The 114,041-nt window shown below is 33.2% G+C and overlaps 5 protein-coding genes and 1 long non-coding RNA gene across 10 annotated transcripts; all 6 read left to right on the top strand.

The window, feature by feature from the left end:
• The first annotated feature begins 15,340 nt into the window (after window positions 1–15,340).
• Window positions 15,341–18,798, top strand: LOC132749490 (uncharacterized). The gene is made up of 4 exons (XR_009628427.1): window positions 15,341–15,470; window positions 16,517–16,559; window positions 17,368–17,484; window positions 17,737–18,798. It is a non-coding gene; the product is annotated as an uncharacterized LOC132749490 (long non-coding RNA).
• A 5,789-nt stretch (window positions 18,799–24,587) lies between these two features.
• Window positions 24,588–45,051, top strand: LOC132749489 (transcriptional regulatory protein AlgP-like). Its single transcript, XM_060739240.1, has 4 exons — window positions 24,588–24,704; window positions 25,380–25,425; window positions 42,126–42,440; window positions 44,941–45,051. The coding sequence occupies exons 2-4, from the start codon at window positions 25,380–25,382 to the stop codon at window positions 45,021–45,023; spliced, it is 444 nt and encodes a 147-aa protein (XP_060595223.1). The 5' UTR covers window positions 24,588–24,704; the 3' UTR covers window positions 45,024–45,051.
• A 14,675-nt stretch (window positions 45,052–59,726) lies between these two features.
• On the top strand, window positions 59,727–66,889 carry LOC132749487 (visual system homeobox 1-like). 5 transcript variants are annotated; one of them, XM_060739237.1, is made up of 6 exons: window positions 59,727–59,927; window positions 63,083–63,271; window positions 63,869–64,073; window positions 64,817–64,992; window positions 65,443–65,785; window positions 66,253–66,889. In XM_060739237.1, exons 2-6 carry the CDS (start codon window positions 63,224–63,226, stop codon window positions 66,426–66,428), a joined length of 948 nt encoding a protein of 315 aa, XP_060595220.1. In that variant the 5' UTR covers window positions 59,727–59,927; window positions 63,083–63,223; the 3' UTR covers window positions 66,429–66,889. The 5 variants fall into 5 exon arrangements, with proteins under 5 accessions (XP_060595220.1, XP_060595219.1, XP_060595221.1 ...); XM_060739236.1 differs by lacking the exon at window positions 59,727–59,927 and adding an exon at window positions 61,155–61,869; XM_060739238.1 differs by lacking the exon at window positions 59,727–59,927 and having other exon boundaries at window positions 62,993–63,271; window positions 65,443–65,641.
• Window positions 66,890–91,090: 24,201 nt separating this feature from the next.
• LOC132749486 (pituitary homeobox x-like) lies at window positions 91,091–99,866 on the top strand. The gene is made up of 3 exons (XM_060739234.1): window positions 91,091–91,645; window positions 96,895–97,097; window positions 98,604–99,866. Exons 1-3 carry the CDS (start codon window positions 91,456–91,458, stop codon window positions 99,132–99,134), a joined length of 924 nt encoding a protein of 307 aa, XP_060595217.1. The 5' UTR covers window positions 91,091–91,455; the 3' UTR covers window positions 99,135–99,866.
• A 2,590-nt stretch (window positions 99,867–102,456) lies between these two features.
• On the top strand, window positions 102,457–102,983 carry LOC132749503 (salivary glue protein Sgs-4-like). Its single transcript, XM_060739293.1, has 2 exons — window positions 102,457–102,461; window positions 102,653–102,983. Exons 1-2 carry the CDS (start codon window positions 102,457–102,459, stop codon window positions 102,981–102,983), a joined length of 336 nt encoding a protein of 111 aa, XP_060595276.1.
• A 40-nt stretch (window positions 102,984–103,023) lies between these two features.
• LOC132749502 (puff II/9-2 protein-like) lies at window positions 103,024–104,096 on the top strand. Its single transcript, XM_060739292.1, has 2 exons — window positions 103,024–103,408; window positions 103,642–104,096. The coding sequence occupies exons 1-2, from the start codon at window positions 103,024–103,026 to the stop codon at window positions 104,094–104,096; spliced, it is 840 nt and encodes a 279-aa protein (XP_060595275.1).
• The last annotated feature ends 9,945 nt before the right edge of the window (window positions 104,097–114,041 follow it).

The following is a 114,041-nucleotide window of genomic DNA, read 5'->3' as shown; positions in this document are numbered from 1 at the left end:
TATAGTAAAAACAAAAATTATCTTCTATTAAAAAATCCCAAAGAGCTAGAGGTTAGATATTTAGCATGAAACATTTTCTAGTGGGTGTCTACTAAGTTTGTTGAAATAAAATCCTTGGGGTCAAAATTGACTCTTGGGGATCATTGATTTTTATGCCCCCACTTCAAAGAAGAGGGGGTGGGGTATATATTTTTGCATTTGTCTGTCTGTTGGTCAGTCAATCGGTCTGTAGACCACATGGTTTCCGAGTGATAACTAAACAACACTTAGGCCTGAGAACTTCCAACTTGGAATGATGATTGGTCATGACAGGTAGATGACCCCTATTTATTTTGGGGTCAAGGGTCAATGTCACATTGACCTTGTAAGTAAAAACTGTTTCCAATCAATAACTAAAGAAGGCTTAGGTCTAGGAACTTCAAACTTGGTATGATGATTGCTAATGACCAGTAGATGACCCTTATTGATTTTGGGGTCAAGAGGTCAAAGTCCCATCAATAACTAAAGAAATCTTAGGTCTAGGAAAGAAAACTTAGGTCTAGGAACTTAAAGTGTGGTATGATTATTGCTCATGACCAGTAGATGACCCCTATTGATTTTTGGGTCAAGGGGTCAAAGGTCAATGTCACATTGACCTTGTAGGTAAAAACAGTTACTGATCAATAGCTAAAACAGTCTTAGGCCTAGGAGCTTCAATCATGGTATGATTGTTAATGACCAGCAGATGACAGCTATTTATTTTGGGGTCAAAGGTCAAGGTCACATTGACCTTGTGGGTAAAAACAGTTTCCAGTCAATGACTAAAGAATGTTTAAGCCTAGGAAACTCAAACTTGGTATGATGATTGCTCATGACCAGTAGATGACTCCTATTGATTTTGGGGTCAAGGGGTCAAAGTTCAAGGTCATATTTATCTTATTGGTAAAAACAGTTGACGATCAATAACTTGACAACCCATGAGCTGTTGTAGATGCATTTGACTTGACAATTTGATGACCCCTATTGATTTTGGGGTAAACGGGTCAAAGGTCAAGGTCATATTAACCTTGTAGGTTAAAATGGTTTCCGATCAATAACTTGACAAGCCCATAGCTGCTGGCTCTCAAACTTTGTAAGTGCATTTGTCTTGGCCAGTAGATGACCCCTATTGATTTTGGGGTCAGAGGGTCAGTGTCATATTTGACCAATAACTCAACAACACAAGTTGCCTTGGTTGATATTTTTATATTGAACTAAAATGCTTTTCGTATACACATTTGAAGTCTTATGTAATATAACAACTTGGCTGTCATTAATGAGGCCTACATGATTCATAAAATATGTGCATATATTATTTGGTAGATTTGTAATAATGTTATTATAAAATTGCTGCACACAACCTATGCGGTCACAGTAATTATTACCTAGTGAGTAGGCATGACCAGTAGATAACCCTTATTGATTTTTTGTTCACTAGGTCTAAAGTCAGTCATAATAACCTGATCACATGACTTATTGGCTGCTGATAGGGGGCATACATGTTTTACAAACATATCTTGTTCTTATAGGTATATATTAAAAGAAAAATCTTTTAAAAAAAAAACTCAAAGAGCTCGCGCTTAGATATTTAGCATGAAACATGTCCTAGTGAGTGTCTACCAAATAAAATTTGGTCTCCAGTTTGCTTTGGCCTATTGATGCCAAACTTGATTGCTGAGCTTATATCAAGAGGCAGCATGGGATTGCTACAGATCAAGTTCAATGTTTCTGTTCCTAAAAATAGAAATTCAGTTAAGGCTCAATAGTGTGAGTTTGCATAGGCCTGTTGACACCAAACTTGATTTATGGGTAGCTTATATCAAGAGGAAGCTTGAGATTACTACCAAGGTGTCTGGTCAAGGTCACTGTTGCTAAAAAATAGAAATTCAGTTTCCGCTCAATTACTTTGGCCTATTAGTTTGCTTTGGCCTATTGATGCCAAACTTTGTATCTGGGTAGCTTATATCAAGAGGCAGCTTAGGAATGCTACCCAGATGTCTGATCAAGGTCACTGTTGCAAAAAAAATACAAATTCAGTTTCCGCCAAATAACTTAAGTTTGCCTAGGCCTATTGACACTAACATGGTGTATGGGTAGCTTATATTAAGATGTAGCTTGGGATTGCTACTTAGAAATCTGAGACCAAGGTCAAGGTCACCTGCTTACAATAGAGTTTTTATCTTTTGCTCAATAACTCCAACCTAACCTAACTCAATTCTAACCTATGGATACTTTACATGTGTGTATCTTACATGAAAATACAGCCTGGCATTTCTACTTCGGTATCTAGTATATTTCTATTTTGAACAATTGAAACCAACTTTCTGTGTTGGTACAAATAACAGCATTTTTTCTTCAATGCCATATTTCATTCTAATTCCTGTCACATCAATACTTGGTCGTTGAAAACCGGTTTCCATTGCTTTGTGGTGCTTCTTGTAAGTAAACATCATCTGGAACTGTTGTTTTCCCTTAGCAATAGCAACCAGTAAAAACATGCGGTATTTATGAGCATGGTGCTATCAGTTTAAGATTTAGATTTTATATCCACTTTTGTTTATTGTTTACAATATTACTTGTTCCTTGTCATGGAGAGTTTTTAACCAGGTTTTCCGAAGGAAAAAACTGGTTATTAGATTGAGGTATGTCGGCGGGCGGGCGGACGGGCGGGCGGACGGGCGGGCGGGCGGGCGTAAACAATTTCTTCTGTGCGCAACTCCTCCTACATTTCTCAACAGATTTTGACCAAACTTTCACAGAAGCTTTGTCATCAAGTGCCCTGGCGCATATTGTCGGGGTTTTGCGATTAGATAATATTTGACCTAATTATGGCCCTTTGTTTTTTTTCCTTATATAAAATATATAGTGAACAATTTCTTTTGGCGCAACTCCTCCTACATTTCTCAACGGATTTTGACCAAACTTTCTCAGAAGCTTTGTCATCAAGTGCCCTGACACAGATTGCCAGGGTTTTGCAATTGGTATATATTTGACCTAATTATGGCCCTTTGTTTTTTTTCCTTATATAGAATATATAGTCTCTGTGCGCAACTCCTCCTACATTTCTCAACGGATTTTGACCAAACTTTCACAGAAGCTTTGTCATCAAGTGCCCTGGCGCATATTGTCGGGGTTTTGCGATTAGATAATATTTGACCTAATTATGGCCCTTTGTTTTTTTCCCTTATATAAAATATATAGTGAACAATTTCTTCTGTGCGCAACTCCTCCTACATTTCTCAATGGATTTTGACCAAACTTTCTCAGAAGCTTTGTCATCAAGTGCCCTGACACATATTGCCAGGGTTTTGCAATTGGTATATATTTGACCTAATTATGGCCCTTTGTTTTTTTTCCTTATATAGAATATATAGTGAACAATTTCTTCTGTGCGCAACTCCTCCTACATTTCTCAACGGATTTTGACCAAACTTTCTTAGAAGCTTTGTTATCAAGTGCCTGGCACATATTGTCGGGGTTTTGTGATTGGAAAATATTTGACCGAATTATGGCCCTTTGTATATTTTTTCCTGATACAGAATATATAGAGAACAATTTCTTCTGTGCTCAACTCCTCCTACATTTCTCAACGGATTTTGACCAAACTTTCTTAGAAGCTTTGTTTTCAAGTGCCTGGCACATATTGTCGGGGTTTTGTGATTGGATAATATTTGACCGAATTATGGCCCTTTGTATATTTTTTCCTTACACAGAATATATAGAGAACAATTTCTTCTGTGCTCAACTCCTCCTACATTTCTCAACGGATTTTGACCAAACTTTCTTAGAAGCTTTGTTTTCAAGTGCCTGGCACATATTGTCGGGGTTTTGTGATTGGATAATATTTGACCGAATTATGGCCCTTTGTATATTTTTTCCTTATACAGAATATATAGTGAACAATTTCTACAGTGCGCAACTTCTCCTACATTTCTCAATGGATTTTGACCAGTCATCAAGTGCCCTGGCGCTCACTAAATTCCCATGTTACTTCCAAGACATCATTCAAGTATTTTTTTAAAATTGTGAACATACTTTTCTTGATATCGCACAAAACACCACACGCCAATATTGTTGACAAAAGAAAATGACAAGAGACGCAAAAATGCAAAAATTAAGCAAAAATTAAGCAAAAATAAAGTACTGTTTACCTTTCTAAAACATTTGGGGAAAAAAGGCGAATAGACAACATAAAATTTCTCAATCATTTTTGTTTGAGGAATATTAAAAAAGCCATAATTCCTCCTAAAAGTTCAATTAAAAACAAATGCCCCTTCATGACAAAGCTTCTGTGAAATATTTTGCTGAAAACCTGGTTGCATCGCATTGCGATGTTCCTTGTTATATCTGGTGAGTGATAAAATGGCTCTCTTATGCTATTAGTGGTTTTAACTTTATTATTCTTAAATGGATTGTCTTAGGACTTGCACACACTAACCTTTTAGGATATACTGTCTAGTTAACAAGACAGACTTTGACCTTCACTGATAAATGGCGTTGACCTTGAAGGTCATCATAATATTGAAAATTTTCTTCCTTTTTTTTGCTGGCTATAATTGTTATTTTGAATGGATTGTATTCATATTATGATACAAGATTCTTAAGGATAAGACCTTCATGAATATTAAACTCAAATTGACCTTAACCTTGAAGGATTGAATTTTCACTGATTTTTGCTATAATTGACAGTAACTTGGTAATTAATAATGTATTGACAAAACAGCCTTTTGGAAGGTTGAACTAACCTTTAGTTTTAAATAACCTTGACTGTCAAGGTCATATTGAATTTTGGTGAAATTGTCATAATTTTGTTATTTATGTACGAATTTGATTTATACTTTGACAAAACAAGACTTGCTACCAAACAAACATAATGATTTAAAATTGACCTTGACCTTAAATAGACCTTGACCATCAAATTTAAAGTGAATAAAATTTTCGTTTTATAACTTTGCCTTGTTTTTATGCGGGTTGTATTGTAGTCCATCCCCCCGTCTTGTGGGCGGATAGCGTAATATTTTGTCCGCAGCATATCTCATACACGCATGGAGGTATTTTAATGAAACTTTATTGAAATAAAAACCACTATGAGAAGTGGTGTTGCAAACATGAATCACGTCTCTAGGTCAAAGGTCAAGGTCACACTTAGAGTTCATTGAAAACGCTTGTCCGGAGCAAAACTTCTACATGCAGTGAGGGATTTCAATAGAACTTGGCGCAAATGTTCACCCATGTGAGGCGGAATGCTGCATGCAAAATTTAGGTCCCTGCGGCCAAGGTCACTCAGGGATCAAATGTCGGATAAAAATATGAGAATGTGATTCGGACCATTTAGTCATCATTTATTGAGGAATTGAAACTCATATCTTTATTATCATAACTTCTGGTGTAATGAAGGTAAATATATGCATATCAAGGTCACTTAAGATGATAAAATATAGATTATTTTGTCCAGAGCATATCGCTTTAGCTTGTTGGGATTCTAATGAAATGTTCACCATTATGAGAAGCAGTGTCACGTGCATGAACCAGGTCTCCAGGTTAAGGTTAAGGTCACATTTAGAGGTCATTGAAAAATGCTTGTTGGGAACTAAACTTCAACATTCATCGGGGTATTTTAATGAAACTTGGCACAATTGTTCACTATTGTGAGGCTTTTTATCCCCCGCCGATGGAATCGGGAGGGGGATATAGTTTTGGCGTTGTCCGTCCGTCCATCCGTCCGTCCGAATTTCGTTTCCGGAGTAGTTCTCTGCAACTACTGGCTGGAATTCAACGAAACTTTATGAGAATCATCAATATCAAGAGGAGATGCGCATATCGTCAGCTTTTTCCGGTCCGACCCTTTAACTCAGAGTTATGGCCCTTGATTAGTTATGTAGTATGCATATAGAGTAAAAATCGTTTCCGGAGTAGTTGTCTGCAACTACTGGCTGGAATTCAACGAAACTTTATGGGAATCATCAATATCAAGAGGAGATGAGCATATCGTCAGCTTGTTCCGGTCCGACCCTTTAACTCAGAGTTATGGCCATTGATTAGTTATGTAGTATGCATATAGAGTAAAAATTGTTTCCGGAGTAGTTCTCTGCAACTACTGGCTGGAATTCAACGAAACTTTATGGGAATCAGCAATATCAAGAGGAGATGCGCATATCGTCAGCTTGTTCCAGTCATACACTTTAACTCAGAGTTATGGCCCTTGATTAGTTATGCAATATGCATATAGAGTAAAAATCGTTTCCGGAGTAGTTTTCTGCAACTACTGGCTGGAATTCACCGAAACTTTATGGGAATCATCAATATCAAGAGGAGATGCGCATATCGTCGGCTTGTTCCGGTCAGACACTTTAACTCAGAGTTATGGCCCTTGATTAGTTATGCAATATGCATCTGGAGTAAAAATCGTTTCCGCACTACTTCTCTGCAACTACTGGCTGGAATTCAACGAAACTTTATGGGAATCATCAATATCAAGAGGAGATGCGCATATCGTCGGCTTGTTCCGGTCAGACACTTTAACTCAGAGTTATGGCCCTTGATTAGTTATGTAGTATGCATGTAGAGTAAAAATCGTTTCCGCACTACTTCTCTGCAACTACTGGCTGGAATTCAACGAAACTTTATGAGAACCTTCAATACCAAGAGGAGATGCGCATATCGTCGGCTTGTTCCGGTCAGACACTTTAACTCAGAGTTATGGCCCTTGATTAGTTATGCAGTATCCATATAGAAAAATATTTGTTTCCTCGCTACGTCTCTGCTATTTCTGGCTGGAATTCAATGAAACTTTATGGGATACTAATTAAGAGGAGATGCGCATATAGTCGCCTTGTTCCAGTCAGATACTTATAACTCAGATTTATGGCTCTTGATTAGTTATGTAGTATGCATACATCTCATTGGCATTTCCAGATTTTACTATTTAACACAAAGTTATGGCTCTGTTATTGCCCTGAATATTTATCAAGTTAAAGAATATTACTGTTAATGCCATGATTAATATATAAATAAAGCCTTATGTCTTCAGTTGTTGTGTTAATAATAACCAGTACTCGGCGGGGGATATAAATTCAACGAATTTGCTTGTTGCAAACAGAATCCAGGTCCCTGCTACCAAATTCAAGGTCACATAAAGAGGTAAAAGTTTGTGTATTGGGACCGTTTAATCATCATTATACCCCCACCACAAAATGTGGGGGGGGGGGGCTATAAAGGATTCGCTTTGTCGCGTCCGTCCGTCTCCATTATCGTGTCCGCTCTACAAATCCTATACCAATGGAAGGATTTTCTTCAAACTTGGCTCAAATGCTCAACTCAGCAAGGGGATGTGCAGAACCCATGTTGCCCATGTGTCAGCTCAAGGTCACAATTGACGGTCAAATAATCAAATATTAGACAGCATGTCCTGTCCTCTCTGTAAGTCCTACACTAATTGAAAGATTTTCTTCAAACTTTGCTAAAATGTTCATCTCAACAATGGGATGTGCAGATGTTGCCCATGTGTCAGCTCAGGTCAAGGTCACAATTGAAGGTCAAATATCAAACAATCAAATATAAGACAGTATGTCGTCGTGTCCACTCTGTAAGTCCTACACTCATTGAAAGATTTTCTTCATTCTTTGCTAAAATGTTCACCTCAACAAGGTCGTCCGTCCGTTAGCAATTTGGTTTCCGGAGCATAACTTAAGTTCCATTTGGCCTCCAATATTCATACTTTATAGGATGATTGTCCATATTGGGTAAAAGACCCCTATTGATTTTGGGGTCACAATGTCAAAGGTCAAGGTCACTATCACCTTAAAACTGAAAACAGTTTCCAGAGCATAACTTAAGTTCCGTTTGGCCCACAGTGTTTAAACTTCATAGGGTGATTGTCAATTTTGGGTAGAAGACCCGTATTGATTTTGGGGTCACAAGGTCAAGATCATTATTACTTTAAAACTGAAAACATTTTCTGGAGCATAACTTAAGTTTCATTTGGCCCACAGTGTTCAAACTTCATAGGATGATTGTCTATATTGGGTAGAAGACCCCTATTGATTTTGGGGTCACAAGGTCAAGGTCACTATTACTTAAAAACTGAAAACAGTTTCCAGAGCATAACATAAGGTTTATTTGGCCCACCATATTCAAACCTTATGGGATGATTGTCCATATTGGGTAGAAGACACCTATTGATTTTGGGGTCACAAGGTCAAAGTTCAAGGTGACTATTACTTTAAAACTGAAAGCAGTTTCTGGAGTGTAACTTCAGTTCCATGTGGCCCACAATATTCAAACTTCATAGGATGATTGTCCGTATTGGGTAGAAGACCCCTATTGATTTTGGGGTACCAGGTCAAAGTTCAAGGTCTCTATTACCTCAAAACTGAAAACAGTTTCCAGAGCATAACTTAAGTTTCATTTGGCCCACAATATTCAAACTTTAAAAGAGGATTGCTATTTGAAGGAGGTTATTCTTTATTTAATTTATGTAATGTCTTACAAATGCTTCATCCTTACTAAAAAACAACACTTTCGGGCATATAATGCTCCTCCTAGCGGTGCTCTTGTTAAGTCTTTAAATTTGCATACAATCAATACTAGGCAATATGTCGTGTCCGCTCTATAAATTCTATACTAATGGAAGGATTTTCTTCAAATTTGACTTAAATGTTCACCCTTACTGGGCAATGTGCAGAACACATCTCACCCTTGTGTCAGCTTAAGGTCAAGGCCACACTTGAAGGTCAAAAATTGACTTAGAAAATGTTCTGAAATTTTAACATGTACTTGAGTATTTCTAAAACTAGAACAAATAATCATTTGAAACTTCAAATATATATATGAAGTGTCTAAAGTAAGATATGCAGGTCAAGTTTCATAACTAAAAAAAGTGGGGGGATAACTTTGTATTGTATTTTGACAAAGTTAAGTCCATTTTTATGTCTTTACATTTGTTTACTATAATATTTCTTAAACCAGAACAGATATTTACTTGAAACTTAAAATTTATATGAATGGTTACAAGCAAGCTCAGATGACGAAAATTTTACAATTCCATTGAATTATGACACAAGTTATGCCCCTTTAGGCTTAGAAAATATTCTGATATAACCATTAATACTTAAATGTTTCTGAAACTAGAACAGATATTCACTTGAAACTATATATTATATGAACGGTCACAAGTAAGCTCAGTATGCAAAGTTTTTCCACTCTTAATTACATTTTGACATAATTATGCTATTTTCTTAACTTCACTGCTTTTGTTTGTTTTAGTACATTTGGAAAATGAAAGGTTATTTGTAACTTTTTCGAACATGATTTGACAATATAATAAATATTTATACTATTACCTGTACAATTTGTCTTTTTTTCACAATATATAATTTCTTTTATGTATATGCATTTGTGCCACTAAAATTATTCCCTTAACCTTTCCAAGTCGTCTTCTGTCAAGGACATTGGTGGGGGTATGATTCGCATTTAGCGATAGTTCTAGTTTATTGATGGATTGTAACACAAATGATAACTATCATGACTACAAGTGTGACACATGTAATTTAGGTTAGTATTTGCAAGGTCAAGGTTACTAGAAATGATAAAATATCCAGATATTTTCCAAATATTTGCCCAGAGCATATCTCCTACATGCATATCTATACTGCCCACATGTTAAAAGCTTTTGTGACAGGCGTATTTTGCGAAAATGTTGCCCTTGTTTTATAAATGGACTTTAACTTTAGTTTGGTTTTTCAAACTTGATATGTAGCAACCTTATGTGGAAACCCTGGTTGATATTAGAGTTTGGACCCTCTGGGGTCAAGGTCACCATTGCCAAAAATAGGAAAATGGTTTCCTGGCAATTACTAAAGTTAGAAATGAGACATTGTTATCAAACTTGGTGTATGAAGCATTTTGCATTTTTGACCCCCTGGGGAAAGGTCACTGTTACTAAAATAAAGAAAAATGATTTCCAGACAATAACTAAAGACCCCGGTTGGTATTGCATTTTGACCCTAAGGGGCAAAGTCACTGTTACTACAAATAAAAAAATGATTTCCAGACAATATAGGAATGAGATACTGTAATCAAACTTTGTGTATAGCAAGCTTACATGAAGACCCCGGTTGGTATTGCATTTGAATTCCCTGGTGTCAAGGTCAGGGCCACTGTTACAAAAAAATAGAAAAGTGGTTTCTGTTGGGAATGAGATATTGTAATCAAACTTTGTATATAGCAAGCTTATATGAAAACCCTAGTTGGTATTGCATTTGGACCCCTTGGGGTAAGGTCACCGTTACTAAAAATAGAAAAATGGTTTCCGGACAATAACTACAGTTAGGAATGAGATATTGTAATCGAACTTGGTGTATACCAAGCTTATCTGAAGATCCTGATTGGGATTGCAATTAAATGAAATAATTCTTTTGTACACAGTTGATATTTATTATAGTTGAGTTCAAATTTTTCTTCAGACCACTTTTTTTTCAAAAAGTCAAAGTTACTGATTACCTCTAGTGATAAATCTATTTAATGTAAGGAGTTCATCCATATGTGGACAAAACAACACTTGTTGAATAGTTAAGGTGTTACCTTGACCTTTAAATAACAAAGTCAGATGATTGAATTTTACTCATACATTCATAACTGGGTTGTTTATTTACGGAAATGATTCATACTTGGACAAAACAACAAATGTAATAAAAAAAGGAAAAACTTTTTTCATTTTTTTTTTCATTTTTTGATCTTAAGTTTTCTTTTTACAGATTTGTTTAAACCATTTATTTGTTTGCTAATAAGTAAAAATGTGGAGCGTTGCCCCGCCCGTCGGTGGCTCTTGTTACTTAAGGGTACACTTGGTTTACATATAAAGACTACAACTTAATAATACAGCATCTGAGGTAATATCCCCCCATAATAATGAATAATTGTATTGTTAATTACTCCGACATACTTAAATTACTTTCAATAGCCGATATTAAATGCATGACATATCTTTTTTCTGGACATGTAACCCGACCTTGAGTTTGGTGTCGGTGTTTTGTCTTCGAAGTTGATGTAGAGATGGTGCGGTAATGCAGATAAAAATGATCAGGCAAGTTTAGGAACATTTATATAAACTGAAGAAAATCACAGACCATCAAGAATTAATAACAGATTTAAATTCCAGTGTTAACATTAGCATATACTTTGACCTTCACTTTCATGGTATCAAGAATTTGTATTTTATAATAAATTATTGAAGAAGTCAATTAATTCCTGACATAATAACTTTTTAATCTAGAAGAATCACCAATGTCATGTATGAAATAGTATGAGATTAGTATGTACCACATTTGGGATACACGTTTTGTTGTTTTTCTTTCTTTTTTAGCTCGACTATTCGATAAGAATAAGTATAGCTATTTTAGTCACCGAGCGTCGGCGTAACCACTTATGTTAAAGTTTGTGTAATATCTCAAATATTTTCAAAGTCCATTGACATATGGCTTTGAAACTTTTCACACTTGCTCACCATCATGACTCAACCTGTAGACAGGAGGAGGTAACTGTATCAAGCATTTTAACAGAATTATGCCCCTTTTTCAACTTAGAATTTACGTTAAAGTTTTTGTAATACCTCAAATATTTTCAAAGTCCATTGACTTATGGCTTTGAAACTTTGCACACTTGTTTACCATTATAACCTCAACCTGTAGACAGGAGGGGGTAAATGTATCAAGCATTCTGACAGAATGATACCCTTTTTCGACTTAAAATTTACATTTACACTCAGATATTTTTATATTCTATTGAAACAAGTTGAAATTTTATACTCTTCTTTGAGAGCATAATAGGACTCTCACCGAGGCCTATAACTGTAACATGGATTTAAAGAAAAAAAATTGTCCTTTTAACTCAGAATTTTTTTCATTATCAATGCTCTTTTACTATCAAGCACTAAGAATAGTCGAGCGTTGCTGTCCTACCGACAGCTCTTATTTAAACTCGGAAATATCGAATGATATGTAGAAATGCTCTTTTTGATAATAAAATGGGAAAACTATACTTATAATTTTTAGATTACGACATGTGTACGCTTCTTGAAAAATCCACTATTTTTTGGTCCAAAGCCCTGCTTTTTAAAGCTAAATCCCTATATCTGGCGACTGAAAATACGGCGTGTATGAATAACTTAGTGAGAAAATAGTCCAGAAATAATAGTTTCTTTTCGAACTATAAATAAGAAATTTAAACAAATATTCAATTTAACAAAGAAAATTTTTTTTAGATGATAAAAAATGACGAAGTGAAATCACGGATTTACATTACAATTGTAATGTAAATCCGTGTTGAAATGTTTTACATGTATATACAACATGAAGAGTTAATGACATTTCAGGAAGTTTAAGTGTATCAATGTATGGGGTAGTTGTGTAAATAATTGTTTTTGCTTCTTTGATAAGATAGTTGAACCTTATGACAAATGTTTTTATATAACAATAGATATTATTGGATGTCATAAATTTATAAACTCAGTAGGATAAAGTGTTCAGGGTGAACAACATACATTAGCCCTTACCTTACTGGAACTGAAGTGATTAGCCTTTGCTCAAAGTATAGAGCCAGACCAGCCTGACACACACTATATGGTTGACATCACAATTTTGAAATTTCTTAAAACTTTAATGGGCTGTTCTAAATTGAAAGCTGAACAAGTTCATTGTAAAAATGCAACATGTAAGGGCTATTAAGAGTACTTTGATAAGATATTTAGCTCACATGAGCAGGTGCTCAAAAAATGAGCTATTTTGGTCATTGGCTGTCTGTAGCTCACTTTTTAGTTGTTTCCTCATTATACTTTTAATTGATGCAGATTTTTTTTTATTAACATTAGCTTATACTCAGTGGCGTACCTACCGATACGCCAATACGCACGGGCGTATAAAATGAAAAAAAAATCGAAAAAAAATAAAATTTCAAAAATGAAATCATTAATTTGGGCGTAGATCGATCAACATATTCGTAGCTGCTAATTCTACAGGTATGCTTAGGATGTTACCTTATTCGAATATGCGTTACCTTTTTATGCACAATCAAAACTTCAATTATGAAGAAAGGGAGTAAAAATATGATATAAACAATTTCTTTGGAATTTTCTCTTTTTTCAGCTTGAGTTAAGCGTTATAATGCAAATAAACCTCGTCAAAATCCAAATAAGGATAAGAAATTGTCCAATATATTACAATCATTTTTTTTTCAGAAGAATCAAATCAGTGAAAAGTAAACATTTATTTCATTTTTTACATCTAGATCTATATGAAAAATAAACTTGTTTGCAACTTGGTGTTTGCAGCACAATGGAAGGGAGTTAGCTGTATGGAATGGTTTTTTATATTTTACCTTGTAACTATAAATCAGGATATTATTTTTAAGTTAGTTATATTCATTCAACTTATATTCATTTCAAATTATGTAGAATAGTTTTGACACTGTGAATCAGATCTTTGCAGTGAACTATTCCCAACGTCCATATATATATAACTTAAATATTTCGAATAGAAATTGAAAGACTAGAGTTGAGAACAAAAATGTTAAAAGACAATATTTATTGTCTATAACATTGACATAATACGCATTAAAAATATTTTAAGGAAGGTAAATGATCGTGCGATAAGTACTACATTTTAGCTGTGAATACGATATAACTTCGTTACACTAAACATTTAAGATGTGTTTGTATTAAAGTCATACAGATCATTTTAAAGCATATTTTCCTCGATTATATCTCACGTTAAGTTATGGTGAAACAAAGGAAAAATAACAAAGAAAAAACTAAACTTGTTACAAAAGGAATCACTTAGCACAAAAAATAATTTTTCATGCCCCCACCATAAAATCGCTGGGGACCCTGTTCCGTCGTTCTGTCTTCATTATCTTGGTAACGGTTGCTCACATATCGCATTCAACTCAAATTTGACATATACAAGGTATCTGAAAAATCATACGATGATGGTAAGGGCCAAATGATTTAAAGCCAGCATTCATGGCCCACGTGTGGATTGTTATATTGCACGTCATAGATTACTAGTATTATGATGATCAGGTAGAGATGATAGATTGAGTGCTTTATCACGACACATATATATATACGGTCGCTATCTTGAAATGAAATATATAATACAAATGTATATATGTTCATAAATGAATGTATATAGCTTGCATTAATCTATACGTATAGATATGTATATACGATATAACAATTGTTTATAGGCCAGGGCAATTATGACCTTGATATGTAACGTCAATGACTGCAAACTTTTATCGAATGATAAATTCTTGTAGCTTGATGTATAGCGTTATCAAATGTTGATATCATATGTCACTACGAAAAATGATATCAAACAGTTACCTCCGACATATCAAAATGATTACTTCTGGTTGCCTAAAAGCCAAACCATGCTTATCATGACAGACATCTAGTATAATTATGCCAACAACAGGCCAGCTTCTTCTCACGTTCATATTTGGTTAAAATTCACTAATGCGGTATAAGCATTGCCTTGCAAATTACGTATTAAAATCATAAAAAGATGATGTTGTTAGCCATGTTGCGGGGATATCCGTGTCGTAAGGGTACGCCCGGTTGAAACAAATCATTTTAGTCGATTGAGAGTGATAGTGATTAATATATAGCAAGAACTTGCTTTGCAATCGAGCTTAATACGGCGATATATGCCATGATTGTAATTCTGTCTGCATTTTTTATATTCAAGAAACAGCATCAATAAGCTTCTTCATCTTACTAACTTTTTGAAAACCATTTCTTTATAAACCAATCTTAATAACGAATATGATTGTTTATAAACATGTAGTTGTATCATAGTTGGGGACTTTTCTCTTGAAAATGTATCCGAGTTTACTTGAGTGCAGGTATTAGATATACGCACGGTATGATGGAAATAAAAATACAGCGCTCATATTTTCCCGGCGGACGACAGTGAAAGGGATAACGATAGAAAAGTCATATTCAGATGCTCGATTATTGGTTACTTAAAATTGTTCTTGGGTTTCATTTTGTGACGACAGGCCTAGGGAACGTACGTGGCTTTATTTTTGCCAATAATACGAAAGAGAAACTCTACTGGGGGGGGGGGGGGGGGCTACGCCCTTTCGTACAAATCAGATAGCCTCGTATTTCGATGTTCTTTCTATTCCTTAAATAATTATACCAGTTAGAAAAGTGATATTTTTTCCTGCTCACCCCTAATACACAGGTATTTTGACAAAGTTTATATAAATTATGTGTAAAAGGATGTGGTTAATTTCACATCCTCGTTGCTATTTTTTTTAACTGATTAATTACCCACATTTTATTTTTGTACGGAAGTTAAAAACGAACAAGGAAATTTTTTCTAGATAAAGTCTCAGTTGTAGGAAGTCATTGACGGCCAACCATCTTATAAGAAACTGACATTTTTAAGGTAAGTTTAATTTTCATATATCTATTTTAACAATATTTTAAAAGTATATTAAAATTTTTACAATATTATTATCGAACAAATAATGATTTTGCATTTCTAGCGCATTGAGTGGACACTTAAGAAATAGCTAAGTGTTAAGATTATCCGAAATTCCTCGAAATCAGCATTCTCGTGTACTAGTACAAACAGACATTAGGAATTGTTTCTAGTCTGTCTCAATCTTGAGCTACATATAAAGCACAGTGAACTGAAGTTGGACAACAAATCGAAACTTTTTATGAAAGTACCATGAAACTGTTCCTGTTAAAATTTACACTAACACGGAAGTAAACATCGTGGTATATTTGTATCAACATGGAAAATTATATTTGATTTAGCATTTATACAGTAGATTTTCTTTATTGCTATACATTCGGACATGTTGTATCACTGTAAATGTCGTAATTTGTCCTCAACACACAAAAAATAGCTTGCCAGATTTGTATATATTAAACAATAAAAATGAGATTTTTTTGTTAATGCATTTGAACCCCGCAAGTAAAGTTCTTGGGTTCTCTTACAGTTGATGGATGTCCGCCGTCCATAGTCTAGCTTCTTTTTCATTTGACTTCATTTTATTTGCCAGAAATTGTATCATAGTTCAATTTATTAAAAAAAAAAAAAAAAAAAAAACAGATTCGTAAATTTAACAGAACGTTGTATCACCAGTCTATCGTTATTAGCTCCTATTGAATTCAAGCGACCTGATTCCCGGTTATTTATTAAGGATTTGTAGAGTTGTGGCCCCTTAATGACAATGTAAGGCATATTTTGTCTTGCCTGCCACGATAAAGGGACATAGCCATTTTCACAGCTAAAATAATAAACGATTTACATAAAACAGATGGACTATAGATGATTGTACATTAAATGATACGATATAGATGGAGTGTTAAAACTGCTCAATGAAATGATACAAAACAGATTGATGCCATTTTTTCGAAAAAATTACAGGTTTTGATTAATACCATAATTATGTTGTGTAAAGGTGCAACATTTATTTTCAGATGAAGGTGACAATTGTTGCAATCCTAGCGTCTTGCATCGTTTGTAAGTTCTTGTTTTAATAGTGTAGCTTTCGAAACAGAGAATCATTAGTTATTTCCAAACTAAGATTAAAGACATTTTGATATGTACAAGTAACTTGAAAATTGTATGCTGTACTTAACCGATCCTGTAAAAAGCTTATACTGAATACAGCTCACATGTAAACTTCATATATATGTTAATATTATAATTATGTACATCCGTGAGTTGTTCACATGTTACGGTGAGCTTTTAGATGTACGTAGATACTTTTCACATAGATACATATTGCAGGTTTTGTCCTCGTCATTAGTGAATCATAATCACTGACGTCGTCGTTTTCATCATTATCATCATCATCAACAACAATAACAACATAAGCAAAGTCATTGTATTAAGCCAAAAGGTGATTTCGGCAAATGGAGCATATGAAAGAAAATGGCTATGCCCTGAAGATACGTACATGCACATATATAATTAATTATTTTGAGATGAAGTGTTTGCATAACTATTACTTTTGAAGAAGAAAAAATGTTCCTAAAAGGTGATGATATGATGATGATTGACAATGGTAATGATGCTACTGTTGGTGATGAAAACGAAAATAATATTAATGAAAACTCGAATGAATATAAATTAATGGTTTTATGTAAGATGTTATTGGTGTAAGCAGTTTAATATTTAATGTTTATTGTGAAGCGTAATCAGTGTGCTAGGGTTGAACAGTTTTATACATCTATGGTGTATACACTTGAAAAGTATATGTTTTATTGTGATGACGTGTATTGTGACATTAAGTTATTGAACAGTTTCCTTATTTATCGTTTTACAGGTTTTGCTCAGACTAACTCTACGACAAAGTCAACAACAATGCACACCACCACCACCACTAAGACAACGTCATCTAGTACCGGGATGTCGATTACCACAATACATCCCAATACTACAGGTATAAAAGCCATGTATACAATGAACAATCATAACAATTTTTAAGTAAATATTTCATTTCATTTTTTTCTACAGTTTCCAATAAAAATAATGCATTGAACTCCAAATGAAAAAAAAAAGATATCTCTATAAATGTTGGGGGAAATTCAAACAATACAGAGTAGTTTATGGGATAAAAATGTCGCCGCAAGCAATGTTGTACATTAAATAAGTATTGTCGAAACTATATATTTTGTGTTATATATAATTACAGCGGGAAGTTGGACGATGGCGCCATCTGTTTGGATGATTACCATATTGTCGTCTGCAGTCACCCAGTTCTGTCTATCTAAGTGAAGAAGATATACCATGTATTTGACATTTTCCCCTATTTTACAATATATTGTAATTATTTTCATTGATATTAACACGCATAACAGTTTCTAATACATGAAAGTGTAACATCTGAAATACATTTCAAATAATGAAACCAAATCGTATTTCTTGAGAGGGTCTGTTGTTGAAGATAAGGGCGGATGATTATTATCACGAGTAATCAATGAAGCCTTTATTGCACCAATACCATTTCCCTTATTGTACCCAATGTCATTTCCCTTATTGTACCCAATGTCATTTCCCTTATTGTACCCAATATTATTTCCCTTATTGTACCCAATGTCATTTCCCTTATTGTACCCAATATTATTTCCCTTATTGTATCCAATGTCATTTCCCTTATTGTACCCAATATTATTTCCCTTATTGTACCCAATGTCATTTCCCTTATTGTACCCAATATCATTTCCCTTATTGTACCCAATGTCATTTCCCTTATTGTACCCAATATTATTTCCCTTATTGTACCCAATGTCATTTCCCTTATTGTACCCAATATTATTTCCCTTATTGTATCCAATGTCATTTCCCTTATTGTACCCAATATTATTTCCCTTATTGTACCCAATATGTCATTTCCCTTATTGTACCCAATATTATTTCCCTTATTGTATCCAATGTCTTTTTTCTGTATATGTCATTTCTGTCTTTAAAATTAATTAAATACATTACAAGAAATTACAAATAAATGAAGTTGTTATGGTATTGTTAATTATACACGCATTTACAAACAATACGTATGACTAGAAAATAGATAAAGTAACGCTATATTTGTTAATTAAATAATAAAAGATACATGCATAATATGATATAATGCTGATGTGACTTAAAACATTTTAGTTTTTTTTTCGACTAAATAAAGCGATCACTGGTTTGTGAAGTTGATACATGTTTGTAAGTTGTTAAAATTAAGCTGACGGTCAATAAAATTGAATAAGGAGTTCTTCGTATGTTATATTTGCATTGTTATATTTGCCATTATGAGGATGAGCTCCATTTTGCGTTTAAGTTTCCTGCATATGAAAATTTAAGAAATATATAGATTAAGAATAATTATAGAAATAGACCAAGTATGTTTAAGTTTATTCAATTATTACAAAGTGATAAAAATAAAGAAACATCAAATATATCATGTTAACTTTCATGTCTTTCTACCTTTCATGCCATTATATTTGTATGCTTGTTTATATGTTAATCATGAGAAATATAGTTTTAAAAAAACTTATTCTTCGTCTTTTTCTTCTTCTTCATTATGAGTTTATATGACTTAGCAATTCCGAGGGGTTTTTTTTGACGAAATAAAATGATCAGCAAATCAGATATTCTTCACTAGTTATTTTTGCCTTTTGTGAACTTACAATTCATCCAAGTTAGTTTCTGCATAGGTGATTTTCATTTTCGAAATTTACTGACATTAAAAGACATGTTTATGTTCTATAGTACATGTAGTTCATTGATTGTTTACATTGTATATTCAAACAATTCCGTTAAACAGACTAAATTGTATGACATATTTTATTAAATAACTGCTCACTAAAATTGTCTATTGACAGTTATCATTGTTTATAATGTGTTGGCTATGTGTGTTAACGCACACCACAGTTGTCGTAGTTTATAATGTGTTGGCATTGTGTATTAACGTACACGACAGTTGTCGTAGTTTATAATGTGTTGGCATTGTGTATTAACGCACACGACAGTTGTCGTAGTTTATAATGTGTTGGCATTGTGTGTTAACGCACACGACAGTTGTCGTAGTTTATAATGTGTTGGCTTTGTGTATTAACGCACACGACAGTTGTCGTAGTTTATAATGTGTTGGCATTGTGTGTTAACGCACACGACAGTTGTCGTAGTTTATAATGTGTTGGCTTTGTGTGTTAACGCACACGACAGTTGTCGTAGTTTATAATGTGTTGGCATTGTGTATTAACGCACACGACAGTTGTCGTAGTTTATAATGTGTTGGCATGGTGTATTAACGCACACGACAGTTGTCGTAGTTTATAATGTGTTGGCATTGTGTATTAACGCACACGACAGTTGTCGTAGTTTATAATGTGTTGGCATTGTGTATTAACGCACACGACAGTTGTCGTAGTTTATAATGTGTTGGCTTTGTGTATTAACGCACATGACAGTTGTCGTAGTTTATAATGTGTTGGCTTTGTGTATTAACGCACACGACAGTTGTCGTAGTTTATAATGTGTTGGCTTTGTGTATTAACGCACACGACAGTTGTCGTAGTTTATAATGTGTTGGCTTTGTGTGTTAACGCACACGACAGTTGTCGTAGTTTATAATGTGTTGGCATTGTGTCTTAACGTACACGACAGTTGTCGTAGTTTATAATGTGTTGGCTTTGTGTGTTAACGTACACGACAGTTGTCGTAGTTTATAATGTGTTGGCATTGTGTGTTAACGTACACGACAGTTGTCGTAGTTTATAATGTGTTGGCATTGTGTATTAACGTACACGACAGTTGTCGTAGTTTATAATGTGTTGGCATTGTGTGTTAACGTACACGACAGTTGTCGTAGTTTATAATGTGTTGGCTTTGTGTGTTAACGTACACGACAGTTGTCGTCGTTTATAATGTGTTGGCTTTGTGTGTTAACGCACACGACAGTTGTCGTCGTTTATAATGTGTTGGCATTGTGTGTTAACGCACACGACAGTTGTCGTAGTTTATAATGTGTTGGCTTTGTGTGTTAACGCACACGACAGTTGTCGTAGTTTATAATGTGTTGGCTTTGTGTGTTAACGCACACGACAGTTGTCGTAGTTTCATAAAATTCTAAAATAAGATATACATGTACAGATGTACATGACTATAATTGTCCCCCGCCTTTTCGAAGAAAAAAGGGGGATATAGAAATAGGCTCCGTCCGTCTGTCCGTCCGTCTGTCCGGACAGACTGTCTGTCCGTCCGTCTGTCCGTCCGTCACACTTTCGTGTCCGGTCCATAACTTTGTCATTTATGAAAGGAATTTGAAATAACTTAGCACAAATGTTTATTATAATAAGACGATGTGTCATGCGCAACAACCAGACCCCTACCTCCAGGGTCAAGGTCACACTTGCTCATTCAAGGTCAACATTGCCTATTTGAGGGTATATGTCGTGTCCGGTCCATAACTTTCTTATCTATGAAGGGATTTTGTAAATACTTGCCATAATTGTTCACAATAATCAGACGATGTGTCATGCGCAAAAACCAGTTACCTACCTTCAAGGTCAAGGTCACACTTGGAGGTCAAATATTAACATAGTCTGTTACAGGGTATATTTCGTGTCCGGTCCATAACTTTGTCATTTGTGAAAGGATTTTGAAATAACTTGGCACAAATGTTTGTTATAATAAGAGGATGTTTCATGCGCAACAACCAGACACGTACCTGCAGGGTCAAGGTCGTACTTGCTCATTCAAGGTCAACATTGTCTATTTGAGGGTATATGTCGTGTCCGGTCCATAACTTTCTTATCTATGAAGGGATTTTGTAAATACTTGCCATAATTGTTCACAATAATCAGATGATGTGTCATGCGCAAAAACCGGTCACCTACCTTCAAGTTCAAGGTCACACTGGGAGGTCAAATACTTACATAGTCTGTTACAGGGTATTTTTTTTGTCCGGTCTAAAACTTTTTCATAGATCAAAGGATTTTGAAAATACTTTGCACAAATAGTCACTTTAATAAGAGGATGTGTCATGTGCAACACCTGCATCCCTACCTCCAAGGTCAAGGTCACACTTAGAGGTCAATAATTTACATAGTCTGTTATAGGGTATATTTTGTATCGAATCTAGAACTTCTTCATAGTTCAAAGGATTTGGAAATAACTTTGCACAAATAGTCACAATAATAAGCCGATATGTCAGGTACAACACCTGCACCCCTACCTCTTAAGGTCAAGGTCACACTTAGAGGTCAAAGGTTAACAGAGTCTGTTATTTGGTATATTTTTCTTCCCATCCATTACTTCTTCAAAGATTAAGGGATTTTGAAAATACTTGGCACAAATAGTCACAATGATTAGATGATATGTCATGCGTAACATCTGTGTCCCTACCTCCAAGGTCAAGGTCGCACTTAGAGGTCAAAGATTTACATAGTCTGTTATAGTGTATATTTTGTGTCCAATCTATAACTTCTTCATAGTTGAAGGGATTTTGAAAATACTTGGCACAAATAGTCTCAATAATAAGACGTTATGTCATGCACCTGCTCCCCTACCTCCAAGGTCAAGGTCACACTTAGAGGTCAAAGCTTAACATGATAGATTTTTAAATTCCGTGTTTCATTTTATTTTTTTAACAAATTTATTGTTACATTTGCAGACTTAGCATTGATCATAATTTTGGACTGAATGTCCCGAGATCCATACCTATATCTTTTGGAATAGCACAATTTTATGCTTCATATAAAACTCCCGGGGCGGGGGACGTTGGTAACTCTGTTACAAATTCTTGTTATAATGTTTGCAATATCTATACAAATACATGTATAGGCACCAGCTTTTATTCATCAACAATTCAATTTCAAATTCTTAGATTTTTTGCCTGATATACTCGTACCACAATAATATGTCCACTAGAAACAACACATAATCAACACCCATTATTTCATTGACAGCTGGAAAAAAGGTTCCACTGTACAGTATTCGAACAGAATGCGCCTGCGTCGAGTGTCCGCTATTGTCAACTCTGTAATTAATAGATTTGCTTCAAGTTTACTGGTTTGCACCCTTTAAAACCATCTTGTTGCAGAATGATAAGCCATTCGTAATTGTCTGTCAATTTTGCAAATTAGATTAAATATTTTACAGACTGGGAGAGCTAAATCAAACATTATATCATCATCAAACTTGGTTTGTATATAGGTTGTAGCAAGGTTTGAAGTTTTCACTTTGCTTTCAAAAGCTCACATGGACGGCTCCGAATAATAGTATAAAAAGCAAGCTCAATGGAAACATGCAGATATTTTCGTACAAACTCTACATTAATTATCAGAAAAACAATGGTAACTGTATTTCTAGCTAATAATAAAATTATCATTTTAAATACATCTGTCAGATGTATTTACACAAACGTATTCTGATTCCAATATTTTATTCTTTATTTACATAAGTTTTCTTTAAACCAGAAGCCCCATAATTTTGTTGTTTTTTTTTCTATGAAAACAATTCTGAATAAAATAACTGGGATCAGACACTAAAAAATGATTTCGTCTGTTTCATGTTTCCTTTTACAGACGTCACTGTGTAATCAACAAGCAAATATAACAAAGTTGCCACTCTAAATCCACTACTCAACTATTTATGTTATGTGACAGATGATGTTGATCAAACTGAGAACACTTTAAAATTTCGTATACCATATATTTATCGTCACATTGTGTACTTCTCCTATCTTTTATCTTATACTTGAGCGATATGATTTATATATGAAAATGAACAATGATTAACAAGTTATCACATGCGAAAAGATAAAATGACACATATACGTTCACGTGCAGCTGGCATGTCATGTACAAAAAATTGTTTTCGATATAAAATATTGTTTCATAAAATTTTACTCTCTAAGTACACGATATTGTATCAGACACTTGTTTTCGAAAATGCTTGTAAGATAAAATAAAAAAAATGTTATTTTCTGTCACATATTCACTCAGGGATGCTCAGACAAATTAATGACACAAATATGAAAATGGTCTTATGTACTCAAATCACGCTAAAATGACATTTTTTAAAGTCCAAAGCATGAACATCTGTATAAAATCTATAAATTTTGGGTTTAAAGCGTAAATACTTCTATATATGTTGGACGACAGAATCACTGAGTAGTTTTAAAACAAGTCATGTGACTTGAACACACCCTGGAAGTAACAATTGATATTGTGGATATTGTATAATTGAAACAAGTCTTAAGTCCTCCATTTGACATGTTCTTTAACGTTTCCACAACTATTGTGAAATCTTAAGACTCTAACCTGACCCACGTGGGTCAAGTTAGGAAACCACCACTTTATTATTTATAAGGAGAAAAGTTTTATTCCTTTGATTGTTTAGTGTATTTATTTTGAGAACATTTACAGAAAAATATTTAAAAATTCATTGCGAAGAAATGAACATTTTGCCTGTGTCTCTCTTTAGAGTGTAGATGACTTATTTCGTAGCTCTATTCTGCAATATTTAACGGGTACATGTTTAAGTTGCAATATACATTTGTATATTGTATAATTATTGGGAACATGACTAGAGTTATGATATATAATTATCAGGAATGATAAGGGGAACATGTTTGAGATATAAATAAAAGGATTTAGTCATGATATGTATAATTAACGGTAAGCCGGAAACAGTGGTGATGTCTACTTATGAGTTATGTTATTTACTTGTTGGGAACATGAGTGTTTTATAAATGTTTTAGTTTTGATATATTGTTATCGGAACCCGGAACAAGTTATGATATACATTGTATAATTGTGGGGAACATGTTTAAAGTTACGATATACAATTGTCGGGAACATGTTTAAGTTATGATATATAGTTGTCAATAACATGTTTTGAGTTATGATAAATATAATATATAAAATTGTCGGGAACATGTTTGAGTTATGATATATAATTGTCAAGAACATGTTTAAGTTCTGTCAATGTACTTGCAACAAGTCCCCCATGATATAAAATTAATTTACTGCGCTCGTCTCTCTTTTCGATTTAGGATCAGAGTACAGTTGATAATGCAGGTTAAAGATAATGGGAGATAATAAACTAGGCCAGGAGGAAACAGTGAAACACCTCTTTACACGACAAGTTGGGATAACAAACTAGAAAAAGGTAATTCTGTCTTAAAAATTACATTTTATTATTATAATTTATATATGTAATAACTATGAATCGTATTCACTAAAATATCAATTTTATTTTAAGATTCAGATTTACACTGTAACGTTATGCCTCCCTTTGGATAGAGCCACTGGCTTGAGTCATGAAAGTATATAAGTATGTTAACTTTTGCTCTTTTATTTCCCATTCTAAATAATAATAATAATAATAATAATAATAATAATAATACTGAATAAATAATAAGAAAAAAAACACAACAACAACAACAAAAAAAAACCAAAACAACCCGCCCCCCTAAAAACCAAAACAAAACGCCAGTACTGGTTTGTTTGTCTTATACATTTAACTTTGGCTATTATTGATTACTAGGAGCGTAATAGTCAGAGAATAGCGTAATACGAGTAGTATGATAATGTTGGACACGGGCTCGGAACCGTTCCGTGGCAATAATGTGAAAGTACACCAAATAAGGCCGTTTTAATTTAAGTATGGACGGGTTTGTTTAACCGCGTCTTGCCTCCAACTTTACCGTACTATAAAACAATTTAAAATATATTTAATTTTACCATTTGTTTAAATCTAGTTTCTTGTAACCTGAGTAAGAGAACACCCTTAATGTAGATGAAGTGTTTGGATTCATAATTTTCCCTTTTTCTTCTTTTACAGATGAGACTCGCCATTATCGCCATTATTCTTACAATCTGTATTGCATGTAAGTAATTGCTACAATTACCCTGATCTATCACGTAATTGACTTAATGGTGCTGAAGGGTCGGTCAACTGGTAATGGGCTTGTGTAGTCGTCTTTCTTGTTTAATTTTAATTTCATGCCATATCACCACCGTAAATTAGGTTTTACATTATGCCATGACATATTGACACATTAATTCCATATTAAGCAATGTTTTATACGAACATCGAAACTGCAGGTAACTCATAATTATTATTAGGACCTGACACCAGCTAAAATGCACAAAATGTGAATAACAAGAGCCCGTTACAATGGAAATAATTATATTTAGGAAATAGATATCATTTTTGAGTGCACTGTTTTAGAATAAAGAGTGATTAATTACAAAAAAACGTTCATTATTACATTGTATACTAAAATGCATGAAGAATTAATATCTATTTCCATTCTACACGTCAAGAAAAAAAATAAAGTTGGACTATATGTTTGGTGCTTAAATTTGGTTCCGCCTTCGATTTTCCAATAGAAACGTTCTTTACCGGCTGTTCCAGTCGGTCGTTAAGTCTACCGTTGAGAATAATTAAATTTTAAAAAACGTTGATAAAATTTGTGTGTGTTTATTTTATTTCACTTTATATTTTTTTCAAGCGAAATACAGAGAATTTACAGTGAAATAAATGTGAAATTTATTTTTTATTTCTTTTGCGGAATTGAAATAGATGATTTTGCACCTACATTGTGACGTCACGTAAACATCACTTTAAACGTCTGTACAGGGTTAATGACTGAATAAAGTTATTGGTGTTATAATTTATTTTTTAGTTATACCACTTTCTATCATCCTAAATAGTTTTCAGAAAAAAATCAACAAAAGTTGTTTCTTATTTATCAGATTTTTTCAAACAAAATAGCGCCGTCAATGTGTCGGTTTGAAAATACAGAGGGCGGAAATAAGAACGGCGAGTGAATTGTTCAGTAATTTCTCTTATAATTATAAACAAAGAAGGCAGGAAGAGTGATATATTTAACATTCTTACACTATTGGAATTTTTCTATATAAAAAAAGAAGGCCGGAAACGTGCGTTATTCTACGACAATGCACTCGCTGTTCTTACTTTACACGTATAGCAAAATATGAAAGCCTCGTTACCGCCCAATGAGCGGAGTACCCTCGGGACGGATATTCCGATCTGAACCGAAACATATGACAGATATTATCATTTTTGCATATCAGACTGGATTATCTACCGTTTACACCGATATGAAAGAAAGTATACGTCTGATTCGGTTTCATTTTTTTTTGTACAATGAAATAAATTACCGAGACTGTAATTACTATCATACGGTGGCACAAAGGTGACATGTGTGTGTTTATATTTATCTCGTGGCCACGAGTTACTAAGTCGTTGCCACGAGATACTATGTCGTGGCCACGAGTTACTAAGTCGAGGCCACGAGATAGCTAAGTCGTGGCCACGAGTTACTATGTCGTGGCCACGAGTTATTAAGTCGTGGCCACGAGATAGCTAAGTCGTGGCCACGACATACTATGTCGTGGCCACGAGTTACTATGTCGTGGCCACGAGTTATTAAGTCGTGGCCACGAGATAGCTAAGTCGTGGCCACGAGATAGTATGTCGTGGCCACGAGTTACTTAGTCGTGGTAACGAGATAGCTAAGATAGGCCACGAGATAATTAACCAATCAGAATACACTATATATATAATGATTTTTTTAAACTTAACAACTTACTTTTACATGCAACATTAATCTTTGAAAATATTGAAGATATTCACTTGTCTTTAAGATCATATTAGAAAGTCACCTTCCAAGGCCCATCGGACATTATTTTGACTATAGCTCTTTGTTGGGCAAGTTTGTGATCGAATTGGTCAGTTTGTACGTAGTACGGCCTGTTAACCTTGTTTATACGATAGCATGAGAAGGAATAAGTCCTGGTTTATTTTATTTGTAAGGGACATTGCCCATGGACAGTAAATAGCCTATAAGGTAAAATCCTTGTCTGATGAATAATTTAGAAAGGATAAGCCATAGTTAATGTAACCCAGGAAGATCATTGCACCTGATCAGTAGATGACATCTAATTATTTCGAGGTCATTGGGTCAAAAATCAGATACGCTATGACGCTAAATGTAAAATTATTGACAAGTCAGTTATAAAAGGCACTTTTACAGGCTGGTGAAGAAGGGGCATCCTTGTACTAAAGCACATGTCTAGTTAATTAGGGAAATTTACATAAATGGTGTAATCTGATTGGTTATTTATCTCGTGGCCACGACTTAATTATCTCGGGGCCACGAGATAAATCAAAGCACAGAAGGCGATGAATTTGTTTGGGTCTCAGAATGTAATAAAGGTACAGGTTGTGAGATTATATGTATAGTGCCACCAATGCTTTCCAGCGTTTTAATTATAGTAAATTGGCTATAAGACTAATTGCAACCCAATGTTTATTTGACTTAAACAATTTGAAAAAAAAAATGAGTTGCCTTTACTGGGATTTGAACTCCAGACCTCTCGCTTCCTAAGCGAGCGCGAAAACCCTTCAGCCACGGTGAATTTATATGTAAACGGCCTGAAGAAAACCATATTATTCTAAATTAGGGCTTGTAACGACTTTAACTGTTGTTTAACACAGATGTAAATAATCCTGGAGCTTACTATAAGCATGTATATTTATAAAGAATCAAAGGGCTGCAAGTTCTGTGGTATTTTGTGATCTTTGCAATCTAAATCGTACTGTATATCTGTATGTATTTTCCTGTATAAATTTATTTTTATACCATTATAATTCATTTTGCAAGGCACCAAAGTTTGATACATACGGAATTCTGCATAACTATGGTTGCATCAAAATATCATTTATGTTCATTTTTTACGACAGCTACACTTTATTATGGAACAGAATTAATGCATTTATTCTATCTTGCTTGATGACATTGGAACTTGCATTATGCTTAATTCCATCTTGCTTGATGACATTTGAACTTGCATTATGCTTGATTCCATCTTGCTTGATGACATTGGAACTGGCATTATGCTTAATTCTATCTTGCTACATGACATTAGAACTTGCATTATGCTTAATTCCATCTTGCTTTATAATATTTAAACTTTGCATTATGCTTGATTCCATTTTTCATTATTTCATTCAAACATTTCGCAGTGACCAATTCTTTCATTGAGTGATAACTATGAAACTGGAACAAGCCATTTGGAATACTAAAATGTTAACGTCATATACCTTTATGTATAAGTTACCTTTCTTCATGCTCTATACAAACCATTTACGGTTTAGTTTTTTTGTATTTTATGTAGAAGTCATTTAAAATTGACTATTTTTTGTTCCCTGATGGATTTTGTTAAAATGTGACTTATTTGATTTATAGCTCGCATGGCGTGATTACTATTAGCTTTCGCTTATATCCATTATTGCTTAAAAAAACTCGATGTCTGAGGCTTTGTGGGTTATGTTTGATCATCTTACATTATGATAAACAATTTAAACTATGTCTAGCGATTTGTGAACTTTTAAGGGGCGAGAACTCTGTTATCGATATCAACGGAATTTTTCCGCGATTCGCCTATCATCGGAATTTTCCGTATAGATACTGCGTACATGTATATATAAATAAAATACGTAGTAAGCGCTTAAGTTGAAAGAATATAAATACAAGTAGTAAAGGATTATGCAATATAATTTTATATATGTATACAGTCTAATAGAAAAAATATGCTCGTAAACAGTTATTCAATGGGGCAGTTATACGTACAGTGGCGGATTCAGGCCCTGGCTTAAGGGCTGCACCTACCCCCAAATATACGTTCATGAGCTGGGATGGAATATATACGTGTCAGTTTCATGCAATAGTCTTCTTAGTGTACTCCCTTACCAAAACATATTATGCTGTCATCCAGCTGTTAAGCACCGGCCTAGGTACTGCTAAGGTCTTTATCTAATGACTTTGACATTAAAAAGCAAAAATTATTGGCCTTATAACTTAATAAATGTCACTAATAGTGGCGAATAGGTATGTAACACATTAGAATATACATGTATAATAAGGAAAGAAGGAAGTTGTTTATTTTTGTAACATGTGCATAGTCAATTACAAATGACCCGCGTTACGACAAAACCAACATAATGGGTTTGCGACCAGCATGGATCCAGACCAGCCTGCGCGTCCGTGCGGTATGATCAGGATCCATGCTGTTCGCTATCAGTTTCTCTACTTGTAAAAGAGTTTGAAAGCGAACAGCATGGATCCTGATCAGACTGCGCGGACGCGCAGGCTGGTCTTGATCCATGCTGGTCGCAAACCCATTATGTTGGTTTTGTCGTGACGCGGCTCAAATGTTGGGCATATGTGTGTCTGATTAGATCAGATATCCCGCACACACCACCACATTCACATACATTTGTGCTTAATGATATATTATGCACATCTTTCAGTAAGATATTTTTATCACAGAAATTTATTGAAATCTATAAAATTCTTACTAAATATGTTTTATTTAAATAAAAACACATACACATAAATGTATAGGAATCTGTTTTCTTATTACGGGTCAAATAAAGTTGTGCCTGTCTTTAAAAGAAACTTCCATATATGTTTTGTAATAACACTATACATGAATATTCATACTGCCCACTTACAATGTAAAGGATTTAAAGCACGCATATTTGTGTGAAGCCAAATTATATTTATTTTATTTTACAGAAAAAAAATCAAGTTTGTACTGTACTAAGTCGTGGCCACGAGATAGTTAAGTCGTGGGAACGAGATACTATATCGTAGCCACGAGATACTATGTCACGGCCATGAGCTACTAAGTCGTTTAAGTAGTGGGAACGAGATAACTAGACGTGCAGGCTAGATAATTAAATCAGATTACACCATGATTTTTTAAACTTAGAAAATTACTGTTTAAAGATTAACGTGCAACATTAATCTTTGAAAATACTGAAGTGTTCACTTTGAACTTGGATCATAAGGCCCATAAATCAGACATTAATTTTGACTAAGTTATAGCCCTTTGTTGGGACAATTCTATGATAGAATTGGTCATTTTGTACGTACAACGGCCTGTTAACATTGTTTATACCATAACTTGAGAGGGACATAGTCCACGTTTATTTTATTGGGTAGGGACATTGCCCACGTACAGTAGATATCCTATAACGATGTTTGAGGTCACGGGTCAGATAAACATGACACTTCATGTAAATTCCTTGTCTGATGAATGATTTAGAAAGAATAAGCCGTAGTTTATATAACCTCAAAAAGATCAGTAGATGACACCTAAATCTTTTTAGGCAATTTGGTCAGAAATCAGGGTCACAATGACGCTAAATCTTTGACCAATCAATAACTTTTATAATGGCACTTTTACGGACGCATCCTTGTTAGGAAAATTCATATAAATAGTGTAATTTGATTGGTTATTTATCTCGTTCGCACGACTTAACTTTCTCGTGGCCATGACTTAACTTTCTCGTGGCCACGACATAGTAACTTGTTCTAAAGACTTATTTATCTCGTGGCCACGACTTAGTAACTCGTGGCCACGACTTAGTCATCTCGTTCCCACGACTTAATTATCTCGTGGCCACGACTAAGTAACTCGTGGCCACAACATAGTATTTCGTTCCCATGACTTAACTATCTCGTGGCCACGACTTTGTAACCCGTGGCCACGACACAGTATCTCGTGCGCACGAGATAAATAAAAACACACACATTTCACCTTTGTGCCACCGTAAGTTTGAGCATAGTACATGTATATCTTAAAATTCAATTTCACTATTGCTCATACGACTATCACGTTCAAATAGAAGTGTAAACACTTGTATAAGAGGTGAGTTGCCACAAAGTCTTGTAGGATGAGTTATTAGAGACATCTATAACATTTTTTTTCCACATGCTGGCGGAATCTTCAAAAACACGCACTTTTCGTCTGTCGCATCGTGTTCTCTTGTTTTTCAGTAAATTTTCCCTTTACATGTCAGTCCCCAAATAACACTGTTCTGTATACGCCCCTGTATAAAGGGGACGTAACTTTGTTTACTCCACGTGCAAAAATACGGGATCATCCGGAAAATAACGGGATGTACCGACAAAGCGACACCTGCTGTCATAATATGAACACAAATTATTGCAACTCGCATTATGCTTACTAGTGCTGCAAATCAGCCTATTTTACTAGCCTATTTAGAGGGGTAAGTGGTCTATGTCAGCCAACAGCAAGTTTCATATACCAAAATGTTCGTCTGGATCTGTAGTTTCTGGAATGGATATTCATTTGACCCGACCCCGATGCGAAGCTAAGATATTCAAGATGGCGTCAAAGATGGCCGCCAAATCTCTAAATATTCTAGTATATTTACGTTGGCTATTTTTTTTTCTTCAGTTTTTTAAATCAATTGAAATTTTACATGAAATTATTTATTTTCTAACTCACTCATGCTATAAATTCTGACTTTATTGCATTTCTTTCTAGTTTTCATCACCTAATTTTAACGAAAAGAGAAAAAATATGTTGCAAACTGGGTGACCTTCTCTTAATATGTGTAACTTATTACTTTATTTTTGTTTAAACTGAATAACATTCATGATTTCGTTTAATACAGCTTTAAAAATGTATCTATATATCTTTAGAATAAGTGAAATCTGCCATAAACGTATTTTATTGATCTAAACACATATACAAAGTGGGTGGGGTATTACCAACAGCGGTCAACTGTAAATTAGATACTTCATTGTTTTATATTATAATGAAAAGTGATATTAAAAAGATTAACAATATTTTGAATTAGTAATCGATGAGAAATCTTTTCTTTCATAGATAATGCCCTGCATGTGTGCCTAAATGTTGAAATATCTCTTTTAATTTCTTTATGCACAGAATAAGGAACTAATTTACTGACCTGCAATTTGGTATTCGCGTTGACCTTGTGCTAGCCCTTGGTGAAGGATTTGTTTGCAAGTTTTTTCTCCTTAGCAATAAACAGTCATTGGCAGACTTCAAATGTGATTTTTGATTCACTATTCAAGACCCATAACCTAAGCATTGATTTGAAAATAATTATATAGCTTTATAAACTTAAAAAATTTCTATGGACAAGATTTATCTCCACAACCATTGAGGTAATGCACTTGAAACTAAACACATCTTTTGAGATCATTATTGTAGGTTATTTCCCTCCATGTTTTTTCAAAGAATTTCAAAACTTTATGAATAAGATAACTCCTTATTTATTCAGGCTGTTGATTTTGAATACTCGAGCATGCTGTTCGATATGCAGCTCTTGTTTGATAAGTATGATAATTTACAATTGAACCATGTTTGGAGTTTTGTAATTATTGATGGCGGATATAATATAAACATTAAAATGTAAAATGTAATTTGCTAGAACATTTGAAATGGGTAGGTAATTCATTTTACAGTAAGAGACTTTTCTGCTAGACTGGATCTGAATTATGAACAAAATAGTATATCTATATTGAGTTCATGAAACCGAAGGCCAACGAGTAATGCTACATGTAGATAAAATATCTATGTTTTAAATAACTGTTTAGTCAATTTAAGCGACTTATAAGATAGAATACATTTCATTTGACATAGAAAAGGTGTGTAACATATAGATAAATGAACAGAGTTTTCTTTTGCATACTGTTCAAATCTTTAGGTGAACTTGCAACAAAATCATGCGTATTAAATTGGTAACACATTTTTGATAGATTATTAATTAGATCTTACAAGAGTCCTCTAATGGTATCTTTCTTTCAAAATCAACTTAGGTGTATTTAGTTACGTAAATATTTTCATTCCAGATAATAAGTATATTCGAGGGGTCAGACTTTCTCTAGATTTTTATTGGCATCAACTAAAAAATGGGTGGGGTACGATTTGAACAGTAATTCATTAAATAACCAGAAGCAAATTATCATATTCCTTGTTAATTATGTTAATCTGTTACATGGACTGCACCAAAGAAGCTATAATTTGACAGAAACACAAAATAAAGGGATATAATTGATAGAACAAATAAGTACGAGTCACAACCTTACAATGTAGAACTATTTTAATGTAGCGCTGCTCATTTTATTTTATATGTCTTACTGCTTAATAAAAAACAAAAATTTCTTCAGATACGATATGAATACATTAAAGCATTATTCTCATGAGTTCATTACAATAGTGGAATAACAAAATAAGTAATAACTATTTCTCTGTTTAAGCATAGACAAGAGTATCATGGCAAAACCCCACAAGTTAGCATTATTTTGCATATTTATGTATAAGAAAGAAAAAGAAAAAATGCAATCTGTTTTCTCCAATAAAGTTAAGTATCGTCGTAAAAACGCTTTAAATTGCATCTTCCGTGAAAAATTTCACTTGAAATACAAAAATTGAAACAATTATGAGCCAACATTAATATTCTAGAATATTTAGGGATTTGGCGGCCATCTTTGACGCCATCTTGGATTTCTACGCTTCGCATCAGACTTGAGCCAAATGAATATTCATTCCGGAAACTACAGACCTAGACAAACAATTTGGTATATAAAACTTGCTGTTGGCTGATATAGACCACTTCGATGTCATTTTACCCTATGAATTTGCAGCACTATACTGCCAACTGCTTAGTGCGTACTGTCACATGCGACTATAATATCGCTATCGTTGTCATCTTCGTTGTCGATGCGCAGTGATCATGTATTGCATTATATTTGTTATCAGTGAATATATTGAAGCATATGAATGCTAAGACACATCAAATTTGCCAATTATTGATCAAAATTAATAGTTTATTGTGACATAATGTCGACAATATAGGTGGCAGATTTATAGCAAATTAAAGGTACTGACAGAAACTTACCATGTTACATATAGTTATATCAAAAACAAGCAAAGAATGTTATCTTAAACACCAAACATAATACATTGTCCTTAATAAAAGATGCAATTAAACATATAGCATATTAAAATATGTGAGTTTGATGGTTAAGTAGGGAACACATAGGGTTGCAATTACATGAAAGTGCATTAAGTAATCACAAGGCATGATTGAATTCAGCAAAACGCAGGTTTTCATTGTCATAAAGAAGTATAGAAGCAAGCATAATGTAAGTCCCGATATCATAAAGCAAGATGGAATAAATGCACTAATTCTGTTCCATACTTTATCCTTGCATATCATGGCTACTTCCTTAACAAAGACACTTAAAAAAGAATTAAAAAAAAAAGTTTCCTCGACTGGGATTTGAACTCCAGACCTCTCACTCACTAAGCGAGCGCGTTACCCCAGCACCACGGAGAAGTTATACATACAATGTCTGAATAACATCAAGTCATTCTAAATTTAGAACTTCCATTGCATTTCGGGTTTGTAATCCTTATTAATTTCGAGGTATTTTGTTCAGGATAAACCTGTTGTTTAAAATTGAAGTAAATAATTTAGCGAAAATCTTCTCGCCCAAACAGTCCGACATGTAGAATCTATATATTCCACTACTCGGTTTGGGTAGTATTTGGTAATCGACATCGCTAAAAATAGTATTTTCATTGACAAAATCATATTCATCCGCGTAATTTGTGATTGTCCATTTATTGACAATTCTATAAGCCAACGCTATTTTCAAACTTTGAATGCGTTGTAATTTGTTGGATGCTTGTAACAAAATAAAAATATTTCTTTCTTTTAAATCGCTAGTTTTAAGCTGTTCTGAGAACTACTTTTTGTTAGGTTTGTCGTAAACTTCTGTGTCAGAGATTGATTTACTTATTTTCGATCAGAAAATACAATAAAACAATATTAGAAATCTTCGACCATTCGGGAATTATTTTGCTTGAAAATTAATGTGCCTGTCTTTGACCATCTTTACGCAGTGATCTACCCTGAATTTTTCGGCGTTAGTGTACATATAAAGTGTACATATAAAGGGAAGTCACTGCTTCAAAAAAGTGGACTACTTTCGGCATTTGCAATTAACAACATTAGACTCTGAAATTTCGCTACCATTATTTGTTTGGTCTGACGACCCAAACAAATAATAAAAACGACACAGTCATGTCACCTTTGTGCCACCGCACTATCTGCTATTTTCAGCGACGCACTTACTACGACGATCAACACATGTTTACCCCCGCGGACCCATCCGTCATCTACCTCTTTTCTTGCCAGTTAAAAGGTTCTTCCCTTCCTGGTTTTTGGAATCGCCCATGTAAATAAACATGTTTGTTTTAAATACAAAATCTAAAAAAAAGATATTAAAAAATCTCGTAAAATCAAATGTTGCATTCAAATTTTGGTTATTGTAATTAGAAATTGGTCATTATGAGTCATTTTCAATGTTGAGAATGGGGTCATTTTTAAACGGGATAAAAATATATAAAATTACAGTATGTAGTCTTCTAAATGATGAATAGGTTTTTGGGGCCCATCATTGTCTTACAAATTGCATTAGTTTGCTTTTAATTGCATCAGTCGACTTAGAAATTCTAATAAACATTCGTCTTATAATTGATTATGTAAGAACGGCGCACCCATGTATACATAAATAGGAAAGAAAACATGCATTAACGGATAAAATTCACGTGCGCACTCTCCGTTGTTTGCACGTTTTTATTTGTTTGGGTCGTCAGACCAAACAAATAATGGTAGCAATATTTCAGACCCTGATGTGCTTATTTTCAAAATCTGAAAGTAGTCCAAAATCCTCAAAGCGGTAACTTCCCATAAGACCGAAAAATTAAGGAGAGATCACTGCGTAAAAATTATCATCAAACTCCTCACAGTGATTACCTCCCTTCGCAGATTGAATTGTCATATGACAGGCGCATTAATTTTTCAAGCCTTCTCGGGGAAGAAAAAAGTTCTCGATTGGTCGAAGATTTCTAATATTGTGTTATTCTTTACAGATATACATGCTTATATTAAGGTCCATAATTATTTACATCAGTGTTAAACAACAGGTTTACCGTGAACAATGTATCTCGAAATTAATAAGGGTAACAAACCCTAATTATCCCCCGCCGATGGAATCAGGAGGGAGGATATTGTTTTGGCGTTGTCCGTCCGACCTTCCATCCGTCCTTCCGTCCGTCCGAATTTCGTTTCCGCGCTAGCTCTCTGCAACTACTGGCTGGAATTCAATGAAACTTTATGGGAATCATAAATATCAAGAAGAGATGCGCATATTGTCGGCTTGTTCCAGTCAGACCTTTTAACTCAGTAACTCAGAGTTATGGCACTTGATTAGTTATGCATTATGCATATAGAGCAATAATCGTTTCCCGCTACTTCTTCTCTGCAACTACTGGCTGGAATTCAACGAAACTTTATGGAAACCTTCAATATCAAGAGGGGATGCGCATATCGTTGCCTTGTTCCGGTCAGACACTTTAACTTAGAGTTATGGCCATTGATTAGTTAAGCAGTATGCATATAGATCAATAATCGTTCCCCGCTACTTCTCTGCAACTACTGGCTGGAATTCAACGAAACTTTATGGGAACCTTCAATACCAAGAGGAGATGCGCATATCGTTGCCTTGTTCCGCTCAGAAACTTTAACTCAGAGTTATGGTCCTTGATTAGTTATGCAGTATGCATATAGAGCAATAATCGTTTCCGTGCTACTTTTCTGCAACTACTGGCTGGAATTCAACGAAACTTTATGGGAACCTTCAATAGCAACAGGAGATGCGCTTATCGTCAGCTTGTTTCGGTCAGTTGTGCAGTATGCATATAGATCAATAATCGTTTCCGCGCTACTCCTCTGCAACTACTGGCAGGAATTCAACGAAACTTTATTGGAACCTTAAATACCAAGAGGAGAGGTGCATATCGTCCCCTTGTTCCGGACAGACACTTCAACTCAGAGTTATGACCCTTGGTTAATTTTGAAATATGCATGTAGAGCAATAATCATTTCCGCGCTTCTTCACTGCAACTACTGGCTAGAATTCAACGAAACCTTACGGGGATCATCAATATCAAGAGGAGATGCGCATATCGTCGGCTTATTCTGGTAAGACCTTTTAACTCAGAGTGATGGCCCTTGATTAGTTATGCAGTATGCATATAGAGCAATAATCATGTCCGCGCTTCTTCTCTGCAACTACTGGCTGGAATTCAACGAAACTTTATGGGAACCTTCAATACCAAGAGGAGATTCGCATATCATCGCCTTGCTTCGGTCAGACACTTTAACTCAGAGTTATGGCCCTTGATTGGTTATGCAGTATGCATATAGGGCAAACTTTATGTAACCTTCAATACCAAGAGGTGATGCGCATATCGTTGCCTTGTTCCGGTCAGACACTAACTCAGAGTTATGGCCCTTGATTAGTTATGCAGTATGCATATAGAGCAATAATTGTTTCCACGCTACTACTCTGCAACTACTGGGTGGAATTCAATAAAACTTGATGGGAACCATTAATACCAAGATAAAATGTGCATAGTTTGTTGCCTTGTTCAGACCAGACCCTTCATTACAGAGTTATGGCCCTTGATTAGTTATGTAGTATGCATATTGAGCAATATTGCTATTTCTTTGCAACTGCTATATTAATTTCAACAAAACTTTATGGGAACCATAGATACAAAAAGGCAATTTACATCTCATTGCCATGTCCAGATATTACTTTTTAACACCGAGTTAATTAAGGCTTTACTATTGCCCTGAATATTTATTAAGTACAAAGACTATTACTGTTTACGCCATGATAAATATATAAATAAAGCCTTGTGTCTTCAGTTGTTGTGTTAGTAATAACCAGTACTCGGCGGGGGATATAAATTCAACGAATTTGCTTGTTTAGAATAATGGTTTTCTTCAGGCTATTACCTTATAACTTATTACCCCGTGGTCGAGGGGTTACACGCTCGTTTAGGAAGCGAAAGGTCTGGAGTTCAAATCCCAGTTAAGGCAACTGTTTTTATTTATTTATTTAATTGTTTAAGCCAAATAAACATTGACTTGAATATCAGTGTTGCAATTAGTTTTAGAGCTAATTTACTACAGTTATAACACTGGAAACAGCATTAGTGGCACTATAGAAACACAAATTGGTTTATAATCTCACAACCTTCACCTGTCTGACATTCAGAGACCCAAACAAATTCAGCGCCTTCTGTGCTTTGATTAGTATACGTGACTAAGGGTGCAATGTAAAGCTATCTGTAATGACTGCCCCCGTAACTGCCGTTAATGTCAATTTAAATAGCACTTGTACGTGGAAAGCCAATCGAAACACCCTCGACTATTATCTATAATAACCTCGGAAACAATACGGAGTGAAAGTAGTTCTACCGCGTGGTTTCAGATGTAAACACAAACTAAGAGTAATGTAAAACGGATGTATGTATTTGACATTCATAGGAAAATAAAAACTGTTTCGGTACAAATATGACTGAAAAAATCTCTGACAACCATTTTTAGCTCACCTGTCACAAAGTGACATGCTGAGCTTTTGTGATCACTTTTTGTCCGGCGTCCGTCCGTCCGTCGTCCGTAAACTTTTACTTTAAACGACATCTCCTCATAAACCGCTGAGCCAAACTTCACAGGAATGGTCCTTTGGTGGTCACCTTTAAAAATTGTTCAAAGAATTTAATTCCATGCAGAACTCTGGTTGCCATGGCAACCAAAAGAAAAAACTTAAAATATCTTCTTTTAAAAACCCCAAAGAGGTAGAGCTAAGATATTTGGTATGAAACATCTTCTGGTGAGTGTCTATCAAGTTTGTTCAAATAAAAGCCCTGGGGTCAAAATTGGCCCCGCTCCAGTGGGTCATTGCTTTTCCTTATATGTATATAGTAAAAATTTAAAAAATCTTCTTTTAAAAAAACCAAAAGAGCTAGAGCTCAAATATTAACCATGAAACATTGTCTGATGGGTGTCTACCAAGTTGGTTAAAAAAAGCCCCTGGGTTAAAAATAGCCCCGCCCCAAGGTACCTATATACAGGTGAGCGATTTCAGGGCCATCATGGCCCTCTTGTTAATTTAAATATGCCATTTTAAACAAATCCGACTAAATGTCAAGAGATTGGCATTTGTACTTTCGGTTTCTACAACCGTAATAGTAAATACACTCAGCAAAAAAAGAAACCTGACTGTGTATATTTCATTATTATTTTCACGAAATCGATGACGGAAATGTAAAAACGAATGTTGGGCATGAAAATGAGATGCATGCACAGCATTGATATGCATTTTGTTGTTTATTAATTATGTTTAAGTTTGTTAAATTACGCTAGTTCTTAGGAAAGGGTCAAATTCAATTTATCAATTTCGAGGCTATAACGTTTTGACTACGTGAAGGTTTTAATCATTTCATTAACAGTTTTAAAATGCAATATCCGGTTGTGGCCGCCTCTGGCTTTAAGTACTGCGTATAGAATTGACGAAATGTTGAACAAGGTTATTTGGAAGATTGTTCCATTCCGCTATCAATGCATTTGTCAGTTGGAGGATATTCTGTGGGGCGTGATGTCGTCAGACATTTCTGCCAAACACATCCCAGATATGCTCTATCTGATTAATATCTGGAGACACTGCTGGCCATTGCATGGTATTGTAGTTTGCTGCATCTAAGCGAGCGCGAGTTATCCTCGCCGTGTGAGGACGGGCGTTGTCTTGTTGAAACACAACGGGACCGTTTCTTTGCATAAACGGAATAGCCTCGCCATTCAAGACTTCGTTTATGTATCTCTGGGCGTTTAAGTTGCCGTGTATAACAATAAGCCAGGTCTTTTGTCCACCCATTATCCCGCCCCATACCATGAAGCTTCCACCACCTAAACGATCATGCTGTCTAACACAGACAAGTGCAAACCTTTGGCCCTTTCGATGGTAAATTCTTACACGGCCTTTGGCGTGACTGAGATTGTAACGAGACTCGTCTGAAAACAGGACAGTATTCCAGTCACGTCGCCGCCAGTGACGGTGCGCACTTGCCCACCTAATACGAGCCTGACGATGGCGTAAAGTGAGAATACCACCTGTATATGAGCGTCGCGTTCTAACCGGGCGTTGTTGTGTGCGCAACCGATTGCGAATGGTTGGTGCATTTACGTTAAACGCGAGCGCGGTCAAGGTCGCCGGTCTGAACCTGTCACGTAAGTGAGTTAAAACAATTGCACGGTCGTCCCTTTGGGAAGTTGCCCTTGGCCTACCTGGCCTTGGACAATCGTGCACATCACCTGTTAGTCTATAGCGTCTTACAAGTTCATGAACTGCGTTGCCACTGCAGTTAAACGTTCTACTCTCGTCAACAACAGATGCCCCGCCCAGCAGCTTTCCTATTGCTTGATTTCTCTCTGCTTCTGATAAACATGGCATTGTGAAAACTATCAACTTTAGGTGTGAATAACACTAAATTGTTACTGAACACACATCACTGTCTATCTGACATCGTTCAGCGTGCACGGGGTTCACGTCCAAAAACTAAAATTTTACGCTTAGCTGCATTCTACTGACAATACGCGGTCAAAACAAAACAAAAAAAAAACATGTATAGTGTATCTATATTATTGTCCAACAACATTGACCTGGCACTCTTGCATATGACCCTGTAGTCGGTATATTCCGTGAACGTGATATACTTGTAAATCGATATGAATGTAAATATCAATTTCGTTAAAATGGTAAATATTTAAAATCCTTCTTAGCGTATTTGGTAAAGGAGCTTCACTTGAAGAATGTAGACGTTAACTGGTAGGTTCGAGTCCTTTATCAGGGATTTCATTTTTCTTTTTTATTCTAATTTTAAAATTGCCATTCTCTTTAAACTATTGCAACTCTTTTGTTGTGTATAAGTGTGTCTGTGCGTGCGTGGATACGTGTGTAGTAATTTCAATTAATAAATACCTTTATATGCGCTAAAGGATATACGACTGCATAATAACACAAAGAATACCGTTGAAAGATACTGTATTTAAAAAAAAATTAATTGTGTGTGTAGTAAAACGGTTTCAAATTAATTCTTGCAAGTTGATTTAAAAAAATCATAATATGGTGTTAGTAAGGAATCGAACCAGAGATATTCAGATCGGTAGTCCGACATCTTTACCACACATCACTGACGAGTAAAGTTAGCAAATATATCGATATACTCGTTAGATATTGGTCAGTGTTTATTCAAATGACCTTTACGAAAGTTAATGAAGTGCCAGGTCAATGTTGTTGGACAATACATGAATACTCATTTCACATGTTTTGATTTAAATCACAAATTAGAAAATATTTAAAAGAAATAAAGTGTCAGGTTTCTATTTTTGTTGAGTATATATAAATAATGATTGTTTGCTTTTGTATGTACATGTATGAATTTACTTATTAAAGGTGGTATTTTACTTGATATTTTTTAAATAAACTTGCCAACAATTCCCAGCACAAATTACTATTTGTTTACATGTTTAGTTTCTTAGCGTAGGTTCGACCGAAATACCGCATCCGTTCTGTATATTCATACTATTGTGTTAGAGGTCCTTATCCGAAGACTGACGGAAAGGGCCGAAAAGTTGCGATTGCATGGAAAGCATGAAAAAATGGTTTCTTTACAAAGAAAACTTTTTGTGCTAGAATATCGCTCGGACTTAATTAAATATCTCGTCTTTAAATAATTCCTCGTGCTTTTTCAGTTGTTAACAATAGATTTAACTTTACTTCTTTTATTTTTTAAGACAATGCATGCGGTGGAGTACCAAACACGGCGATCACATCTAAAAGGTCATCCAAAACTAGCATACCAACTAGCAAACAAACATTAACCAGTGCGAAACCGGTAAAGTCAAGTGCAAAACCAGCGACGTCAAGGACGTCAAGTGCGAAACCAGTGTCGTCAAGTGCGAAACCAGTGACGTCAAGTGCGAAACCAGTGACGCCAAGGACGTCAAATGCGAAACCAGTGACGCCAAGTGCGAAACCAATAACATCAAGCCAAGTGACATTTAGTAAAACAAAGTCTGTCAGCACGACAAAACCGGTGACAACGACAGGTAAAATATATATGCAAGATATATAAATTGTACATGTGTTTACTATTTCATTTGATCAACAAAAACGACACCTTTAGTCGAAATAAATCTTAATAATGATTTTAACAGTATTCTTAAGAGTAACTTGTATTATTTTGTATGATCAAAGTTAGATTGTTTAGTTATTTTTGTTTAGAATTCAGCTTTTAATAGACTGTGCAACAGGAAAAATATGGTCATGTCTAAGATAGAGCTGGAATCTACCCCCGGACTAAAACCGTAACCGTTTTACCACATCAATGACCAGACAGATAGAAATAATAAAAAACAAAATTGCATTTGTGAAAAATTCTATGCCACCGGATTAATACAACACTAAATAGTAATGTAGAAACAATATTTTTGTTTCTATACAATTGAAGATTGCCGTAATGCATAGATCACTGACCTATCTAATTGTTATTATCAGATTAGTACCTTCAGACAAGAAGAATTTTAATTTTTTGCTTTATGACATAGTGACTGAAAATCAATGACCACGGGGCGGGGCCAGTTTTGACCCCAGGGCTATAATTTGAACAATCTTGATAGAGGTTCACTACACAATGTTTCATGCAAAATATCTAGCCTCTAGCCTTTGTCAATTACAGAAGATGATTTTTTTAAAGTTTTTACTATATACATGTAAGGAAAACCTATGACCCCCAGGGCGGGGCTAATTTTGACACTAGAGGCAAAATTTTAACAACTTTGGTAAAGTACCTATAGATGATATCATATACCAAATATCAAAGCTCTAAGCCCAAGAAGGTATTTTAAGTTTTTACTATATGTACATATAGTGAAAATCAATGACCCCCGGGTCGGGGCCAATTTTGACCCCAGGGCTATAATTTGAACAATCTTGGTACAGGTCTACCCGACAATGCCTTACGCAAAATATCTATGCTCTAGGCCCTGTGGGTCTTTACAAGAATTTTTTTTTAATTTATTCTTATAATTCCTTTTGGTTGCCATGGCAACCAGATTTCTGCATGGAATGAAATTCTTTGAACAACTTTGGAAGCCCTTCACCCAAGAATCAATCCTGCCAAGTTTGGTTGAAATTGGACAAGTGGTTTTTCATAAGAAGATTTTTTAAGTTCACTATATAATCTTTATAACACACATACAAAAACACGCACACGCACACGCACACGCACACGCACACACACACACACACACACAGGTGAATCGCTATATGCCACCGCATCACAGATGCTGCGGTGGCATAAAAAAAACAAAGCTTGGTATGAAATACTAGTTAATGATCAACACTCTGCATTGAGTAATGTTTGGCTAAAACATAATAGATAGTTATTGCACTCCTCTGTGAATTAATGAAACAACGACATCTCAGAGACGTTATGTATTTATCAAACTTGATACAAAATTCAATATGTAATAGACAATATCAACTTTTTAGCCGCGTTTTCCATGCTATGTTACACTAAAAGTGCCATTTTTGCCTTCTTGTTACCACAATAGTTTGATTTCTTTAAACAATAAAATTGTGTGTATTGCATACACTCCTACTAAACGGTAACAATTTAGTTATTTGTATAAATGTGAGCCGTCGACACTTCCGTCACCAAAACAAAACTGAAAGGATAGACGTACAGTTTCTAAAGTATGTATACATTTTCAAAAATTCTACTTGTTTTCAAAACTCGAAGATACTATGCCAAATAAAACATTTTTCTTATCATATCATTTTGGATGCAATTTCGATACGAAATACCAAAATGACGTTGCTAGAACTTATATCCAATATTAACTTGTGTGTTTTCTTTTATATAAGTAAATGTCTGCATGAAACATGATCCTACCCACACCCCTTTGGCTCAACACAAAAGGAATATTTCACAGAACTTGGTTAAAATAAAATATTAACATTTTTGGCGCTTTCACTTTGCAGATGGCGCCATCCTCTTGTCGATGGCTCGATCACATTTGAATGAATGTTAATATTTTATCTTTAACCAAGCTTTTTAACCTATATATTTAGCCAAAGGTGTTACATGTACAATTTAGTGGGTCAACATGAACTTTGTGGTAGAGAAATCACTCAAGATGTGACCCCTCGTGAAAGAAAACACAATAATTGATATTTGTTAAAAGTCATATTTCGTATCGAAATTACATAAAAAAAATGATGCTTGACATAGCATTCTTAGAATTTTGAAAAACAAGCATGTTTTTTTTTTAAATATGATATGTTTAGAAACTGTGTTTATCTTTTTCAGCTTTGTGTTGGTTGATGGCTCTCATTCAAACAGATCACCAAAATATGAGAGCCAGTGTAGTAGGAGTGATCTATTTAAAGAGAATATTCACAGGCGCTAGTCACATAATCAAATATTTTACATAATCGGCCTATATATGTATATGAAGATATATCTTATTATAGTATATAGCCCATAATGAACATAAAAAAGTTTGTTTCAAGCACCTGTGAGAATATTGTTTTATATTTTGACAGCCGGAAGTTCCTCAGTGGCGCCATCTATGTGGTTGATTACCTTAGTATCAGCAGCGGTTTACCAGTACATGAAACAACATTAGAATAACAACTTGGCGGCAAAAAGAAAAACATTAACATTTTATACAGGTTGATTTCCAAGTCATCATAGATTTTCATTCTCTGTTTCATACGCCTTTTCGTTTACAAGTCGAAAGATGAGAAAAACAAATATATTATTTGTCAATCTTATCAAGATAATGCGCCGCCATATTTCTTTATTTTAATACATTTTCTTCTCTTTTTTTTCCTTTGATATTTTATTGAAATGTCAATTCAAAGAAAAGACTTAACACTAAGGATTAATAAGGTATTGTGCAGCAAACGTAGCAGGAATTTGACAAGCTATATATTGAATGCTTAGTAAAAAGTGATATAAATCTTACAGCTTTCTTCCAGATATAAAATAAAATAATTGCCACAGAAACACTCTTCATACTTTGTACATAAAGGGGTCGCCACAGTTCTAGGTACGGAGATATCAAACTAGTAAATTTCAATGATGTATCTAGTAAATAAAGCGTTCCCGTATCGTCCCAATATATACATTTATTACAATGACAGAAATTAGAGAAAAAAATAACTTTTCTTTTAAATTTGATTCCTATTTTATAAAATAAAATGATAAAAATATGTTGTTCGGTTGAGTGCCCAATGACTGACCCATATTCACCATTGTATAAACCTTTCACAGATTGTTATGGAACGCCTGGACTGTCTTATGTGTAGAATGACTGATATACATGGTTAAATGTGATTCTGTTGAGTCCGAGATACAATATGCTGTGTCAAAATCCCAATATACTGGGTGGAAATCCAAATGCGCTCAGTTATTGAAGTGTAATGTTGTGTGCTGATTACATTTTTATTCAGTCAAGTCAATGTATTGTCGGGTGCATAAGTCGTTATGTTCAGTTCTTAAAACAAACAGGCATGTGGTAACACAATTATGTTGAGTTAAAAAATATGTTGTAGGGTATGACAGTTGTTATGTTCGGTTAAATAGCTCTTCTCATCATGTTCAACCATGAAAATAAACTGTTAAGTGGTACTATCATTTCGTTTGGCTGAGGCAGTGTATTATTGGGTGATCCTTTTATCATTTTCAGTTGAAATGACATGCTGTTGGGTGCTTTATTCAGACTGTTCAGTCGTGAAATAGAACTGTTGAATAGTACTATCATTATGTTCAGTTCAGATGATATACTGTTCGGTGCAGGAGTCATTCTGTTAAGTAGTGAACACAAAATGTTGTGTGATACCGTTATTATGTTCAGTTCAGATGATATACTGTTCGGTGCAGAAGTCATTATGTTCAGTTCAGATGATATACTGTTCGGTGCAGAAGTCATTATGTTCAGTTCAGATAATATACTGTTCGGTGCAGAAGTCATTATGTTCAGTAGTGAACACAAACTGTTGTGTGATACCGTCATTATGTTCAGTTCAGATTATATCCTGTTTGGTGCAGAGGTCATTATGTTCAGTAGTGAACACAAACTGTGGTGTGATACCGTCATTATGTTCAGTTCAGATGATATTCTGTTCGGTGCAGAGGCCATTATGTTCAGTAGTGAACACAAACTGTGGTGTGATACCGTCATTATGTTCAGTTCAGATGATATTCTGTTCGGTGCAGAAGTCATTATGGTCAGTAGTGAAACACAAACTGTGGTGTGATACCGTCATTATGTTCAGTTCAGATGATATTCTGTTCGGTGCAAAAGTCATTATGGTCAGTAGTGAACACAAACTGTGGTGTGATACCGTCATTATGTTCAGTTCAGATGATATCCTGTTTGGTGCAGAGGTCATTATGTTCAGTAGTGAACACAAACTGTGGTGTGATACCGTCATTATGTTCAGTTCAGATGATATTCTGTTCGGTGCAGAAGTCATTATGTTCAGTAGTGAACACAAAACTGTGGTGTGATACCGTCATTATGTTCAGTTCAGATGATATACTGTTCGGTGCACAAGTCATTTGACAATGCGCTGAGTGGTCATACAATTATGTTGGGTTCATTCGGATTTCTTCGCGTCAAACAAGATGGCGGGCGTTAGCAACTAATTTCCATAGGTCACGTCGAGGCTAATGACCACTAAATTGCCAAAACAATTACCTATTTGAGTCACACATGGCCACAGTATAAAGAACGTTAAATATAAGTATAGAAACCCCATTTGAGACACACATGACCACAGTAAATGGAACATTATATTTAAGTAAGTGTAGCCTAATAAGGTCAAACATGGCCAAAGTATAAAGACAATTCTATATAAGTAAGTGAAACCTAATTGAGTCACACATAACCACAATATATTAGACATAATGTTTAAGTCAGGGAAATGTATTTGAGTCTAATTTTATTAGGCTACCCTTACTTATGTATAATGTTCCATATACTTTAGTTGTGCGTGACTCAAAAAGGTTTCCCTTACTTAAACATAATGTTCAATATATTTTGGCCTAGTGTGACTCAATTAGGTTTCCCTTACTTATCTAGAATGTTCTTCATAATGTGGGTATGTGTGACTTTATTGCGCTACCTTTACTTATATTTAATGTTCCATATACTGTGGCCATGTGTGACTCAAATAGGTTTCCCTTACTTAAATATTATGTTCCATTTATTGTGGTTATGTGTGACTCAAATGGTTACCAACAAAAACATTTTAAGTTGTATATGCTGTGGCCATATGTGACTTTAATAGGCTACCCTTACTTATATGCTCCATATACTGTGGCCATGTGTGACTCAAATAGGGTTCCCTTACTTGAATATGATGTTTTATATTTTAAATTTCGTTTGCTGTGTCCATTTGTGACTCTTATAGGTTACCAAACAGATAAAATTTAAGTTTTATTTACGGTGGTCATGTGTGACTTTAACAGGCTACCCTTACCCATAATCTAAGTTTTATATATACTGTACCCATTATGACTGTAACAGTATAGTATAGTCATGAATTAACTAATAAATACCCACAGGGTATTTAAAAGTCCAATTTATGAAAATAACGTTCTTAAGCCCCCCGATAATATTTACAGGGAAGAAAATTGTTTTGGCAATTTAGTGGTCATTAGCCTCGACGTGACCTCTCCCATCTTGTTGCCCGAAAATATCCCGAATGAAACCCAACATAATGGTTGTATCACACAAACAGTTTGTGTTCACTATTGAACATAATGACCTCTGCACCGAACAGTATATCATCTGAACATAATGATATATATAGTACCAAAAACCACTGAACATAACGACCTTTGCACCGAACAACACATTGACTTGACTGAAGAAGATATAATCAGCACACAAGATAATGATAGTACCATTTAAGATAATAATTGTACCATTTAACAGTTCTATTTCACGACTAAACAGAAGGAATAAAGCACCCAACAGCATGTCATTGCAACTGAAAATAATAAAAGTATCACCCAATAATACACTGCCTCAACCAAACAAAATGATAGTACCACTCAACTGTTTATTTTCATGGTTGAACATGATCAGTGTGGCCATACCACGTGACATTGACGTCATTTTCGGCATCATTTCCAAGACAAATTTCGCTCGATTCGGAAAAGAAAATAGCCGTAAATATTTTATTTCTGTACCAATTTCTTTGGGATATGCACCAGTCTACGGGAAAAAATATAAGCTTTCCACAGAATATTGGATCTTCGTCAGTTTATAAGCCGTTTTATCAAACACTTTGCATAACCTTGGAAGTTGCTTGTATTAGAGCGGGCTTCGGTTGCAAGCTATTTCGTTTTCTGGCGCTATCTGGTCTACGTCATGATTAAAAAGTCAGGTTTACATCAACCGGGAGTACGGAAGGCAAAAACTCTACCTAAATATGGTCATATTTTTTATTATGAATGACATAAATCTTAAATTTTTCTTCAATTGTCAATTCTGGCACCAGTTCCAAGTCGAAAAAATAGGACTACAGTTTAAAGCAGATTTTAGAATCCGTTCCAAATGCAAAGCAACATGCCTACCGTTCTCTTTCTATAATTATGTTAACCATGAAAAACATTTTATTTACTATACGATTTACATAAACACAAATGAATATCTAAATAATTTTTTCTCGCTGCGCTATAAGTGATTTTAAAAGTCGTAAACTTGTTGTCTGTATTTGTAAAGAAATTGATTTGCTCTTTAATCATTGTTCTTTCACGGTAGTGATTATGAAAAATCTATTTGTGTCATGTAGCAATATTAAAGTGGAATTAAAAACAGAAACCCTAAATATTGCCCAAAACGGCAAAATTGAAAATGTTGCAGGCTCGGATTGACTTAGCTAGCCTGTCCAATGAACGTGCACATTCAGGACCACTTCGATTTGTATGCTGTGAAAAGGGTTACGCCTCAACGCGGCAATTTTAAAGTCAAAAGTTTTTCTTTTGTAAAGAGTTATTTATACGTATAACCACACATATATATAAAGAACCTGTAGCAATGTTTTGGTATGATAGATTCAGCTTTGTAACACAGTGGCACTCGTTGATAAAAAATATTTTTACATCCTGTTTTCATACCCACGGTAACCGTTTTTCGTGAACTGGATATAACTTCGTTCACTTATAAACACTATTAAACACACTTTTAAACACTATCTATTTTGTAATTGCATTTATTTCTGTTGATAAACTGCATATCTGACAAATTTAGTTAATTATATCAGTCAACTCAGCTTTATCAGAGAGCTCACCAATATACATTGTAAAGAGAGGAAGGGAACGGAATATTTATGGTTTGAAAACATTTAAATCGAGGAGAACTTTTTAACAATAATGTCTCTTTCAACTGAATAAAAACGATAGGGCTATTTGGGACTATTTCTTATCGATGTAGTCATTGGCTGTAAATGCATGGATTATTGCACACGGCATGACCTGCAGATGTCCTCAACAGGCTTTTTGTGGCATTTTAAGATTTAAAAAAGGACCACACATTAAAATCTAAAAAATGACAATCATGACGCATATACTAAATAAGTGAATTATCAAATATGTAAATAAAGAAGTAAGTCATTTGACAGTTGAAGGATAAAAATTGAATATACTCTTCAAATGTAATCGTAATTTTACTAAGCTTATGTTAGCTATCAATTATTCAATGGACGCATCAGTGGCATATGGATCCCAGTCGTAGATCTTGCCGATGTTGCTATTACAGATGTTAATGTAAATTTAAATAATTATTGATAATCATTGTTATGTCCGTCTTTTTGAATGTTTTGTTTCAAGAAATTTGACTGTGATCGATGGCTGTTGGTTTGTAAAATCATTTATCTGTTTACTATTTTCTACTTTGTTTACTCCACACGGCGTCCATTCTCGTTCTTATTCATGGCTATTTTAGGTCTTTTTTTATAAATAGAGAATCACAAGTAATGCAACTTCCAAGTTCAAATTGTGATTTCGTTTATCAAACTCTAGAAATTTATTATACAACAATTCCAGAAAAATGCATACCTTTTAAAAGTCTCTCTTTTGAAGACAGAAGAACCTATTCGTCACATTCACGAGTGTCAGTGTTTGTCAGTTACTCTTTACAAAAATAAACTGAAAAAATACCTTTAGCTTTACAACACTCGCGTTAAAGTGTAACCCTTTCCATAGCATACAAAAGTGTTTTTTTTTTATTTTAACTCTTTCTCTCACTGAGAGCACATATATTTCTTATCAATTTCGCCATTGTGAAATAGAATAAAACACATTTTACTACATAGGATAAAATGAGCAATACTTAAAACATCTTCAAAACGAAACCAAAATATTATTTTCCGACAGGACTAAATCTACGTGATTTGACGTGCACTTTTGCGATACAAGTAAGTGTTATTGCTTTTAGGAACAATCAGTTTATTTCACAATCTCTCTGTGAAAGATCAACAATGAAAAACTAAATTTTAGAAAGAGAACGGTAGGCATGTTGCTTTGCATTTGGAACGGATTCTAAAATCTGCTTTAAACTGTAGTCCTTTTTTTCGACTTGGAACTGATGCCTAAATTGACAATTGAAGAAAAATTTAAGATTTATGTCATTCATAATAAAAATATGAACATATTAAGGTAGAGTTTTGCCTTCCGTACTCCCGTTGATGTAAACCTGACTTTTTAATCATGACGTAGACCAGATAACGCCAGAAAACGGAATAGCTTGCAACTGAAGCCCGCTCTAATACAAGCAACTTCCAAGGTTATGCAAAGTGTTTGATAAAACGGCTTATAAACTGACAAAGATCCAATATTCTGTGGAAAGCTTATATTTTTCCCCGTAGACTGGTGCATATCTCAAAGAAATTGGTACAGAAATAAAATATTTCCGGCTATTTTCTTTTCCGAATCGAGCGTAATTTGTCTTGGAAATGATGCCGAAAATGACGTCAATGTCACGTGGTATGGCCACACTGATGATGAGAAGAGCACCAAACAGCATATTATTATAACCGAACATAATAACTGTAACACCCTACAACATATCTTTTTAACTCAACATAATTGTGTTTCCACATGCCTGTTTGTTTTAAGAACTGAACATAACGACTTATGCACCCGACAATACATTGACTTGACTGAATAAAATACAGTCAGCACACAACATAGCACTTCAATAACTGAGCACATTAGGATTTCCACCCAGAATTGTGTATCTCGGACTCAACAGAAAGACATTTAACCAGGTATATCATTCAATCTTAACATAAGACAGTCCAGGCGTTCCATAGATTGTACCTGCCCCACTCGTCGTCGCTTGCAGTCCAAATTGCACAGTTGTGCTGTGTTTTTCGGGACTGCTGTGTACATGTGTGTAGGAGATGTTTGTCTTGTGAAGCGTTTAAATATGGACTTTCATAAACTGGCAAAACTGGCTCCCGCGTTCTTTAAGTATTGCAGAGGCATTCTCAGTCTGTACAAGAAACTGTTCAGAAATGAAGCCAAACTTTGAAAACAGCTCCTCCTTTTGTTTATTCTTAGAAATATTTTAAATAATGCAAATGATCAAATAAGTGTTTAAAATGGGTGTGGAAAGGTGACATTATTATACATATGTATTTCAAATATTTTGAGTAGAAACAATCATTTTGCTTGTGCGATTTGTGTACTGAATGCTATTATTAAAAGGCAACCAGTAGGAAGGCAAATTGTCTATTAGAAGGTTTATTGTAGATTATTTAGAGTTTCTGAAAATGAGACCTACTAATATCAAAGTTTAATTTTAGAACAGTATCCATGCATAACTCGCAAACCAGACAATAAATTTTGTTAAATTTTGCATACAGGTGTCCTGTAACATATGTTACTGACCTATGATTCTCTATAATGCCCATTATTTTGGGGATGACGGCAAAGAGCCTTCTACCTAGCCAAACCTAGCCAAACGTTTTTTGTGTGTTTTTTTTTAGATAAATATGAGCTGTTCTAAAAATAAACAAAGTCTTAATCCATATTTTTTCAGAATATTTTGATAAATGTAATGATTATCATAAGATTTATCCAATTATCTTTAATTTCTGAAAGCAGTGCAGACATATTAATTGTATATGACATTGAAAAGACATACATGTACTAATATTATGTAATACATAACGATTTTTCTTTCAAACAACAAATACAGAAAGCGGCTATAGATAATACAAAAATTTGCCATGAATGAATGCAATTATTGAGGAGAAATGACGTAACTTTATGTTATATTTATTTCAGAGTTGCTTCATGTGGGTGCGTGTGTATGCGTGCGTGCGTGCGTTTAATGTTTAATTTATTATTTGTCTACAACAAAAGAAGTAATAAATTAAAAGGTCTATGAATATTTAACCAAGTCTTGTTTTAATGAACGTGGTACATGTCTAATATCGAGCAAAAAGTCATACATGTAAAAGAATATATTTGTCGACCATGCAATGTCAACTGATGCATTTTTATGTTTTTTTCCCCATGCAAACACTGTTCTTGTATCAATGCTACATACATGTAAGTGTCGGTTTTAAACCATGCACTTGTATTAACCTTTTTGGTTAGCTGAATAGTGTTTGGATGAAACAATAGATTGATTATACAACTTATGGCCCTATATTACGCTGGTCATAGCTTTCGCAGAAACGGTGGGTCCATCGCAACGGCGGTGGAGTATTCGTCGCAGAAGCGGTGGATAAAATATGGCGGTAAGTTTACGACTGAATTAAACTTTATGTTTTAACGTTTCACTGGAAATACCTAGTGAAACTGGAGCCCACATATGTACCCTTTCGACTTATTACACGCACAATGTGTGAGTCATTGCCATTTATGCAAACACTTCTGTACAGTTTGACGAGCGAACGCCACTTTTGCCTATTTTTGGTTAAAGCACGTACACATGTGTGCAGAACGACCCCTAAGTACATCGTATGTATGATTCTTGCACAAAACAACCATATTTTGGAACTTTTAAAAATTGGTATTGCCTTTCTATAAAAGAATTGACAAAAAATGATTACAACGCAGACGGAGGTGGATTCGATCACAACGCTGTGCGGTGGTATTGCCTAGTGTGAGAATATAACTTGACATTTTTCAATTGAGTATAACCCTTTTCTTACTTTGACATCAAAGAAACGTGTTTATTTGGTATTTAGAATAATATGATTATATATACAAATAGATGTTCGAGTTCCGCTTCCATTCTCCTTTCATTGATAATTCCTTTGTTAGAATAGTCTAAGTTTAACCTGTTACTTAAAAAGACCATAAGTTCCAGGTTCAACAACAAACATATAAAAGAGATATTCGTAAAGATCATACTTCTTGAATGTGAAGAACAATCTCAGTTTCGAATGACACTATATTATATTATAACACAGAGAACACCAATTTATATTTGTATCATAGTTTTGGGACCTTTCTGTTGAAAACGTGTCAGAGTTTACTCATATACATGTACATGCACAGTGCGTTAACTAAGGAGTGCATGTATTAGTTATGTGACGACAGAGAAAGGTATAACGATGGCAATGTCATATTCAGATGCTCGTTCTTTGGTTATTTCTTTTCTGAGGTTTCATATTGCGACAAAAGGGAACGTGTTTTTATTTTTGCCTGTGATACAAAAGAGCTTTTGTAGACCAAAAACCGCAATTATATCACGATGTGTATGTATAGATTTGATATACATAATATAAATCTAACATTTAGTTAAAAAGAACCATAATTTGAGAATTAAGTAAATAACAGTCTTTAAAGTTTACAGTTCTTTTACTCACATTGTGCAGTACATATGGTCGTTGTGGGTTCAGAACTGATTTATTCACGTTTGATAAAATATTACTATTTAATTCAACCAACGACTTCAATGAATTAAGTAATAGAAAATATACGAACATAATATTCTGTTAATCCCATTTCCAGTCAAAATTCAAAAAAAAATACTGTAACGATAACATTTAGGACATATTTGGGAGTCAGAATTGAAAATGCTCTAGACTTTGCATGAAAAAACCATTCACCGATCTCGTAAAAATAAGTAAATAAGATCTTTTTTTTTTAATTTTCATCAGCTAACTTCCTCTTAAGTATTTGTAGCTAGTAAAGAACAAATTCGTATTGTAAGAATGGCGCACGCAGGTATACATAAGTAGGAATTAACAGAAAATATACGAACATAATATTCTGTTAATCCCATTTCCAGTCAAAAATCCAAAAAAAAATACTGTAACGATAACATTTTAGGACGTATTTGGGAGTCAGAATTGAAAATGCTCTAGACTTTGCATGAAAAAACCATTCACCGATCTCGTTTTCAAGTTTATCTGCACCTGAATAGCACTTTCAAAAAAGTTTCAAAATATGATTGTTTTGTACAAATATCATACATACGGTGTAATGCTGGTGCATTAAGGGGCCGTTTTGCACATAATTGTACGTGTTTCAACCAAAATTAGGGAAAAGTGGTGTCCCCTCGTTTAACTGTACAGAAGTGCTTGCATAAATGGCACAAAATTGCACCGTGTGCGTATAATAAGTTGGAAGAGTACACATGTGGGCTCCAGTTCTACAAGGTATTTCCAGTAAAAAGGTTAAAACATAAACGTTATAACGTACAATTCAGTCGTAAACTTACCGACAACAGCAAACAGTCATATTTTATCCACCGCTTCTGCGACGAATACTCCACCGCCGCTGCGATGGACTCACCGCTTCGGCGAAAGCTATGGGAGTCTTGATGTGGTTTGTCATACTGCGATAAATCATTTTGGTAAATTACATCTATCATACCATCTATATAAGCTTGCCTACGTCGATGAAGTTGGCAGTCTGAACCTGTGTTGGACTTTGTCAAATCATTTTAAGCAGCCTAAGAAAGTTTGATTTTATTTTTTATTTATGTTGAGATGTTGGCAAGGACAGATATCAACGTTGAAAAGCGACCCATTGTTAGTTCTTAATATTGAAAAATGAACCATACGGGATATTTGTTTCACCTTGGTCAAAATTCCATGTTAACCGACAGTAACGTATTTATAAAACGTGTAGGAATATTTCAAGGTATTAATTCGGCAGCAAGTCTTATATGATTTTGAATAAGACGCATGGTTTACTGTGGAATGACACGATTTATTTTGAGAGTTGGCAATAAAAATACAAGTACATTACATGAAAAGCATTGATGCAAAACATCAAAGGCGACGCCAAAATATATTTAATCAAGAATTGCACCTAAATACTTAACAGAAGATGTGTACTTTATATCAGTACCATTGCTCGTGGCCTGGAGGCTAGGACCCTGTTTAGGTTGACACTTGAACCAAAAAGAATAGACTCTGTCTTTCCAAGATGCAAAGACAATTTATAGCAAATTAACCAATCAGTAATAAGACTCATGGCATAAGACATAATTTCTTCAGATTTATTTTACCAGATACAAGGATACCTGAGTCATCAGTAAAAGATTATTGCTTAGGGTTGCAGACATGTCACTGACATATATTAGACGTAAAAGAAGACCTTAAATAGGTACTCGGAGCAGTAGCAGAATGAGTACCAGTCACATCCACCAGCTGCTGTCTATCAGAGATAAGACTTGAATTATATAAGAATATAATTACCTATCGAAGATGCTTAAATTTCCATGTACAGTATAGTGTGATTAACTGTATCAAATGCCTTTTTATAGATCTAAAGCATCATGCATACAAAGCTGCCTTTGTCCATTTCAAATGTAATGCAATCTGTTAAATGAATCAAACATGTGTCAGTTAAAAAACCACTTCTAAAACCTGACTGAAACTGCCTGACCATGACTCGAACCCATGACTGTCAGAAGACCAACTGATCTATCCGGCCGGCTACACATGATCGTTTTAATAATGAACAGTTCTAAACCATAACATATTTTCCCACTACATTGATATTTGTCCTAGAATTTCTGATGTTTACAGAGCAGAGTGAATTAAACTCTGGGTTATATGCAGTCACAGGATGAGATAACCGTGCAGCTTGACTAGAACTCGAACCTGTTAGGTACATAATAATGAACCGCGGCTGTAGCGATTGAGGTGGCTGCTTACACAATTTCTCCCCTAAATAGTGAACAGTTCTAAACTGTGACAGAAACACGTATTTTAATTAACAGGCAGATTTATTCTTAATTAATATAAATAAGAAAAAGAAAAACTTTCAAACACATAGTCTTAATAATTATTTATTGCAGGCTCAGTTTAACAGCTTGTCCCTTGTAATGGCAATACTAAAAGTCGGATTTCGAATATCGTTGTGGTCTACATTGATGTAATCCTTTTCATTCTTAGATTAAGTTTTTTTTTGCTTTATAGTTTTCACTGTTTAAACTTTTTTTTGTGTTAATTATGCATTGTTTATTGTTTCGTTCTACATATTGTTATGCCAAACCGTTTTCGTCAGTAGAAAGAGGCTTTGTTTATATTTGTAAATTATATATATATTTTTTAATTTTCATACAAGAAGAACGTTCACCTGCAAATGAGTATTAGGATTGGTACAAGTATTCTGCTACAGGAATCTTCTAATCACTATGTGAAACTTATTATTATTTTCTATTATTGTTAATAAAATCAACCTTTGGTAAAAATGAAAGGTAGAAAATTAAAGCAATGCATATGCATTTTTTTCTTTTGAGATGATTGGGGACATAGTTCTGGCTTCCAAAACTTTCATAACCGCCTTTTATAAAGTAAAGCGAGGGTACACGTGTTTCTTTTTATCATTTTGTTTAAATGTCTGATACCTTTAATGCCTTAAGCTGCGGTCTCATCTACATCCCGGAAGAGCCCCGGTAGACGTCCGGGGTGATCCGGGAACGACCGGGGTACGACCGGGAACAACCGGGTTACGTCCGTCACTCTGCCGGCAACGTCCGGGATGAACCGGGAACGACCGGGGTACGACCGGGAACAACCGGGTTACGTCCGTCACTCTGCCGGCAACGTCCGGGATGAACCGGGAACATCCGGCATTCGACCCCGGATGGAATAAAATATTAAATATCACCGGGGTGTTCCGGAAAGTATAGCTTTGCCGGCTCCATCCATAGCTCTACCGGGAACGACCGGGGTTACACCGGGGAAGCACCGTAGCTCTGCCGGCACAAACCGGGGAGGATCCGGGGTATGATATAGCCGGTAGAGCTACAATAGAGCCTCGGTGAATGCTGGCAAAGCCCCGATGAATGCCGCAGATCCCCAGAGGATGACGATGGAGCTACGGTTGATCCCGGTAGAGCCACGGTAAAGCCCGGTTCATTTAAAAAGAATCACGACAATTTGCGATGATGAGTGCACTTGTTTGTATTAAAACCCACCATCTACCTTCTATCCAGTCTTGCATAAGGATTTTTTTCAGAAAATCATCATAAATTACTGTTCTGGAACAATAGATATTATATTAAATGAAAATAATGTATCAATGTTATCATTTCATTTTCGCGAGTTTTCAATCCACCGGGGCTCTGCCCGGATATTTCTGGGCTCTGTCGGGCATCTGCCTGGATCGACCGGGGCTCTGCCTGGGTCAACTGGGACTCCTCCTGCGTCACCCGGGAACTACCGGGGAAGCACCGGCATGAACCGTAGCTTCACCTTGGCTCTGCCTGGATGGTCCGCAGCTTTACGTATTGACTTATATGTAACCGTCCTGTCACGGTATAACAGAGAACTATACAGAAGTATGGAGGTATTGGAATGTCCGTCCTTTAGTTTAAATATTCACAACCAGATATTTAAAAGGTAGTATTTTATATGTATTGTACAGCTGACCATTCCTTCGCGTGCGTAAAACCTCGCTTGTTAATCTCTTTAGCAGTTCAATATCGTAAAATACACAGTTTATACATTTATTAAGCGAGTTATAATGTGTTTAGACATATTCACTTATAAGACTTGGCTATTTCCAAAATTGTTTACTTAATAGTAAAGTGTAGTCGGAACTATATGCAAATGTTAGCATTACATGTAGCCTGTTAAATGCACTAAACCTCTTCACCCAGGCCCACATTTAACTGATTGTAAAAACCCATTAACTTTTTGTCAATTATGTTTTGCAGTTTTGTGCTTCATTTTGTCAAAAATTAATTTGATTTTGCACAAACTAATGGTTAAAGTGTAAACATGTCACAATGCACTAATCTTACACTTAATCCCCTAGATGTGTAAGCCTCGTGCAGGCAAGTTTAAGAGGGGATTCCTCGCTATCCCGGTTCCTCTATGTCTAAAGACCATCTCAACAACGTTCACAATATCCCGGAATTATAGAGTTTACATTAAAAAAGTAACAATAAATAGAAAGACTGTGCGTATTAATCGGTTTGTAGTACACGCGCCTGGTGAAATGTACAAGCAAGAAGATTATCTACCCACTTCATATCTTAAATATGTCATAATCACTTACTGCTAAACGCTTTCAAGAAAAAAACGGAGGCCCAGACGTAAGCGCCATAGTGACTTGTATACAAAACCGTTTATACAGAAATTACTTTTATTTTTAAAACTTTGTCACTAGAGATGGGTGGTACATTATCAATGATAAAATTATGAATTCAACTTAAACATCTTAATCAGAGATTTATAAAGTGAAAATAATGTTTAATCTATTAAAGACACACAAACAACATAAGATGATGTGGACGATGATTGTGTTTTCCTTTACACAAATGTTAATTCATTTGCTTTTAAAAGTTTCGTTTTTTAATGCAATTTGCAGAAGTCGTAGTATGTTGATTTAAATTCGATTTTGAATTTAAATTCTTGTACCCCGCTCGAGCCATCTACCGAGAACTAGCCAGCACGTGTGCCATATATTGTCGTGATTGTCCGTTAGAATCGAAGTTAAGATACAGACATCTTAACCCCTAGACCAACTCTCCTATTACCATCTTGTTTATCCAACTATGTGTGCATTCGTTGGTTGTCAGAATTCGTGAAATTGGCAGCCTAACAGCCTGAAGTTGGCAGCGAAGTAGCCTAAAGTAAGTGGCATAAACTGCACATAAGGAAACGGCCGAAAGCATTATATAATCACTTTCTTAGGTCATTATAGATGTGTCTCTTTACACTGCTTGTCTGCTGGGCTGTACGAAGGATAATTATATATTTATTCGCGTCCAGATATAGTTTTTTCATATTAAATATGCTTCTAATGACCTCAGGAAGTTATCATAATGTATTTTGTCGGTTCAGTATGTGTAGTATATGACGTTTACTTTAGACTGCTAAGCTGCCAACTTAATTAAGGGTGCTAGGCTGTTACGAAGCTATTTCCATACAAGACGGGCCTCACTTTGAAATATTGTAATGTGAGATTACATAAACAAATCAACCAAAAATGAGTATGTATCGTCCAAGATCCTCTTAGTTAATCGAATATTTAAATTGGGTGAAAACATTTGATTAGCGGCACTTTCAATATCCCGATACACAAGGTAAGAGCTATTTAACACATTTCGCTTTAGTTTATTTAAGACAATGAACTTATTCTGTTAATTTGATTATTTCTTTTGTAGGAACAAGCAAATTATTTTTTTTGTAAAGCATAACAAAATAGGAAATTGCATTTTGTATGACATTGCCTCCGTTCTTATTTTTCTGGTCGTCATTGTGATATACTGGTAACTGAATCATAAATTTACAATAGTATAACAATAGTATCTTTTAATATCTCGGTGCGTCCCTTTCGCTTATTTGAAAGATGCTTAACGATAGCATGCAGTGTTTTTGAATAAGTAGTATCTCTTTTATCATTTGATATAAATGATGAAACAAACTACATGTATATTCAATTGAGGCAAGTTATTCTAAATGATAAACTTATAATGTTTATTTCTTTGATACTAAAATTATCATGGAATGAGATACCAAACATTCTAATTAAGTTTGAATCGTCTGATGGTAAAATGAAAAAAAAAGAAATAATATTTCAAGTAAACGGTAAATACTGATCTAGTTAAGTTTATTGTATAAACCCATCATTACTGACACCTTTATTCAAGAAAGAATCTTGACAAAAGCGTTAATATATCGGGTTTTCTTTTCCATAATCTACTACGTTACTAACGCAGTAGCCAATTAAATAGGAGAAGATAATTCATTTAACACGGTCACGTGTCACAACAATGGTCCGGAAAAAATTCCGGTATCCGGTATGCCCGGATCATATATCAATTATTGTTATTGAGAAGTTCAAGCTAAAGATAAATCGATAAATTGATCATCATATATATGATATAATGAAGCAATTATAATTTTAGTGCAATAAATTACTACAAATATAAAAACAAAAGCAGTTATTCGTTTCACTATATGTTTGATACGATCGAGGATTCCGTGCGTTCCGGAGCACAGGTCGCGATATTGTCCTGTACAATCACGTGATACTAGGAAAAAAAACCCGGATGAAATAATTCCGTAATATAATAAAAGAAGGTATTTCCCGTTGGCGGAAAAGCGATTTATTTGTTTTCAGAGCAATAATGTTATAATATGAACATTTTGAAGCGTCATTTCGATTTCTTTCAAATACATAATGTTTTTGAGGGGGGGGGGGGGGGGGGGGGGGAGTTTGAAATATTAGTAAGATGGCAGTTTTTCTGCTACCTTCTGGAGGTCAGCTGCTTTACAAAATTCTTCATTACCGAATCTAATCAGTGTATAAACTAAAATACAAATTTTCATTTGGACTTGTTTCTCGTGTGGGTGTTATTTTTCTAATTTGATTTTAATGAATAATTAAAGCGCACAGAGAGAAATTGAAATCATTAAATGTTTATGAAAAGTTCCAAATTTATTTGTGTAAAGCGCTTAGTATTATAAAGTTAGTTGGCCTCAAATATCTTTTCAAATGTACACGATCTCATAGAAAAGAGTAAGTGGTCATCAAATACAAGTTTATCAGTTTACCTATTAAGCACACGCAAGTTGAGCTTTTATGTAAACGGATTAGACGAACCAAATACTTCCTAAACCCACCCAAGGGCTACTTATGGGCTCTGATACCCTGGGTGGCAGTAGGAACCGCACTTGAATCGACACGAAGATAATCGTCAAGGGTAATCTGATCTTTACGTTGAATCAAAATTGTAAAGGAAGCACTTGATGTAAACTTTGCCAAATTTGGTGATCTGTTTAATTATCAAACAATTACGGATTATACGATATTTCAAACACTTAATTTTAACCCTCATATCATTTATGTCAACTAGTTAGTAGATTTTTAAACGCATTAATCACTTTTTAAAACAGAGTGATCCAAAAGTGTGTAAGATGATCTTTTCTGGCTTCAGTGTATAACCACAATGCAAGCCCCTCAAGCAGCGCGGCTCATTCTGATTTAGAGAAGGCGAGAAGGACTCTCATTACTGTGCGGAAGTAAGAACATCTAATTTGAAAAGAGAAGTAAATTTCCTCCAGGAAGCACCGGAGTGAGGAGTAAACAGTTCAAAACTCAGGTAAATAAATCTTGCTAGAATTTGACATAGACATTGGAACTGCCAGTGGTGCTAGTGTATATATACAGAAACTGTTTTGATTGTTGGAAAGATCGTTTCTACTCAATTTTGTTTCTGATATACGGAAGCATGGAGAGGACATAGTCGATTTATTTTAATAATCTGTGGGAACAACTTATTTGTCGAAATATTTTTTATTAATCTGTGGGAACAACATGTTTTGTGAGAAAAATCTTTTTTTATTCTGTGGGAACAACATATTTTGTGAGAAAAATCTTTTTTTATTCTGTGTGAACAACATATTTTGTGAGAAAAATCTTTTTTTTATTCTGTGGGAACAACTTAATTTGAGTAAAAAAAAAAATTTTATTCTGTGGGAACAACTTATTTTGTGAGAAAAATCTTTTTTTTACTCTGTGGGAACAAACTATTTTCTGCGATATTTTTTTCAATATCTTGTTCCTCAAGATAATAAGTTGTGCGAACAAATTAATTATGTTGTTCCCACAACATAATTCAACCAATCAAAATAGCGATTGCCACAAAGAGTGACTGCAAAGTTAAGTCCCTTTTTAAAAAATACTGTTTAATTAAAACATCTCTATCCATTTTTCTGACAACAAGATGCAAGAATTTGATTGGTTGAATTATGTTGTGGGAACAACATAATTAATTTGTTCGCACAACTTATTATCTTGAGGGAACAAGATATTGAAAAAAATATAGCAGAAAATAGTTTGTTCCCACAGAATAAAAAAAAAATTCTCACAAAATAAGTTGTTCCCACAGATTAAAAAAAGATTTTTTCTCACAAAATATGTTGTTCCCACAGAATAAAAAAAGATTTTTCTCACAAAATATGTTGTTCCCACAGAATAAAAAAAGATTTTTCTCACAAAATATGTTGTTCCCACAGAATAAAAAAAGATTTTTCTCACAAAACATGTTGTTCCCACAGATTAATAAAAAATACTTCGACAAATAAGTTGTTCCCACAGATTATTAAAATAAATCGACTATGTCCTCTCCATGCTTCCGTACTGATACCTGCAGCATATATAGAAAATTCGCTTCTGGAAAAAATATTTTGGTAAAATACAGAAAAGTTACACAATAAAAGGTTCTATTCACAGATTGCACCAATGCAAGGACTTTCTACAGTTTTATGGTCTTAAAACATTAACAAGAGCAGAACAAGAATTCTACATCTGAGCAACAATATTACAGATTATTGCCGGTTGCGATTTCTACAAGAAATAAGAAACCTTCCATCCATGTTCGGCAGAGAAGTTGCACCTACCTCAGTAGGCTTGCCTTATAAAGTAAGATGATTATAAACTTTGTCTTGGTTTAGAATAAATATGATTATAAAATGGAAAAGTTTCTCATGCAATATTTTAATGTTTTAATCGTTTAGATTGCTAAAAAACTTACCTAAATGTGTTTTTTTTACCACAAAGTTGGTATTTCTTATATATCGATATATTTGTGTTTATCTGAGGATAAGGATCAAGATCACGAACTTAATGTTTTATTTTTCTCATAGATTATTGATATTTGATTTTAATTTATAAATGCACTTGAAATGGCACCAGTTCTTGAATTTTTGAATTATTACTTTTTAAGATATGTGCATTTGAAAGTTGATCCAAATATTGATCTGATCCTTATTTTTATCCAGGTATTATGGCATTCGTTCTGTTATTCCAGATATTTATAATACTTACTAATAGCTTTTTAAAGTGAACACGGGATCATGTGTTAAAATTGGAAATAGCAGATTTTTTTTCTTTTTACATCAAATCAAAACTTTATAAAATGATTTCTAATGATATTTCACATGTATCACATACAAATAATACATTCCAATTACCACATTCACATGCTTTTAAAACAATTTCCGCATTTGTATTTTACAGGGCACAATGCAAGTTCCATACGAGAGCGTTCATTCGCCTTATCATCAGTATACCTCCGGGCTATTGGGATTTCCTCACCCACCGGCGATGATACCCCACCCCATGTGTCTATCTAGACCAGGATTACCACCCCCTTATGTTACCCAGAGTTACCCACCTCAACCTCACCAACTTCATCCATTTACACTCGCAGAAAAACTGGCAGGCATGTGTACTATCTTAACATTTAAAATGATGAAATTAAGATTTTCTATAACTTAGTCTTTTTTTCTATTTGTAAATGTAACATTTTGTTATAACGTCTATGTAAGATTTTAGTATGGTATGGGTTTAAAATGAATTGCTGTATACTGTTTACTACGAATTTCAGTTGATTTCATTCGTGACACTTCATTCGAAAATTGTTTAAGCCATTGTTTTGTACATGATCTGTTTGTTTCAATATCATTATTTTTTTAGATAATGTTTTATTAATCTAGACTCTATTGTTGCTTAACATTTCATCACATTAAACATACTTCTAAACCGCCTCTTTTTATTATTATTTTTTGTCAAGTAACATTTTGAATACGTTTTGTCATGATTTTTTTTATTTTGGTCTCGCCCAGGTTTCGTAGCGAGAAATTACTGGTACTTATATATGCATGTTTTCCCAGTAGAACAAGAGTGCACTAAATCATAATAATAATAATAATAATAATTAAAATAAAAATAATAATATTAATGATTATTATTATTATTATTATTATTATTATTATATTTAGAAAATTGATACTAATAATAATTATTTGGAGGTTTAGAAATATGTATCTTATAGTTAGTTATATGTCTATTCATTATTTACGACGCTACTACTAATAGTATTTTAGATGCTGTCAAAAAATGATCACTATCAGTCCCTATAAATTAGCAATGCAGCGTTATCTTTATTTTGATATTTCATTACAGATATGATATTTGAGGCTCGGTATGGTCCGCACAGAAAGCAAAGGCGAAGTCGGACAGCGTTCACAAATCAACAACTATCAGCATTAGAGAAAACGTTCGCGAAAACTCATTACCCGGATGTTGTCATGAGAGAGAGGCTTGCCATGATGACCAGTCTTCCGGAAGCTAGAATACAGGTTCGATCTCTTCCTTTTATCTTGCCTGCTTATACAGGTCGATTTTATACATGATAATCGCAGTTTAAATGATATTTTTCAAACTTGAAAAAGGCCATATTTGCCTGTGATGGCATACGAACAATTGGTTAATGAGTTCCAGCAACTGTCATGATATATCGTGTTGAATACAATGCGTCACACTTCGCATTTGCGAATCAATTGTATACATTCTCGTCGTGCTATGTCGTCTGTAAAAATCGTCAACTATAAATATGTTCAAAATGCCAAGTGCGATATGTAAGGATAGTGTACATTCATAATTCATTTGTTTATCATCAAAACTATTGTTTTGTTTGTTTCCTGTTTACGCTCTTTTACAATGGCCTCAAAGTTATAGAATTGAAGTGTCGTCATCCAAGTTACATAATATTATGTTACAGTCGAAAATCATTATTGCTTAATGTTTAGGTTTGGTTCAAGAACAGGCGAGCCAAATTCCGTAAAAGAAACAAAGTTTTGAATATCCCTACACCTTCATCTACGCTTGCAATTTCATCAATAGAGGCTTCAGGATCCCGACAGCTTTTGGACAACCTTGCTGGGTACCAGACATTGGCTGATAAGCTTGTAAAAGAAGATACACACACAGGAGAAGAATCAATTGAAAGTAACAAAGAAATGCATACTGACAAAATCACTGTCATGTTCTCAAAAAATGAGAAAATCCATTCTCAAAACCATCTAAAAGATGTTTTAAGCTATAATCCGTCAAGAGAAAAGGGGCGGGGTTTATTCTCAAAAATTAAGAACGGTTAGTCATGGTAATTCTGTATTCTTATTTTACTCAACTTAAAAAATCTTCATCATTCAAAAATTAATTTTGTCGCAAGCTAAAAAAACATGTATGTAAATTATATGAATTAAATTTACTTGTCAAAGTCGAAGAAGTTACAAAATGTTAGGTACATGTTATTAGCTAGGTGCACGCAGCACTTTTGGGGTGAATGGAATACAGGAATACAGGTGTAAGATAATTTCATTTCAAATTGTTTGTTATGAAATTGAAGTACATTGTGTTCTAAAAATGCTAGAATATGTTTTTTATCCAGATGAATCCTTATAAGTATGAATATGGGCAAAAAACCCTCTAAATTGGAAGGATGGCATAGTGGTTAAGGTGTCGGACACTCACTCAATTTCATCATAATCAAGTTAAAATAAATACCCTGTTACCAAATATTTAACTGAAAATACATGATCGTTTACTTATTATTTCAGGAAAAGAATCTTGCACGATTCCAAAATCAGGAAGTCTTGATGACGGACATGGTCATACGAGATTGAATGATCTTACAGACGACACAAATAGAGATATGAATAACATAGATGATCGTGAAAATAAAACAATTAAATCGGTCACTGAATTTGGTGTGAAGATCGGGGGAGGCCCGTGATGCTCTTAACATTTAAGTTTGTCACCATTAAATTTTATACTGTTTCAAAATAACAAACGTTTTGCCACAATTTATAAAATAAAGTGACAAATTAATACTGGTACAGCCTCTTATTATATGGCTTTCATGTTAATCAAATGTGTATATGTAGGATTTGCTGAATGAGAAAATACGTATATCTCAGCAATCAAAAATGACTGTATGAAAAATAATGACCGCCTCAACATGTTTGCCACCATGTTACAGATTATTCAAGAAAAAAAATGGGTAAGAATACACACAAATGATTTATAAAGTATGCTAATATAGATTGTTCTTGCATTTAAAAGTGGCTAAACTGAAGTAGTTACGTTTAACCTTCACTACAATAAATATTTGTGCTAACTATATATAGTGCTTTCTCGAAATTGTTGAATCATTCTAAAATCGAGTACAATAATTGAATGAAAATAAGTGTACAATATTTGCTTACAAACCGGAAGTAGAGAATAGCATTGGTGTCTACATTTTGATGGTATTTTAAAGTACTGTGCGTATGACTTCTAATAAAACTGATGCTGTTTGTTGAACCTTTTGTTACTAACCATTATTCAAAATTTACGCCATATCTCGCCCGCATGTCGAATAAATGCCCTTGTTTTTAATATGGAAGTCAAGTGATAGAATTAAACGCGGTTGGTGTATTTTTTATCTGAAAAGTCCTATGCACTATAATCCAATATCAGACGTACAGTGCAGAAAGTAAGGCTGCTATCTGCCGTACATATTTCACGTGTGTTGTAATGAATCTTTGTCTAAATGAATGTTAAGATATTGTCTGCGTTATTGACCTAAAAAAGATTTTGTAGAAAAAAAGATTTTCTAGAAAGATTTTCATACGTTTCCGTGAACCATTACGATCCAAACATTTATGTTGCTTGTTCAGTGCTTGATACTTTGCATAAGTCCCCATTGCCTACTAGTTGGTACGACAAAGGCAGATTTGAAACCGATGCAGACGTGTTTTTAAATTCATAATTCTATTCACTCACCATGTGTTATTGAGTAAAAATCTTCAGAAAGAGGAGAACCACCGGCTGTAACGGATGACAAACTTTAAAAATAAAAATCATTAAAGGGCCATAACACTGACAAAAATCATTGAACCTTAAAGTACTGATAATATTCACAACTGCACTTGGTATTGATCATTCCTGTAAAGTTTGGATGGAATTACACCAGTAGTTTCTGAGGAGTAGACCGGACAAGTTTTGTCGGTTTATGAGATTTCTTTCTTTTTTAAGAAAAAATAGGAACGGAATGAAGCTCATAGACCAATGGATATTTTCGCGGACAGAAGGCGCCGAAGAAGTGATCCCTATATGTCGCCGCTACTTTGTAGATGTGACACATATAGCAAAGAGATGAATATTGCAGACTTGTAGTTCGACTGCGTTTGTGATAGACAATGAAATGTTTAATATCTCTCACGCTCCTAGCGCCGGCTTCAGCTATAAGCAGATGTGATGATATTATTATAAACAACACAATAAAATAAGTCCAATTATAATAATCTGTTTTGTAGACTATAATAACAAACGATCACAAGTGCTCTAATCTTAGTGTTTTTTTTTTAATTCGGTAAAGTTTTAATGCTGTATGTCGTACCAACAGAACATTTGGTTAAATTTCAATATCCTGCTGTATGTCGTGCCAGCAGAACATTTGGTTAAATTTCAATATCCTGCTGTATGTCGTGCCAGCAGAACATTTGGTTAAATTTCAATATCCTGCTGTATGTCGTGCCAGCAGAACATTTGGTTAAATTTCAATATCCTGCTGTATTATCGTGCCAGCAGAACATTTGGTTAAATTTCAATATCCTGCTGTATTATCGTGCCAGCAGAACATTTGGTTAAATTTCAATATCCTGCTGTATGTCGTGCCAACAGAACATTTGGTTAAATTTCAATTTCAATATCAGAACATTTGGTTAAATTTCCAATATCCTGCTGTAATGTCTGCAACTGAACATTTGGTTAAATTTCAATATTCCTGCTGTATGTCCTGCCAGCAGAACATTTGGTTAAATTTCAATATCTGTGTATGTCCTGCTGTATAATTCAATCGCAAAGAACATTTGGTTAAATTTCAATATCCTGCTGTATGTCGTGCCAATATCAGCAGAACATTTGGTTAAATTTCAATATCCTGCTGTATGTCCGTGCCAACAGAACATTTGGTTAAATTTAAAAATCTGCTGTATTTCGTTGGCCAACAGAATATTTGGTTATCGTGCCAGCAGAAGACATTTTGGTTAAATTTTCAATATCCTGCTGTATGTTTCGTGCCAACAGAACATTTGGTTAAATTTCAATATCCTGCTGTTATGTCCTGCTATCCTGCTGTATGTCGTGCCAGCAGAACATTTGGTTAGCAGAAACAGAACATTTGGTTAAATTTCAATATCCTGCTGTATGTCGTGCCAACAGAACATTTGGTTAAATTTCAATATCCTGCTGTATGTCGTGCCAGCAGAACATTTGGTTATATTTCAATATCCTGCTGTATGTCGTGCCAACAGAACATTTGGTTAAATTTCAATATCCTGCTGTATGTCGTGCCAGCAGAACATTTGGTTAAATTTCAATATCCTGCTGTATGTCGTGCCAACAGAACATTTGGTTAAATTTCAATATCCTGCTGTATGTCGTGCCAGCAGAACATTTGGTTAAATTTCAATATCCTGCTGTATGTCGTGCCAACAGAACATTTGGTTAAATTTCAATATCCTGCTGTATGTCGTGCCAACAGAACATTTGGTTAAATTTCAATATCCTGCTGTATGTCGTGCCAGAAAAACATTTGGTTATATTTCAATATCCTGCTGTATGTCGCGCCAACAGAACATTTGGTTAAATTTCAATATCCTGCTGTATGTCGTGCCAACAGAACATTTGGTTATATTTCAATATCCTGTTGTATGTCGTGCCAACAGAACATTTGGTTAAATTTCAATATCCTGCTGTATGTCGTGCCAACAGAACATTTGGTTAAATTTCAATATCCTGCTGTATGTCGTGCCAACAGAACATTTGGTTAATTTCAATATCCTGCTGTATGTCGTGCCAACAGAACATTTGGTTAAATTTTCAATATCCTGCTGTATGTCGTGCCAACAGAACATTTGGTTAATTTCAATATCCTGCTGTATGTCGTGCCAACAGAACATTTGGTTATATTTCAATATCCTGCTGTATGTCGTGCCAGCAGAACATTTGGTTAAATTTCAATATCCTGCTGTATGTCGTGCCAACAGAACATTTGGTTAAATTTTCAATATCCTGCTGTATGTCGTGCCAGCAGAACATTTGGTTAAATTTCAATATCCTGCTGTATGTCGTGCCAACAGAACATTTGGTTAAATTTCAATATCATGCTGTATGTCGTGCCAACAGAACATTTGGTTATATTTCAATATCCTGCTGTATGTCGTGCCAGCAGAACATTTGGTTAAATTTCAATATCCTGCTGTATGTCGTGCCAACAGAACATTTGGTTATATTTCCAATATCCTGCTGTATGTCGTGCCAACAGAACATTTGGTTAAATTTCAATATCCTGCTGTATGTCGTGCCAACAGAACATTTGGTTAATTTCAATATCATGCTGTATGTCGTGCCAACAGAACATTTGGTTAAATTTCAATATCCTGCTGTATTCGTGCCATCAGAACATTTGGTTATATTTCCAATATCCTGCTGTATGTCGTACCAGCAGAACATTTGGTTAAATTTCAATATCATGCTGTATGTCGTGCCAACAGAACATTTGGTTATATTTCAATATCCTGCTGTATGTCGTACCAGCAGAATATTTGGTTAAATTTCAATATCCTGCTGTATGTCGTGCCAACAGAACATTTGGTTAAATTTCAATATCCTGCTGTATGTCGTGCCAACAGAACATTTGGTTAAATTTCAATATCCTGCTGTATGTCGTGCCAACAGAATTTGGTTATATTTCAATATCCTGCTGTATGTCGTGCCAGCAGAACATTTGGTTATATTTCAATATCCTGCTGTATGTCGTGCCAGCAGAACATTTGGTTATATTTCAATATCCTGCTGTATGTCGTGCCAAGCAGAACATTTGGTTAAATTTCAATATCCTGCTGTATTATCGTGCAACAGAACATTTGGTTAAATTTCAATATCCTGCTGTTTGTCGTAAGCAGAACATTTGGTTAATTTCAATATCCTGCTGTATTATCGTGCCAGCAGAACATTTGGTTAAATTTCAATATCCTGCTGTGTGTCGTGCTGTATATCGTGCCAGCACGGGATTCGTAAAATAATTAATTGCCCTGCTGAATGACGCTACAGAACATTGAAAGGATTGTGTTGGCTTCATCAAATTTTGGCGATGTCGCCAGCACCACAGGTGTTCGGAGCGTTGATTGGTCACTACCCCCCTCCCCCACCCACCTCCTTTTACCCACTCTACAACCCTCCTTCTATCAAAAACAATGTAAACTGAAGTATTTTTCATTTGGAATATGTTTTGATATTTGATATATGCTTTTTGTTCAATTTCTTTCATTCCCCGCAAAAAACAAAACAAGAAATGATACATATATATTTAGTACTCTACTTCATTCCCGGCAAAGAAATAAGAAATGATACATATACGTGTATATTTAGTACTTTACCCCATTTCCCGAAAAAAAAGAAGTGATACATATAATTATATTTAGTACAAAAGTACTTAATAAAGTACTTAATATATTTTTTAGAAACTGTGTTAACCTGTTTCAGTTTTGTTTTTGACGAGATGTGAAAATTTCAATGTCCTGCTGAATGTCTTATGTGAAACTCCGTGCTAAATTCACACACTTAACTAAAATATATTTCATTTTAAGGCCATGTTGCAGTTCGGTAACTCTGATAAAGAAAAATGTCTATATATAGTACGAGTTAGTTCGCTTGGACATACGCTTGTTTATTTATTGTTTTAGTGTTTCGTTGATATTACAAATTGAATAAGTTATGAAAGGTTATATTAATGTTATTTTCGTTCCTCAATCAAGAGCCACACGGAAAAAATATATACACATCAAATATATTTCAAAGGTAATGCAGGGCAGAAATAAAAAAGAAATTAAATACTGATTCGTATGCATCTTTTTCTTTGAAAATATATATGTAAATATTAACTGAAATAAAATAGATCTTAGGGAGCTTAAAGTACACGTGTTCAAACCACGTGCAGTCCGTGATGTGTTTTATTAAATGTGAGAACTTAAACCTGTATCTGTTTGACTCAAAATCTTATTTTTTTTATTTTCAAGTACCGCTTTTAATTAAAACTTGTATGAAGACATTTTCTTTTTTTGTTTGGAACATGTTCCAGTTTTGTACTTCAAATTCTTTACTAACTCACTGCAGATATTTCGTGGATGCAAAATGTGTCGTTTATTAAGAGGAATTAGCAAACAGTTGGTGGATATGTTACAGCCATTTTCATATATTTAATTAATAATTGTATATTTGTTTCAAATCTGTTCATTATTTCCCTGTCATGATTTCCTTTGAACTAGAGTGTTACACGTTCATGCTCTCTCCGTGAAACTATTAGCCGGTAAATATGTGGTCATTGAAGGCAGATGGACACTTGAGTAACCACCGGACATGTCCGAAGTTCCACTGACCCCTGACACTAGTAACTACCCCTTCGAGAGATCCCGTACAAAATGACCAAAGCGTAAATGGTCGTCAAATGGATTATGTCCAATAAAGGAGACTTAAGTTTGTGTTTCTGACAGGAGGTCAGCGGAGTTGTCACCATCACAGAAATTATTGAAATAGTTTTATTTGAGTTTACATTTATGATTAAATATGATATTTAAATGTCAAGTTATTAGGTCAGATATAAAAGAAAATTTCAAGGATTGAAATAAATTCTCATATGATGAATGTTCTCTTATTAATCACGAATTATAAATTGAAGAAATGGTCAGAAATCTAAAAGTTAAGAAGTTATTGAAATCGTCGTTTATGAACTTGCGGATGAGGGATATCATTTGCACGGGTACTTTTCGCCACGTGCTTCTGTTTGTTGTACACTTCATTAGTATTCATTGTGTCCATTTAAATGTTCTAAATGTTACTCTTAAGCTTAGCTGTGAATAATTGAACAATGCGGGGAGAGGGAGAATTTGTTATTTACAAGTTAAAAATAAATACGGGATATCAAATATGTTTAGAGAAAATCCTTTAAATTATATAAATAGTGGGGTTTTGAAATAAACGCATTAAATAGAAGTTTGGAGAAAAGCTATTGCAAGAAGACAGATGTGAAATGTTTGGAAAACAGCACTTTATTCAATTTTGATGTATAATATCATCATTAGACAACTTAATTTGGTTTCATTTGTTTCTTTCATTTCACATCATTGCCAAATTTCCATCCCTTCTTTTCATTTAATCAATCGGTCCCTCAGTGAGAAAACAAAATTAAGAGATGAATCCTTAAAGCTCTTTCAGATGAGGAAGTTTCATTTACGACGCTCCCCGTCGATCTGCGTCTCATTTCTCTTCATTTACAAGTTTTCTTTAAACCAGCAAGCCCCGCTACGATGAGCATTTTCATAACATATAATTATTTATTTCGTACTTTTTTTTCAAGAAAACTTTTTTGCAAGAAAAAAAAAGTATATATGAAAAAAGACTGTAAGACTTCTGATCAGAAAATAGTAATGTTTTCGTCGGTTTCACTTTTTTCATTACAGATGTAATCTCGTAAGGACGAGAAGGAGATTACGAAGGATTATGGGTAATCCTCGCAGACGATAATGAGGAAAATAAGAAATGTTTCAAGATCAATGTATCCGAAAGGTTCTCTATCTGTACGATGTTCTTCCAACAAGAAATTAGCAGCTACTTTTTTGATTGACAAGATGAAAATCCTAATTCTTTGCCCGAGTACGTTATGCATTTCTGTAATGATATTTTTGTACCCATTTCCTGTCGTCTATTATGATATTACATGTACATTTGAAAACCAATACAATCCGGTTAATTTACTACCATATATTTCTGACAATTACAAGAATCAAATCTAAGAGAAAATTTGAATGGGATAAGACCATACATGCTTTATTATATTTTGAAAATGAAATATTTACAAATTATTTCTTCAAATGAGTTCATAGAAAGCGAAATTTCAATTATTTTTAATAGAATAGTTTTGTTGGCATAAGCACCCACAAGTGTCATATTAATAAATTTCGATTTATATTTTGAATCATGAAATGATTTGTATTTTCTTATTTCAGTATTGTTTTGTATATTTATCTAATATCTATCAATATTTTTAAGTTATTAATATATGATTTTTTTCTTTTCATTTTCTTTTCATTTTAAATGTAAAAGCGTGTGTTAAGGTGTTCATACGTATGCTGCCCAACTTTTCTACTGCTCACATATTGCAAATATAAGATTAAAGACTTCATCAAATTATGGTACGGCAGTATGCTCAGAAACTTTAATTATTAAATGTGGAATCAGAAGTAACAGTTCGTTTAATTAACTATTGTTTTATTATATAAATATAATGAATTTACTAACAAAATACAGCACAAAAAATGTCGGAAGTATTACAGTATATTTGAATATATATTGTAGGCCTACGCATATAGTTCAATCAATTCGGCTTAATATATATTACACCATGTTATTCGAAACTTTTCTAGGAAAAATAACGATATTGTAAAAACTGTAAATCGATATTGTAAAGTTTGTAAGTTTTTTTTAAAGATAATTTGCGTCTAACAAATAAAATGATATTGCAGCATACTGGACCGCCAATCCAGAGACCCGTGGTTCGAGTCCCGGTTGCGGCGTGCCGAATTTTGTGCGATTTTTCTATATATAAAAACACACTCACACGCACGCGCACGCGCACGCGCACGCGCGCACACACACACACGAACAAAAAAACGAGCAACGAAGAATAGAACACGGCAATATGAATAAGTTCGTAATGGAAAATAAAACATGTATTTGAACGAGGCGACTTTTTGACTAGTCGAGACTGTAATCTGTCTGTAAACATCGTAGAAACATTTCACCGTTAAATAGCCATTTGTATGTTAATTCCTTTTTGAGACTTTCTTTGATTGTTCTTTCTAACGATTGTCAGGAGACTGTCACAGCGATTCCTACGCGAGACTGACACATCAAATCGCGCGGAAATCTCGGGAATTTATATGAACGACGTGCACAGATTTCGCGTCTTTAGACAAAATTCTATGAATACATATCACATAATTGATCATAAGACATTCGCTTTATTCCTAAAACAATACATGTTTTCCGAAGCCTCGTTTATTTGTGTGTTTTATGTTATATTGTTCTAGAGCCGTTTTCATCACATTTGATCCACGGCTTTGCTGAAAAGGAGAAATAAAACTTTCTCTTTTCGCTTCAAAATAGACCACGGCTAATACCCCGCTTAGGTAAAATCCTTGCTGCTTTTAGCGTAATACAATTATGAAGTTTTCTATACCAAATTAAATTTCTTTATAATTCTTGGCTTTTTGGGCATTTAGAAATGATACTTTTAGCTTTCCTGGCTTTGCTGTTTCGTATAAAGCCAGAGAAAAGGAGAGAATGACATTTTGAGCTCCGTGGACACGAATCGTAAACAAGAAATGTTTGTGAAAGAATTGAAAACTATTATATCATGGGATAAATTGAGATTTACATTTGATATACTGGCAAATATATTAAAATTTAACAATTTAATTGCCAAAAGCTAATGTTTGTCTTCGCACAGTATTTTGCTCAGATGGTTTTCACTGCGGAGTACACAATAGGAATCATATCAAACGGACTATTTTCAGTAAAGTTTAATTGTTTGTAAGTAACTTTAACATTGTATCATTAAAATATGCATTATATAACGCAATTTTGATAGATTTTGATAAAAGAAACTTTTAAACATAGACATTGATAAGATAATTTAAGCAATAATTATTATTGATAACCACAGGAAAAAGTATATTTCCAATGATAAATGTAGTGCTGTTGTTTTTAATGATTCGTTTGATTATAATGATGATTCTGGCAGATTGTTTTACGTTGTCAATGATAATATGCATCGTCATTGCTGCTGCTGTCGTTGTTGTTTTTTGTCATCATCGTTGTTGTTGTTGTTGTTTATGATGATGATGATGATGAGATAATAATGCGTTGTCCTTGTTCATGATGGTAATGATGATGTGTTGTTGCTTAATGTTATTGGTGGTGATGATGATGATGATGATGATGATAAAAGTTGAATCTGGTAGCGACGATTATTTTAGTAATAATGTATCCTTCTTAATGCTTCTTATTGGACTTATAGATATTGAGGTGGTTGGCTTATTATTTAAAACTTTAGTGACAAATAAATAATAATAACATGTCATAGAAGTGAATCATACTTTTATTGTTATTATCAACATCCCATCATCACAGTCATCATCGTCACCGATATCATCATCATCATCATCATCATTATCACCGATATTATCATCATCATTGTCACCGATATCATCATCATCATCGTCACCGATATCATCATCATCATCGTCGTCGTCGTCATCATCATCATCGTCGTCGTCATCATTGATATCATCGTCATCATCATCCTTGTTTGTACATTTTGTAACAATCCAGGCCACAGCTTGTGTGAAGTGGAATTCTATAAAGTTGTATTACTAAAATAATACTCTAAAATACTTAGAAATACATATCATGTAAAAAAGCAACCGAATCAAAATCCTTGAATGTTATGTGTACTATTAATCCATATAGGGTAAGTATATAGAGGATATTAAATTAGTGTAGTTTAATACTAAAATTGAACGAGTTGAATATAATCATATTATGCGAGCCACTGGCGAGCATAATATTGTTTTATTCAACGAGTTTAATGAATTTAGCATTGAATCTACACGAATATAATATTCTATTTATCACATATATAAAATAAGTAATTTTTCAATGACGCGCCTATAGTGTAACGCTAACATTAGCGCGCTTTAACGCTATGTTTCTATATAGCGCAAATGACGCCACGTCAAAGTGTTATTACACTACTGTAGTGTAATATCGTTTTTATTGAATGGCTTTATTACACGGTTTATGTGATAAATAGTTATTTCAACATTTGAAGAATTTAAATTTTTTGTTAGAGTTGCGCTTTACTTAATAAAAAGATAATTTAATACTTTACAGTGGTTCTAAATGAAGTAAATAAATCATAAACATGTTTTGTATTATCTGGATATGAATTGTTAATTTACATCATTCGAAAAATGCTATCATTACTATCATAACCCGACTTTTCAGGACGAGTTATTGTTCTTACATGTATTTAAATGTAATGATTTTAATTTTGTGTTTGTATTTTACTATGTTTAAAATACTAACCTGATTCTAACAATCCACCAACAAATTAAAAAATAAAGTCAAATATGCAATATCAAAGTTTGCAGCCATATTTGAACAGTAAATTATGCTTTGCTACTTTCTCACGTGTAATTGTTAATTCTTAAAGGACTGAGGTCAAAAAGCCTTAAAATATGAAATTTGAATTTCTAGGTGACTCTGGTTTACGGAAATATATACAAAAAATGATAAAGAACATACTCAGAATATACTTAGATTATAATACAAGAACGATATTGTTTGCAATTCTTAGCATGATTTGAATTAAAAGCGTTTCATTTTTTGTGTTCTTTTGTGCAATAAAATGATTATTCTGGAAAAACAAAGTGAGAAAATGATCTGAAATTGTGCACACAAAAATCATTTATCAATATCTCCATCAATGGGTACATAAATTAAAAAAGTATTTCCAGCCTGACTATTTAAAGAAAAAGTATGTGGAGACACTTTAATAAAAAAAATAATTTTGATATCACAAAACATTAAGTCCGGTCTTATTATACAAAATAAGTAAATATTTTAATAAATCCGTGAGTGTACGTGTTAAATGAATTGCAGAAATAAAAATTAAATTTAAACATTTTTCTTCTCTTTTCTTTAGATTTTTTTTTAATATATGTACAGTAAGACATTTTACATCGGATAATTACATTTAAAAAGTCTTATTCTGCCTCCATACCTCTTAGTCACATTTAAATACACAAATATTACCAACTGTTTATTCTAGTGTGGTATACACATTTACATAGTACTCACATGTTAAAAATGATACATGTATAAAAATGATACATGTATAATGAAAATACGAGGAGAACAAGAACAATTGGGAAATTTATTCATGGTTTGATCACTTTAAAGAAGCATGCCAGACTCTTGCATTTTCTAGAATTTGAAATGTTTTAATTGAATTAATATTCTTATTATTATTATTCTTACTTATGATAATTATTCAAATACAATTATATAGTTATTCGGGACTCCTTAGAAAGCATTAATTGTTTTCTGGAAAAGAAAATGCTATTTTGACTTATTTTATTGTCTTAAAAGTTCTTTAAAGTCAGTTGTATATATATATAAATGTTGTATATATATAAATGGATATTTTATACAAGCGTTACTTTTTTGGAATATTTTTGTAAGAGTGAATTGGTCTAATACAGAAAGTCCATGCTGTAATAAAATATTACGTTGATAATATTTAGTATCAGATAACACAACAAACCACGAAACAATTATATATAATAGTGTGAGATACATGATCCCATATTAAATATATAATATTATATACTTTAAAGCAGATAATAAAATGTTGTAAGACAAAATATTATTATTCATCATACACAATTATGTTCATACTAAATCACTTAGGACTTTATCAGCATTTTTTAAGCAATATTTTATCAGAATATCCAAATGGTACATTTCCCTTGTTTTTATAAAATCTATAATTATTTGAAATAATCATTGCAGACTTATGAATCGTGTCTGTCTGAAAAGACTCGTTTAAAGAAATTGAAAAAAAAGTAGTTTTTAGTAACCAGTGATATCGTATTATACTATAATTTTGCACTATTATTCACTGTGGTCGTTTTGTAAATGTTTTCTGTATTCATTCAGGCTGTAAAACAGGATTTACTGTATAAAAATGATAAATCGAACATTGTATGATCATTTGCGTTATTTTGAAGGCTGCATGTCAAAGAACAATCTTTTAATCGGTTTATTAAAATAGATAATTTCGAATTACACGCAAAAATCTTAATTTTGTTATCAGTTTGTTTGAAGTTTACATTTTAATGGTTCCGAATAAGATATTTATAACGTATCAGCCGGTATAATTTTAGACCCATCCGTCAACTACTTATCATAATACCGGAACCCCGTAGACCAGAATGCATCAGTGATATGCACCACCCCAAATCCGCCATGATGCCTAAGCCAACTTGCATAAAAAATACAAATTGGAGGAGGGTGCTGGAGCCATTGGGATTACTTATATTAGAAGATAAATCCTATTCTAAGTCGTATCGCGAGTTTCTCCTTTGAAATTTATCCCTGAGAAATGCATACTACCGTACGTTAGACATTTTCAATACACATCTTTCTGGTGTAGCCGCTTGAAAAAGCATTAATAATGGTTTAAAGGGTAATTAAATATAATTCTAGAATGAATTTAAAATGCAAAAGTTTCTTCAATTATGATATTTCTTGGGTTTGTAATCTTCAACACAACGGTAAATCTAAAAAGCAAGGATTTACACCAATATTCATCCTGCAGTTTTAGAAATGAATTCCAGAGGATTTTCTATGAAAGTTAAGACTCAACTTGTGTAGTTATTCATGTTTAATTCAAGAGAAATACGTTGATTTTTTTTCGAGTGTTTATCATCATTATTCTTTAATTTAAGGTGATTTTTATACATGAGAATTTAATTTATTACATATTTTCGAAATCTCAAGATTACAAAACATTGCAATAAAAAGAAATTTTATGAATGTATTCACAACTTTAAATTCGTGATGGAAATGGTTGTGATATGTCAAGGAATTCATGAAAGAAAAAAATCAAAACAAAATAAAACTTTATACGGTAGCATAATATTATAATGATTCATGTAGATTTATCCGCATTACAGTGTAAAATAACATTAAACTTCTATAAATGTTTTATAAGAAAACATAAATTCATATGATTGTGTTTTGATCAAGAACTATTGTTAAATTATTTATAATACGATCGAGTTAATATGCAATCCTAATATTCTGACGCAAAATGAAGTAAAAAATAAACAAAAATGATGAAAAATGATTAAACTATCTAGATTAAACATTGCCTCTATTAATAAAATCAATCTTACGGCTAAAACCCTCATTTGAATAGCACCTATTGCATCAAAATTCTTCTTACATTTATTTCAATTAAGTTCATTTCAAATTAAGCGAAAGCTTTGATTTCATGCCATCATTGGTAAATTCCGTAAAGCCGGTCTGTTATTGATGCAATACAGAAGATAGTGTCGTCCTTCCTCATGAATACATTGACCAGGAGATTCCGTGTTTGGTTATATTACAGTTTTACGAGAAAGCTGGGCGATCCTTTAATCCTGCGTATAATGAAGTTATATTGCGAGGAGCAGACATTTAACGTTGCATTATTTTAGCAGAAAATTGACTTTGTTTCCTTCCGAGAATTGTAATGTTTCGGAGCCAAAGAGAATGAGAATTTTCTGCAGGACTAGAGATGGCAATATTGCGTACTCTCGCCTCATTTATTCTGATCTAATGTGCGGACACATGCTGTTTTCTTATTGAAATGTTGATTTTATTAGAATGACTCTTGCAGCTAAAATGTTAAATAAATTTAGCAAACGTTAGATTGGAGGGGAAAATAATGTGTATGAAAACTAAGGCCCGTAATGTAAACAATCTTTATCTTAAAGTGATTCTATTAAAAATTAAATGCGTTATTTATTGGCCGTTTATCATCAAATTATTGAATAACTTTACGAACATGATACATAATGTTTTTCAAGAGATAAAACTGATTTGTCTTTTTAAGTTGATAACTTTGTTCTGTTCGTTTATAAGTTCTTTTTCCGTTTTTTTTTTACTTCATCTGAAGTCTGACATTTTATTATGACACAACAGTAAACGAATAGAAAGCAGAGAGCACTAGGTTTAAAACCTGGAAATGACAGAACTCCAGTCTGATATAAGGTCGTGTATCACCTGATCAATTACATCTAAAGTTGTTCTTACGAGACACGAAAGCTGTATGTTTGAATCCCGCCATATGCGAGAAAGCGAGTTTACAGAATTGTGATCAGTGAGGTCCTCCATCACTACAGTTGACCAAATGTGTTTTCATGTGTTACTCAAACGAGAATATTGGAAATATAAACTACTAGTCTATGCACAATTTTCTTTTTTTACTTACTATTTTTACACCAACGTCCTTGTTAACAAAGTCCAGATATATAAGTATAGAGTATAGACCTTTTACGATACGATATTTCCATAGAAACGGAAAGAGCATTTCGCGCACGCGCATTCTGCGTAGGGCAATAACGAAAGAATAGATTTTATCAATGTATACAGTGTATAATAGAATAAATAAAATGATTCACGAATGGTTAATTTCTTTACAACTTTCTAGAATTCAAGAATGTTAAAACGTACTCCTGCAAAACATAACGAAAACATCAGTTTAATAATAACAATGTTATGACTATATACGTATACATATATGTTCATTGTGACAGTGGATAATGCAACAACAATGTACATTGTAAAATTCGTCACAATTATCATAATTTACTTATTTACTTCGGATACATAATATACCCACATAAATCATAGATGATAATACTAATAGATGTAGTTATTGTTGTTGCTGTTGTTATAGTGAACTGACTGTTGGCAAAATATCAGTTTCAGTACAAACTGTTTATTACAAACAAGACCATTGATTCCCTGCCTATATTACTCATACACAGAACAAAGTCACTTTTCTAGCTTATAAAATACTTAATAACCTTTGTTAAATCATCACAAAAAATGGTTAACTTTCTACTACTGATGCTCAATAGAAATAAAGCATTAAATAATGTATGTTGTGTATGGTTAAGAGCTTATTTAATAGTAAATTAGATGAACGTTTAGCTAGAATGAGTTTAAGGGCTATTCAATGGCTAACAAATTGACCTTCTGTTTAACAAAAGAAATTACCTTATAGACCAAATAAGTTGTCCGTCAGTCTACGTTAACATCTCCCCAATACTGTATTACCTGTAACCAAACTTAAAAATGGTAAATGGGTATATTTGTTGCTTTTTACTATATAATACCTCTATTAGACGGATCGTTTATAATACGATATCTATATTTTACATTAAATATAATTGTTATTTGTTTTGTCTTCGACAGACGAGTTGAATTTCTGAGAAGTCTACGAATAAATAAATAAATAAATCAATCAATAAATCAATAAATAGAATAAATAAATAAATAAATAAATAAATAAATAAATAAATAAATAAATAAACAAACAAATAAATGAATGAATAAATAAATGCCGCAATTATTTATTCAAAACACATTTTACTGATTTCAAAATTTTAAGGTATCTTCACAGAAATGAAACATAAGAAAGATAATGTCAATGTTTTTGAAGCAAGGTATCACACTGAGAAATATAATTATTACAATAAAGAAATTCATTCTTAAACTGCAGAATTATAAATAATGTATAATTCAAATATACAAATCATCTCTCTATCCCTTGTATGTAAATAAAAACTACACTGTTTTGAAGATAATGATTAGGCTGGTGCCAAACGGGGCATTAAATTATTGAGAAAATTAGTAAAAATTAGAAGAATCTTGCATGCTAGAAATCTGAGCAAAGATTATGTTTGAACATCTCGTGTATTAGCTCATTACAGAATTTCAATAATGACAAAAAATATATAGGATAAAATGAAGTTAACATATCTCTAAAGCAGAATCAAAATACTTTTCCTTGCGTAATCACTGATTTTGATGTCCTTTTTTCAATTTGATTACTTGTGTAGAATATGTTCTCTCATCGTAGACCGGTATCGCACCGCTAAATTACGTTGTAGATACGATGGTAGATAGACGGTAATTAATATCTGCAGATTTGGATCTAGATCCACTTTAGATTGTTGTTTATGAGAAGTTGTAGACGTTTGGAGCTCTCAATCAAGTAGCACGGTTATCAGGGTAGCAGGTAGTTCTCCTTTTATCTCTTGTGTAACATCTTAAATGCTGTCTGTCAATTTACAATCATCGTTTTCAACGTTGCGTTATAAAACAGCAAACTCCTCTGATGGCGCAATGTGTGGTTGGCTCCCATCAAATATTACAATACTATGAATGATCCTTGGTTGATACAAGTTCACATTTGTTTGTCATTCAAAGTAATTGTACATTGTAAAATTTGAGACACTTCAGATCCTGTAAGTCAATTTTTTTAATAGTTTTATATCATTCATATAATGCTCAAATGAAGGTTTATCATTATTGTAAGTTCCAAAAAAGCATTATTTGTAAAGATATTACCGAATTTACATTTCATGTTAACAAAGGGAAGTAATTAGAAATTTATTTTCTATAATGTCTAAGAAGAAATGAATGCATATATTTTAATGATTACATATAATGTGGACAAATATTTGCAGTACATATTTTACATATACTCCGATGTTTGAAAATTGTTTTAGAAGCATTATTATATACATATATAAAATTTCACTTAAGTGTGGTAACAACCTTAACTACAACATACAGGATCTTTAGATTTGAGAAATTTAGAAATAAGACATTGCTGAATTTAAAACTACACCGTCCGAAAGTTTAAAAATGACATGAATTCTTTGTTTCAAAAATGTCGGGGTATTTGAGGAGAAATGCTCATCATTCGCAAGCCAGCTTGACAGCTTTCTCCTCACAGTGGTTGTGCACAAATGATCCGAAGGTCGTGGTCTTAAACATTCGGCCATGTACGCTCCTAAAAGGAGATCAATAAATGATATATGAATAAAACGTGTTATGTATAATTACTCTACACACATACCAGACATGAATTTCTGTCTGTTTTGTATTCATAGAATACACTTGGGTACATTCTCTAATATCAATGAAATATTTTAGAAAATATTTTTTTCTTCCATTTTTCATAATTCCACATGAATAATGGTTTCTTATACATATAAGATGTTTAATTTTTATTGTTGCACCTTACAAAGATCTTAGGACTATTTGATTGTATACATCTTGATGATAGGTTAGTTTGATGTGCCCACAAAACAAGATAGTAACAACTTTGTAGATGGTGTGCGTGAATATGTTCTGTTGTTAATAAAGAGAAAGTAAGCTAGTAACAATATTTCGGCGACAGACAGAGCCGTGAAAACTCTTTGATGAACGCTTTATTAACGTTATATGTTTTCTTTATGGGTATAAATTATAACAAGGATGTTAATATACATATTCGATTGCATAAAATTAGAGCTATAAACTCCGTCAGATACTTTAACAAAGTCATTACAGGAACGCGCGTACAAATTCCGAGCATGTTAAGTTTCTAATTAGCGATTTCAGTTTTATTTTCTTAGAACCTTTATTCGCGTAATCCCCCCAAGAGAGAAAATATTTGTTGGGGATCATTTTTGTCTACACTGAGACAATTTGGAATCATCCCAGAGGCGAAAATGCCGTAAATGTTGGCAAGATTGGTGGGAGTCCACGAAGCATTAGACTTCATATAAACTTGTGATCATTATAAAAGGGGGCTGAAAAGTGTAATTCCCCCTTTTATTAATTAAATACACCGGAACGCCTCCTGCTTACAAAACTGGAGTAATTAGATTGTTGAAGTAACATCTTAGATGCTAGTTTTACGTTCCTTTCATTATAGGGGAGAAACATTCAAATTAAAAGGGATGTTGGCAATTAAATTGATGCTTTTACAAATGTTTTTACATTTCAATGTTGTAAAACAACAAGCTACAGGTGCAGTTTTCACTTTATGTAATTTGTTTTGATGCCATCACTTAAGACAATTATGTTTTAAATTACATTCTGCCTTTTGGCGAGAAGTCTTCAAATGAACGTCACCTTTTTCTGCCTTCCATTTGTGTATACGAGTATAAGTATACCAATAAAACTGTTGTAGCAGACGACAAAGTGGTATTTTGTGGTTGGCGTCATTTTTCACAGTCAAACAGTATTTATTTCCTACAGCATACTTTAAAAATCGTCAGAGTTTTTTAAGAGTTTAAATCTCTTCCCTCTGTTAGTGCGTAATTTCTCTGAGCTTTACAACGAGCTTAAATTTTTTAAAAGTGTTTTTTTTTTCCTTTTTTTTCCTTCATATTTTATTCTATTTTATTTTCCGCTTGATATCGTGTCGGCTGCGTTTCCTACTCTAATGTTTCGCTGGTTCCTTTTAAAATTCCACAAATTCTATTTTCTTTGATAAAAACGTTGATAGAATATATCCAGTACAATGTATAACTTATTTTTTTGTAATAAACGCAATAGGGATTCTAGAAATGAGTGGACTGTATATCAGATTTTGAGATTTGCCATTACAACAGAATGTAGGTGACTTTAAAATATCCCGATAGTAATCTATATGAGGTAGTAAACATTTCTGACCGGCGTCCATTATGTCTAAACTTACCAGGTTCAGATTATCATTAAAATTGTTGAAAGTTTTTCTGACCAAGAAATTGAAGACATGTCGGCGCCGTGGGTTTCACCCTTACATCAATGGTATATATGTTTTAACGTTAAATAATAAATTAACGGTTACTCTCTTTCATCTAACCGCATTAAGCACCCTTATGGAACTAGTATCCCGTTGAGGCGCGGACACAAATGAGAGAAAACATAAATGTTTTATAGAGGTAAATGATATTCATAAACACTGGTCATAATGGATTTACTGGTACTTACGAACGTGGTCATATATTTTACAAGTGTTTTTCCCACATTAATTGTTACGGTTACAGATTTACTAACTCAATTTTCTCTCCTAGCAGCGTGTTTCTAAGGAGATTTCTTGGTCCAGTTATATACCTTTAATGCCCAAACCGCTACTTGAAAAGTTGCTATTATTGTACTTTGTGTCGTTTTACTAGTACATATCTAAAGTTCAAGAAAGTAATTGGTGAACTTTTCAGGTTTCGAAAAGAAGCAGCATTTGTGTTGATTGTGATATATAGTATGATGGCAATTTCCAGTAAAAAAAGACATAAAATCAAGTTCGTTTTTCTGTTTGAAAAAGCTACTTGCATTTGAAAGCGTTTGCACAGTATTACATTTCATCCGCAAATAACAAGGATGTTATTCTACGTTTGATTGGTTTATGTCAAGAAGTGAATAATTTTCCCATTCTTTGTCAATTTTCTAAATGTTGCGTAGGAAATAAGCAAACTTTTTCGGAACCACAACGTAACAGATCTGACTGACAATTGTTTCGTTAAAGTGTAAACCTTTGAGACCAAGGGGCTCGTCAAGGAGGACCACTTTAACCGCCTTTGTTATGCTAATTTTTCAGACGTTGGAAAAAGTCGCCACGAGTGTTCAATTGTAAAATGGAATAAAATGCTGCTCAATTGAGAGCCTACTTAAATCTTTTCTGCATACTAATACAGATTTAATGTCAACTAAGGATGTTTGGTTCGGATTGAATGTGCCAAAAATCTGTCGCTACAATGCTTAATGTCTTTGACGGAAGTTTCCGATTCTCTACTGTTAATAACAGGAGAGAATGTGATTTTACTACGTCTGCAAGTTTAATAGCGTAACATACATTATAAAATACGACAAATATTTTCGCACAATTAAAGAAAAAAGACCAATTACAGTTAACATATTCTTTTATTGTTTTGATTATGCCAGTATTTTCGTAAATAAATAGGAGCGAAAATGCCAATAACCTTGAGGGGAATATCGCACGAAATTGAGAAATGTTTTCGTTCAATGTGATTCTTAAAGTATAACACCTTCTACGACGTTGACTGTTTAACAATTATTTTTAAAGAAATATAAGAAATAGACACAAAGCACAAGTGACACAAATGAGAAATATCTTCTTACAAAAATATCATTTTTCTCTCATTATTATTAGTAAACTGTAATTAACACCAAATCTTTCATACTTGTCCATACCAGGTTGGTCTGGACTTTCTGTCTTGATTATAACATATCCATAGTAACTATTTGCTGAATTATCATGTATTTATCTAAACATATTCACGCATTTGTATTGATAACATATACCTATTCCGACAATATTCTACATTTTCTTAATACGGACGATAACGACATTGGTTACGAGTTGCGCGCTGTTTAGTTAGTGTCACATTTCAGCATTGCCTAATCAGAGATTATTGGGCTAGTGTTGTCAATGAATACAATAATTCCAGCTTCTTGGACGTTCAACCGTTCTTGTTGATGTTATCTCAACACTATTACAATTAGTTTATGACATTTCTATTGTTCTACTTTATGAGCAATTGTATTGTCTCTGAAATGTTTATGTTTAAACCGATACTAATTAGTGTCACTTGTAATACAAATATTGGACAAAATACAAACATTTACAGTTACACAGCACAACATGTGATGACAAACTAATCGTATAATTATCATCTCTCTATCGATGATCTTGCTTTTGATAATTGACAAATTGGTGCAACTTTTCAATCTGTAGTTAATTTTCGGTCCCATGGACTGTTAGTCAACTTGATTGTCTCATAACGATATCCCGAGATTTTAGCGCGTGCAAGACGCGTGCTGGATTCATCACGTGACCTCATGGGAATTGTCCATTCATCTTCAATTGACAACTTCTGACCACATTTTCTGCATCCCGAACACAAATAATGAGTTTGTAAATGCCATCGTATGCCAAGATTATTGTCGATTCGTTTCGCTCAAACAAACAATTTATTTTCTTATTGAATTTAATAAAAAATGATCATAGCTACTGCAGGCATTTCAACTGTCATTCCTTTATTTAATCCCCCCTTTGGTAACTTTAAAAAGCAAGTATCAATTCGACCTCAGTACAATGAGATGCGGCTTGTGTTAATCGGATAAATCATGAAAGGGTCGACACGACTCCAAAATTAAACTTTCGCCATGAACGGCGTGGCTAATTCTTCCTATTTTTTCAGTGTATTAATTTACTAAATGCAAATATGTGACATTGGACGATCAGAATAAATATTTTTCATGGTAGGGGTCCGTTTGATGAGATTTATTTTCACCGCTTGACTATTGTAGTTAACAGATGAGCTGTTTAATATTATTAACCTTTGTTCACACTAACAGCATATTTAGCTTCTTATTACCCCACCTACGAACCGGTGTCATAGACACATATTCACTTATGTTTCAGTCATATTGAAAATCGGACAATTCCTAAATTCGGATAAGCTCAATATTCTTTAAAAGGATATAGAATAATGAAATGATTACAATGAATTGTTGTTTTTATCCCAAATTTTCATTGACAGTATTTAATTTAGACAAAGTAGAATTTTATTTGATATAATGCTGTTAATGCGATGTTCAATGTCCCAGCAGAGTGTAACGTGTGTTGGTTATTCGATTTGTTCTACCCAATTTCTTCTTAGATGTCGCAATCTGTCCAGTCCCTGAGCTATGATTTATTAGTGATGATTAGTTACAGAAATAAGACTTAGACACCGGCAATGCCAATTGGGAAATGACACGAAATTGCTATTATTTTCCCTCAAGTCTCTAACTTTTCAGATTTCATCAGGCAGTGTTGGACAACCTAACATGTTTCACACTTATATACATGTATGTTTGAGTCTCTACATATATTCTAATATGTAAGACTTTTATGATTATTCAGCTCATATTATTTGTTTTCAACGTATCTTTCGTCTGACGAGAATATATTTGGCAATATTCTGTGGGTGACGTAGATTTAATTTCAAATATGTCATTGTTACATTGTGACATATGCAAAAATACTGACTAAAATATAAATTATATTTTAAGATGTTAGTAATTTTAATTAAATTATGAACATTTTCTGACGAGGAAAATTTCTTTATTTTGATAAAGTACAAATTTATTATATCACCTGTATTTTTGACATATAAAGAATATAATAACTTTAATTGATAAAGTATATCATTCGCCTCGTCAGTGGAGTCTTTTTGATGTCCCTTTACACTGTCCGTTTTCTTTGTTTCTTTCTTTTTTTCTTTTTTCTTTCTTTCTTTCTTTCTTTCTTTCTTTCTTTCTTTCTTTCATTCTTTCTTTCTCGTTTCGTTTAACATTTTCCCTTTCAATTTTTTATTTACTCTCTGTTTCGGTTTGATATTTTCCAAAAACTAGTATATTTTTCAAATCATAATTATTTGTTTATATATATTTTATTTACTGGTTGCAATTTATTTGTGTGATATATGTGATATTAAATGGACGGACCGCCGAAAACTTGCAGTAACACTTTTCTACTTTTGTATTATCTTGATGACATACATGTCAACATAAAAAAGTAAAAAAATATATCGATGGATCAGATAAAACCAATATTATATCAAGATATTTTCACTGTTATAATAAATTGTTTTTGATTACCGGAAATTCCTGTCACTTGGGTGTGTACTTTCTTTAACAACAACTTGTTCTTCTTACATATATTTTCAAATAAGAATTAGATATTATTGTTGTTAAAAGTTGAATAACATTTTTTAAATAATCTGCATTCTGTATTTTTTTCTCAAAAAAAAATCAAATTTAACGAAAATGTAGAAAAAAAGTAAAAATATGAAATTAAAAAGTGGGTCTTATCTTTTTTTAAGTATGGTCATAAAATGTTGTTGACATCTAAAACTCTTTAAATATGCGCTTAATTTCTATTATGTTTCTTTCATGCTTTACTACATTGGTTCTTGTCAAATATCAATATTGATAATCAGTTCACGCTATCTTATCATTACTATAAACCCTAATGTGTAAAAATAAATCCCTGGTTACTCTAAATCGATTTTTATAAATTTACGAAAACCAATATATTACGAGGGCATGACCAATGTCAAAATATATAAATAATGTCAAAATCCCCGTGCAAACATTGTCGATAATTGATTTAATAATGCTCACAATATGGTTAATATCCACACGGCCTTTTAGCAATCAATTTTGTGTAACTAGGACAATACACAAGAACTTTTTGTTACCCTGATAAAGATATTAAAATGAAAATGATTAATCTGAATTTGGAACTTTTGTCATAAATTATGACAAGTTTATATTTTCTGCCAAAAGAATTGTGCGGCAAAACTTACTATAAGACCCAGTAACATTGTACGCGTGTTTAGATATAATCTCACTAAAGATAATTACGTGATCTCAACAAAGATAATGCACAAGTGTGTGGTGCTGGATGTTATCCTCGGGTAAAATTTGTCAACATGGAGAACTACCGTTTCGTACCTGGGTGATGAGGTCCCTAATTGCAATCAGACAGTCCAATTGCCCAGATTAATCCGCCAGTGTAAACACCTCGGGCAATTTACTTTAAATGTCTTTGCGCTCAGTTAAAAAGTACCGCGGTCAGGTCAAACGCATTTTCTGATTGAATTATCGTAATCCGCAGTGGAAATACGTTTATCCTCTAGTTTTTTTAAAAGCTATTCTCACGTCACCTTAACCGTGCCATTTTACACGTGAATAATGTAATCGACACCTATTTTGATGCAATGTGTTTGTGGCTTCCGAATATATATTCCGTGTATATTACTCCAGATACAGTCACATGTAATAGTTTGTATAAACATATTAAGTTATACAAAAGATGGACCGGAAAAACGAGAAAACTATTAGTTTTACTACGATAAAGCACTGACGTATCTATTTTACCCTGTATATATCTAAAGAAGTGCAATTCACGCACGCACACGCACGCACGCACGCACGCACGCACACACACACACACACACACACACACGTACAATGACATTATTGTTTTTATTTTATTTTTGTTTTATCCCGAGCATCCGTAAATTATGGATATCACAATAAAATATGTTTTTATCTTTTTAATATATTTTGACGTTGTACGTCATACAATTTAAAAAAACCGTAATGTTAATTAAAAAATATTTGTATTATGATGTTGCACTTTTTGTCTACACGATTAACTAGATTGTCAAAATTACAGAAAAAAATGCCTTTGTAATTTTGTAGACATTTTTGAATTACATGAAATAACAAACGTTACATAAACCGTATAAACCTATTTAATTTGTTGGAGTGTTAATATGAAATAGCTTCTTAAGCGGTGGCATTGAAACAGTCTTATTACTAAATAATTTCAACGCTTAGGGCTTTAACATGGCCTACTACAAAATATTCTTTGTATTATTCCAAGTAATTATCGGTATCGTGATATTACAACTTTAGGATAAAAAGATTCTCTTCTAAGACCTTAGATGCGCTAGGACACTCTGAATTATGCAAATTTTTATTTAGATAGCTCCGCAGATAAAGACGCAGTGAACTGTTATTGGCTTAACCGCCGCAGTGGGCTGTCCGATATATACGCTCTTCAAATCTGAGCGCGTGACGTCACAAATCCTCGTGAATGATAATGGTTGAAATTTGTAACGTTTCGATAAAGTGCTGATTTATCCGCGGCTGATCGCATTTTAAGCTTCTGTAAACATATTTCACAAGTTCGAGTCGTCGTCAGTTTTATATACTTATACAGGAAAGTGTTTTTGTCTGTGGCAATTCTTTTTATTACTTGGAATCAAGCGCTCTTTAGGGAAAAGTGAAATTTCAAGGGGCAATTAACAATTAAAGCTGAGAACTACCTACTTAAAACTAGAGAGACTCATGAATACATAGTGTGGATAGATATTATTTTCTCACAAGTTGTTAACGAGAAAATTCACATGCAGGAACACTTGAGCGGATTATATCAACACGTTGCTAAAGGATCGAACCCCTTAACTGGCTTCGTGTAGTAAATGAACGCTTTTAATGAACCCCTGTGTTATCCAGAAGGACTAAGAGCTTGTCACACTAGAGACTCGAACATTACTATGCATCTAGAGACCATACCGGCCGCAAACCAGGAACACACTCATCACTCCGCGTTAAACACGAGCCTTAACAGTTCCGCTTCATCGTCAGACATGGCCGACTCAAAAATTTCAGGTATGAAAAGTTCCCGGCCGCCGACGGAATTATTATTACGCTATTAACTATCTCAAATGTAAGCTTTTATAATATTCCTAAAAGAAGTTTCCATTTGACTTAAAATTAAATGCATTTCATTGTTTACTGTTTCTTTATTTTAAAAGTTGAGGATGCAACTTACAAATACTATATATACTCGATCTTATATTTTCTTCACTAACGTTTCTGAGCATGCAAAAGTTTGTTATTTTATTAGGAAAAGAGACCTTTTCATTCCAAAGATTTTCTTGTAAATATTTCTACCTTGAGACATTTACTGCGCTTGGAAATACGTACAACTAATTAAAAAATGAAATTAAAAAGGAACCGGAGCAGAAAGCAATTTCATATAGCTGCATTTATTATCACAAAGTAATTATCAAAGACTACTTTGATTAATTTGTTATATTTTTTATGAATTATTTGTATATATAATTTTGTAAATGAAAATTGTTTACGAAATGAAAAATACAATATTTTTATTATTCTGTAAGACATAGGATTTTTATTGTTTCAATGTGAACATAGAGAAATGAATTGTTAATGTCCGTACAGTCATTATAATTTAACAATTTACTACGCACACACAATTTTAATTATGCAAAACTATATAAATGTTCGAATTCCTTCACAATTTTTATTATAAGTATAGCGTATTTCAAGTGATAATTTATAAGTATAGCGTATTTCAAGTGATTATTTTAACGTAAATGTGATATGATTAACCACGAGTTTCACAATTTGCGCGCTATTATAGTAAAAAAATTATTTGCAAACTATTTGCAAAGATGTTTGCAAAGATGGCCAACTTTTAGAAGTAAAAGTGCATGTAAAACACTGTTTGTAAAGGTTTAAGGATTCATCATTAAGTTCTTATTTTATTTTTCTTTCTTAACATATTTAACAGAAAACCGGCTACCAGGGAGAATCGTTGATTTTGTGGATTTTTAAAAGCATATAAATATTTTCATTTTTTTAAGTTATTGCGTCTACAAAATTATTCTTAAAATATTGCATGTAGTTCTAAAATCGGGTTTCTGTATGTGTTTAAAAGGAATTATTTTCTAATATTTAACCGAATGCTAATACAGTCTGGACAAAAAGACATTATATTTATATTGTTATTTTGAATTTATGATAGTTCTATATGACGATGTACTACATACAAACCAAAAGAAGTAAATCGCATTTCATTTCTTGAAAAAAGAAGAATAAAATGAAATAAAGAAATAATGATGAAATAAAAACGTTTTAATACCCTTAATATAAGCTTATTCTTAAACTACGAAGAAAATACGATGGAAATAAAATGAGAATATAATACAGCCGTGCTGCGCTCAAAGACGGCGGCTCAAATCACGTCGAGCCGCGTGCGACTCTAATAACATTTATTTTATGTTAAAATCTTTCACAACGTTTCCCTTTTCAAAATTACCCGTGAAATCCATATACTTTATAAAAAAAACCCATGTTAAACTTGTGAGTTGATGAAGCCGAAAAAATGCTACGCGCTATTAAATATATATTTATGTTTCTCATTAATTCGACAGGACAAACCTCTCGTCGAAAATCATGCTAAGAACTTGCATAGTAAAGTATTCTAATTAAGAGCTTTGCTCATTTTTCCGCTGGGAACAAATTGTTTTCGCATTAGTTTCACGAAATCTAATATAGATCGTAACATGCGTTTTTCAAACGAATTAGGAATAAATTAGGGGTCGTATCATTCAAACGAAAACATCAGAAATGACGGAACAGGGTAAAAGATTATCGGTAAAAATGTCAACTGAATGGCTGGAGAGAATTGATGTCGTGTAAAGAAAAGATAAATGCCAGTGACTTGTGTTTTCTTTATGATAATTTGGTAGAAGGTTCTGATGGAAACATAAGATTACTTTGTGTATTACAATTATGATAAATGTAGATACGTATCTTTTTTCTGTCGCCCTCTCTCTCTCTCCCTCTCTCGATCTCTTAGAAACTCATTCTGTACATTTCCTTGAATTTTATGCATATAAAACAGACGACAAAGAACTTGATATAAACATATTATCCAGAGTTTCTACGACAATTGCACGCGTGTGACGCACATTCCGTTTGCTTTATTTTAACAACAATAATTCTATTTTTATTTTCTTCTTATTATTTTGTATCAATTATTTCACACATTCTTTTTTAACAGAGTTTCAGAACACAAACACAACGGCCTAGTTTTGTTTGGAAATATTGATGTATTTGTTTTACCGCATTCTCTGTTCTCTTTGTTGAATTTTATTTCTTCGCCTTCGTTAGAATAAAAAAAAACGATAATATAATAATAATAATAATAATAATAATAATAATAATAATAATACATGACAGACATTTTATTTAATTATTTATTTAAATATTTATTTATTTATTTATTTATTATATACTATTCATTCATTCATTCATTCATTCATTCATTCATTCATTCATTCATTCATTCATTCATTCATTCATTCATTCATTCATTCATTCATTCATTCATTCATTCATTCATTCATTTTTATAAAATTAGACTTTAAACCAAATGCGAATATTTACTGAAATATTAAAGAATTATTAGTATCGAACTTACATTATGAAAGAAAATATTTTTTATGTTTAAATTAGAATTATCATTATTTATATTTATTTTATGTTAGGTTTAGTTTTGACGGCATGAACGTTTTTTTTTATCGGAAACTGTAGCTAAAGAAAGAAATATGTCTAGAAGTTTAAGTTTTAGTTGTAAGTAAAAATTATGACACAAAAATGTTGACTTTACTCGCTGGCACGAAGTTTATGTGGAAATGATTATTTTTCTACATGGGATCGATACATGTTAAGACCATCTGACAAACACAATTCGACTGAAATATCCAATTTTCTGACTACATCAATATGGAACCAATCTTTGTACCTTGTTTATTTTGTTTCGCTGTCAAAACAAGCAGTATGTTCTTAACATATATTTTGTAACTCAAGTATCTCGACTTTAAAACTGCTTGAAATTGATGTTAATAGCTGTTGATATTACATAGCTTTATCCAATTACGTATCTCTCCCCACTCCCCGGGAGCTGAAGAAGTCCCGCAGCACGCCATCTTTCTTCTGCGACTTCTAGATGCGTTCGGCGGCCGCAAGATGGCGCCCGTGAAACGAAGCCGCCCGCCAATCTAAGTGGAACCTGCAATATGTAATAGGAATGTAACTTTCTATCTCCACTATCTCCGGAGAAACAATTAATATACCAAGAAAATATTAATAGTCTCATTAAAGTGAAGTATCCATCGTAATTTTAATCTTTTTATTTCAAACGAATTTAAATTAAAGGAAAATTAGATGGAACAACTACGGTAGGCTATCGAAGGTTAATATCATTAAGTCAAGGTACAATTTGTTTGAACGCAAACCACCGTTATTTGATAATCTAATGATTCGCATCTATTCTAGTTCTTTTATTTTTTTTAATCTGTATCAAAGTTCTTCATCACAAACTTTGCTTCACTATGATCTGTTAACGTAGACATGTGTACTCGATTATCAACAATTTGTCTAGATGCCTCCTCCATTATCTAATGGTTAAATGTTGTTTTTAATTAGTAAAACTTTTAAGTGTTGTTTTTTTCAAATGCAAAAGTATATTTAAGTATAAAAGATGTACAATTTCCACGGAAATAAAGCACGGTTAATGTTTTGTTTTGTAATGTGCATATTTCTAAAATGAATGGATGAAAATGCTGACAAATAGCGAATTGTATTTAGACATGGTTTACATTGGCAAAAGAAGGTGCACGTGTTCTGAATCATTATTGTTGATTAATGATACATTAACACTATATCTCTTATATAACTGTAAAGGTAAAACATATATACATGTATATATATTCTAACTTTACAGTTTTCTGTCGCCATTTTAACAATATTTTTGTCATTTCTAAAAGAAAAAAAAACTGAAATTTCGCGTTCCTTTTAAAGTTACGATCGGAGACACACTTACTTTAAAAAGAAGGAAAAAACACTGTGATTTATTGAAAGTTTTAATGATAAGTAACTTTATAGGTACTTATCAACATTTATATCTTTGATGCTCTCAAATTACGCGAAATTCGTTTTATTGGGCCCAGAAAATATATTTGGAGATATATTATATACTAAATATCTACAAGGATTATTATCTGCTTGTACTAAATAAGCAAAGGCTTTTTCCGAAATCATTTTATCCGGATGTTATCCAATAATTCAACTTTAAATTCTGCAAAATTACATTGTAAATAAACCCAAAGAACAATAAATCATACAAAAGTGTCTCTTGTACCGGCAATACTTAGTGATTTTTGACTGGCGCGTTCATGTTTTTGGGCACAGGTTATCTGTTTAACGTATTGCTGGTAATATTAGACCATTATTTATGGATAAAGTCAGTGACTTTGTTTGTCTTTTTGTCTGTAGAAATTTTAATAAACTCGGGTAAAGGAGAATCTACGAGAGGCATTATTGATTTTACTAAGACCACCGGGGTTTATTAATTACCCCAATGACTTGAAATTAACCATTATTTAAAATATATACAAAAAGCATAACGTTTCTGTATCACGATTTTCTTTAAGTTTTTTTTAGTAGTTAAAAATACTTCATAGATAGCTAATGTCATTATTTTTACAGTACATATTTGCTCTATTATTTTTTCTGAGTCAGAAAGGGGCATGAGAGATCCACAAAGTACTTGGATAAAACTTAAACTCTTTGTAGTCAATGGTTCTTACAGAGAATATTACTTCACGGATGTATTTTTATGCAGACAAGAATTCACATGAAATTACTTTAAACAATCAAAATCAAAATATTCGAAGGTAAAAGCATTGACACATATTAAAAATGCATTATTTCTTTTTGTATTTCAGTGAAGTTTTGCATTAATCACATAAACTGATATTACAAACGGAAATATAGAATACAGTATCTACGAAAAACAGAAAAAAATTAAATAAATAAAAACAATCAAAACATAACAAAAAGGAGAAAAAAAACAACATTTTTTATTCAACGATTAGTTTATACTATGTTTAAAAAGCTATACTTTGTATTTTGGTTTTATTGAAAGTCATCAAACTACATTTAATAGGATTGTGAATGTTGATAAATAAAGCTGAAAAGGTAACGCAATCAGATAATGTTCACCTTCCGAAATCAATAATTTGTGTATGTTTGATATATTACAGAATCACCTGATATGAAAGTAAAGAATGAAACGGACACGAGCGATGACGACAAGAAGAAGAAGAGACAAAGAAGACAGCGTACACATTTTACTAGCCAACAACTTCAGGAACTCGAGGCGACGTTCGCTAGAAACAGATACCCGGACATGGCAACACGAGAGGAAATATCGGCATGGACTAACCTCACCGAGGCTCGAGTCAGGGTGAGTGTTCACTTGGATGTGGCTCTGTCATTTAAATAATGTAAAAATAGAATAAAAAGGGGAAAAGAGATAAACATTCTTGTCACAAGAAAAATAAAATTTATTTTCAGGGTCTTTTGTGAATTTTCTTTATTCTCATATTTCATTTTAAAATCCGACAAATTACATAAAATATTACTACCGGGTATGTTGTGGATATTAAATCTGGATAATTGTATATCTCAATATTTAGAAAGAAAAAAAGTTATGGAATATAAAATTGGATTAAAATATCAGGTGCGCATTTCTAGTTGGTGTTGAAACTGCGCTGTTTTCCATGTATTAAAATATTATACACAAGAAGCGGCCATCGTCATGGATGTGCTAAAACCACATTATATGATTTGAATTGCACCACGGGAACACGCGGTCTTTAAGTGTTGAATAATTTACAAATCATTCTTTAATGTACCATATCCATTTTCGTCAAAGACATGCTAATATGTTCTTCAATTGATCAGTTTAAGCGGGATTTTCTTAAGGATATTTTAAGCCCAAACACAATTGTTTGGATTTTGCAGCTCAAATATAAGGTATTTTTGAGCGAGGCTAAATTGGTAGGCAATTACAATGTGTAACGGTAATATTTGTCTAGTAAATGTCGAAAATCCACCTTATATGATCTTATTATGTTCTTATATCAGTTTAGGAAGCGAGAAATTTGCTGTTCGCACGTATAGACCGTGTTTTATCGGTTTGGCACATTGGTGATGATTTTCAACGATTCTTGTAATTAGATAAAACCCCGATATATCCCGCATATTTCGCTTATCTAAAATCACAACCTTATACCATGTAATCGAGAGAGGTGGCTACCATGCAGTTTTTAAATAGTTTCAGCGTTAAAGAAGGCAATATTTATGTTATATAAGTATTTTATTTATACTTATATATACCTAATTAGGCACGTTCCAAAATGTTTTGGCCAAAGGCGGTTCAATGAAATATTCATAAAATTAGTTAAATCGCGACGGTAGGTTCTCACCTTAAAAGATATATTATGTAAACAACTCAGCTAAAAAGATATATTTGGACGGTCGAATGACACAGAAGGCCAAAATGAAAGTTTATAAGTTTCAATCATCCTCGCCTGGATGCCAAAGATAACGTGTAAAAAGTTGTGCTCAAGTGTCCAAAAAACAAGTTTCGTGCTGGTTTAAGTGCAGACATATTGAAAAGCTGTCGGTAAATTTTGGGCCGCAGTTTCTTTCATGCTTAAGTTGCCGATAATCATTTCAGTAATTAGTATTGTCAAAACACGTCTATATGGTAAATTGCGTTTCCACAAATATGTTAGCAATTTCCTACATTAGTCTTTATGTAGGCAATTATGCAAAAATTGAAATGGGAAACTTGAAGGAATCTTGTCAATGTTTTTATTACACATGCGTTACGCAAGAAGTATGTTTTTATTTTACTTCATTATGTTTAATGTCATGTAATTGTCGTTTTATTTCTACTATACAGGTCTGGTTTAAAAATCGCCGAGCAAAGTGGAGAAAACGTGAACGCAACATGGAAACGTTTAAAACAGGATTTGGTACCCAGTTTACCGGACTCATGCAGCCAACATTTGATGACAGTTTCTACAATGGTTATTACAACAACTCCTGGGCAACCAAAGTTCCGAGCCCACTCGGCTCAAAGTCATTTCCATGGGGTTTCAATTCAGTAAACCCCCATCTTTCATCCGTCGTTCCATCACAGCCAATGTGTTTTTCTTCACCATCTACCAGCATCAGTTCCAATATGGTTAACAATGTACCAACAGTTCCAACCAACATGAACAATCCAAATTCCCCGTGCCCGTACGCAAGTCCCGCTCCCCCATATATCTACAGCCCTAACAGGGACACGTGCACAAACAGTATCGCTGCACTAAGGCTCAAAGCCAAACATCACTCTACTAATCCATTCACCTACCCATCAATGTCTCCACGTCAACAGTCACTGTCGGCATGCCAATATGCCACCGTCGGTAATACAGGAACAGTGTGATGATGATCATGTCGAAATGTGTAATATATATATATATATATACATACACCTAATCAAATTGCTCGAAGGTGCAAAAGATCTGAACTGTATGAAAAGAGATCTGATTGGATTCTAATCTTCTACGTTTACTAACATTTCTATAAATGAGGAAGATTTATTTATACTATGTTTTGAATGCGAACTGAATAAAACAGTGACACGTGAATCACATGCTAAACATTGTATGATAAATATAAAGTTTAACTGAAATAGAAATATTTTCAGTGATGAGGGGTAAGATAGAACAGTGTATGTGTACGCGTGCAATGTGGAAATTTGTATGACGATTTAATTTAGATTATTGGTGCGTCTTCCACTGCTAGAGTGACGACTGTATCAAACCTGGGTTTCCATAACATACCGTAAGGTAGACTATTTGTATATTCTTGTTATCGTACATTGATTTATAGATGTTATTAAATGTGCTTTTAAGAAGAAACTTTGTTATGCATTTAAAGACAGAAAGAATTGATTGAACGGTGTTTCTGTTATAGTTGCACAACCATATTATTTGCCAATTAACTGTGCAGATATAATTAGAAAGGCTTCTAAACTTTATAAATTCTTTTTTCCAGAGATGTATATACGAATACAAAAAATTGCTTACTTTAATCTGAAATATTTGAAAGATAGCTAAGCAACCCATACGTAAATATCATTCTATATAGCTTTTGCTGTAAAAGTCTTTTTTTTTTATAAATAAGTGTATTACTGTACAAAGTTTGATTTAAAATCATTTAAGATGTGTAGATATTATTCAAACAGCACTATCTGTCAAGGTAAACGTTTACATATATATTATTAGAGTTTAACGAAAGAATAAAGCACTTATACAAATTTTATGTAATGCATGGCAAAAAATATAAATAATAATAATGTAAAATTATTTGTATTAGTGCTTTTAAACATGATATTTATTTGTTTTTTGTATAGATACGACTGCGACTGTGAATAAATTTTTTTTAGAACAATGATATTTTAGTTTTTAGTAACCGCCCTCTCTGAAGTATAATCATGAAAAATATGGTCCATTTGTCCGACACAAATGTTCACATGTTCTCCCTTACAGGTATTAAATTATCAGGGGTGCGGAAACCCGTTGCCCGACTTGTCCGACTTGGGTCTTTATGCCGGCGGGCAAGTCGATTTTTCAATAAATCTGAGCCAGTAGAAAAAAGCACTGTATTTTTTGTCTCTTATCAATGGGAAACATTTATTTTAGTAAGTTAATTTAGGAAATCTTAGTTCACTATGAGTAAATGCTCTTTTTATATCAATAATTTCGCTGTAATTAATATGTATTTATAGACGGTAAAAGATGGTTCTGCTAGTCTTTCTGAAAATTTTATTGAAATACATGTACATTAAAACACGCTTAAAATGATGAAAGCAACGCAACTAACTGTACAACATGTATACTGTAATCGATAATGTATTGAACAGTTGTATTCATTCTAGAAGGGATAGATTCAACAAGAAAAAATAGAAACGTACAAAAAACAATTTCAATATATTTATTTTATTTGTAAAAGAAACTGTTATCGATTCATAATGAATATCTATTTTAATAGTATATTGTCATCACTTGAAACAAAAACTTTTTAAATTGTCATTTATTTTGCTGAAGCAAAAAATCATATTGGACAATTTGAATACAGATTCAAATTTGAAAAAAAATCACCACAGCAATTTCCATGACGACGAGATATTTTATAATAATAATAATAATAATAATAATAATAATAATAATAATAATAATAATAATAATAATAATAATAATAATAATATTTATTATTATTATTATTATTACTATTATTAACTAGGCATATTGCTTTTATTTTCATTATGATAAATCTGTAAAATAATATTGCTACATACTCATTTTCCAATCATTTTCCAATCATTTTCCAATCATTTTCCAGTTACAAAACAACAACAACAACAACAACAACAACAACAACAACAACATGAGGCTTTAGTCTAGTTTAAATTTCAAAACAAAGCTGACGTATTGTTATCATTACTATGTAAAATATTTTCTAGAATCATGGTTAAAGGGTATGAAAACTTTTCATATAATTTATCATAAGTAGAATTTTATTGTTTCAATAATCTCTCACATTTTACACACATGAATATTATGCGTGAACAGACTTCAACGATCCGGAACAAAATATAATGCTGCTATTTTAAAGTAGGATTTTAACCAATTATTAATGATTTCATGCATACGCCATTCGTTGTTAAGGCAACATACTTCCATATTTCTTTCATACAAGCATAAGTTTTCAAAATTCAAATAATATTTTTTGTCGCAGATATATAGCTTTATACACTTTAGAATATATAGTATAGTACTACAAATTGTAACATAAATATACAACACGTTTAGTTGATATCAGCTTCTAGAGTCATAAATAATCACATGTTTCTCTACACGATCACATAACTTTCTGTTTAGTGCATACTTAATTTATAATAAAAATCATGAAACAAATCCATTACACAAAGTATATACAATGTGCACTATAATTGGTGACAATCTACTCAATATATTTGAACTCTTTACCTGATGGAACGGATTAGCTTCTGCTACCAGTATAGAGCCAGTCCAGCCTGCACATCCGTGGCTGACTAACTTCATAGTTTCATCTTGATATTCAAAAATTAATACTGGACAGCTCCGGAAATGGAAGCACATATAAGAAATTTAATAGGTTTAGCGTAAAACCCAATTTAGATATAGAACAACATACAATGTATACTTTTTAAAGGCCCATTATTTCCCAGAAATGCTTTCCTTTCTCAAAAGCGTTTTATTATTGTGTATGTCCCGTTATAGTTTCCAAGAAGTTGCTCATTGGCCAATTATACCTGGACCATCCTTGCTTTCGTCTATGTTTTATTGCAAATGTACAACTCATAGGATTAGTTTTTATATGAGTCAATACTACATACTGTTACATCCAAGAAGGAAATTTTCGTTTGAACATAATGTGCTTTTGATTGGACGATAAAAAAATTATGATTTCAAATCATCATTTTAAATTGCAATTAATGTAAATAGACACACACAGAAAATTATGTTTCTATGTAAATACATGTATTAGTAAACTAGAAAATTATGTTTCCATGTAAATACATGTATTAGTAAACGAGCAAATTAAGAGTATACCTTTCAAAAGTAATGGTCTATTTTCTTGGCTTATATATTTTCTAAATTGTTTTCTTAGACAGAACGATATGTTCTTAATACAAAAAAAAATAGTAGAGAACGTAAATCATGTCGTAAGACCTGAATCATGTCGTAGAGAACGTGAATCATGTCGTAGAGAAACTGAATCATGTCGTAGAGAAACTGAATCATGTCGTAGAGAAACTGAATCATGTCGTAGAGAAACTGAATCATGTCGTAGAGAATCTGAATCATGTAATAGAGAACGTGAATCATGTCGTAGGGAACCTTAATCATGTCGTAGAGAAACTGAATCATGTCGTAGGGAACCTGAATCATGTCATAGAGAACCTGAATCATGTCGTAGAGAACCTGAATCATGTCGTAGGGAACCTGAATCATGTCGTAGAGAACGTGAATCATGTCGTAGAGAACGTGAATCATGTCGTAGAGAACGTGAATCATGTCGTAGAGAACCTGAATCATGTCGTAGAGAACGTGAATCATGTCGTAGAGAACGTGAATCATGTCGTAGAGAACGTGAATCATGTCGTAGAGAACGTGAATCATGTCGTAGAGAACGTGAATCATGTCGTAGAGAACCTGAATCATGTCATGATCTAGAGAGAACCTGAATCATGTCGTAGAGAACGTGAATCATGTCGTAGAAAACATATGTATGTCGTAGAGAACGTGAATCATGTCGTAGAGAACGTAAATCATGACGTAGAGAACGTGAATCATTTCGTAGAGAACGTGAATCATGTCGTAGAGAACCTGAATCAATTCGTAGAGAACGTGAATAATCATGCCATGATCTATAGAAAACATAAATCACGTCATAGAGAACGTGAATCATGTCGTAGAGGACCTGAATCATGTCGTAGAGAACGTGAACCATGTCGTAGAACACGTGAATCATATCGTAGAAAACGTGAATCATATCGTAGAGAACCTGAATCATGTCGTAGAGAACCTGAATCAATTCGTAGAGAACGTGAATCATGTCGTACAGAATGTAAACCATGTCTTAGAGAACGCGAATCATGTCGTACAGAACGTGAATCATGTCATGAACTATAGAGAACCTGAATCATATTGTAGTGAACTTGAATCATGTCGTAAAGAACGTGAATCATGTCGTAGAGAACGTACATCATGTCATGATCTATAGAGAACCTGAATCATGTCGTAGTGAACGTGAATCATGTTATGATTTATAGAGAACCTGAATCATGTCGTAGAGAACCTGAATCATGTCGTAGAGAACCTGAATCATGTCATGATCTATAGAAAACCTGAATCATGTCGTAGAGAACGTGAATCATGACGTAGAGAACGTGAATCATGTCGTAGATAACGTGAATCATGTCTTAGAGAACGTGAATCATGTCATGATCTATAGAAAACGTGAATCATGTCGTAGAGAACGTGAATCATGTCGTAGAGAACTTGAATCATGTCGTAGAGAACTTGAATCATGTCGTAGAGAACGTGAATCATTTCGTAGAGAACGTGAATCATGTCGAAGAAAACGTAAATCATGTCGTAGAGAATCTGAATCATGTCGTAGACAACGTGAATCATGTCGTAGAGAATGTAAATCATGTCGTAGAGAACATGAATCATGTCGTAGAGAACGTGAATCATGTCGTAGAGAACGTGAATTATGTCGTAGAGAATGTAAACCATGTCGCAGAGAACGTGAATCATGTCGTAGAGAACGTGAATCAAGTCATGAACTTTAGAGAACCTGAATCATATTGTAGTGAACTTGAATCATGTCGTAAAGAACGTGAATCATGTCGTAGAGAACGTACATCATGTCATGATCTATAGAGAACCTGAATCATGTCGTAGATAACCTGAATCATGTCATGATCTATAGAAAACCTGAATCATGTCGTAGAGAACGTGAATCATGTCGAAGAGAACGTGAATCATGTCGTAGATAACGTGTATTATGTCTTAGAGAACGTGAATCATGCCATGATCTATAGAGAACGTGAATCATGTCGTAATGAACGTGAATCATGTCGTAGAGAACGTGAATTATGTTTTGATCTATTGACGTATTTTTATTTGTTATTTTGTGGTAAATTTCAATAACAAAATCAAGAGCAAAACGAACCAAGATTTTTTCTGTATTATTTCTTTAAAAATGTTTTCATCATAACCACGAATCCTGATGTTTCTATTTATTGTTTCAAAAATCCACCTCAGTAGGTAAGAAAGTACTTTTCAAGACACTTTGTATCAAAAATTGTATTTTCTTTTGATCTTGAAATTAGTATAAATGTATATTAATTAAATGCAACCTTTTCACCCCCTTGTCTTATCCAAAATTCATTTATATGTCTGACCACTGATGGAATATGTCTGACATGGAGGAATTACCTGATAATTTCCAATGACATGTTCATGAAGAGAATGGCAAATATATTGCCATTACTGACACAAGTGTAACTCACTGTGGACTACCACAGTGCCAATGGATTTCTACATAGATTATACTAATCTAGATCCATCATATTAAGTGTATTAACACTCCAGGTCATAGCCAAAAATCCATAATACTTACCGTATTTATTTACTCTCTAAATGTGATAATTTAGCATGTACATTACACTAAACAAGTTTCTCCTCAGAATCTTCCCAGCTTTACTTATACATTAAGTGCTGAAAGTGCCTTTAAAACCTGTTAAATAGCTTTTTATGATGCCGAAAGTGTTTAAGTCTTTGAAAAAATACCAGCTGTTGGTTTCAATGCAATGTGCAATGAAATAGTTTTAGTCTATTTCTTCGTGACGTGGCTAAAATCCCGGCATTACACAACGGCAATTACAAACCTGAATATTTTTTTTAATACAGGTTAAGTTTGTAATTAATTCAAGTATGCAACAAATGAAATTTGGCTTACAAGAACATTTTATGAGAATCGTTCCAACATACAGTTCATATGCATATGGTAATTAAAGTATGTCGTAGAAAATTTGCTTAAGAACAACACACAATTAATCTACTTAATATCACATTGAGGAATACAATAACGATTAATAAATAAAGAATTTTGGCATACAGTTCTGTCTTGATAGTGTCTGTTTTATTGATACCAACAATACAAGTTTAGTTCAGCATGTCGCCAATATTCTTGCCTTTGGCAATTAACAATAAAATGTGGACGTTACTATAATTAAACTTACCATCTTCTTGTCAGCAGATACCAAGCTTTGTTGATCATATGTTTATCAAGATTAATCAATAGTCTTGATTACTTCATTTTATTGTTTATTGTGATAATGTTGTTTTATTTATTCTACAAAATTAACAAAAAATGTCCATTTTTTCTGAGAGTTTAGTATAGCATTAACATATCTTTAATGCGAATTAAGGCAGGTCATTTCTTTGAGATGGAACCGAATAAGAATAGAAATATCATTCTTAAATAGCTATATGTATCCAGCTTAAAATCTATAACACTATTGAGCTCATTATCGGATAGCTGATAAAATCAAATTCATTTTTTAAGCCAGAAGTGCAGTGTTGATATAAAAACTGACATGTACATACATTAACAATTACATACCACTAATAGCACGTCAAACATATGAAATTCATAACCATAAAAGTTACTTTAATATCAGGCGAAGGGCGGCATGACCTATATTCACAGATAAAAAAAATGAAACTTGAATATGTACATAGTGTTCTCAATAAACTAAAAATAAAATAACGAGGAATTGTTGTTACAGCAGTACTCTCTATGTTGAAAAATAAACAAAACGGTGCAACGTAATATCCTTGTTTTGTAAGCAATACGAATTCGGTAGGCTACCACAATAAACATTGAGAAATACAACACTAATCACAAGTCTGCTATGTTACACAATATGCGCGAACTACATTTCCACGCTAATGTTTTAATTAAATGTTAAACATAAGAATTCGTATTATAACAACCTTGCGGTACAATCGAGGTTCACGGGAGAGTTTTCTTACAAGGCCGGTAAGTACATGCGGGGTTTCCCAGGACGACGACAGAAACTTCAACACTATTCCTGCATCATATGTTGTTACATACAATCAACTCAAGATTGAATTTTACAGCGGTTATGTTCGGTAAAAGATAAACATTTCTGATGAAGGAATTCGATTCTAGTTTCGAACTTTATTTTGTAATATCTTGAATGTCTTGTCTGTGCCTTGCACGATATAATATAACAAATATGTAAATGAAATCATAGAAATCATATAAAATTAAAGCACATTTTGGTATCATAAAACTGGATTACTTTTTTATTAAAATTGGTAAGACATGTGTGGTAAATATTCACATGAAACTTTTGATTTTTTTAAGAACAAAAAACAATTGCTACTACTAAGTAAACTAAAAATGAGTTCATCAAAAAAAAAAAAAAAAAAAAAAAAAAAAAAAGAAAAGAAACAATTAAGTATATATTGTCACAATGTAAAAAAGAAAGTTATAGGTATCATTAAATTTCATCATCTAATCTGATCAGAAGAAAAATTGCCCTGCCCGCCATCAACATTATTTTTTCTTAAAACAGTCTTAGCTAATCTTAAATGTTTAATTAGACATAGTTTAAAAAACATTCATTGCTATTCTTTTCTGTAAATAAAAAAAACCTAAAAAAAAACTCCACAAAGTATCGTTTTATGATATGACTTTACCCATGATTGACTTATAATTATAAAATACTTTTTTTTTTTTTTCTGGGGGTTAAATCACAAATAAAGAAGATGAGTTTTTAACGTTTTTTTTTTTAATCGGCGTGGGAAAAAGAATATTGCTGTGAAATGCCATTGTGCTGTAGCCTTAGGCAATTTCAGAGGGCCTCCGGCAGTCTAGATTTTTAACTTTGCAAGATTCAAATATCCGTATTTTCCGCATTATTAATCATCATAAAATAAAGATATATGCTTAAATGAATTGTTTATTATTTTCTGCTGCATTTAATCATTAAACTCTAATTGTTTGATGGCTTAACTTGTGTTTTCAATGAAGTTTTACATTTATTTTCTAATTATTACAATATGGGAAACATTTCTAGAGGAAAGCTACGCTACTGTATTTTTGTATTTGTTACCAATCAAAAATAATACAGGCATACATCAAGAAAATATATCCAATACAAAAACAACAACTACAAGAATCAAAGAATGTTGTTATTATTGGACATTACATAAATTATCTATATAAAAACTTAATAAAAGACATTTTTAAGCATGTTTTTGAATTGTGTATAGGTTTATTTTGAAGTAATTGCAAAATTAATGTAAATCTATATGAAGCAAACAGACACATAGGGCAGGTTAGCATAGTGGCCACTTCAACATGAGTGTCAAAACTGACCGGAAACTGTGGTGTGGACAAGGAGCTCGCGATAACAAATTCTGATATTATTAATTTCAAAACTGTCACGGTCAATTTTAGCCTTAATCCCGATCTATCATATAGCATAAACCAATGTTTTCATAGCGATTGTCGAATTCTGTTAAATTGTAGTTTATAACTGACTCGAGGGATTAGCGTTCATCGTGCACTAATCCAGGAACGCTGAAACGTTACTGAAAATATTTCAAGCCATGAATGAAACTTTGAGATTGTCTTTTATCCATGTTTGCCTGAATTATCTCAAATATTTTATCTGTGTGTTATCAGAGAATATCATTGGGCTAATCTATACACCTTCACAAATCCTGATTTGTAACTCTTCTATAGTGGGCATACTGGAAAACTCAATCATGTGTCTATGTTATCTTGTGTAATAGTAGAATATAGTTTTATATGTTCATTCTAACATTTTAAATGACTTATGGACCATGCTGCTGTATGTCTATATTAAACTTATATCATTTTTGAAAATAACGTAAAAAAGTATTAAATTTGTCTGTAAAATACCATTACTAACAGACAGATAATAACAAATATGATTCATGTTAATTATGATATAATATAACTAAATCAATAATTTCCGACAATATCACTGCTGAATCAAAGCTCGTTTTTTCCAATTTGTAAGCGTCTAAGTATGTTTATCATTTTTCTCTGCGTTTTGAAATGATGAATCTGGCATATATTCAACAGGACAGGTTTATAACTGCTGGAATAACTGGCTAATTTTTCTATACATTTAACTGCTAAAGTTACAACTTTTTGAGAGGGGTGTGTTGAAAGCTCCATGTTTGACCACAGGACGCCATGTCTGCTGTCAAAATCACTTACTTTCTACAACTTCGCAAGTCTGCTCTCAAAAAAAAAAAAAAAAAAAAAAAGAGAGAAAAAAAAAAAGAAACACGCCACTTTTTTGACAAGTATTTTCAGCGATGTGAGCAGTATACCAACATAAAAGTTGTAACATCTTCTATCGTCTGCTACCATCTATTACACAAAAACAAAGGTAAACTAAAAGGGGCAGAAGAATGACAATGATTTGTTAAATGATTCGTTTCAAGGTCCATAGCTGCTTGGTTTGAATTTTAAAACAACTATAGTGCATAACTTGGTACCTTAGCAGTACGATTTCTATTTGTTTGCCGTCCGCTTCGTTCCTGTCATATAAAATAATGAAGTTGTGAGATCATTAAATATGCAAAATAGGGGAAAAATAAAGACTGGTCTTACATAATTACCCCACCACATCTTAGTATTTCAAACATTTTAAAATATAACATTTCTTCATATCTCAGCAAGTCACGGCAATTTCAAAGTCATTTGTTCGGTTGTTTATTCGGCTAATTTGTAATAATTTCAAGAGAACATGAATGGATTCTTTTAGAATTACATTTTAAAAGACTCTTGGCACTTACAAAACTTGTAGACGTTTTCAAGTGATTTAATTCCTGGTAATAATTAGCGCCATATATTTTCTGCATTTCTTTTTTCCCGCCAATTTTAACACAAAGGTGTTTAATCATTGCTTCATACTTATGAAGTGTTTTTATTTTTATGCAAGTTATTCGAAAGTACTTACAAACAACCTGTTTATTACCCATTTACAAATAAAACCTTAATGTTATACACTTGAAAATACTCTTTTCTCAAGAGTCGCCCGTCTACTTCGAATTGTAATAAGAAAACCCTTTGATGCATAATAAGGTATACAGATCCGCCAATTAGCTATGGAAACACTGTGTAACTAGTGATAGCACAAGGTCTAGATGTCGTCTGGTACGGGACGTGTATTTGTGAAATATCTGATATTCTACGTATCTATCATACTTAATTACACCACTAGTCTCTGATGTTTCCGAAACCTTTATTTCCAATCTCTCTTCTTGTCTAATGACTTTGAAATTGTGTCGTCTGCTCCTAAAGACCAAATCACTAAAGCGGTTTTATTTAAATCCTTAGGCTGCAAGTTTTATCAAATGGGTTTAGAACAGTGTAAAAACGTTTGATTGTAGTATTACATATATCGAAGGATAATGGAAGACCTGTGATGTTCACGCCTGTTTTCCCTCCGTGTCGTCTGCCGAACCGAGAAACTGTTGCAGACGGTAATCCATATTGGCACACTCGAGCCCAATAATGGATTTACAGTGAACCCACGACACAATAAGCTATGAGGGTTCTGATAACAATCTAACAAGACAAATATTAATGTACTAAAGATTGATATTTCGCAAGACAATGACGCCCAGTATGCATGCCACTATCTGGTATGCAATCTGTTTGCTTCATTTATCTGATGCAATTTATATCCAACGCCGTGTGACAACGCCTTATCTGCTTACCAAAGTTTGATAGTAGACATAATTTATTTATGCTTTTATTGCGTAAATACGAATTTTATATCTACAATTTGATTATCTTTTACAGCAAGAGATTCATATAAATTTCAGCTTATATCAACCATGTTGCTTTGTTTCTAACGGTAGCTTGAAGCTTAACTTCCTGAGTCACTTTCAGCGTGATAGCAAGTCTTTAACAAGATCTCCCGCCATTCTCCATTCTGAGACTTAAATTCCTATAAAAAAATTAATTCAAATCCCAGTTAAAACATTGAAGATATCTGAATCATTTACTAAAGTTTTTTTGGTTCAACGTCGAAAACAAACTAATATAATGCATTAATTTTATTCTCAAGTCCATAAATCATCCAAATCATTAGTCGCTCGATAATGTAAGTCACTGTGATCAATGCTTTTCTTATATACCGACATCATGTAAAAACAATCTTATATACCGACATCATGTAAAAACAATCTTAATATATACCGACATCATGCAAAAACAATCTTATATACCGACATCATGCAAAAACAATCTTATATACCGACATCATGCAAAAACAATCTTAATATATACCGACATCATGCAAAAACAATCTTATATACATCGCAACATCATGCAAAAAAAATCTTATATACCGACATCATGCAAAAACAATCTTAATATATACCGACATCATGCAAAAACAATCTTATATACCGACATCATGCAAAAACAATCTTATATACCGACATCATGCAAAAAAACAATCTTAATATATACCGACATCATGCAAAAACAATCTTATATACCGACATCATGCAAAAACAATCTTATATACCGACATCATGCAAAAACAATCTTATATACCGACATCATGCAAAAACAATCTTAATATATACCGACATCATGCAAAAACAATCTTATATACCGACATCATGCAAAAACAATCTTATATACCGACATCATGCAAAAACAATCTTATATACCGACATCATGCAAAAACAATCTTAATATATACCGACATCATGAAAAAAACAATCTTATATACCGACATCATGCAAAAACAATCTTATATACCGACATCATGCAAAAACAATCTTATATACCGACATCATGCAAAAACAATCTTATATACCGACATCATGCAAAAACAATCTTATATACCGACATCATGCAAAAACAATCTTAATATATACCGACATCATGCAAAAACAATCTTATATACCGACATCATGCAAAACAAATTTGCAGAAGACGACATATTCTTGCAATACAAGATAAAGAAAGAACATATTGCTTTGAACAGCAATGAGAAAATTAAATAATTATACTTTATGAAGGGCCATCTGGATCGTTCTTCCCACTGTAGAAGTTAGTTCTTACAAAATATTCATATTCAAATAAAAACACAGTTTGCATTTTGCAGATTTTTTTTCTATAGTTGTACATTATGTCAATTTACAAAAAGAATTTATGTACTCTCTAAATTTCTTTATGTACATTTAATATATTGTTTACACGCGCGCAGGCAATTAGTGTGTTATGAAAGATTTGCTTGAGAATGTTAATGCACGAGACAGTTTGTAAATAAAGATGTTGTATGGTTCCATAAATTTCTAATATAATGTTACTTTATCTATAAATATAAAAATGTCTTGCATTTATGTGTTTTATACATTAAGTCAGGCTTTATACATTCACGATATCTCGCAGTAGAAAGGTAAAACCGATTTGCTTCCTTTGCAAATTTTGTATCATTTCTGCCAGATAGATATCAGCTTCTTCGTGCTATTTTAAATATTTGCTTCTAACTGTATCATGAAAGTTGATCTCATGTTAATTGAAACAGTTATATCTTAACTTAGTACAATAAGATAAATGCATTTTGAAAAAAGGTGATCTGCCTGCTTGATATACATTTATTGTGTTTAGAGATGAATTGAACGTCTGTCATAATACGATACGTATATCCATAGAAATCATAACCTTTTGTCGTCCCTTACCTTATTATCTCTGTTTAATAAACGTCATCGAAATTGCCTTATAGAAAGTAAATAGTTTCTTTCATTGTGGCAGTTTTTTCCGATTGTTGCAGAAGCATTTGCTTTTAACGTGTTTCCTGAAGAATATTGCAAAGGTACATGTATTTGAATGTGTTCATATGTATGAAATATAAGATATTGAAACACATATTTATAATTAGGAGAAGTATATCTATTAATAAATGTATGAATGTATTTGTTAGAGTGGGGCTTGGTATAGCTCAGAATTACACCAAGGTGACATACCGTAGCATATCTTATTTGAGTGACTCCACGACAATTTAAATTTATTGTATATGCCACATTTATAATCAATAAATAATTGTCACCCTTTTGTAAAATTGCGAAGTTATTCAATAAGAATTTCTTACACTGGAATCACAAAAAAGTCATGGTTATAGCACATGTTATCGTAATTGTCTTTCCATACAAATAAAAAATACAATGTATAAAAGAGTTTTTCTTAAGCAGAAATGTTTGATTATTTTACAATAATTTAATAACGTGTCTTTTTATTTTAGTATTATTTTTCAAGTATTTACTTTCTACTTTTTATGTTTTCGCATAATGTGAAGCTTGGAAGTAACTAAAACACTCCAACTATCTTTATTTAACTTAAGATACTTATATTGAATGCAGCAATTTAACATTCTTTTACCCGACAAATGGACCATAATGTTCGTATCAAACAGTAACAGTCCCGGTATGAATCAATTATATTAAAATCCTCACAGTCAAACCAGGAGCATCACCCATCAGTAAAATGCTAAGTATAATAGGAAAAAATTGTGAAAGATTTTTATACTAATTGCGAGCTATTTTCTGCATTTGTACGATTGCGCATTAACCTAAAATAAAATTTGATATTAGAGTCATTTGGAGCAAAGATTATGTTTTGTAAGTGCATTTACATGAGCTAATGTCTGCTTTTTCACGAAGCTTAAAATCTTCTACAGATGGTAATCATGTATAAATATACCAAAAAGAAATGAAACTAAATTGATATGTTCGTTTTGGAATTTATAAAATGTAGTCTTGGTGTGCAACGGTGAATGTAACATGCTTGTTTTCATAAAAGCAAAACATAAAAATGCAACACATACACAAATATTATTTTAATATATCTTGTTTAATAGTGAACAATATATCATGTTCTGTGCTTCATACTTGAAATAAAAAAAAATGTCATAAATAGTTATTAAATACACAATAACGATTAATGTTTCTGCTAAATACCAGCGGATACATATTAAACAAAATTAAATCCGAGCAATTGAAACAAATATCCAGAGCTTAGAATATATCAGATCCTGACATGTCCGTAACAGGGGTTCATTTTACGAATCATGATATATATAACCCGATGCATTTATTACAATAGTCAGTATTGTATTTCAAAAGAAATATAGAATGATAAATTGTTGGGTTACTAGGCTGGAATTGCAACAAGAACAATTTTGAAGATTGGTACAAATATTAGCTCTATAATTGCCTTTAAAACTCCCACTAGTTTTTTTCAAAAAGGACTAAATTTTTTTTTATATAAACACGTCACTACCACTCTAAAAGCTGTAAATAATGTAAAATTTTGGACGTCTACGTACAGGTTTTTCCGACGCTTGTTTTTGTTATTTTAAAGTTTTTGTGCCAATGCTGAACCATTATCAGAATATTATTTTTCAAACGAGAATCGAGATATCTTTTTGGTTATACATTTTCCGGAAAAAGAAAATATACATGTTAAAAGAACATAATATAGTTCTATCATTGGGCCAAAAATGTCGTTGCAATTATTTATTAAAATAATGTCAAACAAATATAGGACCAATGATTTAAAATATTTTAAAACTGTTCTTTAAGTATTGTAATTTAAGAGAGTTGATATTCCAACTTCATATACGAAACTATCAATG

The sequence above is a fragment of the Ruditapes philippinarum genome, unplaced genomic scaffold (genome assembly GCF_026571515.1).
Source record: "Ruditapes philippinarum isolate M1 unplaced genomic scaffold, ASM2657151v2 ctg575_1_1_1_1, whole genome shotgun sequence".
Lineage (NCBI taxonomy): Eukaryota > Metazoa > Mollusca > Bivalvia > Venerida > Veneridae > Ruditapes > Ruditapes philippinarum.
This window is presented reverse-complemented; position numbering and strand designations above follow the sequence as displayed.

Bases quoted from the DNA above. Each gene is read 5' to 3' on its own strand.
- LOC132749486 (XM_060739234.1), top strand. From the start codon at position 91,456: ATGAACGCTTTTAATGAACCCCTGTGTTATCCAGAAGGACTAAGAGCT. The intron at 91,646-96,894 runs GTATGAAAAGTT...GATATATTACAG, and splicing joins GGCCGACTCAAAAATTTCAG to AATCACCTGATATGAAAGTA. The intron at 97,098-98,603 runs GTGAGTGTTCAC...TCTACTATACAG, and splicing joins TCACCGAGGCTCGAGTCAGG to GTCTGGTTTAAAAATCGCCG.
- LOC132749487 (XM_060739237.1), top strand. From the start codon at position 63,224: ATGTTCGGCAGAGAAGTTGCACCTACCTCAGTAGGCTTGCCTTATAAA. The intron at 64,993-65,442 runs GTTCGATCTCTT...CTTAATGTTTAG, and splicing joins TTCCGGAAGCTAGAATACAG to GTTTGGTTCAAGAACAGGCG. The intron at 65,786-66,252 runs GTTAGTCATGGT...TTATTATTTCAG, and splicing joins ATTCTCAAAAATTAAGAACG to GAAAAGAATCTTGCACGATT.
- LOC132749489 (XM_060739240.1), top strand. From the start codon at position 25,380: ATGAGACTCGCCATTATCGCCATTATTCTTACAATCTGTATTGCAT. The intron at 25,426-42,125 runs GTAAGTAATTGC...TTATTTTTTAAG, and splicing joins TCTTACAATCTGTATTGCAT to ACAATGCATGCGGTGGAGTA. The intron at 42,441-44,940 runs GTAAAATATATA...ATATTTTGACAG, and splicing joins AAAACCGGTGACAACGACAG to CCGGAAGTTCCTCAGTGGCG.
- LOC132749502 (XM_060739292.1), top strand. From the start codon at position 103,024: ATGTATGTCGTAGAGAACGTGAATCATGTCGTAGAGAACGTAAATCAT. The intron at 103,409-103,641 runs GTGAATCATGTC...CATGATCTATAG, and splicing joins CGAATCATGTCGTACAGAAC to AAAACCTGAATCATGTCGTA.